Genomic DNA, 144,179 nt, shown 5'->3' on the forward strand with positions numbered 1-144,179 from the left:
CTTAGTCCATGCCAATGAAGTCTGAACGTAAACTCTGTATCTATAGGTGATATTTAAAAGGAAAGGAAGTTGAAGACAACTTATGTCAAGAATACCCTGAAGCGGGGCTGGGGATATGGCCTAGTGGCAAGAGTGCTTGCCTCGTATACATGAAGCCCTGGGTTCGATTCCCCAGCACCACATATATAGAAAACGGCCAGAAGTGGCCCTGTGGCTCAAGTGGCAGAGTGCTAGCCTTGAGCAAAAGGAAGCCAGGGACAGTGCTCAGGCCCTGAGTCCAAGGCCCAGGACTGGCAAAAAAAAAAAAAAAAAAAAAAACAATACCCTGAAGAATGATTATGAATGATAGTAAAAAAGAAAACAACAAAAATATCCTAGTGTAGTCACATTGTCAAGGGCTTATGACCTGAATAAACATGCTGCTCATGGTGTGTGAACAAGGAAAGAGATATACCTTTGAGGAGATGATTAATGAGCATGTTACATAAGATTAATTGTGTCTACCTTGCCAAATTTGATTACCAGATGAAAATACCTTGTGGGCAAACTATTATCTGATTGACATGTTTATCAAATATAATTTTAATATAGATGCTAGTTATTATGATGATTACTGAGAAACACTGAAATATTTGCGTAGGATACAGCTAACAGTAGCATCTTATCAGAAAGTCAAAGAGACTTCCCTGAGTGTGTTTGAACATTAAACATTTATTTTATATAGTTTAAATATATACCAAAAACTTATTTAATATAATTCCATAGCAAATAGTTATCAAGCAATTACCTATAGTTACATACCAAATAATTATTTTCATATAGTTTCAAAAACTACTTTAATATATCATGAGTGCATGCTCCTTTATGATTGTTTCCAAAAAGAATTCTGTGCTCACTGATCATTGGTTGATGTGAGATCTGAAGAATTGAACTTCATCATACATATTTGGACATAGAAAAAAGTAATGAGACATCTAAATACTAAATATTGCCATTTTTAACTTTTAAAAATAAAGTTAATATAAGGGGTATAACACATTGCCTTTTCCTTTATTAAAAAAAATACTGACAGCTTGTAAATTTTACACTTGTCTTTAAAAGGTGAAAAAATTCTACTGATCTTAATTATCTGTCTATTTTTTTTCTTTCCTTCATTGGGCTTGGACTCAGAGCCTGGGTACCATCCCTGAGCTTTTCATTCTAGGCTAGTGCTCTACCACTTTGAGCCACAGTGCCACTTCTGATTTTCTGATGGCTAATTGGAGATAAGAGTCTCACATACTTTCCTGCCTGGGATGGTTTTGGACTGTGGTCCATAGATCTCAGCCTCCTGAGTAGTTAGGATAATGAGTGTGGGCCACTGGCATCTAGCTTAATTATGCATCTTTTGTTCAATGTTTCCAGCCTTTTTTTTTTTGTGTGTGTGGGGGGGGGCGGAGAGTGGTAACCTTCCTATTAGTGATATTCATTGTGCAACATGGGGGTTTCATTGTGCTGGTCTGTTCAGGCATAGAATACACTTTGACTTTATTTAAACCCTCTTTTACTCCAGGCCATCTTTCTAGTTTCATTTTGTTAACGGGACAATGAAAAAGCCTTCAAGTCTCCTTCACTCTCAAGCATTCACCATATAACTTACATCCAATTATGAATTATAGAAATGTGCACCTCGGGCTGGGGATATGGCCTAGTGGCAAGAACGCTTGCCTCGTATACTTGAAGCCCTGGGTTCGATTCCCCAGCACCACATATATAGAAAACGGCCAGAAGTGGCGCTGTGACTCAAGTGGCAGAGTGCTAGCCTTGAGCGGGAAGAAGCCAGGGACAGTGCTCAGGCCCTGAGTCCAAGGCCCAGGACTGGCAAAAAAAAAAAAAAAAAAAAAGAAATGTGCACCTCTACAATCATTTCTATGCTAGGTACTAGTTGTGACTCCTTTTGTACTTAGAGAAAACATTTGCAAGACATTGCAGCTCCTGTATTCATAGGTTCTTTCAGTCATATTTGAAATTAGAGTCCTAATCTAACATTTTACTTTTCTCTATAATGCCTTTCATTATTTATTTATTAAAAATGCACATACACATACATTCTCATTAAAAAGAAACATACTTATATAGATAAATAAAATTATGTTATGGATTTTAATGTTAGAGGATAATTAGTTATCATTTAATCACATGTTAATCCTCTGCCCCAAAACCTACCAACATCCCTTTCATAACTGATAAAAATATTTCTGTATTTTGTTATCTATTTATACCTAATTGTGATCATTGTTTGGCACTTATAGGATATTCATGTTTAATTCCTTTTCTACCAAACAGCTTATAAAAAACTTAAAATTTTGTTTTTCTCAAAGAAATAAAAAAAATGAAAATACATTTTACTAATACAAAATATATTAAAGCCTCAGGAATATAAAGATAAGCTTCATTTCTTTGCTGTGTTTTAAATATTTGAATAGTTTAAGGAAGAATTGGGAAAACAAAACAAAACACATAAAAATTAATAATTCTACCACAGGTTCTTCCAAAGAGCAGGAATATGCTAGTAAGCATTTGTGAACTACAAAGGTCAAAGAGGTTTCATGGAAAGTAGCAAAGAATTATTTCAGAGTGGGAAAGTAAATCTGAGGAAGACATCAGAGTCAAAACGTAATATAAGAAGACACACATAGGTAGAGTATGTGTCTATCACAAATTATAAGGTGCCCTGGAAAGGAACTTGAAAATGTAGGCTCCAATCGCCTTTTAACATGCTTTGCATATGACTATTACAAATAAGAAGTGCTTAGAATGTTATTCCAGTAATATATACCAAAACCCATAAAGTTTTTCTCAGATTCTAACTGAAATTTTCCATTTCCATGACTTCAAATTGATTTAATTGATGTGGCATTGTTTAAAATGCTCACAATGGTTTACGTATTTATGAAAAGGACAAAGAGCCTATCTTTGAGGGAGAGCCCACCTGAAGAAAAAAAATTGAAGCTGTTATTGCCAATAATAAATTCAGGCAATTTGAAATTCAGGGAGCTTGATTTCTAAGGTTTAGATATAACATGTGACAACTTAAGTTTGGAAGTGATGAGAATAACTTTTTGATACACAGCTTGTACTTGAGAAATAAAAATTGAACTCAATTCAAAGGACTGATGTCTTCACGCATGTTCAGAACTGTTTTCAATTTAGAGTTGACTCCACAGTACTGATTTGTGCCAAAAGTGCCAAAGATGAATTTTCAAGGGAACAAAGCTCTCGTGTCGTGTGAAATCTCTTGTGGCAGATATTGACAATAAGTTTTAGGGACTCACCTTCAACATCAAACCCAGCTCCCCACTTCTGCTCTGCAGCAAGGCTCTGCTATATCCACTATTTGAGTGGCCGTGGCTGGAACCCGAATGGTTTCAGTAGCCAGGCTATGGCTTTCATTCTAGCAGTGTTCCGGAGGACATGGCTACTTTCGTCTCTCTATGGAAGAACTTCCAGGGAATTTTTAAATTTCCCATGCCATCCTCATATTTTGTAGATTGAGTTCTGTCCATTTCCCGGTCAGTCGTGAAGATTTCAAAAAGAGCATGGAAATGAGGTAGCAATGCAAATGAAGCCTCTGATTAGGGGGAGACTTGGATCCCTAAGCCAACAGATCATCAACTCAGTCTTCTTTTCTTTATGTCTTTTATTTTTTGTCAGTCATGGGGCTTGAACTCTGGGCCTGGGCACATGTCCCTGAGCTCTTCAGCTCAAGGCTAGCACTCTACCACTTTGAGCCATAGCGCCACTTCTGGTTTTCCGATGGTTAATTGGAGATAAGAGTATCTGGGACTTTGCTGCCCTGGGCTCGCCTTGAACCACGATCCTCAGATCTCAGCCTCCTGAGTAGCTAGGAGTACAGGCATTTCTTTTCATTCTTGAAATATGAATGTTATGTATCTTCTTATGTATTCTGTTATACTTGTGTGAATAGTTTGTAATCAGTTTTCAGAAGCACCCAAAATTTGAGGCTTATTCATTTCCATCCATCTTAACAATTTATTTTTCAAGTTTTATAATACCTTAATCATCTTTATTTTGTATTGAATAGTGTTTTCCCAGTGGGACTATTTCTTCCTATTGTGCTCCTTATATACAGTCCTCTGATGTTAGAGTTTTGTGTTACAACTTTTTAAGGTGATATGAGTTTTGCTCAATTCATGATTTTATTTGATTTTGGAATCCACAGAATTTAATAATTCCAGGCAGTCTGAATGTGAGTGAAAATAAATTCACCACAAAATTAAGTGTTCTACATACCACCTGTTCTTTTTTTCCCATGTCATTATGTAGAGTAAGATTCTGCAGAGATGTAAGGGAGGGTGGGTCTTTTGTAATTATATCAGATACTGTTGAAATATTAAGATGACTAAAACAAATACAGATAAGTAGGTGGCTCGATACAAATTATCCCTGTGTTCAGAATACTCTCTTCTTGTGTATCATCAGAGAAACTGTAGGCAGTATGTCATATAACACACACACACACACACACACACACACACACACACACACATTTGTTCTAAATCAAATGATTCTTCCACTGCTTCCTAGTTTATGGTTATTGCCCTTGTCTTTTTAAAACTTGGATAGCAAAGCTTTTTCCACGTCTTGTTCTTGGCTTCTGCCTCCCAGGAGGAGGAGTTTGGCTGTTGATATCTAGTCCATATTTGGCTTCCTTTGATCTCTCTTTTCTTCCATTTATATTGATTTTTGACATGTCTGGGTCTCCTATCAACTTGATATAATCTGTCTATATGTTAGCCATTGCAATAACCATTATTCATAATAAATCTTTGTGCAACATAGAGTCATTTGCTCCTCTTTGGGAGGCTCCATGATGTCTGGGTAGCTGTACATTCTCAGTTTGGCTCATTCACACAATTGGGCAGCTGCACCTCACTCAGTTAGGCAGAGGGTTTAGAATTCTCTTGCCTGCGATGGCTGGGGCACTGAAAATTTTCTCTGACACCTGTATGCTTAAAGCCAGGAAGCCCTGGCATGATCTCACACAGAAGCAAAAAACAAAATCACCACTTATACAAAAAAAATTAGGAAATTCATGTAAATACTTTTCAGCCCTCTGAGTTATAATTGAATACTACTGACCAACTAACGCTCGTGAGTCCAGGTTCAGGGCAGGAAGGAAGATATAGGAATATCTGAAAATCGGAAACTGCTAGTGTAAATTATCTGTGTAATACCTTTACCTGGTTGTTCCTGTTCATCTGGTTACAATGGTATTACTTTCATTCCCTTTCATGCCATATTAAAACTACATTATAACCTAGTCACCTTTAAATATCTTCATATACAGTTCATTCTGATGCCAAATAATTATAAAAATATTTTAATTTCTTCCCAACAGGGATTATTCAAAGCCTTCCTTCTTCCCCCACAGAAAATGTAAATGCAAGACTCCTAATTGTCAAGTATTCATTCCAGAAGTTTTTCTGCTCTATTTATATTCATACCTTTCTTAGTCCTATCTTTTAGTATTAATTAAAACAATTGTTTCTTATGGTTATCTCCTGTACTCTTTTCTTTTGAATTCTAATTGTTTGAGGTACAGTCTTAGTTTATATCTTCCCCAGAATTTCTATTCCAGGGCAATCCAACATTCAAATACCTTCTAGTGTAATTGTAACTTTGTCTCTTCTGATTTCCATATACTTACACTTACTTTGTGCCTGCGCAGACAAACACATGCACACATAAGCACACACACACACACACACACACACACACACACACATACACACCTGTCTTGTAACTGAAATGAAAAAAAAAAATGAGCTTTCTGGAGGCAGGAAATACCACAAGACTCTTACTTATCTTCTTACATTAAAACATGATAGTAATAGAACAGTTCAATAGAAGAATCTAAAATATTTGTTGGATATTTTCTAGAGAAAATAATTCATATGCACTCAAAGAATAAGAACTCTCTAAGAAAGATATAATGTCAAACTTGAAGTATGAATAAAATTGCCTATCAGCTATTCACAAAGCTGAGTTATAAGGATGATGGTTGGAAGGCAGTCTAGATAGAAAAGTCTGGGAGACTGGCAGAATGTAGGAAGTGGAGCTGTGACTGAATTGGTACAATCCCAGCCATCAGTGAAACAGCCAAGTGAGAGTGTAAGGCCCTCAGTTCAAGTCCCAATAGTAGAACAATAATAATAATAGATAAATACAATTGCCATTATAAGACTAGATGAATGATTTGTGTAAAGTAGTGGAAGGGAATTGTGAAGTGGTGTGCAGTACTTGAATTCAATTTAATAGCTTTGGCTTTAAATTGAGTAGTTATACTGTTGTGACGTAGAATGCATAAATGAAAGGATGGCCAAATATTTGTTATTTTCTCTGATCAATTTTCTCTCTAGTTTCCAAGTTATATCCTTATGTGTGATAATTCCCAGATTCTATGTTGGCTTCTTGAAGTTTTACAAGAAAGAAAATGTTCTTTGGCACAAATCAAAACCTTATCTAGCTAAAGTGAAAGAAATATCATCATTTGATTAAACAAACTCCCTGTTAATGCCAGGGATAAGCTGCCTGATGTAAGAGTTTTAATTATTGCCTTCTAAATGTAGAAGTATGTGCAGTCATTAGCTTTGAAAATAAGCCTTAATTCTCCATATAAATACTTAAGCTTAGAAACAACAATCACATTCAAAGGAAAACGTGTCTTTATGTATGCTTGTAGCTACTCTTACATAGTGAAGGTCTGGCTACACGGTACCAATTTCTATCAGAGATTTGTGTTTAAAGCAAATGAGGTGCTTGGGGGAGTTGTCACATTTTGTTGTGAGTGTCAACACAGAAGCACTGGTTTCTTCACATTTGTCATCCTCAACATTTTTTTCACTATCAAACCAATTGTTTATCCCCTAGTGTAAAGTGTTACTATAACAACTGCTGAAGTAGTCTTAGCTTTAGGCTTGGTGGTCTTGTGAAAACGGCTTCAGCTATCACCTTGTGGCCGTGGTGGCTGTGGATATGGGCATTCCCTTTGTTCTTCCTATGTGACATTCCCGCCATCTCAGGTCTATGAAAAGCATGTAGTCATTAAGGAAGTTAAGAGCTGCTCATGGACCTGCCTTATTCTATTCCTGCTTGTCTGCATCATAACTTTCATGCTGTGTGTAAGAAAGAAACTTCCTAGAACTGAGCCCATTTGGGGTCCCTGTCTAGGGGCCTGAGAATTATAGTTAGCAAATGAGGGGTAGGGAGAGAGATAAGGTAGGGATATACAGGGTTAGGGAAGTGGGACTTGACCGAGCACAAATTAAGGTGATTGGTAAGATTTTTCTCCTTGATATTTACCTGGAGCAGAAATAGACATCTCCTACTTCAGAAAAAGAGGTCATTTTGCAAGTTGGGGCAAGGCTCATGACAGAAGTTAGGCCCTTTGACTTCCCGAAGAGACTAGGAAGCAAAAGAGCCAGACCTTTTTCTCAGAAGAGTGGCTTGCATTTTAACAATGACTGTTCTAATGTCTGTGTTGTAGATGATACAGCTCAAAAGGACTGAAGGGGGGTGTAAAATTATAGTAAATATTTCTAAGCAGTGGGGACAGGGGCTCATGCCAATTACTCAGCCATGCAAATATAGGAGGATCACAATCTAAGGTCCACACTGGGACAAAAACAAAGAATGAGAACCTATCTAGAAAAATAAGGCTGGGAACACAGTTCATGTAGGAGAAAGCATGCTTAGCAAGAGGCCTGAATTCAGGTAAAAATAAATACATGACAAAATGTTGATGGGGTGACATTGATGAATATATATTGTATTCATAAACTGCTTTGTTGAATAGTAACTTCTTTGAATAACTACTTAAAGTTAATAGCAATTTTTCTTTAAGACGTAAGGTCAAGGATCCAGAATCATGTTTTCACTGGAACTGTAAATTCATTTGGCAACATCAGGCTTTCTCAGACCATTAGTGGGGGAGATTAAGGATATGGCTACTATAGGTTAGTAGTTACGCTCATTTCAAAACAGAGCTCGCCCAAAGTTTGTGTGATAATGTATCACCAGTAAGCATCATGACAATGAACACATATCCCTAAATCAATTCTAGTGCAAATATTATTTGTAGGGACTCATGCCTCAAAAACTGTCAGGAACAGCAGTGGTAGAAAAATATTCTACCATCCAACTGTTGCCTGACTCTTCTCAAATATGGGGTTTGTAATATGTAGTCTATGCCAATTAAGAAATAGAAGTGTAGCTTACATAGAAGAATATTTCATTTTTATATTATTTTATATTTTTATATTATTAATAATAAATAAAGTTATTACCTATGGTAATTTTTGAACTACGGTATATTTGTTGTTTTGTTTCTGTTTCAATTAAAAATTATTTTGACCAAAAATGATGGCATATGACTGTAGTCCCAGTCCTTAGAAGGCAAAAATTAAGAGAGAATCACAGGTTCAGGACAGCCTAAGCAAAAATTTATCAAGATCCCACCTCAATTTATCAGTGAGATGTGGTGATTTATACTAATAGTCATGGCTATATGAGAGATATACGTAGAAGAATCCCAAGTCTGGGCCCTAGCAAACAGGCAGCATCGTATTAAATAGTAACTAAGCAAAATGGATGGGGGGTGGAGGGATGTGACTCAAATGGAAGGGTACCTGCCAGAGAAACACAGTTCAAAACCCATGTCCTGCCAAGAAGATTTTTTCCATTTAAATCACATTTTACCCTAGAGCTACTGGGGAATGATTTCAGTTCTATTTGTAACATATTTATGTGGAAATTTTATTTCCTGTATAATCAAACATAAGATGCTGGTCCACTCTTACCACTCTTGTTCAATCTGCTGACTGTATTAAATTATTCAGATGGAGTTGAATTAAAATTAAAAAGCCTCTAGTTTTTATATGCTTTAAGTAAATGCTTGTTAAATAAGATAATGAAAAGTTTTTGATTTAATAAGATGACAAAAATTTTAATTATTTTGGCTTTGTAAATTTAAAGAATTTTTAAGAACATATATAATATGGTGTTCTATATATGTGATATATATATATATATATATATACACATACACACAGAGAGCGAGAAAGAGAGAGCACACTTGAAATCTCTGCCTCATGGTCTCCCTTGCCTTTTTTGCTCAAAGCTGGTAAATATTTCTCTCAATTAATGAACATAGTCCATATTCTTATACATTTTAAGGATGTTATTATGGTTTGCAAACATTTCTTTTTTTTTTAACTGTACAAAGTGGTTTTATTCTGACTTTTAGGACATATACACAGTGGACGTTGATCAAACACACCAGACTCATACTGCTCTTTTCTAACTTTACTTCCTCTTCCTATCCCTTTTTTTTTTTCCAATTTTTATTATCAAACTGATGTACAGAGAGGTTACAGTTTCAAACGTTAGGCATTGGATACATTTCTTCTACTGTTTGTTACCTTGTCCCTCGGTTTGCAAACATTTCTTCTAAACCTTCCTTTTTAAGTTTTCTTGAGGCTTTTTTTTTCTTCTTCTCTCCAGCAGTTTTCAAATTGTCTCCTTTAGCAATGTGTGATTGTTTTAGCTCCAATAACTCCTCATCATTCCTCAAATTCCTCAAGTTGCCCCTAGGAATTCCTGGATGTTATTCTCACAGACCCAGGTTAACATGAATGCTATTTCAGCCACAGCCTTGTTAATTTCTTCGATCTCATCCTTGGAAGCCTCTCTGAAAACATGAAAAGCTTTCTTTGAATTTTTTTTTTCCTTCCAACTGCTACTTATTCACTCTTCAGTAACATCACTTCATGCTCAATCAAAGTTGATGTGCTTGTGGCAATCTTTCCACAATTGCATTATTATCACCACAGTGCCATTTTTAGTTGTAGTAAATACCTGGACAACTGGTCTACCTTTAGGTAGTTACTCACACACAAGTGTATGCTCCAATAGAATGTATCATTTGTATTTGTTAGTATTACTGAAAGCCCACCAAACCTTGGGTACTGTAACTTCACATTGACATGATTTCCTTAAAAATTAAAGTCTATTCAGGCATCTATTTCTGTAATAATTAGATTTCATTCATCTTTAATATCTGCGCTTGTAAGTAATTTTCACCCACAATCCCATTACCAAAATTTCTTTAGCCACTTTCACATCAGTAATCACAAATTCATCACTCACCTTCATGAGGAGGATTAAGTGATGATTCTTGAGCAAGTATTAATTCAATATCATGCTTTGGTTCTGTATTTTCTTTCAATATTACAAATAAAAAATTTTTTTGGTCATGATCATCATTGTATTGATATGGCTATGCCACTCTGTGTGGAATTCAATCCAAGCCACTAGTAATTTTTCACATTTGAAAAAAATTTCACATTTTTCACATTGCTTACAAATTTAAATGTCATTCCCTTCAATGAAAGAGATGCTTTAGTGACATCTATACTTTGATCTTGTTCTTCAAAGTTCTTATGATGACATGGGTCATGCCTGATGAGCAATAACCATCCACACAGATCTTCTACCTTTGTAGTCCTTAATCACTTTTAATTTTCTTTCCAAGCAAGTCACATAATAACTTTTATGGCATCATTAGTAGTGGAGCTCATATGCTTAGGGACCATCATGAACAAAGCAGCATGAGGTGAAATCAAGTACCAAAAAATAATGATGCAATCCAGAGATGCAGTGAGAATGTGTGTGAAGCTGTCCTTGATACTGTATGGCATGACATTTTACAGCCAATGTTTTTAGAAATAAGAATCCATTCTAAAGTAATGATAAAAGCTATGGAAGAGATAAATGTGTAACACAAGAATTTCTATCATTACCAAGCCCCGTGTACTATACATAAATGTATTGCTGTGCGTTTATAGAATTGGAAATGTCATAGGCTTGTTTGTCAGCATCAGAAAGAAAGAAAGAAAGAAAGAAAGAAAGAAAGAAAGAAAGAAAGAAAGAAAGAAAGAAAGAAGGAAGAAAGAAAGAAAGAAAAGAAAGAAAGGAAAGAAAGAAAGAAAGAAAGAAAGAAAGAAAGAAAGAAAGAAAGAAAGAAAGAAAGAAAGAAAGAAAGAGAGTGAGTTGTGCTATGATATAACATGGCTACAATATGACTACATGAGAGGAATGTCCTGGAAGCATTGCAATCTTAAGGGCCCACTACTGTGTACGTGTGGTAGCCCACCCATTTCACCATGCAGCTAATCATTTGATTTGGTGAAACATAAACCACAAGACAGCGACTGGATTGGAAGACATCCATACTAGATGATTCAAGCTCTGTGGTAAAACCTGGCCTAGAGTTAACTTGGAGGAAGGCTTTATGCTTGGCTTTGCTGAGTCCATCAACCCTCCTCATTATGGGCACAATAGGGTTGTGTGGAGAAAGCAAGCTCAGCATGAAAATCAAATTATACCTCAAGCTTCCTTAATTGGATCTCTTCTAATTAGAGGAAGAATAGTTTAATTGGATTTTGGTTCTACTTTAGTAGAACAATTTTGGTTTTGAATAAACTTCAATTAACTCTGTGTGGTTTGATTCATTCCCCCCACCCTCCCACATTAATCCAAATAAAAACTTGTCTTTGAGTACTCATCCATATGAAGATGAACTTAGCCTTTGTCCAAAATCACAAATTCTGTGAGGTGCTACAGTGGCCTGAGTGTTGATTATAGTTGACTTGGATCAGGATTTAGTTGTGGTTCTGAAAGATCTGAAGACGTAGGCTCAAACTTTGACTCTAGCTTTTGAAGTATAATAGCCAAGACTCTGATAGATAAAGATTTCACTTCTACTGAAAAATCCACTTATGATGCTGGGGTTTAAAAACAAGGCACCGGGGCTGGGAATATGGCCTAGTGGTAAAGTGTTTGCTTCACATACATGAAGCCCTGGGTTTGATTCCTCAGCACCACATAAACAGAAAAATAGCCAGAAGTGGCGCTGTGGCTCAAGTGGTAGAATGCAATCCTTGAGCAAAAAGAAGGCAAGGACAGTTGCACAGGCCTGAGTTTAAGCCCCAGGACAGGCAAAACAAACAAACAAACAAAATGACAAGGCACTGGTGCCTGTAATTCTAGCTACTGAAGAGACTGAGGTCTCAAGATTGCAATTCAAAGCCAGCCCAGGCAGGAAAGTCTTACCACCAGTTAACCACAAAAAAGCCAAAAGTGGAGCTGTGGTTCAAGTGGTAGAGTGCTAGCCTTAAGCAAGAAAACGAACAAACAAAACTTCTCCAAGGATAGCACTTAGATCCTGAGTGCAAATACCAGGACATGTACAAAAACAAAACAAAACAAACAACAAAACCCAAAATGTGAACTTCAAAATTTTTGACCCAAATGATTTTTTAAATAAATTCTTCTTTTCTGTAGAAAGCATTTATTTTTTTGCCCAAAATTCCACAGCAACTAGAAGTGGCAACAGCTACAGGAACATGATTAAAACGGGCACTTAGGTATAAATCATCAATTCACTAACTTGTAACCACTGCTTCCTTTTTTTTTTTAATAGAGCTTTCAGTAACATCATACTCCCCCTCACCCCCATCTGCTGACTAAAAATATTCAAACTTGGAAATAAATTTCTTATCTAGGGTGACCTTTCTGTCTTTCCATCTAGGATTAATTCCTTGTTAATGATATTTTCAAGTGACTGAAGAGAGGTTGTCCCGGGAGTATTTGAACTTTACTTATGTATCAGCGTTTTTTAAGTGCTAGTTAAGCCTATTAAGGATGTGAAGAATTTCATGTTTTTGAAGGAAGTAATAGTGATATTGATATTCTTTTTATGTCAGATAATGCTCTTCTTTCTTAGTATGAAATATGTGGGAAGAATTCTATCTGTGGTTCATTCTTAGTATATTTAAGAAAATTTACTACCTAGTAAGTTTGAAATTTAAAGATAAAGAGAAATGTGCTCCTGTATTTGGTTTAAAAACTATTTTTCTAGGAATTCTAAAAAGAGGAAGTTTGATGTTTACAAAGCAGGTCCTTAGTGAGGTAGATGGAGAGCAGAACTTCCCAATCTCTGAGTAACTACATTGCTAAGGTGAGGCGGATTTGGGGATATAATAGAATCAAATGGAGGTATCATTAGTCACTCAGTATGACTTACTAGATAGATCCTTTATATGTGAGGCATCATATAGATAAGAAGGTAAATTTGGTAGAAGCTGTATCACACATGACTATCTGGTGCTTTCAGGTAAATAGGAAAGGCCCAATTGTCTTCAGCTGCCTATGGGAAAGCATATGATACAAAGACAATAGAGAGAAATAAATTGGAAAGAGGTGTAAAATGAAACTGATTTTTTTTTCTAAAAGTGAAATGATAATATCATGCACAGTGGGGTCAAAATATCCCCTGATACATAAATTTAGGATTATCTGTAGGTTTCTGTTCTTGCTTTCTGACTTTGGAAATAAGCTTGAGATATTTCATCAAAAACAAACACACCCGATTTCTTGAACTATAGTATCCTTAAGCTCTAGAGAATAAGAATATTTTATAAACAGGAATAAAATCATAAAGCAAAAAATGGAGAAAAATTAATTAATCTTTCAATTTTTTTTTTTCATTTTTGCCATTTCTGGGCCTTGGACTCAGGGCCTGCGCACTGTCCCTGGCTTCTTTTTGCTGAAGGCTAGCACTCTGCCACTTGAGCCACAGTGCCACTTCTGGCCATTTTCTATATATATGTGGTGCTGGGGAATCAAACCCAGGGCTTCATGTATGTGAGGCAAGCTCTCTTGCCACTAGGCCATATTCCCAGTCCCACATCACCACATCATTCAATAATATTTTTTAAGTTTCAGTAGATAGAAAGCCTCCACTTCAAGAGAGACAAAACAAGTCACTGAAGTTTTTTGTTTTGTTCTGTTTTGTTTTACATAGAATGTAGGCAGGGCTTGCTGTTAACTTTAGCTACTCAGGAGGCGGAGATCTGAGGATTGTGGTTCTAAGCCGGCCTGGACAGGAAAGTCCATAAGACTCTTTATTTCCGATAAAGTTCAGAAAAGGTCATAAGTAACACTCTAGCTCAAGTGGTAGAGAGCTGGCCTTGAGCATAGGAAGCTGAGGGACAGTTCCCTAGCTCTGATTTCAAGCCCTACGACTAGCAAAAACAAAAGGTATAGGGTTGACTACAGTGATCTCTGAAGACATTTAAATGTCTTCTGATGTTGAACCTTAACTCTGATTATTCTGCCATCATCATGGATGCAGTTTTGGTGACTTGGGTACTTATTGTTTTCACAGCTAGTCTCTGATGGTGGTAGCTCCTATAGAATAAGATAAGGCTATGACTTGGTTACAGTAGTCACAGACATGGATTCTGCCACCTAGTCTGATATGGAAAACACAGATGTCCCTGGTCTGTGCTGAACTTCGATACCTAAGATGTTTGGGAAAGTTATCCACTAACAAAATCCAGCCTTTCAAACATTTAATTGTATCCCAGCTCCTAGCAGAGAGGGGAAAAATGAATTACAGCTTTTGAGTACTTGTTGGCATAAGATTTAAGAGCTGTCAGTTCATGTACAGCTGTTCAATAGCAATTTAACCTTATTCTACAAATATTGGATATTTTACTGCAACAGTTATTTCTCCTTTCATTCTCAAGGTACTAATTTTTCATCTGAAATTTCTGCAACATACTTCACATTGGGAAATATCTCTATAATCATTTTGCACTAAATGTGTTTAATGTGGCATTACAATATGGGTCTAACTCTTGTCATTTATCTTACTATTTGCTCCTGTCTTGAGATATTTGAAATGAAGGCAATCATTGCCTTCTGAGGATGCAATTGATTCCTATTATTAAGTTAACAGAAAACAAATATTACAGATGAAGTTACAAAAGGAGAAAAAACTGGTCTTTCCCAGTTAGTATTCTTCCTTATTCAGTGTTTCTGAGTCACATCCAGATTTTCAATTCCTGAAGGCATATATACAATAGTTAATATGACATGTGAATTTTTAAGACAGTTAACATGATATATGACTTTTTTTTTTTTTGGCCAGTCCTGGGGCTTGGACTCAGGGCCTGAGCACTGTCCCTGGCTTCTTTGTGCTCAAAGGCTAGCACTCTGCCACTTGAGCCACAGCGCCACTTCTGGCCATTTTCTGTATATGTGGTGCTGGGGAATTGAACCCAGGGCATCATGTATACGAGGCAAGCACTCTTGCCACTAGGCCATATCCCCAGCCCCATATATGACTTTTTAAGTTCTTAGTCAGAATGATTGTTGGTGTCAGCTGCAAAACGTATGGTTAATATTTCAAATGCCACTTTGCTTACAAGTAGTCTTAATCATGACAGTTTATTTGGCCTGTAGTTTCATCGACATTATTCTGAATCAGGGAAAGGAAATTTATATTAGTGGCTATCTGATGCTTCATATTGTCCCAGAGGCTGATACACGCATTACACACTGTTTGATATGTATTTTTTCCTCTTTTGACTGGGTCCCTCATGATGTATCTGAAGAATTGGCATGATGTAATCTTCTAATTAGTCAGAGATTTTGGAGAATGGTTTTCCTGCTCAGAAGTTTTGGTGTTTTCACTTTGGGGTTGCTTTAAGTTAATCAATTAATAAAATGCATAAAGTATGACAATATACAAAAATCCTGGATGTATTATCTTAGCAATTTAACATAGGCCAAATTACATCTCCAGTATTATATTGAAATTTTCTCTTGAGAATTTTTCTAATGTATATTAGAATCATTTTGTTATTTATCTGATAAGAAATTTTACATGATAGCCACAATTAGCCTAAATCATAATACATGGAGTAATTGCATACTTTTTCATTTTCTTGCTTAAGTACTGTTTCTCTGAGTCTTAAACTAGTGATGGCTAGCACTTTTGATTTGTTTGGGTGACTTTTGTATATCTTGCTTTCAGTAAAACATAGTGTTTGTTCTCAGCAAAGTTAGTTTCATTGTTGGATTCAAATTGCCCAGAAGTCAATAAAAGTTATTGCCTTTTTTATTTTTTGTCAGTCATGGGGCTTGAATTCTGGGCTTGGCACTGTCCCTGAGCTCTTCAGCTCAAGTCTAGAGCTCTACCACTTGAGCCACAGTGCCAGTTATCACTTTCTGGTGGTTATTTGGAGATAAGAGTATCATGGAGTTTCCTGCCTGGTCTGGCTTTCCATCTCAATCTTCAGATGTCAGCCTCCTGAGTAGCTAGGATTACAGGCATGAGCCATCAGTGCCCAGTAATAAAAGTTATTTCTATCTCAATATCTAAGCTAGATGACATCATTTAGGTGTCGAATCATTTAGCTTGGATTTTCACGTAGGATATGGAATTTACAATGACATGAAGTTCTGATTGCCTCAGATGAGAAGAAGTAGTCATGAATTGGAAACACTATGAAATGTTCAGTGCCACCTTGATGTGTCATGAAGCTGCATCAGGAAGGCAGAGGTCCTCGGAAGCTGAAGCCAGATGGAGTCTATTGTAAGAACAATCTTTGAAGTTGCAAATAATATTTCTCACTATGTAAACAATTCCATCAAAGGAAATGAGCTAAACATTAAATTAAAACTTTTACTGAGATGAAAGATAACTCTTTGCACATTACACTAAGAGCCAATAATAATTCATTGGATGTGGTATGTTCTGATAAATACAATGATGTTGTAAATTTAAAGGATTTTTATCACAGCTGTAATTGAAGGTGTAAAGCGTGTGCTGAGCTTTTGTGTTGAGACTTGTACTTAGGAAACACATCTGCAATAGCAAACCAAGCCCATAATTCATCAACACATGAGCTACCATAGCAACTACTATAGATGCCTGGGCTAGAGCTGTGGAGGATTCAGTGGCCTGGAATACAGCCATCACTACAGCTGTGGTGACTTCATTGGGTCTGGCTAGCTCTCTGGTTGAGAGGTTAAAATTACATTTTGCTAGGTAGTGAGTCTTCCAGCCCTCAATACAATTTTTCCTTAGCAATCTGATAACTGATTCTATCAGTAGAGTTGCTGAATCTGATTGTAATTATTGGACCAGTCAAAATTCTGCTAGGCTTATTTAGTAAAAGTAATTCATTTTTGAGTCTCTCAGTTTCTTTCTAATTACATAATTTTGTCTTCATATTTTCTAGATGTTTCTAGGTGTGTGTGTGTGTGTGTGTGTGTGTGTGTGTGTGTGTGTGTGTACCCTGGTATTGGTTTGAACTTAGGGCCTCATACTCTCAAATAGTCTTCTCTGTTGATGGCTGGTATTCTACTACTTAAGCCATGTCTCTAGTTCCTGGATTTTTGCTCATTATTTGAAGATGAAAAATCTCTTCGATTTGTTTTCCAGACTAGTTTTGAACCAGAGTCCTCAGATCTCAGCCTCCCAAGTAGTTATGATCATAGACATAAGACACCAGCGGCCAGCTTCTACAATTTTTTAAACAAATAAAATCTTTCATTTGAGATATCAAATATGTATTTTGTCTAATTCACATAGCTCAATTTATATGTTGCGACCCAACTTCAAGTGTGGAAATCAATATGCTTTCTTGTGTTTTAATTATTCATTCATAGATAAGTTGCCAGATAGATTCAGGCATTAAAAAATATCACACACATAATAAATTGAGGTTGAACTTAACAATGATCCCTCAAATATGTTGGAAAATATTTTCATGATACAAGCCAATTTAATCAGGGAAAGATTTTAACTTGCCAACAATTTAGACATAAACACTGACACTTATGAACTGTATATTTATGCTAAGCAATAAAAATAACTCACTTGTTTTGAATTTTATATAATTGTGCTTAGCAACACAGTATTAAAGAAATAAATAATCCATCTCTTCTTTCAAATTTGAAAGAAGGGAGGGGCTCAGGAAGAACAATGGAAGTAGTGACACTGATCAAGGAGCACTGTACTGATAACCTGACTTATGGAATTGTAATCACTTTGTACAATTACTAAGCAACAAAATTTAAAGAAATATTTTCCATTAGGTGCTAAGGAAAGAAAAGTATATATTAAAATAACTTGCTTGTTCTATTTATTAGAAACATGTCATTTTACCAGACATAATCACAAAAATAACTTGTCATAAAATTAGTAAAATATTTCTAATTAGATAAGTAAAATATGTGTACAATTAAAGTACCTAGTTTAGTTTGTAGGCCCCAATTTTCCCCCTGTGACATTCTTCTGTTTTTAACAAACATCCTCATGAAATTCAATCTTTTACAATTATGAATAGAACATGAACACCCAAGTATATTCAAGAAATAAATCTCTTAAAGTTTACTTGCAGAGAATCACAATTTATCCAAAGCTCCCTCCCTTCTTTCCTTTTTTATTCTTTCTTCTTCTCCCTCCCTCTTCCTTCCTCTCCTGCTTCTCCCTCCTAGCAGCCTCTCCTTTCCACTCCTACTCCCTTTCCCTCTGGCTTTTGCATTTGATTTTTAACCAAATTCTCATCTCTCAAATTTCTTATAGTTGATATTTCACCTAAGAGAATACTTACAGCATCTAAAACATACTGATTGTCCAAAATGCAATGACATTAATTTAACAGTAAAAATTATAGCACTGAATCAAACATTAAAATTGTACAGTATTGCCCTTTGTAAAACAGATGAGGCCATTTAAGTTTCTTGCATAACAAAGTGGTCAGACAAAACTGAGGCAGCTTTCCTGCATTCCAGTGATCTATTCAACCTTGTTAATTTTTTTTTTCTTTCCATAGTTCCAAAGTTGAATGCTATCTGGGCAATTTTAATATTAATCCTCTGAATGCCTTCAAATACATGGTACTGTTTGTGAGGATTAGTTACATCAAAGAAAGTCACTGAATTTGATTTTGGTACCCTGGGTTTTATATATATATATGTATATATATGTATATATATATATATACATATATATATATGTTTGTCTGAATCAGGGAAGGGAAAGGGAACATCAAAATGGAGAGACAAAGGGTAAAAGGCAAACCAATGCAAAAGCAACACTTACAACAATATATGCTGTAAACCAACTGTACAACTCTGGGGTGGGTGGAAGGAATTGGGGAGGGGGTAAGGTGGGAGAAAAATGAGGGAGGAGGTAACAAGTTTGATAAGAAATGTACTCACTGCCTTATGTATGAAACTGTAACCCTTCTGTACTGTATACCACTTTCACAATAAGTTAATTTATTAATAATAAAAAAGTTCACTGAACTCTATCGCCAAAATAATTATTGAAGAGCCATGCTGGAAACATGTCTTACATGCTACAGCATTAGTCAGGCAAGCAAGATCATTATTCATGAGGCTATTGCATTCAAACATTTGTACTGGCAGTAAATTAATAATATGTAATGTACAAATAAGTAAAGAAAGTGTTGCCTCTATTTTTATAAGTTCTACTTTGGAACTGCTAATTTTCACTGCTAATGTTCCTTGATTGGTTTTATGCAAAATATTAGACTTTATTTCTTGAAAAAGAATAAAAGTAATAATCACATACTTTACTTTTGAGCTTTTGCATTTACTGCTTCTTTTGTTTTTATATCTCATGAGGGTGTATATTTTCATTTCCCAAACAAGAACAAGTTAACTCTCATTTTTATCTGGCTCAGAGTTATATGGACAAAATGTGATAGTGCTAATCCAGTCTGTTATTAGTTATGTTTTAAAAGGCCTCAGTGATGATTAAAAATGTGTCTTCCCCCTTGACTCAATTTCAGTGAGAACTAAGAATGAAACAAGTGTATAAAATAGATACAAAATTGTTTCAAAATAAGTCATCTTTAAAATAGATTGCATGGAGCTATTTTCCTTATAAAAAGCATATGGAGTGAAATGAAATAAAGTTTTGCATAGAATATGATAGTTACTGTTTATTTACTTAGAATTTCTTCATGATTTCAATAATAGTTTATGATTCTTTAGTCTTTTGTTCAGCAGTATAGAAGATTTATCTTTGATAAAAATACTTGTAAATCTCAGAAAAAGAAAAAAACAGAGGCATGTTCAATGCCATACTGTGTAGCCATGTTTCAGTCATTCTAGTCGGAGAACAGGTGCTGCACAGAGATTGATCATTGAGAGATATGGCCTTGAACCTGGCTGGCCAATTCAAAGGAGTGAGCTGAGGAGTTGACGGATCCCATGATAAATTTCCTGACTTGTATTTTTTGGTTCCAAGTCAGTTCACCATTGTCAAAATCCTGAAGACAGCTTGAACCCAGGTACTAGGATACAGTTTAGAAACTGATACCCTAGTGAAGTTAACGGTAAATTAACTGATCAGAGTAGTTAGAAGTTGCCTGAGAGTCATTGGGCATAGAATAGATTAGTAAAAAAAAAAAAAAAAAAAGAAATAAAGGAATGAAGGGAGAAAACAAAAAAGTAAAAGTAAATACACTATGTTAGATAAAGATGAGGTAGAAACAGCAAAGCTGATCAAATGGAGGTAACAGAAACCTGAGAGAGAAAGAAAAAAAGCAAACATATTGTCGACTTTATCCCTTTATCTGGCTGTTCCTTGAGAGGGTGGGAAGGAGAATGCTAGCTGCAGAAATGAACACAGAGGTCATGTATGCCTTACTGGAAGGGTGAAGAGGAATGAAATTAGCTGGTGCATGCAGAACAGGCAGGTGGATGCAATGTACAGCTTCAGCAGGACTTTGAACGGAGCCAGTTATCCAGGTGGGTTGTAGGATTTGAAATAAAAACCCAACTGTGACTGGTAATTCTGCTTATGAGAAAGATTTTTGTGCCCCCAATTTCTAAAATTAATTATTACATATCTTAAAGTCAAAAGGCGTCTCCAGCAGGTGAATAACTTAGAAATATTACCAAGGTCATTATAATTAAAATGCTAGAAGTCAACATGTCTTTTTGTGGGGTTTTTTTTTTAGTTCATGTACTAATGTATCCAGCAGCTCTTTATAAATCATTTGTAATTTATAGTGTGATTATGTATGCAGAATACAGCCCCTTGCTTAAGTTCTAACTTTGATCAATAGGTTGGCTTTTTGAGGAAAGAATAGATTTGAGGACTGTACGCTCAGGGAGTTGCCTGTGGATTTAGTTGGGAATTGTGTTAGCAATTTGGGAGATGAGAGGAGGGGGAAAGAGTTAACTCGAAAGCTGTGTAGTTTCTGTAGACGATTTACTGCTCTTGGAATGGAGCCATTTCATTCAGGGTTCAGAATGCACACAGTTTTGAGGAGTCAGCCCTTTCATCTCATAAAAGGAGCCCAGTGAGGGCCAGGGCAACCCCGCGTGGAATGCGAAGCCATCTGAAGCGTTTAATGGGCATGACGGCCGCCCTGTGTCAGGAGACAGCAGATTCCTGCAAGACAGTGCCACAGTGACACGCAAGGAGGGTGTGCCACCTGCTCCGACCAGGGTATATAAGCCTGTCTGTCCGCATGCTGACATTCACACTCAGGATCTTCTCGTGAATACCAAACCAAACCTCCTCCATTGACACCATGAGCTACTACGGCAGCTACTACGGAGGCCTGGGCTACGGCTCCGGAGGCTTCGGGGGCTTCGGAGGCCTGGGCTCCTATGGCCTTGGTTACCGCGGCCTTGGCAGGCTGGGCTGGGGCTCTGGCTACGGAGGTCTGGGCTACGGCTCTGGATTTGGGGGTTATGGCCATGGCTCTGGATTTGGGGGTTATGGCTATGGCTCTGGATTTGGGGGTTATGGCTATGGCTCTGGATTTGGAAACTACGGCTGTGGCTATCGCCGCCCTTCATGCTATGGGGGATACGGCTACTCCAGCTTCTACTGAAATCCTATCCTGGAGAACCGACATCTAGGAAATAAGAAGGCTGACCAAGCTGGACTTCAGTCCTCTGCACCAGGGCAAGAGGAAGTGCAATGGCCATCTACAATGTCAAGAGTATCATCCTATGAGTGTGTACAGAATGTCCTCTGAAGACCCTCGCATTTGGTCTTTCATAAATGTAGAATTATTTGGTTCCCATTTGCAATAAATTATCCCAGCAAAGCAACATATGTGGCTTTTTTGTTCTCTTTTATTTTCTTTATTCTCAAAGTGAGATACAGAGGGGTTACAGACTCATATGAAAGGCAGTGAGTACATTTCTTGTTCTACTTGTTACCTCCTCCTCATTTTCCCCTCCCCCTCCCCTTCCCCTCTCCCCCCAAGAATTGTGCAGTTGGTTTACACCAAATGGTTTCTAAGTGTTGCTTTGTGAATGGTTTGTCTTTTTGTTCTGTCTCTCCATTCTGGTATTCCCTCTCCCTTCCCCAGTTCTATTACCCGTATAGACAATATCCAGGGTACTCGGGTGTAATACAGTGGTAGCAATGGTACGGCCACAGGAAGGGACTACAAGAGAAACTGTGGCTGTACCTTCGCTACCACTGTATTACATATGTGGCTTAAAAAATTATTTGTTGGGGCTGGGGATATAGCCAAGTGGCAAGAGTGCCTGCCTCGGATACACAAGGCCCTAGGTTCGATTCCCCAGCACCACATATACAGAAAACGGCCAGAAGCGGCGCTGTGGCTCAAGTGGCAGAGGGCTAGCCTTGAGCGGGAAGAAGCCAGGGACAGTGCTCAGGCCCTGAGTCCAAGGCCCAGGACTGGCAAAAAAAAAAAAAAATTATTTGTTAGTACACTGGTAACTTTTACTCAGTGCTTACTCTAACACTACCTTGGTGAGGAAAAAAACTACAATCATGAAATCAAATTTTTGTGAAAGATCGAACTATTTGCAACTGTCGCCAATAGAAAGTTGAATGAGTGAAATAAATGACTATATGCACTATATATAATAAAACAATTATGAGGATGTATGCATTCGTCCATACATTATAAAGATGGATTAAGAAGCTTATTTTTTACATCTAAACACTAGACAATATCCTTTTCATTTCATTAACTCTATATTGATAACACTGATATTAAAATTTGACAGTTAAAAATTTTGTGTTTCAATTCACTCTATGGCCCACAAAAATTATTGCTTTCGTATCTTATTAAAAAATACGTTTGGCTGGGTGCTGATGGCTCCTGCCTGTAAGCCTAAGTACTCAGGAGACTGAGATCTGAGGATCATGGTTTGAATCTAGCCTGGGTAGGAAAGTCCATGAGACACTTACCTCCAATTCACCAGCAAAAAAAGCCAAAAATGGATCTCTGGCTTAAGTGGTAGAGCATTAACCTTGAGCACAAATGTTTAAGGAGAGTGCTTAGGCTCTGGGTTCAAGCCCCAGGACCAGCACACCCCCACATACCCAAATCCACACCCCCATACCCCATCACCACACAAATATATTTGCTTTGGACAATTTAATGATGAGAAAAGTAACTCTTTAACAAAACATGTTTATGAATATATGGCAGAAGTAATCTCTAGTCACTTCTTACTATGCTAGTTTCCTATTCCTTCTTAGTGGGACTTGATGACATTCTTTTATCTAATCAGCTTACTGTGTTGTGTCTTATTGTCCTCACATGTGAAGTGATCCTCTCTGAGACACTGGCTGGTTTGAAGCTTTATGTGTCTAACCAAGTTTCTGAGAAAGCTGACCCTCTTTTGACCATCAACCAGCCAAAGTCAGAATTTCAAATACATTAGGTATTTGCTATAAATAATAAGGAATAATCTATCACTGTTTCTCTGAAAAGATAGTACTTTTATACTTGTCCTTGAGTTAGCCAAATTCAATAATACTAAGGCAATAAATAATGCAGGACTAGAGGCTATAGTATAGATAGTTTACTCTGTACTGATTTAACCATCGTCATGGGTACAAAGGAATATTAAAAAATGAAATAATTTGCCATAGATCCAAATGGGCACAAGAAGTTTAACTCTTAGCTCACTGTCAACTATGAACACCAGGCATTCTGTTGTTTCATAGGGACAATTCCTTCGCTGTGTAGTCCTTTTTTTCTTTTTTCAGGTGTAGTCAAATGAAGCACCTTGAAAGTTATGGTCATGAGTTTATCTGAAGAATTGAAGAATCAAGCCCATTGATTATTTATTTTGAATTTCAAACATGTACTTATATAACAATTCATTTGAAATTATCTGGAGTGTATAAAAATAAGTAGTTCATGATGCCACACCAGTAGATTATTTTTAAAAGTTATCATAATGCATTTGAGAAACTTAAACTATGGATAGATTTAGTGTGTGTGTGTGTGTGTGTGTGTGTGTGTGTGTGTGTGTGTGTGTATGTTGGTCCTGGAGCTTGATCTCAAAGCCTACACATTGTCCAGGAACTTTTGTACTCTAGGCTAGCAGAGCCGACAGCTCCACTTCCTGCTTTTTTGGTGTTTAATTGCAGATAAGTCTCACAGTCTAACTGCCTAGGCTGGTTTCAAACTGAAATCCTCAGATCTCAGCATCCTGAGTAGCTAGGATTACAGTGGTGAGCTACCAGGTCCCAGCAACCATATAAATAGATTTGCTAAGCAAATAGGTATTACACAGTCTTTTCCTAAGTCGAGTGAGGTAGTCTCACCAGTCACAGATTTTCTCACGTCTGAAAATCTACTTAGTTTGATTAAGTCAGAATTTCATATGTAATCATTTTACTTCCTAATAGCTAATGCTTTCACACACAGTCTAAAGAGCTATCTCTAAACATGAACAAAACTGCAATTATCTGAAGGCAGAATTTATTAGTCCTAGAATGGAGCAGTTTTATCATCTTGTTCTACCTCTCATTGTAAGATTGTGTTGATTTAAGATGGAAGTAAAGAACAGCTTTGGAGTACATTTCTCTCCAAGGAAAAGCTGTCACTTTGTCTTGAAAGAATGTATCATTAGATCTTCAGCCTGACAATAGGCAAGGTAATAACATTGAACTAGTTTGAGTTTTTGTGATTTCACAGCTTTCATCTGACTTAATTAAAATTAAGCATTCAAATGAACAACTGACTTATAATTTAAGATACACTATAATTGAGACAAGTGTTAAAGAAACTAAATGGACAAAGGAATTAAAAACAACCTGTGAGATACTAAAAAAATAACATTGAGAATTTGGTTTATTTTTAAACCTATTAATTTTAATTTTTTTCTGAACCTCAAAAGATTGTACAAAGGGTTTACAATTTGAGGTGTCCAACTAAGAGTACAGTGCTTTCTGTTCAGTCACCCCTTCAATCAATTCTCCCATTCTCTCTGTTCCTTCTCCAGGTTCCATTCTCATTTCCCACTTACTTTTCACATGTGTGTGTTGAATCTTCTGGCTGTCTTTGTTCCTTGTTCCCTTTTCCATTAACCCACATTATCCTGCTAGCCTCAACCCTCTTTCAATCTCATTTCAACTTCTGGGTATTCATTTTGTTGAAATGTCTGTTAATTGTTCAAAAGTTTTACTCCATGGAGATTTACTCCTGAAGTTACTATAAAACTGACAATATTAACTCTGCCAATCTATGAAAATAGGAGGTCTTTCCATTTTCTAATGCCTTCTTCATCTCCTTCATTGTTTGTATCATTTTCTTCAAAGGAGTCTTTCTGTTCTTGATTAGGTTCCTTGCAATGAATTTTTTAATGCTATTATGAAGAGCTTTTATTTCTTTAATTTTTCTCAACATATTTCTTCACTATATGTAGAAAAGATTAATTTTTATATATTGATTTTGTATCTTGATTTTTTCCTGGAAGTGTTTATCAAATTTATGAAGATTCTAATGGAGTTTTTGGAGTCTATAAAGTACAGCATTTTATTGTCTGCAAATGAGAAGTTTGATTTCTTTCCTGTGGTTAAAAATTAAATCACTGTACTGAGTAAAAGCAGAGCAAGTAGACATTTTTGTCTCATTTCTGGTGACTGTTATTGAAAATAATCTATAGATTTAATAAAATCCTCGCCAATATTTCAACAGCATTCTCCACATAAATAGAAAAAAAAACCGTGAAGTTTATATAGAGGTGCAAAATGTCCCAAAAGTAAAGCCATCTTGAAAGAATCATGAAATGAATTCAAATCATACTACAGAACAATAATCATCCATGCAGAAGGGTTCTGAAACATAGGCATATAGACCATTGTAGTAGAATGGAGGAACCAAGAGTAAACACACAGTTCTTTAGTCATATGAATGTTTACAAAGGGAAAAATGTGTTACTTGGAGAAAAAGAAAGACATTTTTTTAATTAAAGGGCACTGGGAAACCTGATGGCCACATACAGAAGACTCAATCCCTAGATCAGACCACTGTCTCTCACCTTGTCTAAAATTATTTCAAAGTGGATCAAAGGCCTTAATGTATGACCTGTAGCTTCAAACCAAACTATTCAAGGAAAACATAGGAAAAGTGCTTCAAGGTATAAGAACAGGCAAAAATTTCTACATAGAATTTCAATAGCTCAAGCGATAATAGCAAGAAAAGACAAATGAGACTGACTGAACAGCAAAGGAAACCAAGTGGGGAGACAGCCTGTGGAATGGTGGAGGAAATCTCTGATAACTACTTATCTGACAAGCAATTCATATCTAAAATATAAAAGTAAACCCCCAAATTAAATAATTAGGTCAATGTAAAATTCAGACAGATGGTATAAAAGAAGTAAAAATGATAGATACATAAGTATGTTCAACATCCTTTACTGTAAGATGTGAAAATCAAAGATGTCTCATTCCTGTAAATCCTAAGTACTTAAGAAACTAAGAAGATTATGACTTTCTGACAGACAGAACAGAAAAACCCAGGAGTCTCCATCTTCAGTTAACCAGCACAAGCCAGGGTGAAGGCACAATTCAAGGCAAGCAAGATGAGTGAGCATAAGGCCCTTAATTCAACAACTAGAACCTAAAAGAAAAAACTTTTTTTTTCAAATAAAACAAAAGCATAAAGATTCTCTCTCATACCAGTCAGTATGGCAGTTATCAAGAAAACCATCAGCAGTGTGATTAGGCATGGTGGCTCATGCCTGTAATCCAGCTTTAGTGAGGATGAAGGTAGGAAGACTATGGTATAGAGCAGCCCAGGTAAATATCCTGGCATCCATTCTGAAAACTAAGCCAAAAATCTGTGAACACCAACAATAAGCAGTCAAAGAGAAAAAACAAACAGACCCACAATCAATGGCAAAATGGTGTCATTGTCAGCACGAGACCCGATTGGTAAGACTAAATATTTGTCCAGCTACTATGGAAATCAGCTTAAAGGTTCTATAAAAGGCAGAAAATAGAACCACTGCAAGTTAGTATAACATAGATACATGTGCACAGCTGTATTTATCATGATACAATCCACAAATAGCCAGGTTATGGAACCAGCCTACATGCTATCAACACATGAATTCATGAAGAAAATGTGATGTATATGCACCATAGAGTTCTGCTATTAGGAGAAGGAAAGTCATCTACTTTGCTGGAAAATAGAAGTGGAGATTGTGTTTAATGGAATAAATTAATCTGACTCAAAAGATACCATAAGTGTTCTGTCTTTAGTGGAATCTAAGAGAAAAAGAAATCAAGCTAATGAAAGTAAAGGGAAGACAACTAAGAAGGCTGAATGGGGGAGGAAAGAGTGAGTACAGAAAAGGGGATAAGAAGAGGTGATGGAGGACTTACATATATTCAAAATGCCTTGTGTTCACTATTGCGATATACTTCTTGAAGCTCACGTATTTGTAAAAACAAATCTCACTTTATAGCTTGAGGACTAAAATATGTTTAAAGGTCAGGAAAGCTGGAATCCTTTCAATTTGGCACATTCCTTTGCTTTGGTTTGTAAGTTAAGCATCCCAACCAAAGGGGAGAAAAACAGAGATGAAGAAACATTTCATCGTAAAACACACTATTACACGTGATTAAGGCAATACACCTTCTATAAAGACTTCTATTTGGGGTCTGGTATGTCCAGACTTTGAAGATACATCCATTCCTCCTCATTAAGTGATGACATAGCCACCTTAACTTGACAGCTAAGCACATTCAATAGTCTAATGAATGTACAAGCCGCTCCCTGTGCCAAGGGACAATGGATTGATGACAAGGGTTAAGTAGTCATCATTAAAGAAAAATGACACAAGAGGAGAGCATGTGCATGATTTATCACACGCTCTGCTCGGATATATAAGCCTGTCTGCACCCACGCTGACATTCACACTCAGGATCTCCCTGTGAACACCAAACCAAACCATCTCCATCAGGACATGAGCTACTACGGCAGCTACTACGGAGGCCTGGGCTACGGCTCCGGAAGCTTCGGAGGCCTGGGCTGTGGCTATGGCTGTGGATACGGCAGCTACAACAGGCTGGGCTGGGGCTCTGGCTGCGGAGGCTGCGGCTATGGCTCTGGATTTGGAGGTTATGGTTGTAGCTCTGGCTACGGAGGCTGCGGCTATGGCTCTGGATTTGGAGGCTACGGCTGTGGCTCTGGCTTTGGAGGCTACGGTTATGGCTCTGGTTTTGGAAACTACGGCTGTGGCTACCGCCGCCCTTCATGCTGTGGGGGATCCGGATATGGCTTCTCCAACTTCTACTGAAATCCTACCCTGAAGAACCAACATGGCAGGCTACAAGGGGCTTACCTATCCCCCTGAGCCAGCCCAGAGAGAACACATTTTAGGAGACTAAGATTTTAAGACCTGGGGTGTGGCTGAAATGGTAGAGTACTTGCCTAGCTTGTGCAAGACCTGAGATTCCATGCCCAGTACCATAAAGTCTGACGTCTAATAAAAGTCTAAGTGTTTATCATCTCACGACTGTCTGTGTGGTATATTCTGTTGTTACTGGCAGCTAGTTTCCTGAATATAGTTTATTTATTTATTTTTTTAGTTCTCTCTTCATTAAATTACCCTATCTTAAACAAAACCATATGATATTCATTTTCTTATTTGTTATAGGAATGCCATTCTGATATGTTTTGTATTTTCTCCCATAAATTTTCAAAGAAATAATCTCCAAATAATAGTATTTGAGGATCAGTCAACTTTCCACCATCAACCTCTCTTCACAGTTAGCATTTTAAGGTTTGAAGAATCTTGAAGCCATTAATACCTGCTGTAGTGGAATTTGAAAAACAACAACAAAAAAAAAACCCTTAACAAACAATGCTAAATTCAGATGGCATTAACGTATTTAAGATTAGTTAGGAGACTCACAAGTGCCTGTTGAGTATAAGATTTAATGTATTCAGTGTGCAAGGGAGAGCTCCCTTTGTGTCGGTATTATTAGCGTATATTGCTCTACAATGATTGCATCCGTCACAGCTCAGTGACTCCACTGGAAGACCATGCTACTTAATCCTTCACACCTAAGAACCCCCCTTCCAATTTCTTAATGGTAAATTGCGTTTTTCCTATTATGGAGAAAGGTTTTCTGTGCCAATAAATTCGAATAATAAACAACATAATTTCTTATAGAAAATATTTAATATTCCTAGTTCAGTACAGTATTGTCAAACTATTAGATCTTAAATTTGTTGCTTTTGTGAAACTGCAAGATTTAGAAGAAAAACACTCAACTATCTCTAATCACAAGCAACATAACAACAACATCATAAAACCTCAAATTGATCCATAATGGGCTAATTTAAATCAGGAGAATATGACATATTGGAATCTACTTGATTTACTTGTGGTTTTATGTCTTTGACCTGATATGTGCACACAATGCAATAATTTCACCTTATATGTGGACTACTGTAATTTTGACCAATCAGGATTAAATATAAATAAATGCTACTAAAGGTGAGATGTCTTTGGCAGAAGTCGGGTGATGTTGTGGAGAGATTTTCCCCAAGGGTATTCTTTGTAACTATGTATTTCATATATACTCCAAGGGTTTACTGTATTCAAATAACCAAGTGCTGATTTAAATTTCTTTTTTTTTTTTTTGGCCAGTCCTGGGCCTTGGACTCAGGGCCTGAGCACTGTCCCTGGCTTCTTCCCGCTCAAGGCTAGCACTCTGCCACTTGAGCCACAGCGCCGCTTCTGGCCGTTTTCTGTATATGTGGTGCTGGGGAATCGAACCCAGGGCCTCGTGTATCCAAGGCAGGCACTCTTGCCACTAGGCCATATCCCCAGCCCTGATTTAAATTTCTTAATCATTTACAATAGAACAAATTCTGAAGAACACAGATAAACACTAAAACAGATAAATATCACTAAACTTGAAAAAGATTACATTATTATGAATCTCATTGTGGGTTTCCATTATTTGTTTCATTACATTATTATATCCTACTCACATAGATACAATATAATTTGGGATAAAAAATAATGCTAAATTCAAGCTGGGTGCTGGTGGCTCACGAGGCTAGCTATTCTGGAGGCTGAGAACTGAGGATCATGCTTCAAAGCCAGCCCAGGCAGGAAACTCTTTGAGACTATTATCTCCAATGAACCACCAGAAAACCAGAAGTGACGTTTTGGCTCAAGTGGTAGAGCACTAACCTTGAGCTGAAGAGCTCAGGGACAGCACCCAGGACCAAAGTTCAAGCCTCAAAACGACCAAAAAAACACAAAAAACAAAAAGCTAAGTTCAAACTGTGTGAAGACACATGTATTTGATTAAATATCTGTAATAAAAAATTGTGAAGAGCTCCTGCTAATCAATAGTGAAACACTGAAAGCCTAACTAAAAGTAAACAGAATACTTGAAGAAGCGTGCATAGAAGAGGTTCTACAAGCATCCACACAGGTGATCCATAAAATTATGCATGTAGTTCGTGGAATGATATGAAAGAAGAAGCCCATCTCTGTAAAGCATCTCTGTAAAGATATTGATACGGACAGTGCTGATTTTGTCTGGAACAGCAAATGAAATTTCACCTCCCTTGACACTATGAGCTAAAGCAGCTATTCCAGAGGTCTGGGCCAGGGCAGCTTCTGTAGTGTGGTCCTGGGCGTTGGATTTGTAGGATACTGATATGGCTGTGCCTATGGAGGCCACAGAGCTGCTGCTGTCACTGCGGTCCTTCATGATGTGGAGAATATGGATGTTATGTGCTCTACCAAGCAATATCTGCATTAAGAGGAACGTGGCAAAGCTGACTTCATTCACTGGACATCTAAGGTCACTCTGGGTTTATTTGTGCAAAGGAATTTAGCATCTCAGAAATCCAGCTGACATTTTCAACTGATACCCTTTTGTCTACACCATCCTAGAATCTTCCTTAACTCTGCTGGTAATTAGATTATCTGTTCATCTTCTGATTTGCAAATAACAAATTGGAGAATTATGCCCACTGTTCATTAATTGATTTTATGGGAACGTGAAAGAAGATTTCATTTCTGGACATCATCCTTTTTAATAGTATTTGAGTATTATGACATAGAGAATTGAAAACTTCAGTTTCCTTGTTAGGCTTATTTATATTTTGCAAAAATCTTTATCTATATGGACTTCATCGATAGGCTGCCTGCCATTGGAGCTGTACTTCCAGCCATCCAGGGACTGTGATCTTCCTATTTGCACTTCCTTGCAATGCTGTGTGTGGGGCAAAGTAAACAGTCTATGTACATAAAATGAAGTAATATTAACACACATCATACTTGTAAAACGACATGGAGGACAGGGATATGGGAAAGTATTAGGGGTAGTAAATTGATCAGAACATATTATATCCATGTATGAAGATGCCACAGTGAAACCCCTTTCTACAACATACATATATATGACAACAAAGAAAACATTTTCAATGTTTGGAAAAAGTGTCCTTGCCTTCCAAAAGGCAGCTGAAACTTGGCCAACGGGAGACATCATTGTCATTTTTTACAACGTTAACACAGTCCCTTAGCTTCACAACCTCATCTATTGTCTTTTTGGACATATGTGTGAAAGGGCAACTGGCCATGTCTTTGAGTTTGCTGAGCGAAAAAAAATCACAATAAATGTATATTTTTAGTTTCCAGGAGTAATCAATACCGGAATAATTTTCCAACCTAGAGAAGAATCAATGTTTAGGTGATGTGATTCATATAGCTTACATCATTCTTTCACAATGTATCTTTTATGTGTGTGTGTGTATATATATATATATACACACACATACATAGACACGTGTGTAAGTATATCACAGTGAGATATACATATTAACACAAAAAGACAAGAAATATAGATAGAAAGATGGTGGATAGATATATCATTTGCCACTATGACCATGCAAAGATAAATCACATCCTACTTCATTGTTGGGTTTCTTTAAACTAGTGAAATACATTGGTTTTGAATGTAGGTGAACATATTTATATGCATCCAAAGTATTAATCATTTTCCCACAACTTAGAAGATTTACCTAAACACTCAAGACATTCTTAACCTTGATAGAAACATTTATCACTGCATGGTTTTAAAATGATAGTCACCAGTTTTATCAACAATTTAATTTTTCAGAATGAAAGTAATGATATAAAACAGTAAAGGAAGAATGAATTTTGATAGAGAAGGAAAGGAAGTTTTACAGCCAAGTCAAATATTAGGTTAAATATGCCTTCAGAACATGGAAGTGATTTAAAGAACATATTTTAATTTGGAGACTTAATACAAGATGTAAGAAAGATGTGGAATTCATTTGTGTTATTCCTCCAACATACATTTGTCCCTTTTGTTCAACTCATGAAGAGATCTAGATGAAATAATGTATTATCAAGAATGTCAATCAGTGGAAATGCTTTCAAAAACATGTTTAAAGTCATGTGAAATGAAATACTAATTAAAGACCCAAGCCCGAGGTATGACCAGAGTCCATTGGGGCTTAAATATGAGTTGATCTCATGGTTCTAAAGTGAACTGATAAATATGAGTTCTATTTATGACCCCAACTCCATCTTTGTTTCCTCTCAGTTCTTTTAACATGAAGATTCATATTTAGACTCTTTTAAGGTATCAATGTTTTAAAAGTAGTAGCATATGATCCCAAGAGTATAGAAATCTGACTTAAATTTCTGAGAACTTAATGAGAAGGGAAAAAATAAAATGACTGGATGAAATAGGTGGATACGTTCCATAGAATTTGAAGATGTACGAATGAAAGTACTCTGATCAAATTGGATACATGACTAGAAAGGCAAATGTTTTATTGAGAAAAAAACTGAATAAGAAAAAGCTACCTAGATGGTAGTAAGATGAGTCAGATATAAATGCAGAATGAGTAGTAAGAGAGGATTGATAAAAAGAAAAGGATAGGCAAATCATGAAGCACTGAAGGAGAAGGAAGCAAAGTCACAAGTCACATGTGGAATGCAAAAAGCAGCTGATTGTTGAAAAGAGAATAATGGTAAAAATGAAATATTTAAACAACTATTCAGACTGCTTATAAACATGAGTTTGTTCCATTGGACAGGTCAAAGTTTCTATTCTGTATGCTGAAAAGATGTTTGCATGATAGTAAGTAAAATTAAAACAATTTCCTGTTGTGCCTATAGATGAGTCCCATTGTGTTCTGTAGATCGGTGGTAGTAAGCTTTATTAAAATGCTTTCCTTTGGGGGAAGGGTTCATCCATGATATCTTAAGTTGTGAAATAAATTTAATACTTGAAAGATTTGCTACGTTCACAGGTTTAAACTGGGTTATTTAATGGAATCCAGGTGAACATATGATATCCCAAATTCAAAGAATGATATGAAAATGAGAAAAATACAACTTTATTGAATGTTGCATTATGATTGGTAAGGAAGAATTCTATTCAGAGAATTTTAGTTTTGTACCGATGAAGAGATGTACTTTTTCTCATAAAAAAAAAGAATGTAAGGAATTCAAGGGCATTCTAACTAGGCAATGAAGCAAGTTCAAAAAATTTAATGAGCTGAATGCCTCACTTCTTGTTAGCAAACAGATTAATGAGTTGCCTCAGGTACATTAATAACTTGGAATGATACAGAATAATGGATGCAAGTTGACCACCTGCCCTGCTCAGGGTATATAAGCCTCCCGTCCACACTCAGGATCTAACCTTGAACAGCCAGCTAAACTCATCTTTCCTGACACCATGAGCTACTACGGCAGCTACTACGGAGGCCTGGGCTACGGCTATGGAGGCTTCGGAGGCCTGGGCTGTGGCTATGGCTGTGGATACGGCAGCTTCGGCAGGCTGGGCTGGGGCTCTGGCTACGGAGGCTATGGCTATCGGTCTGGATTTGGGGGCTACGGCTATGGCTGCTGCCGTCCTTCCTGCTATGGCGGTTATGGATTCTCCAGCTTCTACTGAAATCCTTCTGTGCTAATGCTATCTTTATCATCAGGAGTGGAACTTTTTAAAGACATTCTCCAGTTAAGGGGATGAAATCCCTTTCCACCTGTCAAGTAGGCAGATCTGCTCCCCCAGCTTGGGGGCCATAAGCTAGTTTATGTCCAATTCCCAATAAAAGAACTAAGATGAAATTGAAAATATGGCTTGGTTTGGATCATTATTATTCAACTATGTAAATACATATATATGTACATTTCTAATCAACTTTAGGAATACAACACACAAGTTTATAGATGCATGAGGAGTTTATAAATAAATTGGAATACAGAAAATACTTCAAACACAGGAAATGATAAGGAGATGGAAATGATAATTACTTGGAATTGATCAGTGCATGTTGTATGCACATCTTGAAATATATGATCATAAAATACCATAGCAGACATGGAAGTAGCATGTTTATTACAAATTTTTATGAAGAAGTTATGCATACTATAGTCAATTTTTATCTTGATTGAAAATGCATTTAGAGCTTACTATTATTAAAGAATTTCATTGAGATCTCGTATCATTTTTACATAAGACATAGGCTTTTGTATACAAACAAACAAAACCTTTGTTTGATAATAGTCTTATGCTATACAGACCTACACAGGAAGAATGTGGAATCCTCAGTCATTATCCACAACTCTAGATGATTCATTAAAAACAGGAAACTTTATTTTGTCAATCAGTTTTCTGACATGGTGATTAAAATGCAACAAGTTGTGCTAGTGCAGCCCAGAAATTATAGAGCAAGGCGAGAGCTGGATAAATGCTACTCTCATGCCAGAAATCTTGTTGCAACAACCTGCCCTGACTTAAACGCTACCCAGAACAACCAGAGTGTTGCATAAGTGATATTGCAAATGGGGCTCACTTCAATATAAATTAAAGGCATAGGCGTCATTGGGAAAAATGCCAGCTGGAAGCTAGGCTTTATTTGACACTAGGTCAAACCAGTGAACAAAGCCCCTGGAAATAAAGAACATGCTGATTTCTGTTTAAGAATAAACAATTAAGGGATTAAGTTTGTATCATCCAAATATTCCTCATAAATCTCATAAAGAAATTTAGCAATATGATTGCCCCAATCAAATAAATACATTTTATGAGGCCCAAGTTTCAAGAAATGGGTGCATCTGGGTGAGGCTCAGCCATGAGATCAACATAGAGCATCACCACCTCTTGTAAACTGAGCTGGCTGACATTGGTAAGTCACAAGCCAACAACACTTCTGAGGAGTATGGCCTTATCCTCTACCTTATTTTATTTTCTGTAGTGGTGTCTGACATTTGGAGAGTTTACTCAGCTCTTCTGATTTTGTCAGGTCCTTTTTAAAATCCAGATGGTTTTTAAGTGATGGAATATGTTTTAAACATGAAAAACATTATGAGTATCTTAGAGAGGTCTAATTCAATACAAACACAGAAGAGTCAAGGTGGAGACACTGGTAGATGTTTCGTGTTGACTCCGAAGATCAAAATAGAGTGAGACAGTGTTTATTTGAGGGAATCAGTGGTAGACAAACAATCATCTCATCTGCCTCCCTTAGACCTCCCCTTGAACATAGAAATGATGGAGGGGGAGGAGAGAAGGAAATTGGATATTTGAACTAAGGTTTGTAAAAGGTACAAGATCTATGGAGTAATGACACAAAGTAGAGAGAGGACTGAAGCTGGCAATTGCTCTGAAAAAGGACAACAGATCTATAAAGAGAATTCTTACAGGACTAAGTAGGGTTTTTATTACTCTAAATTGTCTCTCCCCTTGCGCCATATTGTGAGCATAAACACATCGTTCACATACTTGAGTGTAATGTCAAAGTTACACATGGCAATTGTGCATGATCAAAGTTTAAAGACACTAAAAGTCATATGACAGCTGTTCTTGGCTGTCATATGTAGCCAGTGAGTCAAATCTATGTTTCTATAAAATATGTAGGGAAATGTTATTTCTTTTTCTTTTTTCCCTTATGATTTATCTCCTGTTGTCACTGCATTTGACTTTGGTACCCTGGGTATTGTATATATGTATAATGTGAATTAGGGAAGGGAAGCGGACATCAAAATGGCAAGAAAAAGAACAAACGTTGAACCAATGCAACAGGGAAATTCTCCAGACAATATGTTGGAAATTAACTGTACAAATGGGGGGGGGGGTTGGGGAGGGAAAGAGGGACAACATGAGGGAGGTGGTAACAAGTCTGACAAGAAATGTACTAACTACCTTACTTATGTAACTGTAACCCCTCTGTATCTCACCTTGAGAAAAAATTAAATTAAAAACTGGAATGGAATCATTAGGGATCTTGGATTTGCCTTTAGGGATCTTGGTTTTAGCTTTAGGAATCTTGGTTTCTTACAGTTTTGTATTATCAGTTATAACAACCAATTACTAACATGACTAAAATATATTTAATGGTACAATCAAGAAGATAATCAGACTGCTGTTCTGTGCCTAGTAACAAGGTTCTATTAGGTTTCAGTATATGCATTCTTGCAATTCCTTCTAATAAAACTAAAGTAACAAGCTGCTGGACAATCTCACCAGGTAGCCAAACAAGCTAAGACATTCTTATCAGATGTTTTCTTTTTTTTCTCAACAACAAACCCTTGGGTTGTCTCATGCAAGTACAATTCGTGGAATGGCATAAAAGGAGGGTCACGTGATGCTATCACCTGCTCTGAGTAGCATATATAAGCTTTGCTGTAAGAGGCTGGCACTCACATTCAGCATCTCACCTTGCACAGAAAACCAAACTCACCTCTCCTGACACCATGAGCTACTACGGCAGCTACTACAGAGGCCTGGGCTACGGCTACGGAGGCTTCGGAGGCCTGGGCTGTGGCTATGGCTGTGGATACGGCAGCTTCGGCAGGCTGGGCTGGGGCTCTGGCTACGGAGGCTGTGGCTACGGCTCTGGCTTTGGAGGCTACGGTTATGGCTCTGGCTTTGGAGGCTACGGGTGTGGATGCTACCGTCCATGCTGTGGAAGATACAGATTCTCCAGCTTCTATTAAATGAATTCTGAAATCTGGAAGCAGAGGGACAACTTTCAATAGGGTTGTTCTTACCCTTCTCTCTTATTCCAGAAACATCCATTTGATTTTCTCTGTCATGTGGCCCTCTTTAAATTAGTTGTTTTAAAATGAATATTTGGTATCTTTTAACCTCTGTGTCCATCATCCAAATGCACAGTTCATTTGTATAATCCAATTTGCTTCTTCTTTTTCTTTTTTTTTTTTTTTTACCACTATTACTGTATAATCCTTCTAGCCAGGTCTTTTGAGAAAACTTGTGCTCTGCTTTTGTCTAATAAATGAATTATTTAAATATAAATATTTTGGTTTGTTGGAATGTTTTTATTTTTATTAGTTCTTTGTCATCTCTTACAACTAATATGCAAGGATTTCCTCATGAAGCAGTGATGTCTGTGGTTCTAGTGGACAGTGTAATTGAAATGTTTCTAGTTCATTATATTACACAAGTTTAAGAACATATTAATCACTATATGAACAGTAAGTTAATATGGCTTACTTCCATTTACTTAGCAGGCCTCATAAATGCTCTCAAGTGATTTTGCAATTGCTAAGGAGACTCACAGTAAGGATCTACTGGGTAACAGTGTATCCACTTGCACATTCTCTTGGTACCACTACTCTAGTCAGTCATGGCTTTTTTTTTTTTTTTTGACAATCTTTGTTTTGAGAGAATGGAGGAGATTTGGAAGCATAATTTATTTGCTTTGCAGGAAATAGAGACTATGGCTGGCATCTAGTAGGGGCCATAACACTCATCCACTCCCCCTCTGCATGAAACAACGGACATTAGTGATGATATCTAGAGAACAAGAAGTGGGACCAAGCCTGGCATGGGTGGCACACACCTCTAATCTTAGCTACTCAGGAGGCTCAGATTTAAGGGTTGTGGTTCGATCAATCCTGGGCAGGAAAGTCTGTGAGACTCTTACCTTCAATTAACCACCAGAAAACCAGATATGGTGCTGGGGCTCAAAGTGGTAGAGCACTAGCCTCAAGCAAAAATACTCAGAGACAGCACCAAGCCTCAGAGTTCAAGCCCTATGCCAAACAAAGAAAGGAAAGAAGGAAGGAAGGAAGGAAGGAAGGAAGGAAGGAAGGAAGAAAGAAAGAAAGAAAGAAAGAAAGAAAGAAAGAAAGAAAGAAAGAAAGAAAGAAAGAAAGAAAGAAAGAGAGGAAAGAAGGAAATGGGATCCAGAAATCAGTAGTCCCTTGTAAGATCATGGAGTTCTGATTTTATCCCTGCGGGAGAGTCTGGGCTGTTCTGATATCAGGTTGGAATGCTTTTCACCTTGTGCCCTATCCAGGTCTGCTCCCCACTTGTCTAGGACCTCTGCTCTAGCAGGACCACTGTCTCAGTCTCTCAAGGCCTTTAAAAAGACAAAAGGACATTGTCTCCACCCAGGCTTCTGTCTCTCCCAGTTTATGTGTACCTAATCTTTCTCCCTTTGCCTCCCTCATAGGTAGCAGGTGAGGGCTTTCCTGATTTTATATTTTTATACTTTATTAGTGGGCTCTTAATATTTTATCTTCTTCCAAATAGATGATGATAGAGTCAAATGCTAATCACACACACACTGTGATTTACTGTAAAAGAGTCCCTTTAGGCTGTCAGTTCCAGCCTCTCTGGTCCATGAAGGTCACAGATGCTGGCTCTTTTCCTCCCTTAGGATTTTACTCCCTTCCAGAAATTTTCTTAATTTTTCCTAACATATTGCTGTTAGGCATGTTCTACAAGTTTACCAGTCCTGACTAGGCATCATAGAACCTTGACAGTGAACAGTTAAAACCCTTCTGCAGTTAGCTTCTCAGCCAACTTTTTCATGGCCAGAGATGCCTATTCTATTACTTTGTAGGTCATGACCACGCATGTCTCAACCCATTTAAAGTAACATTTAGACCACTACTGAATTCTGAAACTTTTTATTGCTCTTCTCTAAAAAAAATTTTTTTTCATGGAAGTTTGCTGTATTTACCTATGCCATAAATTAGGTTTCAAATTAAAAAACAAAAAACTGGAAGAAAAGAGAGTACAAAAAAATAAGGAAAGAAGAAGGGAGGAGGTAATGAAAAAGAATCAGGAGAAGAGAAATACAGGCAGAGAGAAAGACAGCAAGAAAAGAGGTACAGAAGAAAGACAAAAATTCATAGGTCAAGAATTAAGTCACTTGTTTACATGGAGTTTTTTTTTCGTTTCTTTATGTGTATAAAATATAAAACAATCGATGATCCCTAGCAGATTTCCTTTGCAAACACTGTAGGTATGTAAGTATGAGTATGTACGTATGATGTCTGTATGTATTGGAATTTGAACTCTGGGCTTTGTACCTGCTTGTCAAGTGCTCTCTCACTAACACCACAAGTCCTTATAACTTTGTAGTGAAGTTTGGAAATCTAAGACGTAGTGTTGGTGAAATCTCTTGGATGGTAGTCATTTTAATAAAAAAGTGCAGTAGAATGATTTCTGCATAGGAACAACTGATGTTACTGTTCTATATGGTTTGTATGTTTGAGTTTTTCATTTTTTATTATTATCGTCTCTAATATTTAATGTCATGTAAAAATCCATTTACATCTACTCTATAAAAGATATAATTATGAATAAATATTTCCCTGATAAACATTTTTAAATGATGATTACTTTTAAAGAGTCATTATTTTGAATGTACAATAGGTGATTGCTCAACATAACTCCAGATAAGACATGTTTACAAAAGATAAGCTGGAATAATATTGCCATTAAGGTTAAGTGCTGCTCTTAGTTGAAGGCCTTTTTTATTTCTGTTCTTAATACTCTAGATGCTTTTAAATTTGATTTGTACCCAAATATAATTAGTGCTTTTCTAGAATATCATGGCTTTTAGAAGCACAGTGCAAAATCTATGCTTACAATTTTGTCAGATTGCTAAAGAATTGGGAGCTAGTACCATAAAACATATTTCCAAATTGTGGTCACTTTGTAGTTCTGTTTTGGAGAACAATATCTACTTCCCTCTATTTTATTAGTGGTGTATATACACACACACATTTTTTCCTGAATGAAAATAGAGAGGACATTTCCAAATTAAAATATAGTTCCTAAGTTCAAGGCAGAAATTATGGAGTTCAGTATACCACAGAATGCCAGTGATTGCATATTTTAGGATCTAGTATTAACTGGTGGTAAAGGACAACATTGAAGGGTTAATAACTTTTTGAAATGTGGATAACAAAAGAAAAATTTCTTTTCTCTACTGAAAAGCTATTTACAGACATAAATCTCTGAATCAATTCCTATTATTGAGTTTAACTTGGTGACAGGAAGTCCAAAGATGAAAATCAGTATGAAAGGTTCTAATCAAATAAAATACTCTATGAATATTAAGGAAGGTTTTAATGAATCCTAAAACACAGGTACATATATGACAAAAGTTCAGGATAATTGTTCCTTTTTTAAAGTGTGAGCAGAAGTCTCTTTTGTAATGAGGGACTCCAAGGGCCACATGGTTGACAATGGCACAAGGATCCATCCAGCCACTTGTTCAGAATGTGAAAACCTTCTCCTGTGCAGCTTCGTCTCTAAATCAGATTGATTACCATATTTCCCCATTAATACAGCTGTCAATCTAGGAATATTTAAGATTATTGCTTTTCTTCATTTCATCTTGCTAGTACCATAAGCATTATGTATCGCTCAGAGGAAGTCCATAACTTCTTGCATATGCCTCTATGTGGAATAATGCTCTTTTAATACAGATCTCACTGTGTGGCTATGAGAATAACTAAGAGCCTATAAAGGTACAATTCAGGGTATAGAAGATTATGGGGGCATAGAGCTGGCCCACTAGTTAGGATTCTCAGCACATATCCATTGAATTAATATATGAATTTACCTAGGTGATTCATGACATCTGTTAAACATTTGCCTTTATCAGTTCTACCTTTACCTCAGATGGTGTGCCCTTCACTTCTAATAATGAATTTCGCCTTGCCAACATGAGCATTGTTTCTGTTGTGATAGCTTCCTGAGTCCTCCACCAAGAAAATGCCACTTCCTCATGGAGGAGGGAAACCTCTATCTACTGTCTTCTAGTCTCTCATGGCGCTTTCTCTGCCTGGTGGTTGTCACTGGTGTATGTAATGAGTGTCTGAAATGCATTATAGGATATTATTCAAGCGGAGGAGCACCCATCTTGCAAGAACAAGATTGAGAGTCCAGCCTCCAGTAAAATACACACACACACACACACACTCACACACACACACACACACACGGGGTGGGGGGAGACAGAGAGAGAGGGAGAGAGAGACAGAGAGAGAGAAAATGACTATATCTATATTTTTCTTTCTGTCTACTCTCTCTGGCTCATTTGCATTTTGTGTCATTCATGACACAAATTATCATATTGCCCTCTCCTTGTGGAAAGGAACCCAGAATTAACCCATTTGACATGCCATCTATCTTCCAGTGTACTGTGTTTTTCTTTTAAACTTCCTGAAGCATTTGCATGATACCAAAGTAAAGCTGAAGGAATTTAAAAAATCCCAGAAGTCAGGTAATTTTTACAAGACAATGCTAGATTTCCAACTTAGAAATCCTGAATACAGTGCCCTATCTTCAGACTTATGTAAATTATTATCAAGCAACGGAACCAAGGCTAAAGTCTGGAAGTCATGGTGTTCTACCCTAAATCAACTTCTCATTCTCGCTGTGTCTTCTACTTTTACTTCTCCTTCTCTCTCCTCTCCTTTCTCTCCATTTCTCCTTCTCTTCTTCTTCCTCCTCTCCCTTTCCCATGCTCTCTCTTTTCCTGTTCCTTCTCTCTCCCTTTCCTTGTTCTCTTCTCTCTCTTTCATATGTCCCTTTCTCTCTCTCCTTAGATCTCCATTCTCTCTCCCCCTCTCTCCCTTCTTCTCTTTCCCTTTACTGTCAACCAGTGTAGTGCTAACTGCCTTCTCTGTCTTCATCTCTCACATCCTTCATGCCCTCCACCCTGTGGGAGCACAGCACACTCTGCCCCTCCTCAACAAGGGCTGACATGATCAATGCGCCTCTCATCTCCGTCACTGTCAGACCTAGACTTGTCATTTAGCCGAATCTGCTGCAGTGTCACTTATTACCAGGGTGACCCTGGACAAGTGATTTGACCGCATGGTAGTTTAATCTTCTCCTCTGTAAAAGGTGGGTAATAATCACCACAACTTCATAAGGTCTTGTGAAGACTGAGTGAATGCAACATAAGAAGCCCACAGAGCTTCCCTTGCCATAAGATGTGCACTTGGTATGTGTGAGTTATTGCTACCCTCATTTAGACATCTTTGTATTTGGCTTTATGACAGACGACTGTAAAATGCATGACCACAAGCCTCAGTTCTGTACAGCAAGGAGGGTCATACTGATGGACCCAAAACACAGAGCACATGAAGTAGCCTTCCTGGATAGGCTCATATACCCAAGCATGGAGAAAGGGGGCTAGCCTGACTACAGGCTTGCTTCTACTTTACTAATCAACGAACGAACTAACTAACCAAGTAACTAACTAATGCAGACCAGCTGTGTTCTTTATAGAAGCAGAATAGGCTCCTATGAGTATATCTGTACTCAGCACTTGACCATCATCAATTCTGCCTTCTTATCGGCTGCAACATACTATATTGTCTGAGCCCCAAATTAGAAAGGATGATCAGTTAGTTATGAGACAAGATAGCAGACAATGGAAGGAATGAAATGTTGAATTCTACCCCATCCCTGATTTCTAGGCTTTTCTTCTGGGAACTTCTTCCCACCCCCCCGCCCCCGCCCCAAGGATTCTTATCTACTTTAAGCAATTATTTGTCTCCTCCATGTCAAATTGGTGATGCTCCTCACTCTACTCATCCGTGTTAGAAAATACCCCGTGAAATTAGAATTTCTGATAAAGAACACAATATTGTAGTGTGACTATGCCCAAAATGGTACAGGAAACATGTTTATGCTAAAAATGTGGTGGTTCATCTAAAACTCAAATGTAACAAGGTACACAGTGACTCTTAGGAACTCTTGCATCCCTCCCAATTTGATGTCTTAGTATATATTACCTATTGGTGGTACTTGCTAGGCAAGAACTCTATCACTTGAGTCCTACCACCATTTCCCATCTTCTATTTATCTATCTGAAGAATGATTCCCAATGTGTATCTGTATCGACAGACAAACCTCAGCATAGTTTAATCAAGAGCTTATTCTCTCCACATTAGTTGCCTTTTGACCTCCTTACCTACTGACCTTTCTGGAACTTCTATCCAACCTAGTACTTCAAATCCAAAATACTGAGTTGTAAAAATAATTACATGTTTATTTACCTTTCCTCATTAACTGCCTATTTATTTCCTTTAATTCTGGCACTTATACATTCCTCAAAGAGATCTCATTTGTTACATCACCAACTCTCTCTTATTCCAGATCTTTTCATCTTTTCCTCAGGATATTCTCTATTAAGGTTTTCCCTAACAGGACCTTCACTCCATTGATATATTAGGTATCTTTCCAGCTGATAACAAGCTCACAGTATGAGACAGATTGCTTGGATTCCAGTATCAACTTGGTTCACTCTATGATCTCAGGCAATTTATTTTTACCTCCCAAAAATCAGTTTTGTTTTCTGCAGACTGAATATAATGTCAATGTAATTTGCTGAGAACTAAGGAGTCAAGTGTTTCAAAGCAGAAAATAGCCAGAATCAGAGTAGGCAGTAGATTCGAGCCATTATCATCATCATCATAATTATTAATTCCATGAAATGCTTTAGATCTCTGCTATCTCATCCCATAGAAAGGTTTCCTTATTCAACTAAACAACTCACAAGAACTAGTTCCATTCCATGGTACACATAAACAAACTAACAGAGAAAATAGTTCTTTGCGGTCATTTTCAACTATGTTCTTGCTACATGTTTTCTTTTTCCTACAACCATTTTTATTATATAAGGTGGTCCATGAATTTCTCCTCTGCTTACTTAGGAGCTTCCTCAATGAAGCCTACATATACTTAACTTTAATGCACCTAATTAAAATTCTTTATTAAGCTTATAGACTTAAATACTTTACCTTGTTATTCCTCTCCTGTTTGTAACATGACATGGTTGTTAAACTGGATGTATTCCCACCTTCAAAAACACTTCTTTTTTTTTTTGCCAGTCCTGGGTCTTGAACTTACTGTTCCTGAGCTTTTTTTGCTCAAGGCCATTGAACCACTGCACCAATTCTGGTTTTCTGTTTATGTGGTACTGAGGAATCGAACCTAGGGCTTCATGTATGCTAAGCAAGCACTTTACCAATAATCCACACTCCCAGCCCCCAAAACACTTCTTTTATACGGTATTTTACTGTGAAAATGTTAACTGAAAGAGTTGCCCAATGAGACTTTTCTGGCTTCTCTGAATCAGCTTGATTCCTTCTCAGGCAGATTGTGAATGCATAACAAAATCCTGGTAAGTTACTAGAACCCCTATCCCAGCAGCCATTATGAACCACGCTAAGAGGCTCACACCTGAGTTCTCTCCATGCAGTGGTTGGCATCTCCTTTTCTTGGATTCTATCCAGAGATCTTAGGAAACAATGTGTAGTAGGCAAAAGCAGCCAAAGGAAAGTTTACCAAGCCAATATATCTCTCTTCCTTTTCAAAGATTTTTATTACCTTTAAGAAGTGGTACAAATTTCCATTTAACAAAGCAGTCTATGAATACAATGCATCGTGATCAGTGTTCCTCCTTTAACATCCTCACCCCTTTCCACCTATCCTTCTCTTACTTTTCTTAATTTTATGGTACATACAATGAATTCTTGCCTGGATTTTCTCACTCTGCCTCCTTTGGTTCATCTCTCTCTCTCCCTTTGGCTCCAACCCCTCTTGCAAGTACACATTTCATGGTGCTTATTTTGTTGAGATTTGAATTCATCTTTTTAAAAAATTATACTGTTTGGTTCTCTATAGAGTCTATTACATTTCTGTTAATTCATTTGTAACCACCTACATATCATCTATCGTTTTTATTTCTAGATTCACAGACACATTCTGTCTACTACAAATGAACAAAGCCTTGCAATTTTTGTTTCTCTGGGTCTGTCTGACTTCACTTAATTTTTTCCCCAAGTCTTTCCATTTATTTACAAATGGTACCATATCATTTGTAAATGATATGAGTAAAATTCCATTGCATGCACACGCACACACATATGTATGTGTGTGTATATATGCATGTATATGGTGTTGTTTACACTTATTCTAGAAAAATGTGAAAACAACAGAAAATGTCAGGTAAGATCATTGATTTAAAGAAGTGAAATTCCCTGGCATACATGCAAAAGGAAATTACAGAGCATATGAGTTCAAAGGTTCAAAGAACCTTTGCCAAGGCTGAGAAATAGGATGAGGAACTATTCAAGTTTCAGGGTTGTCAAGACACCTGCTATAGCAGCCAAACCAAGAGTTGAGCAAAAATCACCTTAGGGTATTATTTGTCCTTATTGCCAAGGTTGGGTTTCGCTACCACTGACCTGTACTGAAGTCAGTGAATGTCATTGGTGCCATCTCTGCTTCTGAAGATCACTACTCTAGCAGAATCCCCAGTCGTGTGTGTGTGTGTGTGTGTGTGTGTGTGTGTGTGTGTGTGACAGTTTGGGGGCTTGAAGGCAGTGCCTGGGTTCTGTCCCTGAGCTTTATTACACAAGGCTAACACCCTATCACTTGAACCACAGCTCCATTTCCAGCTTTTGGATGGTTAATTGGAGGTAAGAGTTTCACAGACTTTCAAACTGTGATCCTCAGATGTCAGCCTCCTGCGTAGCTAGGATTATGGGTGTGATCCACCCACATCGGGTTCCCTGTCATCCTTCTATACCAGCATCACTTTGTCCAAGCCCAGGTGGCAATCTGATTAGCAATGCCTAAGTCACAGGTCTGAGATATGACTACTCAGAGGAATGGAAGAGCCACGTGGGAACCACAGTGCTTCTTTCTTCTAAAATAAAAAGCATGCGGACAACACAGATTTAATTAAGTGTAAGCCTGAATTTTTTTCCTACACCAGGTTTAGTTCAGCATATTACTAGGTAGAGGATCCAGTTATCTAAGTGATAAAAGCACTTCTGAAGCATACATTTTTTTTATGTACTCTAGCTTTCCAGTCATTCCTCTCATGTTCTAGGGTAACTAAAATTTGTTGAATCTTCATTGACACTTTGAGACATACAGGCATGGTTAGAACTGTGAATGCAGTATCTGAAGATGTGCATTCTTCCCTCTTCCCTCTGGAGTCTCTAGCACATCAGTACTGATAGGGAAAGGGGTCAAGAGATAAAGTGAAGGGACATTTCTGCAGTCAGAGACGTAGTGTTATAAGTCCAGACTCAGACTGACACAGCACCAATATTGCCCAAGAGATGGCGCAAGGTGGTGTCCTCTTGAAAATGAATGTGACAGAGGTGACAGGAGGAAACCAGAGATCTCTGTCATGTCATGGCAGATAAAATCCCTCTACACAAACTAGGCTTCAACTGTTTAGATGTCCTAAGTACATTACAGCAAAGGCTGTTGAAAGGCACCTACTCTATTCCTTTTTGTGGAGGGTTCTGTAAATCAGCTGTACATCTAAGTGGAAAATTATAGGTTCTGGAGTCAGCTTACTAAGTTCAAATCCAATTTGTGCACTTAATGGCCATCCTGGTTCATTACTCAAGCTCTCCCTCCTACCCATAAAATGAAAGTATTGATAGTATCTACCTTATAAGGACATTGTGTCCAGTGAGTTAATACCTCTAATTTGCAAGTTTGAATGGACATTGTCTGTTCTTCCTATTATTATGGCCAGATGGAAGGATGGGTCTATCTCCGAGACTCAAGTAGGTGGCTAACCATTTAATGGTTGTTGGTTTTGACGAAGGGTGAACAGACCAAAATGTTTACACCTAATATCTTCTTCCAGCAGTCATGTGTAATTAGTGAGCTAAAGCAATCTTTTGAAATACGGTTGGAGTATTACCTCATGTCACAGGGTGAATTTATGAGAATTTCAACCAGGATCAGATAAAAGCCAAAGCTTTGAGGATGGAAAAATTACCTCTAATAGGCACAAAGGTGATTAAAGGTTCACTAAATTAAAACGTGCTAAACATTCAAGAGGCCCTCCTCACTGGGACTGAGAATATTAAAGGGCTTGGTGGGCTCAAGTGCCTTTGAGATGTGAAGGCTGGGAGATTTACCAGCGCTACTTCTGAGGGTTTATAAATTCACTGTAGACAGAGTGACATTTAAGCCTATGTGAGTCTGTTTTTACTACCCAGACTCTAACAGAATAAACTGTAGACATGCGGAGTCTCCACTTCTCCAGGTGCCTCTGAATAAATGCGTTGACCTTGAGAATGTAAACATCCATTCTCATTTTGTCTATGGAGATGAGAACTTGGTAAGTCCAGGTGAAACTCATGCTTGAACTTTCTCTGTTAAAGAAGGTATGTATTCCCCATAAGTAATCCCACATCTGACAGCAAGAGGCTGATGGAATCCTCTTTTCCCGTGTACCTGAGTTATACATTTGTAGAGCTGAGTCTTTAATATATAACACTTTTTCTTAAACTATTGTGATTTGATTTTCGCTTGTGGGTTGTACTACCACCCACAAACAATAAGGACATTTGGTGGCTATGGACAATATTTTTGATGTCCAATCACTGAAAATATAAAAATAACATAGTATTTGAGAGTAAATATATCAATTACATAGCTAGTGCTCAAGAACAGTATGTACGGCTTTTTCCACAATGTCTCAATGCACCAAGGTGAACCAATAGAAGAGAACTATGACATAGATTGATTCTGCTCCATGTAGAACAGTATTCATTTATTTACATTTAATTTTTACAATATTTTGTTGAATGATTCTGAGGAAAAAGAATATTTGTATTTGTAACAAGATGTGGAGAAAGGAAAAGACACATTAATCTCAACCCATTCTACATAGCAAAGAATATCAAGTCTATAGCATCCCATATAAACTTGCGGGCCCTTTGAATGATACTAATTCTCTCATTTAAAAGGCCAGCTTTACTCACACCTTTGGTCACACAGTGGTTGTGCTTGTGAAGCAAGTTTTCTTTGTAGCATTTGCTTGATCATGACCCCATTACTCGGTTCATGTGTTTTTTAATCACCAAGTGGGGACAAAAGTTCTGTGTCTTCTTGCTTTGAATCTAGTCATTGTTGTTTTAAAAATCAGCAATTTCAGAGAAGCATGATTCCATTCCCATTTTACATCTCTATGCACGAAGGTGAAGCAATCCAAGAAAACTATGACATAGATCAATTTTGTACCATGTAGAGCAGTATTCATTTATTTATAGTTAATTTAGTGGGTGGTGAAGTCATAACCTGAAGTAAGTTAATTTATTTTAACTCTGAAGACTTTTTTGATGAATTTACATTTATTGCTGAAAATAAAAGAAGTAAAGATAATGCTTTAGATGAATTTTTGAATTGTAGTGCTTAGCAATTAGATTAGCTACCTTCAAATTTAATTACTTGTGTTGAATTCACTTCAAAAATAATCAAAATCTCAATATTAAAACATGAACTTTCATTTTAAACATCTTGTCCTCATTTCATATATACATCTACATATAGTGGTATATATAAGTATGCATACATAAATATGTACATACATGAGTTTATATATATATGAATAAGGAAGGTAAGGCGCTACAATTTCATGAAACATTACATTTATTGTCACCTTCATCAAAAGGTTATAAATGTCTTGGAAAACCCTTGAATTAATCAACTGTCTTTGAGTTTTCGACATTATTTATGACTCAGGCCACAACACCTTATCTCCTTTACTCAAATTTCCCATTATTAGCTCCAAAATTTCCTTTTAGAATTGCATTCATTGAAGCAAACAAAATTTTCTTTCAAATATGTATGCCTCCCTAAACATTTTCTTCCAGTATGTCTCCTAATTTCAAGAAAATGATAGCAAAAGTGGTTTCTACAATGTATCCTTAAACTGATAAGAACAGATATTACACTTGATCTTAGCCAAAAGGCCGAGAAATGATTACAATGTATTCTTAAATAGATTAGACAGTAGCTACAGTGTCAAAGATATTCTCCATTTTGTAAAGAACTAGTACATTACTGTGTATATATGCATTTGAATTTGGACTTCCTTTCTACTTATAAGGCCCAGTTTATCAGGTTGCTGAAGACTGTTAACGTCTGTCTGTACTAAACTAATATTATGAGCACAATGCTCTTTATTAGAAGAAAATAATGGGAAAATCTCTTGAGAATCTAACATAAAACCTGAGAGAGGAAATGTTCTCTCTCTCTCTTTTTTATCAGAAATGACGAAGTATTAAATTTGGTATTTTCAGTTTGAGTGTTCATTGAGTATTGTCAATGAAAATGTGATGATTATTTTTTAGGCTCAATCTCTTCTATGTTTTTCTTTTATTCTCTAAAGGCGGGAATCAGAATATCAGAAGTCAGATAGAAGAAATACCTTGTTAAAATGTTTTATCCCTTGCCAGACAAAGGTTAGGATCTAGTATAGAACTTGTAGTTTCTCACATACATGTGATCACTAATAGGGAATTACCCACAACATTCATCTTTCATCCACTGTCCAAAAATCACTGGTAAATTTAATAAACTCCTGCTTATTCAGGTAACATTCTTATCAAACTTCAAAGCACCGTGGCAAGGCCTTGAAAATTTGTAAATATTTCTATACTCAGGTAAAATTTTACATTACTGTCAGTTCTCATTTCGTGAAATTCTTTTCTGCTTTGATGCTTCTATTTTGAGTGAAAAAATACTGAAAATTCTGAGTATATTTCTAAAGCATTGGCCCTTTAAAAATAATATAGAGAACATAGCTCTGTACAAGGAAAAGTGTGATTACATAGCATTAAGGGCATCAATAGCATTGTTAAGAGCTTTAACAGAAGTGTCATCTGTCAAAATATCATCATCATTCATTCATTCATTATCTGACTTAAGCCAGGTTGTTCAAATATTTTGCATGATCTCTGAGGTCAGTAAAGATAAGGCATTGAATCAGGGAGGTTAAACAAGGTTCCCATGTTTGTATAGTGAGTTTATAGTAAAAGTAAGACTTATATATGGATTAACACCCTGGTACTATGTCCTGCTTTAGTCAGGAAGTCATCACCGTGTGTGACATTTGAGATACAGCGTATACTGAGAGAAGGTAGATTGAGTTACTACTCTTCATTATCTGATAAAGATCGGATATATGCTGGCAAAACTGATGAAAAGAGAGAAAATTGTCTTGGAGGTGCTCTCTCATATGATTATATTGGCACAGACAAAAATCAAGAAATTTCTTTCTTAAAAATGGATTTTTATTATCTTTACGTAGTTCTATGAAGGAATTGCCTTTCGCCAAAGCAGTTTATGGATATAGCGCATCTTGATCAATGTCACCCCTTTCAACATTCTAATATAAGCCAAATGAGAAAAACACAGCTCCAATATGTCTAATTTTAGATGGGGTAGATACCAGAAACTCCCTGCATATAGCTGTTGAAACAAGAGTCATAAATCTAAGTTGAAAATTAGCAGATAAAATTGCATAGAAGAGGAAAGTTTCTAAGGTTTAAGATTGCAATAACGAGACCTAGGTAGTAAAATATGATCAAGGAGGAGAAATAATCAAGCAGCTATAATCTTCTCTCATGGTACTTTACCCTTCTTTCTTTCATCCCTGGAAATATCATGCCTCAAACACTATCAGCTAACTTTTGAGGGAGGCAACTTTTGCCATAATGTCACCTAAGAAATAGAACATTTCATTGATCACAGATTAGGTATTAGAAAGAAGATAATTTGAAAGGATGGTAAATTCTGAAAGTCAAAACCTCCTCATAGTGGATCTTTCATAAATTACAATGCTGCCTAACACATATAATACTGCCTAAGCTTTACTAAAGTAAGTGAGTATTAGTAAATGCAGATTGTGGAAGCAATATAAGTAACATACTAACATTTTGAATGCGAGAAATCACAATAGTGAAGAAGTTTGCATCATTTCTTTCCAAGGGCTTCCAGAATCCCCCATACAAATGTGTTATTAAATGTCATTTGGGGTTGACTGACATAAAGGCTGCAATGGATTCTTCTGTCCACCAGGGGGTGCATTACAATTGTTCCCTCACATCATTTCTGAAATTTCCTGAAATAATTAACCAGCATCTTCCTGTCCATTCTGTCTTCTTCACAGGTCCATTGAATTTATGTCTGGTTTTCAACAGTTCTCCTGATATCTATTATTTTCTTTTTGTGTGTGTGTGAATAAAAGGTGTTTATTTAAATATTTATATATTCACAACATAAGAATATTTTAATAGAAAAATTTCTTCGATACTGAAACACTAAAGGTAGTATTCACAATGCTTAATATTAACTAGTCTTATTTTAGGTTGAAACTGTTTGAAATGTTTCCACATATTCACTCAGGCAAGCCTCTCCAACACATTATGAAATTCTCTTTTGTCATTAATGCCATTATTTTCAAGTCCTAGATGCTTGAAGTATCTTGGGAGTTCATACTTTTGAAGTATCATTTATAGCCATTGCCAGCCATTTTTAAAATTGAGGATAAAATTCAAGCTCATAGTTTCCAAGCCTAAGGTTTTTGTTCTATGAAGCCTGGCATTTCTGTTGTGGTAGATACTTCTGCAGATTAAGATGCACATGGCCTTCTTTTCAGTCTTATACTGTTTGTATGGTTGAGCTCCCCTTTTAGATCTTATAAGAACAATTCCCATTAACACCAATGACAGATGAGAAATAACTGAAAGCACAGGAGAAAGAGTCCTAGAGTACTATTCCATGGCCAAAACAAAAGTACACACTAGCAAAAATGCTTTTATTTTCTCATATTAAAACCATATAAGTTTTAATATATATCCTTTGGTGTAAGGAAGGCACCACCTTAGTTGACAAAAAGACAAAGAAATGAAAATACCTAGACATAACCATTTCAAGACAAGTCACAAATAAAAAGTGAATACAAAACCTATTCTTACTCTTTCTCAAAGATTCATGTCAGAGTTTTAGTATGTGGGGCCACTAATATGATAGAGAAAGGGTTTTAGTTTTAGCTAGATTTGTGATTGCTGTGTTTTTTTTTTTCCACCACTGGGAAGATTAAAAACATGATGAAAGGGGTGGGGGACTAAGGTTGGGGAGAAGGGAAAGTGGAAGAAAAATGAGGAAGGGGGTACCAAGTATGGCAAGGAATGTACTCATTACCTTAGATATGTAACTGTAATCCCCTCTAACTCCTCTGCATTTCATCTTGATGATTAAATAAAACAACAACAACTTGAACTAAGCAGAGGTTTGTCTTAGTAAATGAAAACATGCTTTGTTGTGTGTCTGGCAGCAAACAGCCTTGGTTTAGGTCAGACAATCTAATGAAGAACAGCAAGGGATGTCGCCTCTCAGGTGCGTCATAAATCATATCCCATTTGCACCCCAGAAATGTCCCAGCGGGCGGTCACCTTTGTGACTGAGGGTCAAGTGGAATACTCATCCTCTATTAAAGGCGATGCAAACTACAAAGCAATGCTTAATGGCTGTGTTGTGGTTGATTTCTCAAGAGACTAATAATTACAAGTGAAAAAGGAATTCTAGATTGTTCTCGTGTTGCAAGGTTTATGAAGAAATATACCCAGGCACAGTGCTGCTTAGCAACATGGCTCTCCTAAGAAACAGTAAACCACTGTAGAACTTCTCAGAAAGTCATCACATTATATCATATCCTCATTCCTTTAGTGAAAGAAGAGGAGAGTTGGCAAAACAGTTCAAATACTTTTTGACCCTTCCACTGTAGCGAAACTAGGAATAGTAACCTGTAAAAGCAAATATTGATTTTTCTCTTGCAATATTTTCTTTCATTGAATGGCTTTTATAAGCTAAGTATCTACCCTAAATGTACGATGTCTTCAAAATATCATCCCTCATTTATTAAAGAAGTAGATTATAAGTAGTAACAGTATCCTAATATTTGTATTTGTGTTAATGTTCATAAAGTTCTGAATGAAATCATTATTGTAGGAATTATTCCAAATATTGTTCCATTTAGCAAACATTAATGATATAACTGGTACATAGTAATAATACTGATAATAGTAAGAGAAATTATAATATCGATGAGCCTGTTTCTGTATTAAACATGTTAAATATATGTCACAAGTAGACTTTCTGACTTAAATGATGCTCATGCTCAATTCTGGGAAATAAATATACACAAGTATCTGTAATTCATGGAGAAACAGAACTGTATCGTATTACTAGTCTCAATTTTTCATCTTTTTCCTTTCATGTTTTTTCCTTCTTTATTGTCGAAGTGAAGTACGGAGAGGTTACAGTTTCATATGTAAGGCAAGTACATTTCTTATCCAACTTGTTACCCCCTCCCTCATTTTTACTCCATCTCCCCGCCCCCCGCCCATGAGTTGTTCAGTTGGTTTACACTAATTGGTTTTGTAAGTATTGCTATTGCGGTGGTTTGTCTTTTTATCCTTCATCTCTTTGTTTTTGTATTCCCTTTCCCCTCCCTAGTTCCAATACACATATATACAGTATCCAGGGTACCAAGATCAGTTACAGTAATAGTAGGAGTAAACCCACAGGATGTGGATACGAAAGAAAAATAGGTATGGTTTCACATGGCATGTTGAAAGTAACTACAACAATGATATAACACTTATTTCCATAACTTGGAGTTCATTTCACTTAGCCTCATCTTATGTGTTTGTATGGGCTTAGCTATTGATCTATTGTGATTTTCTGCTATGATTATGCTAGAGATGTACTAATTATTCCCTATGTGGGAAACGATAGAGTCCATGTTTCTTTCAGCCTGGCTCACTTCACTAAGTATGATTTTTTCCAAGTCCTTCCATTTCCTTACGAATGGAGCAATGTCATTCTTTCTGATAGAGGCATAGAATTCCATTGTGTATATGCACCACATTTTCCTGATCCACTCATCTACCGAGGAGCATTGGGGTTGGTTCCATGTTTTAGCGATGACAAATTGTGCTGCGATGAACATAAGAATGTATCATCGCAACATATAAAAATTATAACAATAGTAGAAATAACAGGAAAATGTATAAAAAGAATAAGAGGAACGCAAAGAACAATTTCAAGTGGAATGTGGGATGAACTGGTGGGAGTTGCTTGGTCCAAATCCTAGAATGACAGGCTTTGGGTTCAGATAATGTTAAGTCTGAACCCTAGCTTCCTAGCTGTGTATTGCTGAATATGTCATTGTCTTTTCTGTTATTTGACATCTATAAAAGAGTTGTGATCACTAGATAAAATGATTGATACCAAGCCCACACCACATATTTAAAGAGCAACAAGAGCTGAGTAGTTTATGTAAGTTTGGGTTAAAACAAGGCCACACATCAAGACTTCCAACTCTTGTCCGTATTTATTGTGTGTGATAGCATCTTCACCTTCTTCAAAAACTATCTTGTGCGTTTTACTGTGATATTTTCCTCCCTGTGTTTGACACTATTATACAAACACAGGTGTGTAGATGTGTGTATCTATATATCTCCACATCATCTCTATTTCTACATCTCTCATATATCTCTACTTCTATTTCTAACGATATCTGTATTTTGATAACAACTATATCAATATCAATATATAGAGAGAAAGAGGTGAAAAGGAAGGAGAGAGAGAAAGAGAGACAGAGAGATAGAGAGATAGAGAGAAGAGATAGATAGAGAGAGAGACAGACAGACAGAGAGAGAGAGAGAGACAGAGATTGGGGATTACCTCATGCTATCATAGAGGCCCTGCTTTCTGTTATCTGGAGACCCAGAAAAGCTAGTAGTGAACTTTCAATCTGAGTACGGAAGACTAAGAACTAAAAGAGCCAGTTAAGTAAATCTCTCAGTGAATGGTGGGAGTGTAAGCAACAGGACAGGTAGGAAAAGTAGTGAATTTGTCCCTACTCCACATTTGTTCTACGCAGACCTGCAATGATCGGGTGAGATCTCACCACATTCAGGAAAGACCCTGTACTTTACAGCTAATCTCATGTAGGCCTACTCACAGATACACCCAGAAATGATGTTCAAGTAGCTATCTGAGCATCTCCTAATCTAGTTGAGCTGACATATCAAACCACCACATTTATTGTAATGAAAGATATAGTTAGTTTATGATCATGTTGTATCCAATTACATCAAGTATTCCTTCATTAAAATCATATGATAGTAGGACTGGTACAAATACTTGCATAAGTAAATTTAATTTCTGGAATTTAAATGTGAACCCTTTGGGTAGGTGCTTGCTAGCATGGCATAGTCCAGCAAATCAGCTGATGAGTTCAATTGAGGTATGCAGAAAATAGGTAAATCTTGTGTTTTCAGCTGTGAAACTACAGAATAAGACACCATACTTTAGTCAGTTCTGTACTAAAAATCTCTGCTGCCCACTAAATAGTATGAGTCAAGTCATTTGAGGAGAGTTGCAAGAAGATCCAGGAAATGGTAAACAATCTGTAATTAGCAATTGGTCTTAATTGATTATTTGCAATACAATGAGAAGAAGAAATCTTACATCACTTCTTAGTGTATGAGAATGAGTGGTTATGATGTTTTGGAACTAAGAAGCTGGTTGCAAACACTCATTACTTCATTATTTATTGTTTAATTGTTCATTCTTTTATTATTCAGTGTTTATTACTTTTCTCTGCAACCTTTCTCTTCAACCCTCAATCATTACAATTTATATATGAGTACAACTTCCATATACATGTATAACATGGAAATATTTGCTAAATAGCTTGATTTAATTATTTTATTGATGAAATATAGATATCTTTAATAGTTATCCATCATACTTCATTCATCAATGGAATAATAGTATATAATGCATATATTATAATGTCATTGAATCCATGTTTCCACTCCCCTTCCAAAGGAACTCAAGCTAGTGTCCCCAGCTACGAATTCCTCCACACATTTAATTCCATCTAATACAGTTGTTTGATACAGGAAATAATTTTTTCTCTATGGAAGAGTGTATTTGGAAATATCTGGAAATGGTTTGGTTGTTGCAATCAGAGGTTGCCATTGGCATCTAATGGGAAGGGCTGAGAGGATGCTGCTAAACCTCTTTTAATGCACAGAACAACCCCGCCATAATGAAGAAATTTATAATCCAAGAGTCAACAGTGCCCAAGTCTATCAAAATTGCAAAGACCCAAAGTACAACAAAGAAGAGTGATAAGAGGCTATGACAAGAATTAAATGAAGAAAAGAAATGAACATGGAAAATTGAATGGGAAAAAAAGCACCAAATAAATGAACATGCTGAAATCCTGCTTTGGAATCCAGTTTTCTGGAGGTTGTCCTGGAGTGAGCTGTGTACCGCTGAGCTGGGCACACAGCTGTGTCATTAGCAGAGCTTCACTGGACATCGTGGGGAAAATGATGACTTTTAGAATGTGCGTAGACATTCTATTGAAAAGTTTACTTAGTGTAGCAAGCAATAGTGAAATTATGCTAATAGTCAAGCATATAAATTGTATGTAAGAGTCTAAGCCAAGTGTCTCAAAAATAGAATGCAATTTAACAATCATAGGAAAATTAACTGCAGGTTCAAGTTTTAATTTATTCTGACTTTATATCTTGAGCAGTTATATAGACTCTGTTTTTATGAAATAGTCTTTCAGCCTAGATTTTCTAGAAAATGCAGACTGTGATGGTTTATATTTGTCAGTTCCACTGGACTATGCTGCCTGGTTGTTTGGTTAAACTCTTATCCTGGCATTGCTGTGAAAACACTTTGTGGATATGATTCACATTTCCACTCAGTTGACTTTAAGTAAAGGAGATTGCCCTTGATAATGGGGGTATGACTCAACCAGACAGACAAAAGCTTTTACAGCAAAACAAATCCTCAGGTAAGAAAAATTTCTGTCTCTGTTGGTTGCAGAAACCCCACCCAAGTTTCCAGCTTTTCAGAACCCTACAATCACAGCAATTATTTAAAAACATCTCTGGTGCACAAAAACTTGTAGGCAGGCAGAGGCAAAATGGAGAGAGAGAAGGAGAGAGGGAGAGAGAGAGAGAGAGAGCAAAAACACAGAGAGAAATAGAGAGAGAAAAATATCCATACTTAAATCTTTTTCCTAAGAAAATAGGTTTATGTTATTTAGATTTATGTTATATATTCTTTTCACTGCTATAACAACATATTATAGACTAGGTAGTTTAAGAAAAACAGGTATTTATTTCAAGTTCAAGGGTACTAGAAAATTCAGGAGCAACTTCTTTTGTGGCAAAGGCTAGAAAAAATGAAAAGTGGGTTCAGTGGAATACCAGTATGAACATGGCAGCTTCATCTTCAAAAACAAATTATATCCCAGGGGTCCCATTTTCAAATATTCTCACTGGCTTGGTATTTCAAAAGGTAAGTTAGAGGACACAAACATTTCATTCAGAGGATGCAATAACAGACTATTCCAAACCAAATTCAGGGTACCGATGAAGTGCCAAGAGCTAATGGAAAAAACTCTAATGTCATCAGACAATCTGTTAACAAGGCAGAACACAGTATTCAAATACACTGAAGTAAGAATGCACATTTCCAGAAGTGTGAGAAGTGATATTCTGACTTCAAATACTTTAAAATGGGTCTTTCAAGACAGACAACTAATTGGGATTGGTGTCATTGTAGAAAACTTTAGAACTGGTGTGGGTAGCAAAGGGCAGATACTGAAAAAAAATTGGTACATAAACTTTTGGTTAATTAGGGAGTTGTTTCTCCAGATCTTCAAGCCATTACCTCCAATAAATCAATCTAGAGGAATTTCCTGAAGCATGTGTTAAATTGACTTTTGGGAAGTTTAATCTCATCCTTTGTAAACAAAAGTTCTCTGCCATGAACAACTAAGTCATGTTGACACTGGTGGTCTAGTATCGTGTAGAGATAAATAACCTTGCTTATCATTTGCTTTCCTCCTGTTCTTTGCTTAGAACAGAAGAAAGGGGGGTGGTCTGTAGGTGGAAGCCCCAGCAAAGTGTGGAAGTGCGTGACAGGACAGAACTGAGGGAAGAGCTTTGATATGGTGGTAAAATTGTGTTTCAGCTCCTAGTAGACTAGATTTAGATGCTGTTTATAAAGTAAATACAGTTCATATTATCTTAAGGTTGTCATAAATCTTCCCTTTGCAATATTCAGGGATTCACAGTAGAGAAAGGACTTCTGTATCAAGTATAAAGTTCAGTGAGGTTAGAAAAATAAAGCAGTTTCCTAATTTTGCCATACTGACATTATCCTACTTAATTGTATCATCAGGTAAAATCAGATATAACTACTTAATAAGTCTAAATTGTCTTTAATTTTCAGTTATAATGTTAGACATTCATTTAATTAGTTCTGAATAGAGTCAGACAAAGTATTTGAACTTGATCAATGAAGAGGCAATAGATTATACTTAATTTTATTCTGATATAATTCCTTGTTATTATTCATTATGTCACCATCAATTATCAGTGACATCTATTATTTAAAAGAATCAGTATTGTGAATGTGAGAGCAACAAAAATGTTTTTGTCATTTTCCCTACTTTAGAGAACATTTTCGATTAATTGGCTGCTCTATCAACCCATCTTTCAACCTCCATCCTGCTTGTGTCAAGGTGAACGTTTGTTCTTGGTTAGCAAATGAGCTTGGCAGAATACTAAAGCCCATTTCTGAGGATGTGAGACTCCTTTACAGGGGACTTGCAAAACTTCCTAGAAGTTTTTTCCAAAGGTGGGCATTGGTGGCTCATTCCTGTAATCCTCACTACTCAGGAAGTTGAGGTGTGTGGATAAAGATTTGAAGCCAGCTGGGGCAGGAACATTTGTGTAACTCCTATCTCCAACAAACTACTCAGGAAAACTGGAAGTGGTGCTGTGGCTCAAGTGGTAGAATGTTAGTCTTGAGCAAAAGAAGCTTAGGGATAGCACCTAGGCCCCAGGTTCAAACCCCAGGACCAGCACACACAAGAAGTGAATAAATTAAAGTTCTATGTTAACAATCCAAGTATGGAAGAACTGGCTTCAAATCCCAGCTACTTGAGAAGCTGAAGCAGAATGATTTCGAGATAAAAGTCAACCTAGGAAACTTAATGAGACCCTGTCTGAAAATAGACCAAGAAAAAGGAGGCTTGGTCTGTAACTTAATGGCAGAGTACACGCCTCTCGATTCAAATGCCAGAACTGAAAAAAAATATTTTTGACCCAACTTTCTTTCTGCTTTACAGAGGAAAAGATCAAATATATATTACAGCAAGGTGGATGACCTCGAGTTAGATAATCTCTCCCAATGCTATTTTCACCAACACATCCCCTCCTCTCGAATCCCACATGCAGCCTTCTTTCTAAAAATTTCAAATGACGACACATCAGTATGATTTTTTTTCAATGAAGTGGTAACATGCACTTCTTCCTCTGTAGGAATGAGTTACATACCATTTTCTCAGATTCTTTCTTCAGCCCTTTCTTCTGCTAATAACAAAATTTCTGAAGTGAGTATATGAACAAATGTACTTGTGAAGGCTCTAAGAGATGTCATGCGATATGCTATATATTTGAATTTTTCAAAGTCCTTGTTTTTTTAATCTAAAAAACGTAATTTATGACCTATATGAAATAGAGAAAATAGAACATGAAGACAAGAGAAGATATGGGTTGGGTTTTATGCAACACATGCATCCTATTTAAAATTTAAAAAAAAACAACAACAAGCAGAGTACCACAATTCATGCCAGAGAGAAAAGTTTATTTAAAACATGAGTAAAAGATTTCTAGGGACATAATGAGAGAAACTTAAAAAAAAAAGAAGGCAATAGGAATGATTATAAGCAAGAGAATAGGAATTAAAATTCAAGCTAAATTTCACATCAGAGATAGGAAAGACCATAGGCGAAGATGTCTTAGTCCCTCGAAGAATAGCATGGCCGATCAATCACAGAAGGTTAAAGTCTCTTAAGGCGCCGTAGAAACCAGGAGAGGATGGAGATGTCTAGTAACTGGATCCGAAAAAGCGAGAGCCACAGGTGGGCTGGTAATAAGCTGACTGGTAACTCTTAGAGGAGAAGAACCCTGGGCGGTTGTAGCTGGAACCACACCCAAGAGACTGGAAGCCAGCGTTTCCATAACCAAAAGATCCGCAGCCAGAGTTGCCAAATCCAGAAGATCCGAAGCCAGAGTTGCCAAATCCACAAGATCCGAAGCCAGAGTTGCCGAATCCAGAAGACCCGAAGCCGGAGTTGCCATATCCGAAAGATCCGGTGCACTGTGTGTTGCAGGGCCTGGAGAAGATGAAGTTCTTGGGGCGGAAGCAGGTTCTGGCCTCCACACCGGATGACTCGAAGTCAGTGGGCTCGGAGAAGCTCTCCTGTTGGCCACCAAAGAAAGTGGAGCCCAGCTGCTGGGGTCTCTGGGAGTAGATGGCACTGCTGGGGTAGAAGGAATTATAGTTGGAAACTGGGTATCTCAGGAAAGTTCCAGCGGATTGCGAGGAGAAGTTTCCAGAGTTGCAGGCGTAGGACATGTTTGCAGGAGTTGGGTTTCAGTCGAGTGGTGGTGAGAAGTGGAGTATGAATACCACCTCCTGCCGTGGGTTCTTATATACCCGAGATGGGGCTGTAGAAGCATGTGACCATTTTAACAAGAATGCTTAATTAGGCTCCAGTAAAAATGAAATAATTTAACCTTCAAAGAACTTCTTTATGAATGAAGACTTCTAAGTGAAGGAATTTCATTAGGTTTTTTTTTTAAAGTACTTGTTCATGAAACAAAAATGCAAATTTCTCATTCATGTACCTTGAGTAGAAGGAAAATCAGCATAATTATATCTCTAAGATTGATGCTTTATTCATGCTGCCCTTCAGGATAATAGGCCAAATGAACAACACTGGAAAAGCCGGAAAACTATTTTGTAATCTGAAGGGAATAATGATAATGTTCTAAGTTAAAGAACACAGTTGAGAGAGAACAGAAAAAGAAAATCCTCATAATACATCCCTTCTCCTAAATCTTGTGGACCTTATGAAAGAAGAAACTCTGTAATAATCCTAACTTGGTAAGAATGATAAGTTAATAAGTTTGTGTATACTACAATTGTGGAAATAATTTGTATAAAATAAAATCTTATTCAGGTAAGTAAATGTTCTTATAGTACAAGTTGTTAAGTTGATGTAGGCAAGAGTATGTAATGTTCTTGAACATTGAAGGTTCAAGATTTACAGGAGTGTTCCGATGATTGTATTATAAAATTAAGCCAGGGTATCTCTTCTGAATTCATTTGACCTTTCTTCTGTCTTTCTTTGATGTTTGTTTGATTGCTTCTTACTCCTCTCTCTCTCTCTCTGTCTCTCTTTCTCTCCCATTATCTACTTTTGGTGATGATGGGGATTGATTTCTGGGCCTTCTGCATAATAAGAAGCATATTCTACCACTGAGCTACATATCTAGCTTCTTGACCAAAGTCATTAATAAATAAGCTTGATTACCCAAAACCTTTCATTCTTACAAAGTTTAAGTCATTTTTATCATTGATATTACTGAGAATAAAATAGGAAGCACTATATATAACATGCATGACTTTATTCCATCACTTTATGTCCTTTTAGAAAATGGGACTTTCACAACACAGGATTAAGAAAAGGAAGAAATGTGGAAGGCATTTATCATGCAGACCTCACAGCAGGATCAGAGAGTCAAAGAATCCATCCCTACACTGAAATACAGATAGAATAGGTATCAAAAGAGACAAGAATGACGCAGTGTAACCTTCAAGTGATGAATACAACCCTCTTAGAAGAAGTAGCATTCCTACACTGCTAGGCTCTCCCAGAAAGTTCACCACAGCTGAGTCAAAATATGGTACCAGAAATGGCTCAGATGAAGGGATTGATAAACAACTTAAAACATCCATCTTCATGACTAGTAAAATGATATACTAACTATATGTTGAGAGATTCATCCTATTAACATTGTGGCCATTACTAAGTGGAAGTTGTAAGGAAAAATCTAAAACAATCCTCTTTTGTGTATATTGAGACTTTCAAATTGAATGTTTTTGGCCATCCAATCAAGATGGTACAACTGGGATTCTAGTCTTGTAGAAGACTAGAAAGGCTAGGAAAGGCTTGCCAGATTCTCAGAATAAGTAGATTCTACGAACTTGAACTTGGGAGTTGACAAATCAATCTCCAATCATGTCTCATTCTTTATATTTCATATCTTGCCTTCTGTTTCTAAAATAAACAACTGATATTCATTAGGTCTCTTCAGTATGAACAAGAATCATTCTAGCAATTTCAAGCACTTGTTTTATTTTTCAATAAAATATTGAATAAGAAAATATCTGCATAAATATTTAACTCAATGAAAGTGAATTTGTTAGATTGTTTTCATGCCTTCCTTTTCTATAAGAGCCATTTTGTGGAAAAAGATATTCCTTGAAATCAGACATTAAAACAATTTTGAACATTCTTTTCTCAAGAAATAATAGCATTCTTCTTCTTCTTTAAGCTTTATTATCTTTAAGTAGTTGTACAAAGGAGTTGCCATTTAACAAAGCATTTGATGAATACAATGCATCTTGATCAATATTACTCCCTTTCAGCAAATAATGTTCTCTCATCCAAACACTTTTATTCAGAAATGGAAGGGAAATATTTTTCAGTGAAATGAACATATTGAAGAGCACAGGTGGAAAAACTTTCCCAGTCTCTCCTCTTCATCCACCTATCAATCTTCATTATACAAGATGGTACACAGAGTGAAACACAAATCACAGAACAAAAGAAAACATGACCCTTGCTTTAGAAATTTCATAACACTTGTCAGAAACACCCAGGAACAATTTATATCAAAGCTATATGTATTGCTTTCTGGGGTGAACATTTCACCAGCTTCTTCAGCTCAACACTTCCAGAATATTCCATTTTAAGATTTTCTTTAGAAAAGAACATTTTCTAGATTCTGGGGAATCCTTTCAGTAGGGAACATTGACTCAGACAACATCTGGAAATATAACCATATTTGCCACATGCTTTGTTCTTGCCTTGAATGCAATTTCTGCATCTTATCTGGATAAGCTATCACTTCCAAATAGCATAAGGCCATTTAGTACAAAGCACAATAAACACAGCCTTGCAAAAGACTGATTCTCAGTGGTCTGCGTTCTGCTTTGAGCAGGAACACAGGGCATATGGGAATCTCTCAGTTAATATTTCCCCAAAGCCCTTCAAATTGAGGTCCAATTCAAAAGCAATACCCTTTGCTCCTTGCGAATCAGTGCTGCTACTTTTGGCTGGCACGCCGTCCAGCACGCTTGCCCCTTCACGCTAGTAATCAATGCTTGTTTTTGTTGAAAAGAAACGACTATGAAGACATCCGTGAACAACTTTGCAAACCAGACGGCGGATTGTGAAAGAGGGATCAATTATTTTTAATTAAGACAGCTTCTCGCAGCCCAGATTCTGTCTACCTTTAAAGCGACTTCCCGGGTGACCTTTGCAAAGGGAAGATGAATAATAGCTTTGAAGAGTCAACAGCAACCCCTGAATTCCCAGGCCATATACATTCCTGTGCTTTCCAAATGGAAAACCACAAAAATGAACATTGCATGACTGCCATGGCCTTTTCAATGCATTCAAAAGCAGCAAGGTGTTTTCATGTGCTACAGGATGACACAGCCCACAAGGGCCAAAGGTATATAAATGCTCAATCCCGTCCACAAGGCCACAGTCCCCTCTCAGAACGTGTCCTCTCAACATGGCCTACAACGGCTGCTCGGGAAACATCTCCTCTTGCTCCTTTGGGGGTTACCTGCAGTATCCGGTCTCCTCCTGCGGATCTTCTTATCCCCCAAATTGGCTTTACAGCACTGACCTCCAATCGCCCATCACCAACCAGCTGGGCTACAATGATTGTCAGGAGACCTTCCACGAGCCCACCGGCTTCCAGTCAACCTGCCAGCAGCGCCCCAAGGTCTCTGCCTTCTACAGACCCTACCAGACAGCTTGCTCGGGGAGGCTGGGCTTTGACACCAAGGGATTTCAGTCTTCTGGTTTTGGCTCCTCAACCCTAGGTTTTGGGAATGGAGGTTTCCAGTCGGTAGGCTGGGGTCCCCAATCCTTCTCATCCCTCACTTGTAGACCCAACTTTTATCGTCCTACCTACTTCTCTTCTAAAACCTGCCAGGCTGTTTCTTACCAGCCTGGCTGTAGATCTGGCTTCTACTAAGCCTGTATTGGAGAAATCTGATCTGTCCACATAACAGCTATTATCTTAAGATCCAACTTAAGTTTGATCGCTTCTTTTCTGAGTCTAGAGATTGGAACGCTGTTTGGACCCTCGTGGATTAGAAATAGCTTGAATTATAGTAACCCGAGAAATGTACTCATTGGAGGAAAAGGCCAAACGTGTTTCCTTCTCATGATATGGACATGCAATGATTGAAGCATAATTATTTCATGATGTAGCTTCTGGGCTGGCTTAAGTTGTACAAAGTGAAAATGTTATAAGCTTCAATAAAATATTTATGTGACTTGACATTTTAACATTTCTTTAATATTATTAATTCATTTACTTTTAATTTTTCTCTTCAAAATGAATTCTAAATATCTGGCTATTTTTTTCTATATTTATACTTAAAATCTTCCAGCAAGGTGCTAGAGGCTCATCTGTAATCCTAGCTACTCTGAGGGATGAAATCTAAAGAGTACATTTTGAAGCAGCCAAGGACTTACATTCAAGCCTCAGTACCTGCACAACACCCCTTCAAAAAAAAAAAACAACAAAAATGTTTAACTTTAAATAGCAAAGAGATCTTGTTTCTTTTGAAAGGAATGTTTTCAACTCCTATATTTGGTTACACACTTTTTAAAACTGAAAACTTATGATCGTGATTTATGTTATATAGAGTTACAAAATTTAATAGCTTTTTGTGAAATGGTAACAATTTGCAAGGATGATTAAACTATTTTATCTAATTTTGGAACACATTTATTTTTAGAAGCTAAGTGCAGGTGGCTCATGCCTGTAGTCATAGTTACTCAGGAGGATGAGATTTGAGGAAGACAGTTCAAAGCCAGTCTGGTCAGGAAAGTCTATGAGACTCTGATCTCCAATCAATCATACACACAACCCCAAAAAGCAGGAAGCTGTTCTCAAAGTGGTAGAGCATTAATTAGCTTTAAGCACAAAAGCTTAGAGATAACACCCAGACTCAGACCCTGAGTTCATATAGATATGTATATGTATATAGAGATATATACATCTATCTATGTATCTATGTATCTATCTATGTATCTATCTATCTATCTGTACACAAATATGAGTGAGGGTCTCCAACCAGAAAGACGATACTAATGTTACCTGTGGTGAGGTGTTCTGTTCTTAAAGCCTTACTTTCCTTAGTGTAGATTTCTAAGTAAAATTACTAATAAATACGTGCCAATATTTATTAGAAAGTAGTTCAAGTCTTTTCCACATAAATGATTCTATAAATTTGATAAAGTCTCATTGTTGTGCTGTTTTTCTAGTTGTTTGGTTAGTAGCATTTATTTGAAAGAATACACTATCTCAAACAAATATAAATAGTCTCTTCTTGTAGATTTCAGCTAAATATCAAGGCAATTGGTTACAATTGAATCATCAAGTGTGTTCCAAAATTTTATTTTTTAGGACAAGGCTAAAGGTACATATGATTTAGTTGTTTAATAACAGGATCACTATATATTTTCATTTATTCTTTTTTGTCCCAACACCCAGTGCCATTTGTCAGTGGTCACAGAATTTTAGAACAATATTTAATGCATAATTATTACATTTTTTATTCATAGTATAAAAACTCATAAATGACTGATTTTTTTGGAGACTTTCACTTTACTTTCTTCACAGATTAATCTAGTTGAGTACAATAAACAGTTTAAATCTATTGCTAAATGGGAAAGAGGAATAAAAAGATTACCTTTTCCAAACAAACTTGAGCTGTCGATTTTTATTTAAAGAGAGTATGCAGAGGGATCACTGGGAAGATAAGTTACACTCAGGTACAATTTACACGAAAATCTACACCTTTAAATAAAGACTTAAGTTGAGAGTAGATCATTTGTCTACTACCCAGTGTCTCTGTGTTGTTTCACCCCCATGTCATTATCCATGAATGACCAGTAGGTGGTGGTAGTGGGAATTCTGAAGATTGCTGGTTTAGGTGTACTTGAAATTAAATGCATTAAATTGATCATATGGTTTAAATTCTCTTACTATAGTGGATTGGATATGTTGTACTTTAAAAAATCACAACTATTTATCTTATTGATTTGTTAGAACACTCTGTGAAACATTTTTAAGAGGGGCAAAATGTTTACTTTTAATGCCCACAGTTGAGTACTTACTTTATACTATGAAAGCGAATTCATTGTGAGTATACAACTGATGTAGCAATTAGGTGATATTTACTATCCACCAAGACGGTATGTGACATAATGCATCACACAAAACATTAAGAACATGATATTACTTACGTCTTCAAATGATAGTAAAGAATTAAAGAAGACTACTTCTAAAGATGATCATTGAACAATCATACTTGCAAAGTATGTTGGCATATACTAGTTTGATGGCAAAATTTTAATTTAGGTAATACTAATTTCACTTGTGTTAAATACTAAGGTTTCTTGTGAAAGTATAAAGACAACAGCTAGTAATATTCCCCTCAATTCGCTAAAGAATAAAAGTCACTAAGGGTAAAATAAAATAAAATGAACTTCAATGGTTTCATTTCTTCATTCAGTACAAGGAATACAAATGAAGCTGTATCTGGCTCAAATCTTTTCTCCCTACCTCTTTGGTTGTGCTGGAGTTTGAACCTAGGGCCTCAGACTTGCTAGATTGGTGCTCTAACATTTATGTTGTACCTCCAGCCCTGTTTTTGGCTGGCTGCTTCAGGGGTGGAGTCCTGTGGACTTTCCTTCCTGCTGTATATTTAAAATCCAGTCCTACAGCACTCTGCTTCGTGAGGAGCTAGCCTTGAAGACCTGAGCCACTGGAATCTTCCCATCACTCCTCTCATGTTGCCAGTGGAAGTTCATTAAGAGTTCATCTTTGATGACACATTTATTTGCTGTCTCTGAAACCATAAAAGTCACAGATTTTTGGTTATGAATAACATCATGAAGGGTAGAAAAATAATAATCTTATAAAGAAATTTATTTGCACTTGTGCTATTAACATGAGTTAATAACATTTCAAATTAAGCTAGAAAGTGGAAATTTTAAAATGGGAACAGTGATCGCTTTTATCCAAACTTCTGTTAGAAACATTTGCCTAGTCTTTGTCAGTCACTGCGGCTGTATTGCTACCTCTGAATTCTGGAATCTGTTATTTCTGATTTGTCGTTGGCAGTATTTTATTTAGCCAAGCCTAGATAAAAAATGTAAATAAAAGGAAATTTTTATTTACTTTTGGAATATATATTCTACCATGCCAATGTCTCAATCTTTTCTACATTATTTCTTATTATACTATTAGTAATACCTTATTATTCTACTTTACTCAAAGACAGGTCCAGGGCTGGGGATATAGCCTAGTGGCAAGAGTGCCTGCCTCGGATACACGAGGCCCTAGGTTCGATTCCCCAGCACCACATATACAGAAAAAACGGCCAGAAGCGGCGCTGTGGCTCACGTGGCAGAGTGCTAGCCTTGAGCGGGAAGAAGCCAGGGACAGTGCTCAGGCCCTGAGTCCAAGGCCCAGGACTGGCCAAAAAAAAAAAAAAAAGACAGGTCCAAGACTTCACCTTGACAACTGTCTCCTTCAATCTCTCTCTTTACACGAATACAGTTTATAATATTAATGAGATGTCACAAGTGATCTCAACATTTACTATTCTTGTTGATATTGTTAAATATTATTTAAAAGGGCATAGGATATCAACCATCTAGACTCCTACATATCTATAAGCTAAATTATATTAAAATAGTGCCATTAAAATTATTAATACAAAGGAATCCTAGTTACTTGGATTGAAGTTTAAAGCAATTACAGACAGAGGATTCTGTAAGCTTCTAAGTTCAATGAACCAAAAACATACTGGATTGGGGAAGTATGGTTCAAGTGGTAGAGCACCAGCTGGGTAAAAGGACAAGCCACCCTACTGCCACACACAGACTCACACACTGAATGACATAAAATTTGGCACAGCACTGAAAGTTTTTTTTTTGTTTGTTTTTTTGTTTGTTTTGTTTTTTTGGCCAGTCCTGGGCTTGAACTCAGGGACTGAGCGCTGTCCCTGGCTTCTTTTTGTTCAAGGCCAGCACTCTGCCACTTGAGCCACAGCGCCACTTCTGGCCATTTTCTATATATGTGGTGCTGGGAAATCGAACCCAGGGCTTCATGTATAGGAGGCAAGCACTCTTGCCACTAGGCCATATTCCCAGCCCAACACTGAAAGTTTTTAATTTCTTCCTGAGCTGCCACCAAATATTTTCAATCTATTATTTGTGTAACTGTATAAATATTAAACAAGTTTGTTTACTCATGTGACTAAATAATTAGATCTAGTAGGAGATTAAATCTGTTCAGATTAAGTAATTTCCATATGGACAGAAATACTAAAGGCTTTGTGGCTATTCACAAAGTCTTCATATTTAAACATTCATCTAAGAATTTGTTTTCTGGTAGGTCTTTATAAACTAAGATATTAGAGAAAAAAGAAAAGTAAACTTTCACTCACTTAGGAAAAGATTTATAGTCTTTGTCCTCCTCCCAGGGATGCTCAAGCGTGTGATGAAAAGTGTGTTTCTTGTATTACTTTGTCCCATTTAGCGTGAACTCAATGACCTTAGCTTTCAAAACTACTTACATATAGACTTCAATCAGCATTGCACAAACAGCATCTTCCCTATCTACCTAGGCATTTCAAAAGTTCACACTTGGAAAACAGAGCACTCACTATCAGTCTTTCCTTGGACGGTTAGTGCTTTCTACTAGATTTCGAGAAATCATATAGTTTAGAATTGTTCAAACACTGGAACACAGAAACAAACTCATCACTTTTACCTTTGTTCAGATTGTTTTGGAAGGGTTGCATCCCAATTTTCATGGTAAAATCCTTTGAGACTAGAACTAATACCTAAAAATGTTTGCTTGCTCTTTTTCAGATGTGCTCCTATGAGCTTGATTGACATTAAGTCTTCCACAAGCATCTAGAGGTTACATAAATCCATTGAAATCAGTTAGGCCCACTTAAGATTGCTGGGATTTTTCTTACCCAAGGGTACATGAGGTATTGGAAAACACCAGTCCCCTAGCATTTGTACCAAACCACAAAGGGAAAAGTGTCTTAATAGTTGCTTAAGGCTCATTTCACTCATGGCTAAAGAAATACCCTTAAATAGTAGACTTGGGAAAGGTTTTGTGTGAGTATAGAACTCACCATGTAACACATGGTATTCTTGCTGAATGCCTTTTCTAGTTGATATCTTAATTTCTTAAATTTCATGCAGAAATACATTTGTGTCCTCAGTTGTATGCAATCTTTAGCATCGTTGTACTTAGGTGGTAGGTCAAATGATGTTCTGAGCAAAACTTACTACTTCCAATAAAGTCTATATCTGATGCCAGATTATGGTCAAAGGCCAGTATAGAGATTTACTAAAATCTCTCTAGTCCTTGAAGGCAGAATATAGATATATACACAAAAACAATAATATGAACACTATATTTAGGTATCAGATTACATGAATTTATTAGATTAAATTCTTACTTCAACAGCTCTTGGATGAAAATCAAAGTTTATGCAGTACAGAGATTAAGGTGCAATATAGGGTTGCTCATTCATTATAGAGTGTGCTAGAAGTTGAGAAGGAAAGAAGCTGTCAAGGGGAAAAATCAAAGGATAGTGGCCAGGAGGCCAAGGAGAACAATGGCTGCAACGAGTAGGGTCAGTACTCATAAGCACATAGATATTTAACAAGTAAATTCATAGACACCAGACCCACAGGATGGTCTGTAACCATATGAGTGGTACATTCTAGAGGCCAAGTAGGGTGGGTGGCAGAATCTAGACCCATAACTCAGGGAAGGGAGGCCATAGAGGCCATAACCCATGGACCCGAAGCTACTGGAACCACAGCCCTGTGGGTAGCAGCTTCGAGAAGTATAGAATGGAGAATAGGAACGTCTCCATCCATTTCCCAGGGAGCAGCAGCTTCTAGACCCATACCCTAGGGGATGGCAGGCACTGGAGCCAAAGCCCAGAAATCCAGGGTAAGTGGTGCGGCAGGGACTGCAGAACGTAGACACCCTGGGGCTGTAGCAGGTCCTCTGGCAGGGACTGGACACCACACAGGAGCTCTGGCAGGGACTGGACACCACACAGGAGCTCTGGCAGGGACTGGATTCCACACAGGAGCTTTCGCAGGGACCCGACTCCACACAGGAACTCTGGCAGGGACTGGATTCCACACAGGAACTCTGGCAGCCCGTGGGCTCCCCACACACCTCCTGACAGCCACTGTGGAGAGAAGAGGCCAGCTGGCAGGAGCTAGGAGCACAGTGGTCAGTGCGGTAGACCAGGTTGCTGGGGAAGCAAGAGCCACAGGAGGAGCTGGAAGGTGGCAGGCAGCCCCGAAGGGAGCGGGAGGAGAAGTTTCCAGAGCAGCTGCTGTAGGACATGTTGAGAGGCGAGGTGAGTTCTGCTGTCAGTTCAGGTGAGAGGAGGGTGCGTTTGAGTGTCCTGTTGTGGACAGTGGCCTTTATATCCTGCCAGCAGTAGGTGTGGTGCCCGTCAGGGTCATCGTCGACATGCTTGCGCCTCCTTATTTACAATGCATAACTCAGTAATCTTGCCAGAGTTGCACTTGCATTTGAATAGTTTTCTGAGTAATCTATTTATGAGCGCTATAATTTTGTTGTTATAGCAAAATCCAGAGGACTACTCCTATGCTAGAAATGCTATGACGAGTTAAGATTAATGCCTATCCCATCACCGCACGGGAAGCCCTTCCTACCCCTCTATTTCCTGTCTGCTTCTACTTTGCATTTACATCAGGCTTCATCACGAGTGATTTTTGTCCTACAACTGGGGAGTCAGACAACATGAGTTTTCTTCTGGCATACTGGATCATTTTCCACCTGGATGGGGGCTTGTATACACACATCATCGACTCTTGCTATCACCATCCATTCTCATTGTCCTCATTTACTTTGAGGTGATTTTTGATGGTAGTCACAGGAAACTATTATATCAAGTACCACAATTACACAGTGTGTCTGACATTCAGTGAAGAAAGACCAAAAACAGGTAAAGCATAGAGGCTAAGATGATTAGTAGAAACTAAAAGAGACCTTGGCATGTTCATAAAGACAAGGTGGCAATGTAAGGACTCATCTGGAACACCACTTACCACAGAAAAGAAACCTAGACCAGTCCTTAGACAAGCAAGAGCCAAACACTTGTTTAATAAAGGCAATTCATACTTGTGTTCTGGTAGCCTGCCTGACTTCATTTTTTTCCTTCCTTCCTTCCTTCCTACCTTCCTTCCTTCCTTCCTTCCTTCCCCCCTGTCCCCCTCCTCCCCTCCATTTATTTATTTATTTAGTGCCAGTCCCAGGGCTTGGACTCAGGACCTGGGCTCTGTACCTGAGATGTTGTACTGAAGGGTAGCGCTCCACCACACCCGAGGTACAGCTCTACTGGCTTTTTGGTGACCAACAGAAGGATTTTACCATTGTCATTATGTTTAATGTACTAGGTGAATTTCCTTTGACGTACCCCCTGTGGTCACTGTATATGATTCTGGTACACTGGATACTGTATATATGCTTATCTGAACTGGGGAAGGGAAAGAAAAATGAAGGAGGGTGTAACAAATATGACAAGAAATGTACTCACTACCTTATTATGTAACTGTACCTTCTCTGTACATCACCTTATCAATAAAATTTAATTAAAAAATGAAAATAAAAAATATATTTGTTAGGATTACCATATTTCCCCAGTATAACTACTTTTTTCCTTACAATTAATTAACTTAGATTCTGTTCTTAATGATGTGTATTCCTGCAGTTTTTATTTTTCTTTCTACTAAAATCTAACAAACGTCTAATAGTAATGCTAAAATGCCCATGGCATTTTGAGACATACCATAATGTAGACTTTCTACAAGGAAGGAAAGAAAATGCACACAATTCAAATAGCTATTCTATGAACCCTTTATTTTCTACTCTTCAAAGAACAGAATCTATGTTCTACTCTGTTGTTTCTCAGCAATGAGGTACAATATTAGGATCAGTACAATACTCTAGGTGTGATTACTTTCTCAGTTTGGTTTTGTCTATTATTTCAAACATAGTTGTAAAGTCATCTTGAAAACAAATATTGGAGAATTAAATGGGGAACATGAGTTTTCAAGGCCAAGCTGAAGACTTGTGGTGTTGTTTCTTCAGGTATCTCACATACTCATTGGAGTGCCATTCTCTGAGGCAGTTAATATGAAAAGAAATCTCACTTGCCTTGCCTCTAAACCACTGCAATCCCAACTTCATCAAGCCGGATATGTTTGAGAAGACTGTAAAGGCTCTAAAATTCATCTCGGAGGCTATTTTATTTGTTCTGTATAAAAGTGATCTCTATCATTATTTTTAGCTGAATCAACAACAATGATAAGTCGAGATATTTCACACGAAATGTATCACTTGAGGCTGTTCATGCAGAGACTTCTGATAATTTCATTGTGTTTCCCACTAGTATGGATTTTTTTTAGTTTGTGAGCTTTGTTTCTAACAGAATCTCATCTGTGGTTGAAAATTATAGCTTTGGGTAATCACCCACTTCCCAAAATTACCAACTTGTCATTTACAAGCTGGAGATTTCGCTTTTATCAATCATTTAGGGTAGAACCTCAATAAACACAAAAGCCAGTACTTCCTATGTAGATATTTCCCTTAATTGTGTTATAATATTTATTAGCTACAAAATACATTCTTTTTCATTAGCCAATATTAAAAGTATTTGAACTCTGTATTGTCAAAAATTATGTTAACTTGAGGGTATGAATGGGATAGGAAACAATAGGAGAGAAAGGATAGAAGGGATGACCTTAAAAAAGTAATAAAATAAAAACTTGCTTTCTACAAGAATATCATGACTAGACTTGCTGTGTCTGTACATTTCTTCCAGTTAGATATTCTTTTTGTTTTCCCCTAAGAATTATTTTAATAGAATCATAGGTGGTAAAGAAACATTGATAATTGCTCAAGAAACATGTTAATGAGGCATCTGTGTCTGTCCTTTTCTATAAATTTTGTCAAAAACTAGTTGAAAACATGGGTTGAATAAGGAGTTGTTTATTTAGGAGTACACCTGCTGAATAGAGGAAGAGAGGAAATGTACCAGGAAATAAAGGTGTTCAAGAGATGGTGTGTTATTAAGAAAGCCTCCACCATGTAACTAGGGCTCAATTACAGGAGAATTCCTCACAGGGCATATCATGTTTAGATGAAGCTAAAACATCCTTAGACAGAATGTTCTAGTTATCAGGCCTTGCAGACAATTATCCACAAGATACCAGCAGGGTGTTGACAGTTGCCATTGACCTGGGGGTGGGATGTTCTTTTGAACAGTGTTGATACAATAAAGAGGGGAAGAAATGAGATAGCAACTGGAAGGATAAAATGGAATGAAAATACATGGCGAGTCTAAAGCAAATTGTGATACTGTAGAAAGTAGATGCATGTGGTAGAAATGATGGACAGGATTGGAGAGATAGCCTGGACACCCACCTCTCCCCATGTGAATTTGCTGAAATTTCTTATCATAAACTACAGGTTAAGTTAATATAACCTACTTTTTAAAAATGGAATCCTTCCTCTTAGTAACCCTATATATTTGAAAAGATATGAATCTTTCAAACATATATTAAACTACCCATTGCAAATTGCTTAAAATATTGAACCATTTCCCTGATGAAAAGTGAAATGTTGGAAAAAATAATGACAATGTGTGTTTATATATAAACTTATATTTATATATGAACCATAATATATATGTTTACATATGTGTGGTCTGTGTGTGCACATATAATACATATGTTAATATTTATACCTATACACATGCACACACATCATACTTCAGAGAAATACCAAAGCATTGCATAATCACAGAATTCTTAGATGAGCCGCAAAGTCAAAAGAAATGTGGTTTTCCATGGAGTGATAGTCCCTTTAAATTTAGATGCTGATTTTGGATGTTGATTAAGGGACTTGAGAGAATTTTCACAAACTAGTACGACTAGAGAAACAAAATTGATATTCAGAGCTCAGTAAAGAGTTAGGACCCTGGGAAATATTCCAGACCTTAAAGAAGCAATTCTTCGAAGTGAAATTCAATTCTAATAGACTCTTATAAGGATAGAAGCCCAGGTTTAAATTATATCAAGTCATGGTTGCATTAAAACGATCTTTACTTAAGTAGCTTCACAGAAGCAAGAGAAAGTTTTACCAAAGAAAGGGAAAATCAACCAAGTTTTTTTTTACATATGAAGTATATATTATTCTATTAAAATACATAAGGAAAATAACAAACATAAGCAAGCATGAGAAAATAGAATCTGAGTTATAGGATCAATATAATGCACATCACAAAGCTGGACTTAGATAATCATCATATTCTACATAATGATGTTTTAGCCAATAAAATACTTTATGTATGGTGATGGTCCCAATCAGATTATGTTTCTTAGTCATGTTATAGCCATTTAATATAACTTTATGACATGTAAACAATAATGCAATTGCCTACCAACATATTTCTGAGAATGTGAGAAATTATTGTTAAATGCCCATTCTCAAATGACACATGTCATTCTGAGTTCTTTGCTATCTACCAAATAATATATAATAAATTTTCTCATTTTTGTGAACGTCAACTTAATAATTGATTTATACAAAAAGTATATAAAAGATTCAACATATCTAAGAATTACTGAATTCTTTCTTTTTAAAAATGAAATGAGGGTTGGGAATGTGGCTTCATGGTAGAGTGCTTGCCTAGCATGCTTGAAGCCCTAGGTTCGATTCCTCAGCACCACATAAATAGAATTGGAGAAGATGCATTTGCAAATGTGAGCATTAAAAAGCCAATTCACCAAGGACCAGATGCTGCTGTTACTGGCCATATAAAAATTCCTGCAAAGAGTCAGAGAATGGCCTTAAGTCTTGGAGAAAAAATTAACTTGTTGCAGAAGAAAACAAGTATAGAAGAATAAATAAACATACAAAAAAAACCTTGAAGCTTTATAGTTAAAATGTAGGTATGGGCTTACTGGATTCCATCATCTTCTCTACTCTTTAATGCTTTATGTTATATAGAAGCTGAGTTCATGCTAAATGCATACTAGCCTATAATTTATAATGTTTCCCTTAAATCAAGATTAAGTTTAAACTGTCTTTTGTCTTAACAGTTCTAAATTCTCTCCTCAAAGTATATGTTTTCACCTATACCAAGACCATTTTCACAGTACAATAAAAATATTTTCATTAATAAAAAAGGACTGGGAATATGGCCTAGTGATAGAGTGCTTGCCTTGCATACATGAAGCCCTGGGTTTGATTCCTCCACACCACATAAACAGAAAAAGCCAGAAATGGCGCTGTGGCTCAAGTGGTAGAGTGCTAACCTTGAGCAAAAAGAAGCCAGGGACAGTGCTCAGGCCCTGGGTCCAAGCTCCATGACTAGCAAAAAAAAAAAATTCTCTTTGAACTTGAAAAGGTTGTACAAAGGAGTTAGAATTGAACGTGCTCATCTCTGTGTCCAGTGTCCACTTGATCAGGGTAATCACTTCCATTATTCTCCCTATCATATTTGTTCATTTTCCTCCCCTCAGACTCCACCTCCCACTTACTTTAATCACATAAGTACATCATTGCATTTGTCTCTGTTCCTTTTTTATTCACTCACCTTCCTCCCACCAGCCTCTCCACTTCAAATGAATAATTTATTTTCTAGCATCATCTCCATAAGTCTGACAAAGAAAAGAGAGGACAGTGTGCAACAACTCTATGGACTGAAAATACCTTAAGGCCAATGGGGAAGTTCAAGTCCAACTTGGCCTTTAAAGGAGTCAAGGAATCAATGTGTTTTCCTGGGGTCCAGTGATTTCTGGGAGCAATCCATAAAAGCAAGTTTTCTGCTAAAGTGCAGAGTGGGGGTGGAGACCACAGCTGGTAGGCTTGTAAGTCAATGAGGCTTCCTGTGGCTTAAGGCATGAGAGGTGATTTCTCCAGTAGGCCTCATATATGGTGTATCCAATAGTTCCATTGGCCCCACACTAAAACTGAAATCCAATGGATTCTTTGTCATATATCCTGTGAAAGCCTCTTTACCAGAGCCCAAATTGGTAATCTTTAGTGACTATCTCAGTTCTGTCCTTTACTATCAAACCTGTATCAAGCAAGTTGCCTGGACAGCAATATTTTTCAGTTTGCCTCAGCTCATATTTACCTCTCCATATCGGTAACAAGGCGAAAGGAATAATGGCTTGCAAGCCATGTATGATCATTTTGGAAAACAAGAAAGGTTGGTGACAAGAAAAGCTAATCTTCAATAGGTTCCTCATGAAAGATACAATGGGTCCTCCAATTCATTGACAAAAGGAAGATAACTTAGCCTCAATCTGCATCGTTTAGAGCCAAGCATTTTCCCCTGACATAAAATAAAATAAGTTTGTCAAGAGGAAGAGGAAGAGGATTCTTGGATAATACCATTAGTATAAAACAGTCACAGCATTTCAGAATTAGGCGTCATTTATTGGCTTTGTCTGTAACCACCCAGTTATAACACCCATAAATAAATGTGGAAAAGTATTCAAATAAAATTACAGACAGATTACTGAGTTATGCACTGTAAATAAGGAGGCGCAAGCATGTCGACGATGACCCTGATGGGCACCACACCTACTGCTGGCAGGATATAAAGGCCACTGTCCACAACAGGACACTCAAACGCACCCTCCTCTCAGCTGAACTGACAGCAGAACTCACCTCGCCTCTCAACATGTCCTACAGCAGCTGCTCTGGAAACTTCTCCTCCCGCTCCCTTCGGGGCTGCCTGCCACCTTCCAGCTCCTCCTGTGGCTCTTGCTTCCCCAGCAACCTGGTCTACCGCACTGACCACTGTGCTCCTAGCTCCTGCCAGCTGGCCTCTTCTCTCCACAGTGGCTGTCAGGAGGTGTGTGGGGAGCCCACGGGCTGCCAGAGTTCCTGTGTGGAATCCAGTCCCTGCCAGAGTTCCTGTGTGGAGTCGGGTCCCTGCGAAAGCTCCTGTGTGGAATCCAGTCCCTGCCAGAGCTCCTGTGTGGTGTCCAGTCCCTGCCAGAGCTCCTGTGTGGTGTCCAGTCCCTGCCAGAGGACCTGCTACAGCCCCAGGGTGTCTACGTTCTGCAGTCCCTGCCGCACCACTTACCCTGGATTTCTGGGCTTTGGCTCCAGTGCCTGCCATCCCCTAGGGTCTGGGTCTAGAAGCTGCTGCTCCCTGGGAAATGGATGGAGACGTTCCTATTCTCCATTCTATACTTCTCGAAGCTGCTACCCACAGGGCTGTGGTTTCAGTGGCTTCGGGTCCATGGGTTATGGCCTGTATGGCTTCCCTTCCCTGAGTTATGGGTCTCGATTCTGTTATCCTACTTCTTTTCCTTCTAGGGGTTTCCATTCTTCTTGTTTCCAACCTTTCTATCAATCTGGTTTCTACTGACTGATCTGTTGTTTGGCCTAACACATTCAGAGAAATCAAGATCAATTGCAAGATCACCTATGAATTGAGAAGTATTCTAATATTCTTATCAACCCTCTTCCCCTCTGTTTCTCACACTTGATACTGCCAAACTACAAAATTAAGTGACAATCCCAATTTTCTTTCTGAAACAAATGATATTTTTGACTTTTCTCCTCCAAATTGAAAAGAAAAAATGCTTTTCTTTAATAAACTTATTCTGAAGCTCAAATGTGTTTTTGCTTTTATTTTTACTTTTTCCTAATAATCTATTGACTATCAAGTAGGATTGTTATTATTATTGATTCTAATTATGACCTTTAGAATACTCTGAATGTTGAGTATGTGTACAAACTTTGGTTGGTCTTTGAGTATTTTTGCTTTTCTGAGCAGGAGTTTCCTAAATTCTCATAGATTATAGGTATAATTTTTCTTCTAATAAAACTTAATAGCCCTGCTCAGTTAATGAATGTCATGCATCTCAAGTATAGAACATGTCAGTACTTTTAGTAATATGAGACAATGGTATATAGTGCATATGTAAAGTGAGGTCTAAGCATAAGTGACATAGATAACTAATGGATTTGTATAAATTTTTAGAAAATGAATCCCTATGTGGTTTAGGTACTCACCATAGAAGCGTCACATTTTAAAATAATTTGTTTCATATGTATTCTACAGTTTATAGTGTTAGCTTATTCAGATTATTTATATAAGAAGAAGGTGATAATTTTAGACTATAAAAAAGAGGCTAAAAATTACAAAGTTGTGCCTGGGTTCAAAGACCACTAATGAAACAAATCTAACTGAAATAATCAAAACCTTTACTTACCATGAATAGTAACCTTTGCACTTTTTCTTGAAATAAGAATGGATAGACTGAATTTATTAAACCACTTATCTATCTTACAGTCAAGTATTAGAAAAAAGTATAATGGGATTAAAAACAACAGTATTTGGTAGGAAAAGACTAAAATTGCAATATAATATTCATATTGAACGAATAATATTCAAATACGCGTGCGTGCGTGTGTGTGTGTGTGTGTGTGTGCGTGTGTGTTTGCTGATCCTGGGGCTTGAATTCAGGTGTTGGGCACTTTCCCTGAGGATCTTTTTGCTCATGGATAGTGCTCTACCACTTAAGTCACAGCTCCATTTGATGATTAACTGGATATAAGAATCTTACAGACTTTTCTGCCTGAGCTGGCTTCAAACTAAAATCCTCAGAACTCAGCTTCCTAAGTGGCTTGGGTTGTAGGCATGAGCCACTGGTGCCCAGTTTATAAACTTCCTATCCTTTATAAGATCTTCAAGCTTTCTCTCAAATTGGACATAAACTATTAGACATTGGATAAAAGCTAATCTTATAAGAACATCATAGTCATCTCATCATGTTGGCTTCTCTTTGAATATTAGGTAAGAAGTATAAACTATAAAAGAACCTGTAGAGCTCATTGAATCTCATGGAATTACTTCTGCAGTAGCAGAAATTGAAGCATAAGAGTCAAATAGAAATTTAAAATACTACACAGCAAGTTATTATAGTGCTCTGTTTAGAATTAGATTAACACTTTTATTACTTCTACTCAATGGAAATATTCCTTTTATGTCTTTTCTTCCCTCATCTGTTCCGGATCTCTTCTCTCTCCCTCTGTTCTTATTCATCATATTTAAGAACTTCTCAGGAACTTCTATAGGTAAAAGAACAATCAAAGAAAATAGGTGGAAATATTTAGTGATTTCAATACAAAGCTACATTTGAAAATAGTAAATTCATTCTTGGTATAATTTCATTGACCTTTAAATTCTTAATGGTTCAAGTTATTCCTGTGCTGATACCCTGGGTCCAAACTCAGTGGTCATGTTTCACACCCCAAAACTTAAGTAGCCTCAGTAGTTTCATAAGAAGCAGCTAGTTTCATGGGCAGGTGGAGTCTTGTTTGTTACTGTCTCCAGATTTTAGATACAGGAGAATATTATCTGGTTCAATGTGGAAATTATTCATGTGAGGACAATGATGATGCACATGTAGTAGAAATTCTTCTTTGAATGCTAAATTTCTTACCAGCATATGTTACTAATACATACTAAGAGGTTTCATTTTGAGGTTTGCATAAATGGATAATGAATTTAAAATTTTGGTCCTTTCTCAAGCTGGTACATGATGATATAGAATAGATTAGATATGTTACTTGTCTTTTTTGTTGTTTTACAGCTGATACTTTTAAAAATACAGTGTGTTTATAGGATGTCATTCCATTGTAATTCAGGGAACATTCACACTATCTTAGTTTCCAATAACCACCATAATAATCAAGCTAAGTGGCTTCAGCAATGCACTTTCGCTAATAGTTGTACAGATTTAAGTATGTAAATTTCCTAACATGTAGATTTTAGCTGCTCTCTATCCTGACTGTTAAGTAAGTTTAGTACTTTGGGATCTACAAACTTTGAAGTCAATCCTGGTTTTTAGAGTGAACAAAAGAGCAGTAGCATATACCTGGTTTATGTCCAGCCTCTTCCAGTCATCCAGGTTTCTTTTGCATGCTTTAGCAGGTGTATGCAGCTGTGTATTTTGAATCTAAAGATTTATTCCTCAACATCTGCTTCCCATACAATTATAATTCTATGACCCCACCCCCATTACCCATTTGCCAACTGCTTTTCAGGTGGGGTTTCCAATAAGTTTTGCAGGAATTTCTTCAATGAATCATTTGCAGTCATTAGATTTCAAATATTTGTACTTAAGACTTATCTCATTACTAAATACAAAAAGAAGTCTTTTCCTTCCCATTTCCTTGTTTCAACTTCAGTTTTTGGTTGTTGCTGGTAGATCTTTCTCCAAAGACATTAAAAAATATTATTTAGTGCAGGTTAGGATTCGGAATAGCCCAGATCTGAATCTTTCTGAGTGCTAACACACCACCACATGTGGAAAATTCCACACAGGAACCAATTCAATGAGTCAGTTGAGACACAGGTGAATTTGTAACTGATTTTAGTACCCCAGATACTATATATATATATATATATATATATATATATATATATATATATGTGCATTGGAACTAGGGAAGGGAAAGGGAATACCAAAATCGAGAGACAAAGAATAAAAAGACAAACTACTACAAAAGCAATACTTACAAAGCTAATTGGTATAAACCAACTGTATAACTCATGGTGGGGGGAAGAATGTGGGAAGGAGGAAATGGGGGAAAATGAGGGAGGAGGTAAGAAGTTGGATAAGAAATGTACTCGTCTTACATATGAAACTGTAACCCCTCTGTACTACACTTTGACAATAAAGAAGAAGAAAGAAAAGAGAAGAACTGAAGCTGCTTCTGAGATGCGAAATGGAAATAACCTACTGCCAAGACTTAAATATGAATTCTTAGCAACCCTTGAATCTACACATACAGACTGAGCAAAGGACTGGCTCACTGGATTCTCCAATCAAGTGATTCAAAGAAAACTTTCTGGTAATATTCTCAATGTAATGATCTCTTGAAATTTCCACTATATTGATAACCGCACTTTATACACAGTGTTGGTGGTTCTGACTCCTTCAAGCTATCTATCTTTCTGTCTGTCTTTAATATATACATACATATATATTACATACATGTGCGTGTATCAAATAAAATACAAACGTTAACCTTTGCCAAATTAAAAAAAAAAGAAGAAGAAAGAAAATGATCTTTAGAATGTGAGTATGGGATTTATATGAAACAAAATAACTTTCATGTAGATTATGTTATTTTCCCAATATATTTAAATTATACATATGTAAGTATTCCAAAGTCTGAAAAATTCCAAAATACTTCTAGTCCAGAAATTTTGAGGAGGGTTACTCAGGCAACTTGCATTTATCTTTTCCAAAACATACTTATGAACCTTGACCACAAACCAGAATATAAAGTGTAGAAATATATTACAAAATGTGTCTTCAAATGTGAGATTGTATTTCATTAATCTACTCTAATGGAACAGAGTCTAGTTGAGAAAGCCAATATTAACTGGTTGTTATTTGCAATGATGACCAGTAGATTAAAAGGTTTGTGATATTAAAATAACAGTAGATTAAAAGGTTTATGATATTAAAATAACATAAAACCAATGAATCTCACTTATTCTTGGAAGCAGAAAAGTTCCCACAGGAGTAGTATTTGAGATAGGAGTGAAGAAGTAGAAGAAAGGTAATAGGAGCTTAGAAGACTATTCCTAGCACAAAAGTCTTGAGATGTGCATTATGAAATTGAAAGTCATTTTGGTTAGTCACTGAGTGAAAATGAAAAAAAAAAGACTCAAAATTAGGACACAAAAGTATTCTAGTGCTATTTTCTGCAGGACTTAAGAGTTGTAATTTGTGGTTGCAGACTTCCTTTAAAAGATATAAGAAGACAATTAGTGGTTTAATGCAATGGTGTGAGGTTGGCTGATTTGTTTGTGTTCTGAATATTATTTCTATTGTTTCTATTCTATTCTATTCTATTCTATTCTTTCTATTGTTGCATGTGATTGATTCATTTTCTTGCTTCCTCCCGTTCCCTTTTGCCAATACATAAAATTGTGTTTGTTCTTCCACCTACTGTTAGCCATTAATGTGTCTCAAAATTTTTAAATTTATCGATAAAGCCAGAGCGAATATCAATTGTTCTAGTCTGGTGGATTTAGGCTTTTAGGTTTTGATGGAGTGGGGGGAATATTAAGAGTAAAGTTTTTGTGCTGAATTAGGGTGTGTTGAAAGTCTTGGGAAATTGTCAAAAAGTTTGGTCTAATACTGGATTTAGAGTTGTAATGTTTGGTTCTGTTGCTATTTGTTATTTGGGTTTGAACTTAGAGCTTTTTGCTGTCATGAAAGGCTCTCTACTGCTTAAGCCAAGCCTCCAGCTCTTTTTCCTCTGGTTATTTTTGAGATGGACTCTTTCATATTCCCCAGGCTGGACTGGATTAAAACTGCTCACCTCACACCACAGGTAGAATGGCAGTTCCGTGCCACGCCTTGGGCATGCTGCTTTGTATCTTCAGAGGAGATTTGCCCAAATGGATCTTGAACCCTGACCTTCTGATCCCTTCCTCCTGAGTAGCTAAGGTTATAGCTGTGAACCACTGATTCACAGCCCAAAAATTTGTTTTACATTTGGACTCTTCACTAGCAATGCCCTAGGACTGCAGGAACTCCACATTTCCATGAACATTTGACATTGCTGTTTTGATCCATGTGGTAGATGGTAAGTGTCACATTTGGCAAATAGTGATTTTCAGCGCTTTTCTCATTCTCACACATTCTCTTGCATAATATATGTTTATTACTCTACAGCTACTTAAATAGTTGCTATTGTTATAAATAAGGAAATGCTTTATATACTCTAAGTAAGTCCTTTGTCAGATGCATGTACTCTTAATAATTTCTTATTTGTGTTTACTTTCTCACATCTTTAATACTGACTTTTCTTGAGCCAAAGCTGTCATATTTTATAAAAAGTAAAGCTGGAAGTTATTTTTATAGTGTATTTTCATGTTTTTATAAAAAAAAAAAACCTTAGTCTGCCATCCGGGTAAAGAGATATTTTTACTTTTTTCTCCTGGCAAATTTGGTAGTTGCAACTCTTACATACATACATTAAGGTGGAAGATACATCATAACATATTTCAGTTTATTACTTCTGCTTTACAGTTATCTAGTAATTCAAATAAATTATAAATGTATTTTTCCTACTGAAACTAATTGACACCTTTGTCAAAATAAATAACTAGGTCTCAAAAACATGTGTGTACCCATCCTATAACTTCCATTCTTACCATCTTGACATATCCAAATACATTTCTCCATTTTCAAGACCACATGGCTTTCATGTTCCTTCCCATTAAACAAATTTTAGAAAGATTTTCAATTGTCAACATTTTTGACATTTGTGTTCACAAGGTGTCTACTCTTGCATTTAGGAATAATCAACACTTTTCAATCTATGGTATGCTTTTCCATTTACTTGGGTGGATTATTATTTATTGCTTCCTTGTGTAGGTACTCTAGGATTTCCTAGGCCAATAATCATATCTTTTCTAAATAGATCACTTGCTTATTGTTGACATATTACTCTTAATAAAAAATCCAACATTGACTACAATGTTTTAGGCATGTGCTATGTGGTTAATTATGTATGTGTGTATAAGTGCATTCAGGTGTGTTCATGTTCGATGTGTGATTTTCTCTGTGTGCACAGCACTGAATAGACATGTACATCTAAATTTTAAAGTTCCTTTTGGTTTTAATGTTAAACATCATTTCTAGCTTCACATTGTATCAGCCTATGGAGGCAGATGAAAGGTAATTAATAATATTTAGCTAAGAAACTCAAAAGACATCTGCAGCAGCAGTCCTGCTTGCTATTCCTCATAAGCTCACAGCTCAAAGGATGGTCTTCATAAAGCCATTCAGAAGTTGAAATTCTCCTAACTCAAGACTGCTATACCTCATTCTTTAAATTTCACTGAGATCCAATTGCACAAGACTGAAAGCAACTTCCATTAGGTAATAGGAGCATTATAACTAAAGTAACATTTAAAAAAATAAATAACTCTATAATCTGAATAGTCTTGTGCATCATAGTATAGGAACTGAGAAACATGAGACAGTAAAGCCTAATGACCAAGGCAGAAAAGAAAAATACAACTTACATGCAGAAAATAACTTTAGTCAGTTTATACATTAAAGAAAAATTTATATAGAAATTAGGAAAGAGATATTATAGTAGTCATATAGGTGCATATTTATAAAGATTCTGAACATTAGATGCATTGAATCAGGTTCTACCCTATCTGCTCAATTAGTATAAGAAACTTTGCATTTGGATAGCTCCACTTCACTTTCTCACCCTGACTGTGCCATTTTTACTTATTTCTTGTATTTAGTTTCCTTTTAGAAGTTTTTTTGACTTCCTAGAAACACGAGATCTCCATGTCAAAATCTTCTTGTGTGTTGAAGAACTGCTCAATCACAGACATAATGATTGTTGTACTGACAGAGGTTTTTGTTACTATTAACCCCAAACCAGTAAACATAGAGAAAAAGTTACCCACAGTTAAAAATACTTGTTTCAAATGTCATTTTTGAGAAGCATAATAAATGCATTCTCTTGGAAAAAATTGTATTAAGGCATTTGATTATCATGCATCCATAAGATGGATATTATATTGAGAACTGACTGGTGCTGAGATGTTTGACACTGTGCTACTGATGTGTGACTAATGTGAAATATGAGAGCTAAGGTTGGGGCAACAAAGCTGTTATCTCTAATCACTAATGTGACAAGAATGCATAAATAGAAGTTGATGAGATATGTTGCATAGAAATGACTCAATAGGTTTCTTAGGAAACTGAAGCCATTAATCTCTAGAAGTTAGCATTACTTGTTGGCTCTGAGCAAGATGATTGCCAGTTCCTAGAAACAATAGTGCCTTTGTAGAAGGAATTTGAGACCTAAAATCAAGAAGGAAGGAGAAGGTGGAAGGCCGGGAAAGGGCAGTATCTGAGAAGTGACGAGAGTGGGGTTTCTCCTTGACAATGAGAATCCAGTAAGGGATGCTAAATTATTAGAATATGGGGACAGCCAGATCATAATTCTGGAAATCACATGGTATTGTAAGAGTCTTGGGGGTTGTCGCCAGCTGTTTATAAAACACCTTTTATATGGATTGAGATAGCTTCTTGTGTAATGATACAAACTTGGTACTTGGATGTTTGCTTCTTAAATGGTGATATTATTATATTTAACTTCAGTATCCATTGCAGCATTTACACTTGTCTACAACACTAATTATGAATTGTGTGCAAATGTTTCATTATATCACTGCAGAATTTTTATTGAGTCTACCTTTAATTAGTCAGGAAGAGGAATTTCTTTTTCTGACTATTTTCAGAGGCTAGAGAACTACTTACTCATCTGCAATATGTAGATAATTTAATCATTAGATATGACTCCAGCTAAGTTCAAAAGTATTTCCTTATGTAATTATTACTTTTTGTATATTTTCTAGATCAATTGGATGATCATGACTCATAGATTATGATTTTTTAAGTTAGGATAATTTGGATTATAAAACTTTTATACTATGGAAGTTACAATCGAAATAAGTGTTCATTCACAAAGAAACACCTGTCATTGTCATTTTAGTTTCTTCCAGGTAAAGCCCAATTAAATTTCCTATAATTTTTCTCATTATTTAAGGGATTTTTTTGGTAGATTAAATTTTCAACATCAAGAAACTAGGATTGGAGATATGGCTCAAGTGGTAGAGTGCCAGCATAATAAGCAAGCCCTAGTTCATAGTTCAAGGTTAGCACTATGCAAGAAACAATGATAGTGAAATCTTTTCTCATAAAACATGTTGATTGTCAAAGTTAATGCTGTAATCCTAGCTTCTTGAGAAGATAGGAGAATTATGTTTCAAGGCTGGCTCAGGGAGACATGCTAAGATTGATTTGAAGAAACAAATAGTCCTCAAGAGATCGGTTCAAGTAGAACCTGGCTTTCCCTGGCATGCACAGGATCTGAGTTCAAACTCTAGGATCTCCAAATATAAACAAATATAAAAATGGATTACTTGCATTTCTGTTGAATTAAGTACGTAGATATATGTAGCTTGAGACATTGAACAGAAGTAGAGATAGAAGCCCACGTATCTTGAACCAAATTTTTGATACAGGACTCATTTGTGTAATCTCCCATATTCTAAAGAAATTGGTACATGGAAAATCAGTCAGTTGGTTTTAATTAGTAATAAAATTAGTCAGTTGGATGTAATTACTTTTACCAACCAACCTTGGATGAATTGATAAAATAAATTCAAATGTTATATTTAGTATTTCCTGAAATATAATATTGTCACATGTTTGACTTTATTCTGTTAATTGTTGTAGAAACCTAGCAGTTTATCTGACTGTAATCATTCATCTCTGAATTTCATTCATTTCTACCAACTTTGTGCTTTCCTCTCGTGTAAAGAGAATTACAAGGGATGGCAAAACTTAAAGGACTGCTTATATACAACACTTGAGGTTTTTATTTATATAAAACATATACTAGGCAAAAGCAATACAAAGACAAAAGTTTTCAATCAAATACCTTACCCTTCAGCAATTTTATTTACATTAAAAATTAATCTTTTTCATCTACAGACAAAATTTTAAGTTCTAGACAGATCCACCACTTCTCAATCTCCACCCCCAAATCCCAGTACTAAATGTGAACACAATGTGTATATGTCTGATGGAAAATGCTCAACAGTATTATAAACTGAATGAAAGAAGTTTAGGATAGAAATGAGGATAGCATGAAAACAAGAAGGACGAAGCATGGATGGGTTCAATGTTACTAATGGAGTCCAACTGGAGCTCAAGCAGTGGGTGATTGTGTGTGATCCTACTAAAGTGAGCAGAGTATGAGACTCTCATTGTCTTCCATGTTAGTTTACTGGTATTTGTTGAATGAATATATGTGTTGAGTTTCAAAATAATTGAAATGAATACATATAAATTGTAACTCACTTTCATGAATCATCCCAATGTATTATTTTTTTCTATATATTCTCCTTTACCATCATTCTTATTTTTTTCCTACTCTTCCTTCTAAAGATTATGTTTGCAGTATAGGATAAGCCTGATCTGAATCTATTGATCTCTCTAAAGTGAACACTAACGGACTTTCTCAAGAACAAAAATACATAATTCTTAGAGACATGGAATTATAAGAACTAATGTACATGGTAAATGCCAAGTACATTGAGTAGTGACTTTACAAAATAAGATCTGGAATGATATTTGGTTTTAAAGTACGCATAGAATTAAAACTTCTGGAAAGCACGATGTTGTAAGAACAGTCATTTGAATTTAAGATGCTCTCAGTTTTGCTATTACTGGGAATTTTAGATTACCTGTGACTGCTTTGTGACTTTATAAAAAGGTAGAAAACAGAGAGCAGAGAAGTATGTGTAGCCTTAAAGGGATGGATGGAGTGGGGAGAAATAAGGGAGGAAAATGAAAAGGGTGATATGGATCCCAATGTATTACACGTATAAACTGACATGATGAATTGAAAACTCCTTTTTACAACTACTTAAAGATAACAAAGAAAAAGAAAGCATGTACAGGTATGCTTTCCATCTTCTCCCTGCGATGAGTAGCACAGACTGAAATCTGTGCCATGCAGTATACTCTCATCAGAAGGCTCCAGTTGATTCTGGACTAGATTCATGAGTGGAAATACTTCTCATTATAACTTACCCTGTCTGTGGTTCTGTATTATGACAATAGCATACTAAGATATCATCGTGAGTGGAAAAGCTATTACTCCTGAAAACTAGTGGGTAGTGATGAGACATAATGAGTACTATGTGGGATTTTTAGTGAAAACCCTTGTAATAAGGTATTTTTAACTATCTCACCAAAAGTTGCAATGCTACTGTTATCAAGAAATTTCACTTCCGTTACTAAAATGAGAGGAGAATCAGTAAAGTGGCCGATTAGAGATACCCACTACATTTCTATGTCTATGAATTGGAAACCATAGCCCAGGTGTGTGGCTGCAAGTAGAGCTTAGACTGGACAGCACAGCGCATCAATAAAGAGGAAACAGATATCATATGAAATATAGTAACATCAAATATATAAGAGAAAGAGAAGATAACAATGTAGATCTCTAAGCAAAATGGTTACCACCAGAGGAAAACTTCCTTCTCAGGAAACTCATCAACACAAACTGGTACTTTTCATGAATAAAGTTTAAGAAGGAAGATCTGCATACGCATATAGAGCAAGAACCACAGAAGGGGATCTTCACACTTATTCACTTCCTCACCAGCTCAAAGGTGTGAAGTCGACTCTCAGCCTAGAAGAGAATTTACACACGTGCACACACGTGCACCCACACACACATTTTGGAACCTGCATATTATTTTCCAAGCTTTCTGTACTAGTTTCCATTTCCAGCAGTATGTAAGGGTTCTGTTTTCTCCTCAGGGTCATTAGGATTTCTCTGTGTTCATGGTGATCAGAGCATTTGTTGCCTGGGTGATGCTATCTCATCATAGCCTGCATTCACAATTCCCTAACAACTAGTGGTGCTGAGTATCTCTCTGAAAGGAAGACCAGTACAGTGATGTAATGCACTTGATCATTAGGTTCATTGAATCTTTCTTTAGTGTCTACATACATCAAATCCTGACATTGTGCTCATAACTAGCCATATGATTGTTTGTCCATAAAAGTAAATTAACAAATAAGCCAAAGTAGTATATAAACACTCTAATGTTGATCTTTTCATGGTTTCATGGATTTCCTCAACACATAAAGAACAATAAGTGAATCATAATGAATATTAAGATCAGAATATTTGGTTTATTTTACTAGTAAACATTAGTGAAATTGAAGAAAAATTTCTTAAAATTCATTTATTACCATTTACATTTTCCTTCATATAAAATTGTGACCATATTAATACACATACTTCTCTTATTCTCTATACTTCTATTTGAGCTGCCTCAACAGACTTGTTGATACAGATTTGCAGATCCAGGTTTCATAAAGAACCAATTTAACTATAGCACTTTAGATTTAATTAATACAGGCACACATATTCACATAATATATTGTACTACCTATAATGTGAGAAGAAAAATACCCGAGGGCCCTTGGATAATTTACCAATCTCACCGGACATCAGTACTTCTGTTCACATGTCTGTCAACCCTTTAATGATACTCCTTTTAGTACTCACCTAGTCAGTAAACAAAAAAACTGGATTTATTAGAATAAAATATGAGTTCCTAACACAAGCAAGGTTACAGTAAAGTCATTAGCACAACTATGTTCATTGTGGCACTATTCACCCATAGTCACCATATGGAATCAGCCCCTCAGTGGATGAATGGATCAAGAAAATGTGGTATAAAAAGCCAGCCCAGGAGGGGACAGGAAAGGAGGAGCTGGGTGTGTGGTTCCCTGGGCCAGTGGGGAGGCCTTGTCTGGAGGGAACAGGTCTGATCACACTCTTGTGGCGCTGAGGGGACAGCCCTGGGTGTGGAGAGAATCCCAGGCCCGTGAGACCCGCCTTCCCTGGCCCGGCACCTCCCAGTTCCCCCAGCGACCATCGCCTCTTTCTGGTTTCTGACGCAACAATGGCCAAAGAACAGCTCCAAGTCGAGTTGTTCGTGAAGGCTGGCAGCGATGGGGCCAAGATTGGGAACTGCCCCTTCTCCCAGAGACTGTTCATGGTACTATGGCTCAAAGGAGTCACCTTCAATGTCTCCACTGTTGAAACTAAAAGGTGGACAGAGACTGTGCAGAAGCTTTGTCCCGGGGGACAGCTCCCTTCCTGCTGTATGGCACTAACATACACACCAACACCAACAAGATTGAGGAGTTTCTAGAAGCTGTGCTGTGCCCTCCCAGGTACCCGAAGCTGACAGCTCTGAACCCTGAGTCCAACACAGCTGGGCTGGACATATTTGCCAAATTTTCTGCCTACATCAAGAATTCAAACCCAGCGCTCAGTGGTAATCTGGAGAAGGGACTCCTGAAAGCCCTGAAGATCTTAGAGAATTACCTGACATCCCCTCTCCCAGAAGAAGTGGATGAAACCAGTGCGGAAGATGAGGGTATCTCTCAAAGAAAATTTCTGGATGGCAATGAGCTCACCCTGGCTGACTGCAACCTGTTGCCAAAGCTCCACATCGTGCAGGTGGTATGTAAGAAGTGAAGCTTTCCTAGGAGTGCACCTGTACTTGAGCAATGCCTATGCTCAGAAAGAATTTGCCTCCACCTGTCCAGATGAGGAAGAGATCGAGTTGGCCTATGAGCAAGTGGCCAAGGCCCTCAAATAAGTTCCTCCTGGGGCAATAGTATCCTCTCCATGCTCTGCACACAGCTTGGGGTAATTTCCACATTGCTATCCAAATGGACACACTCCAGTACTGCCAGCAGGCAGAGAATCCTGGGACACTTGTGCAGAGGTAGGAGGGTAGGGGTAAGGAGAAAAAGGGGATAAAGGTAAGATTTTTATTGTGGGGTGGGTAAGGCAATGTATTTCAGTAATAAAATACAGAATGAAAATTTAAAAAAAAGAAAATGTGGTACAAAACAATGGAGTTTTACTCATCTATTAGAAAGCGTGATTGGTACCATTTGTAAGGAAAGGGAAAGACCTGAAAAATTATATTAAGTGAAGCCACACTTAGAGAAACAAAGGTTGAATGTTTTCTCTCATTTGGAGTAAATAGATTGTACTAAAAATCCATAAGTAAACAAGAAGTATGCAAGAAGTTAGAAGTGAATTCACGGAAATATAGTAGACTCTATGGAGAACTCAAACAGTGTAACTTTTTAGAAACACTAGCTCAAAACCCAACAAAATCAGCATGAGGAAAGGGGTATATGCAAGGGAAGGGAGACAAAGGGAAAGAAGCAGACTAATGAAGGGATGAAGGGGGGATACAGTCCAAAATTCATTGTATATGCCATACATTCAAGAAAAATAGGGTGAGCCAAAGAGAGCTGGGAATGTTGAAGGTGGTGACACTAATCAAGATGTGTTGTACTGAAGAACTCTGCTAAATGTCACCTCCTTTTGCTTATATATATAATAACAAATTTAAAAAATAAGTTTTTTTCTAGAGTTGGGAAGAAATAATGACAACACACGTTCCATTTCCAATGCACAGTTCAGACTTTATTTTGAATTCGTACACCAAGTACAGAGGTCTTCAGATAGTCTGCCACTCAGTATTTGAAATCAGGAAGAAGGTAAGAGATTGGTACAGAGGAAACAAGATGGTGCTTCTTCCCGGGCTTCATGATGACGAGAAGGTTAGAATTAGAGGCACTGCTGGCACAGCTACAAAGGGTAGATATCTCGTGAGATGCTCAATAGCAGCCAGACCCAGATCCGCAGGACGGTCTGTAACAGGAGGACTGGCAGGGCCTAGAAGGCAAGTAGGCTGGGCGGCAGAATCCAGAGCCATAGCCCTGGGAAGCGAAGCTCTGGGGTCTGAAGCCACTGGAGCCACAGCTCAGGGCCTGAGAACTTCCGGATCCGTAGCCCTGAGAGTGGCAGCTGCTGGACCCAAAGCCCAGAGAGCCAGCAAACGTCGACTGGCCGGAGCCATAGCAGGTGGAGATGCTTGGGCGGTGGCAGGATGTGTGACAAGGCCTGGATGCTACATAGGATGTCTGGCATCTGGTGGGCTGGTGGAAGGTCTCTTGACAGCCTCCCTGGAGAGAGAAGCCCTGGAGAGAGGGCCGGGGGGAGCAGACGCTGGTGCTGTGGAACAGGTTGCCCTGTTGGGAAGATCCATAGGAGGCACCTGAGTACTGCAGATGGTCCCCACAGTTGGTGGAGGTGAAGTTTCCAGGGAAGCAGCTGTAAGACATGCTGATAGGATCTGTGAGTCGAGTTGAGAATAACTGAGAAGCTGCTGGGTTTGAATATGGTACCTTGACCGGGCCATGCATATATACTCTCAGGAGTGGGTGTGGCACCTTAAGAGTGACACCTTTCCATATTTGGACTTCCTCATTTGTGTCTGTGCAATTCAGTCGTCCTCTTTGTAATTGCAGTTAGCCGGTGCTTTCATCTTCTGTTTATTGGTTGAACTCGTTTTGTTTTTATGGCTGAGTCAATGAAATGCATGTATCTTGCAAATGCTATGACTATATTTAATTAATACCTATTCCATCACCGCCAGGAAAGCCCCCTCATTTTCTCTGGCTGTGACTTGCCTATTTGTTCTTGGTTTGGCAGGGGAAGTGTTTCTTCTTAGCGTGGGAATAGCAAAGCCATTCTCTTCCTTTAAGTCTGTGGCTGAGTGGCAGAAATCTAGTGTTGGTTAGAAATCATGTTAGGCTATCTCCCAAACCATCAATTCACCCTTTCAAATACAATGTTCTATCATGTGGCTTTATAACTTTACCTTTTGTGTCCAGTGAGAAGGAACCAAATGAAAACAAGTCAAAGGAATCAAGAAATGATAGAAACGGGTGTAAGTCTGAAAAAATATGTAGGGGGGGGAGTTGACATGAGGGGGGACCCATGGGAAGAGCACCAGAGGCAAAGGGTTGTTGGGATTTTTCTCCTCCCAGTAATGTCTGAATGAGCACTACTGTTCTATTTCAATCATTCGGATTATTTAAAACAGGCTCATTACATGGCTTTCTTATCAGTGTACTGGAATCTTCTATATCCCTCACGTATCTTTAAAGTCCATTTCAAAATTTTGACTGAAGAAAAATCTGTTGTAATTCCAGCTTGTGTGGGCATTGTTCTTGTTTTAGCATCACCTGGAGGTACATAATTCCAGCTTTCTGACAAGAGATAGATCCAGATGTTGTCAATGATGAAGAGTATAATAATTTTAGGAAACATCATATCTGATAGTAAATGTAGCGCAGCATATAAATTGTATTTTATTTTGTAAACATACTAATGCTCACATCATACTGAATGAAATGCCTCATTTTATTTAAAATTACAAAAATAATAAAGCAAATCTTACAAAGTTTGAAAAGCTCACAAATATTACCAAATGATAAGTTGTCATTATCATCATCTACCAATTTTCTCTTTTATTTCGGCGTTTCTGATCACTTGTGTATGTGGCAATTATTTTGTCAACATAGCATTTATTTTCTCCTAGAATTCCTATATTAAAAATTGACAAATTGTTTTTGGTGTCATGGGAATTTCTTTCAGTTTCACCATTTGTTCATTTTGTCACATATGTTGTGACCTCTTTTCATTTCTTCTCCTTCAGGTCTTCAACCTTGAGCTTATGTACACCTAAGTCACATGTCTCCTACTTACCACTTAGCTCTCCACCCAACCTGTGAGCCACAAGGGCCATTTGTTCAAGAATCATCTGTAAATAGCTGTTGGCTCTGGATTTGTGGGGTATGAAAGTGGCTGTTACTAACAAAAAGTAATTTTTGTCAGACTCCAGCAAAAGTGGAATGGAGAAAGGGCTCATGTCTGCCTATATGACATAAATACAGTTTCAAAGAGTTTCTAAAACCCTAGGAGACATTCCTTCTCTTACATATATACTATGGTTTTCATGTGTCCCATGTCTACATGGAGGATGGATTTCTAAACACAACAAATCAAAGAAAGGTTGGACAAATGAGATTGCATCAGACTGCAGAGCTTCTGCATGGGAAAGGACATAGCTTGCAAGATAAATTGAAAGCCCACAGATTGGGAGAAGATCTTCACTAGCCATACAGCAGACAAGGGCCTCATATCTAAAATATACATAGAGCTAAAAGAAAAATAAGTTCCCCCAAAACAAATCCTCAAAGAATTGGCCCCTTAATAAATGGGCTAAAGACAGAAATGTCTTTGAAATGAGAATGGCCAAGAGGCATATGAAGAAGTGCTCAGCATCTCTGACCATAAAAGAAATGCATTCTTTAAGACTGACACAGTGCAACAAATCAAGACGTTTTGCACAGAACACTTTCCCAGTAACTCCATCTCCACCAGTGAGCTGACACCCCCTGTCCTTTCTCCTTACCATGTCCTTTCTCCCATACCATGTAGTGGTAGCTTGTGTCAATGTCTTTTTAATCCAACTGGTTTATGTAAATGTTTCCCAGAGTCAACTTCTTGGACTATGTACAGAGTTTCCTTTCCAATTATCCCCCCAATAAATATTATCATTCTTTGGAGAATATTTCTGATTGTTATTTACCTTGACAATATCTCCTTACAGGTAAGAGAACATTGTCTTGGTGCCAGTGTTTCTAGATCAAATCTCTTTAAAGTTCATCAGGTTGATGCTAGGGATCTAAGTGTTGAGTAATGATACAGCCAGCCCCTCAACCCTCTTGCTTCCTCTGGCTATCACCCAAATGTCAGGTCCCTTAAGCTTACTTCCCTCACTTAATTCTGTTTCTACGATACCTAGCCTGCTAACATGTTTGAGCATGCGCTCAAGACAGTCTCTCCACTCCATCAGGGACCTTTAGGAAGGCCTAAGATCTCCATCAGGACACTTGTCTTGACAATGCCTTATTCGAGGGCTACATTTACTTTTAGTAATTACCTCACTATAAAATTCTGTGGTCCTTTTCATTGCTTGACTTTGTCTCTCTTTGATACCAAATCAAAAGGCATACTAGGAATAAAACTATCTGTTTCCTGACCATTCAAGACAAATGTATGGTTTTACTATAAGTTGTGATATCAGGGACCGCCCCCCCCAAATAATGTTAAGGTTAGACTGCTTAATTACAACTGTATTCAGTAAAAATATAATAAAAGTATATGGAGATGCTCCCTTTTTTAATGTTTCTTAAGTAAAACAACATGTTTAATTGGTATTTCTTTTAAATAAACATCCCCAGCATATTAAATCCACAACTAAAATTGCTAACCTCCTCTATTTCATAAAGAAGTGCATGTTGTCTGGCAGGAACTCTGTTTTTTGTTTTTATTTTTAGTTTGTTTCATTTTTTTTTTAACAAAAGCTGTTCAGAAACCAACCTCCCCTAAGAACTTCCTGGAACAACAGGCTACTAAAACTATAAAACAAAGTGTCCACAGGAAATTTCCTTTACATCTTATATAAACCCCAACCCTAGCCCTGGCTCAGGACCCACACCGCTTTCATGTCTGCCCCTTTGCTCTCCTGGAGCATGAGCTGACACTCCCTTGCTTGCCAATCTGACTCATGGTGAAATCTTCCCTACCCTGCGTACCATCTGAAATTTCCTGACCTACCATTAGCTCAGAGTATTTGGATTAACAAAAGCAACGATGAAGTTGTTGTACACCTATCAATCAGTTTCTTTTTACAAGTCTATCCTGCAAACTTCTCATCTTCTAGATTTCTTCCTGTGATTCTAGGTCCATGATTTAGCTGACTTAGCCAAGGCAATCCTTTCTCAAAAGTCCATTTGTTGAAGAAACCCAAAGGGTGACATCTTTGTTCACTGGAGACAAGCCCAGTGTTAAACAAAATATTAAAGTCAGCAAGTGTGTGTTCCATTAAACAACATTCTGGCTGGTTTCCCAGGCAGAAAATGGTGCCCTTTCCTTCCCATTACATTCCCAGTCCTCCTGTGGTTAGTGTGAGAATGTAAAACCATGTCTTTTATCGAATTCAGCCCACACTTGGTTGTTCGTACAGGGCACATGGACATTGTGTCCAACTGCAAATTAGCTGCCAATATCTTCTTTGTAAAAAAGAATCGACATAAAGGATGGACTTCCAATCATTTAAAGCATTCTGAATGTCTTCTCAGGCTCACATTTGGCTGGGACCGAGCACAACTGCTCTGCTTATATGGGCATGTATTGTAATTCTCAACCAAAGCTAAAGGTCAAGCACTAGTACTTATCCAACTTATCCAACTGTTATTTTCTTATGCTCATCAATGTCTAACTCTAGGGAGAGAATGACAAACAAATTAAGGAGCTTTGGGTTTTAAGAAAATTCATGGGAATAAAATAAATAGGCCTATGAACACTGATAATGTATTTTTCCATGTCCACTTGAAAAGTTCATTGTGTTTGTGTTGGTGAAATTGCATATAAGACATCAACGATGGAATCAGTTATTTGGCCATTCTTATCTTGTGAACCACTTGGACTATCGGGTGATTTGAAGTTTGAGCCTTTTACTTAAAATGCTTCATAAGTCAGCAGAACTTGAGTTAGATTTATTTGCTAGTTTTATATGCGGCGCTTTTACTGCAGAATATATAACAGAATTAAGCATGGGTCATTTTAGGACATTGATACAAACAAACCAAGTGTGAAAACAATACGTTAAAAAAAAACAAAACAAAACAGAAAGAAAAAGGTGGGTTTCCTTCTAAGGCTGCTCCACATGAGAACCTGGTATTCTGCCATGGGTGGGAATCACTTCCTTAAACAGAAAGGTTAACATCTACTGGATGGCCTGCAGAAGATCCTTATGGTCATGTGAAATCATGTCACACCATTGACCACTGTTAACACTTCTCATAAGACTTGTCTACACAATTACATAAAGCAAGAAGTGAAAAAAATATAAAAGAGGATCTCCCTTCTGTGGGTAATATTGCATTTACGTTGTGATGGTGCTATAGGTGATTTCTCCATGCATGTGTGTAGATATAATTACTATTGCAGGTGCTTTAGTTGAGGAATGTGGAAGATTAGGTTAGTGGCATTCATATCCCTCCTGAAGATGCAGCAGACGGAGATGGAGGTGGAGGCAGTGACCATATCCCACTGGCCTTCTGATGACTAGTAACGATGCCTGTCTCCATAAATCCCAAGGAGAAGAAGAGTGATTCTGACACACAATGACAGCTGAAAATGGGAAGCAGAATGAAAAGAGCTTTGGAGTTTGAGGTCAGATGAATGGTCTGACTGTCATAGAAACAATCACTGACAAGGAGTCACACTCCACAGACTCATAATGACAGGATATAAAAGTAAATCAGATGTTCAGATGTCTTAAATGAAATATAAGTGTTCAACCTTTTGTATCTAGTCATTCTTTGGCAACTGAGTGAACATTGGTTACATCTAGTAAATAGATTGTAAGTTTTTTCTGCTCAGACTATAGGAAGCCCACACATGGAGACAGAGAAGAACCATGGGTTGGCTGGGGCACATGGGCAGTGACCCATACATACCTACTACTCCAGAGTCTCCAGAGGTGGGGTCAGGAAGAGAAGGGATCAAGGCCAGCTTGGGAGACATGGTTGGCAAGACCTCATCTTAACTGATAAACTAGGGTGGGTGTTACAGTTCTTTGATTCCAACCATGTGGAACGCCATAGGTATGAGAATAGAAACTTGAGGTTCATCTTAGGTGAAACTGCCAAGACTCTATAATGAAAAATACCTGAAGCAAAATTGGTCTGGGGTTGTGGATCATGTGGTATAGTATCTGCATCGAAAGTTAAAGGCCCTTAGTTCAAACTCTAATAGTGAAGTAATAGCAATAATACTCATGACAACAAGAATAATGCCTATGATAGAGTGCCTTTCTTCTGCTGCTAATTTCAGGAGGTCTGGTCACGTCCTGATCTTGAGTTTTCACCATCTCCCAAGTTCCATGGTGGGTGGTGATTTGAGAGAGGAAATAGCTTGTCAGTGTCTATATGGCAGGATCTTACACAGTTCCAACCATTAGAGGTTTGCTATCTTAAATTCACTCTTCTAAAATTTACGACTTTTTAATTGAAACATATTTGTCTGCACCACCTATGGTGGTGTGTATCCATAGCAGCATAATGTGTGATCACAAATCAGGACAAAAGCATATTCATATTTTATGAATACTCAGGATGTTCTGAGTTTTTAATATCATGAAACAGAAATTATTGATAACAGATTGAGGTGAGATCCACTGAGCTGTATCTGGGCCATGGTGCTGTTGCCTTTGTGAATGGCCTAGTGCTATTATAGTAGGAATAGTCTTATTATTCTCTTGGGAAGTAGGTTCTTCAAAAAGAGATGAATTTATCACCCCATGGCTCTGTCTGTCTTTCTGCCATGTTACAATGCAGCAAGTGAAAATTCACTGGATGCTGCTGACTTAATCTTGACATTCCCAGTCTCTAGAACTTAGAAAATTAACTTCTGTTCTTTAGAAATTATTCAGTCTGTAGTATTCTGTCATAGCATCACAAACAAGCCTAAGACATATCGCTTTCCTAATTATTTCATTGGTAGAATAAAGTGGACCCCATTCTACATTTAATTCCAAGAGCTGTCTAGCATTGGTACTCATTTGTCTTTAAATGCTCTAAATTTAATTAGTTTTTTATTGCTGTTTTATTTCATTGTAGATTAGAAATCAGTAAAACGTTTTTAAAACACCATTTCAAATTTTGAAATCTCCTCACAATGCTTTCTTAATAGAATTTTCTCAAAAGGCAAACAATTCCAAAATGACTTGCAACAATGGCCCTGTTGAAATTTTAACTGCAATAATAGATATGCAGCCTCCACAGCTCTTAATCGGTTGTTCTCTTGCAGTTCTTTCTGAACTTTGGGGAATAAAACGTCCCCACCTACAAGGCTGATGGTTTCTGATCCTTAGTTGCTGGCTCTCAGGGGGACTTACAGTACTGTTTACTGAAAATGGGAATGTATACTCACATCTTCACTACTGACTGCAGTATTTTCACCGGTCAGTGACAGAAAACGTGATTATAACTTCACAAGTTGAGAGATGCTGCTGTGGACATTAAAGATGGGCATCTGGCCACCTTGGCAGAGATGAGGGTGAGATAGCATAGAATGAAAGGCGGCAGGAGGTCATGCTATTCTATGTCTTGATGACTGGATGATTTACCATGAAAATAGCCACCTTCATGCTATCAGGGAGGAAGAAGTGATGTGTGTCTCTTGAGTTAATGAATAAAACATAGTCTGCCAGGGAAAATCAATTTCATTTCAATTATGCAAGTGATTAGTAGAACCCCAAGAGACTATGAACATCAGCACCATTATCCATCCACATGAAGTAGGAACGGTCTGCAAAGTTCTTGAGGAGAAAATCCACTCTAATTTCTCCTTAGATCAAAGGGAAACTAAAGTTGGGAAACAGAGCTTAGTCAAAGTTCTGCAACATCTATCTTCCTGCTTTTACTTTACTTATTTTTCTTCATCAGTTGCTAGTTGAAATGCCCCCCCCAAATAATCTCTCTTTCCCTGTCCCTTTTGTATAAGATATTTTAGCGTCCCTCCTTTCTGTGTTCTCTCTTTCCTGTGTGACCCAAAGGATTAGAAAAATGTTGGTTTGTTTTAAAAGTAATTTATCTCACTTTTATAGAACTCATATTCTTATTCTACTGATTTTTTTTCTTTGTGCTATTAGTCAGCTCCCCTGGCAGGAAAATACATTGCCTCCACTTTCCCTAAAGAACATCACTGACTGCAAATTACAGAGTTCTGGAGACCATTTAAACCAGGTGCCCCAGATACTGAAACCAATGTTATAGTTAGATTCTTAATTAGCTCACCTTTTTCTTTTGGCCACTATCCAAACTTGAAGCCACAAGGCAGATAGTGGTTTAAAAGCTAAAATGATGATTATTTTCTCCTCACCCCTTGTGAGATAAAGTGAAAGGCAGAACTAAGAAATGTGCTGGAAATGGTCTTTCTTCTGTGCCATCTGTTCCACTTCAGACATAAAGAGTTATCTCAAAGAAGCAGATCCCATATGCAACAAAAGGTCAAAATATAATTCTTGTCATCTGGAAATATGTTTCAAGCTCCTAAAAGAGTCAAAGTTGGGGGAACTGGAAAAGATTCGCTCCCAATAATTCAGACTTCAGTAACCTCTTAGACCAGATCCATTTCTTCACACATTTATGTGCCTTTGCTTCAGCTTATTTGTTCAAAATTAATCAACATTTCTTCTAGGTAAAAGACAAGTATGTATGACAACAAATTGTAAATGAGTGAAAAGAATGGAATTTGGAGTAAGGAAACTTGAACTTGAATCTTAATTCCACCACTTATGAGAGAGGGTCTGAGATATATTAGTAAATATTGCTTGTCTGCTTCTACATCTTAAAAGCATATATGAATCATATATTAAATGAAATTCTTGTTAGGGTCCATCTTGAGAAAATGCGGGGTTAATGAGAATATTCCAGCCATGGGGATTTTGCCAGAGGAGAGCTAAGAAAAGCATCACTGAGAATTCATTATTTGGGGGTGAATTTTCATGTTCAACCCTGGAACTCAGTTGAATCACAGGAAGAGGGAGATTTAAGAATTTTTAAATGAGTAAAGGGTCAGGATGGAAGTGTTTCCCTTCTTTTAGGAAGTAAGAACTTTGCTTTCTAGCATTGGTACACCTAGCAATGGTTTATCTTCATCCTGTGCTTGACAAACATGCTGCCACTTCTGTGCTACTTCTGCAGATGAAGCAGATTAGTGTGATTGTTTCTGCTGAACTGTAAGTCCACTTACAGTGCTATCACGGATCCAATGAGCCTCAAGCTACTCAAGCTCACTCACTACTGAGAAGCCTGAATGGCTTTAAACCTATAAAAGTAAAAAATTAACTGACATTTCAAAACTGTTTTTCTATTTATTGTCAAAGTGATGTACAGAAAGGTTACAGTTTCATATGTCAGGCCTTGGGTACATTTCTTGTACTGTTTGGTACCTCCTCTCTCATTCCCCCCTCCTCCCCTCTCTCCATGAGTTGTTCAGTTGGTTTACACCAAATGGTTTTGCAAGTATTGCTTTTGGAGTCAAAACTTTTTGACAAAGAAAATCCTAAACCAAATTGGGTACACTGGCATATTATTTAAAATATTTGAGAAAGAAATCTCTTCTCCACAAAATCTTTTGGAAAAAGAAGTATGAAACCCTCCCATTGACAGTAATGTCCATGTTGGACACTGTTTTCAAGGTTCCAGACCAATATCCATCATAAACATAGTCACAAATTCTTCAGGAAAAAATATAGAAATCTAAAACAACATGTGTTAAGGATATACTACCTCATCACTAAGTACTTTTACCCTCTGAGTGCCAAGTTGTTTGGCATTCACTCTAATTCACCAGTGCAAGATTAAAAAAAAAAATCCAACAACTATCCACTCACCTTAATAAATCTATAATGTCATTCTGAAAAATAAAATGTAAGTTGACAAAAGGCTTAAAATGAGTTTTAAAAGAGAATTTTATCAGAAGGATAATGACAAGACATGCACATCTGCTTTGACTGTTGCTGTTCCTGGAAATTTGACTTAGTACACCGATACTCAAATTTTAAAAACTTATTTTTATTTTAAAGGAAGATAGATTTTTTTCATAGATTTATTTCATTGATACTTTAGAAGAATGCATCCTTCTACCATGTACAGATGAAATGATAACAAATATGAAAGAATTTACAAATATCTATTAGGATGAGTAAGGGAATAAGGATGGGTTCAGGACATAATATCAAGATGAAGAGAATAAGTAATGTGTTATACAATTGAGAAAAAGAAATTAGCAGCACAGAGTATTTGTTTATAAATCTAATAGAGTTATTAATGAATAATAGTATAGTAAAATTGATCAAGTATTTCACCTAGTCACTAAAGAATACTTAAACAAGGGAGTAGAGCAGGGTCACAGGGTGTAAAATGGGCTATTCTTAATATACTGCCCCAATTCACTGTTGACTTTATGTAATGCCAATCCCAAGTCCAACCAAAATGTTTTTATAAGTGGAAATTAGCCAACACTCTCCACAATTTATATAGAAGCACCAAGGAATTAGGAGTAGTAAACAATTCTGAAAATAAAATGTTTGAAGTTTCTCAGTCTGACTTAAGGCTTACTACAAAGCTTTAGTAATTAAAAGTCTGTAGTATTGGCATAAGGATACACATACATCAATGGGCTGCAAGGGTGACTCTGAAAATACACCGATGTAAATATGATTAATTGACTTTTAACAAATGCGTCATCATGACTCAGTGGGAAAGAATAGTCTTTTCAGTAAAAGGTACTGGGTTGGTTAGATATCCTAATAAAGAAAAGAGGCCTGACCCTAATTCTGCACCGTATGGTATATTCAGAGATTTGGGGCTAAATTGAGTCTACACCAATTTTTTCAAAGACTTTCTAGTCTTTGAAGAACTACAACTGGAAGAAAATAGCCTAGACACCATATTAGGTGATTTGGGAGACATTATAATAGTCTATTATCTTAAATTTAATATAATACATTAAATTGCATTACTATATTATGTTTTATTATATTACATTAATTACAGTTTAACCTAATGCAAGGAAAGAAGTTTAATAAAAAACTGGTCAAGAGTTAAGTAGAGAGTAAAAGAGAAACTTGAAAATCATAGCACATGCAGAGATGGTCAGTATTCATCTTTAGAGATGTTCAAATCAAAACCACAGTGGGAGACCACTACATGCCAACCTGGAATAGGTAGAACAATTATTATTATATTGTTATAATAATTACCTAATAATAGGGACAGCATTGCTGAGGGTGGGAGAAGTGGAACTTCAAACAGTGCTGCTGGGAATGCAAAATGTTAAGGGCACTGTGGGAAAGAGTTTGGCACTTTCATATGGTGTCAAATATGCAGAGGTCAGGTGACACAAAGTCCACTCCTACTCTTTTACCTAAGAGAATAGAAAACCTATGTCCACAAACATGCAAACCTATGTCTACAAAACCTTTGCACTGTGACATTTATGGAAATTTTATCAATAATAATCCAGAACTAGAGATCATCTGAATGTCTTATGGTGACCATACCACCATATTGTATAATATAAGCATCATGAATGACTGTTTGGCAATAAGCAGAATGAATGGCTGAAGTACACAAAAGAGTGGAATCTCTAAAGTGTGGTGTTCCTTGAAAGAGAGTAAGTAACACATCAAGCTATGTGACTTTCCTGTGCATGATAAAGTCATGAATTTTTATACAGAAGATTTGACACAAGGGAACATGATAGCAGCTAATAATGAGCATATTCTATCTCAATTGACAGGTGGCTGCACGGCTATATGTCGTTGTTGCCAAAACTTATGAAATGGTACGTATAAGAAAGCAGATGTTGGTGTGTGGAAATTACATCTCAGTGATAGAGCTGACTAAAATCACTAAGATGGCTCACTGAAGAAGTCTGTATATATCAGACCAAGACACAAAGTACACACAAATAACTAGAAATACATGTAAGGAACACATGACTTTGGGGACAAATGTATGGAAGATCCCTAGAAGAAAAATACTCCACCTGTAATTGATGGGTTGGGGTTCAGATCTAGACAAGGAACACAAAACACAAAGGAAGTTGCAAAGGGCGGACAACCCATCTCCAGAGTGCATATCATTCAGAAGCAGGAAGGGCATTGCAAGGGCAATTGCTCCTTGGAACATGGTTTATGATTCTTAAAAGTCAAAAGCAGTAGAGCCATAAATATGTAAATTACAGACTTTATATAGTAGAACTATGAAAGAATAACAAGAAAGAGTATGGATCTCTGCTTTACAGTAAAGAAGTTATTCACAAAAATTCTGCAATGATGTCTTTTTCTGAGCTCAGGAGTAAACACTGAAAAGTTGCTCAACCTGTTGTGTCTCAGACTCCTCACCTATAAAAGAGGAATAAAAACAGTCTGGATCATGTAGGAATATTACAAAGATCATATAGGCTAATATTTGTAATAAAACTGTTATGAGCTCTATTTCATATTTTAAAACACTAGTACAATGATGACAAACATATCATTATGTACACAAGTAAACATCAACATGGATGAATTTTAAATGTGTTTATGAAATTAAAAGCACGTTATAGGTGTAGTAATATAGCCTTGTTGTAAACTAAAACAATAATAACAAAATAAACTATGTAAAGATATATAAATATTTCCTGAAAGTCTACAAAGATCTGGTTGTGTTTTCCAGTGATTTGGTTACATGTAGGAGTTAAGTTCTTTGAATAAGAAAAGCAGAAGGCATTAAGCAGTGACAGGGCTTTTAACAAACAGTGATGCTGACTGTGCCACATATGTTGTGGGTGATTTGGTTCTGAAGATACAAAATGAGTCTACTGCTGGGCAATGGTGGCTCACACCTGTCATCCTAGCTATTCAGGGGGCTGAGATCTGAGGATCGCGGCTCAAAGCCAGCCAGGGCAGGAAAATCCATGAGACACTTTTTTTTTCTATTTATATATACTATACAATTTATTAAAAACACATGAACACATTAAAATCTCACTATTTATACAGTCTAAATTCTAGCAACATATACAAATACTGAGTGACTACAGTACATGCCGAGGTAAGAAAAAAATACATTCTGGGAGAATGTAACAGACAACCAACCATTTTTACTTCCAATATGTATTTCAATACATGTTTCCTTTCTACCTTTCCCTGTTCCAAAAATGGAGGAAAAAAAACAAAACAAAACTAGTCACAAGTTGGACTGAATGAGAATTGGTGGCACAATTGTCCAAAAAGATATTTTAATAACCAACTGTAAAATTTGCACTTTTAGGGACATACAAATTCAGAGCAATTATTATTATTACTATTATTTTCTTTTTAAGGCAGCACTTTGTCAGTTCTCTTAAGAAGGTTTGAAAACCTTTCAATGTTCCATATAGTCTGTTAGTTCTTACCAGTTGTCCCATCTGCCAGTGTTAGTACAGCCCTTTTGCTCTCCAAGTGACAAGGCAAAGAAGGTCAAGTTTATTTATCACTGTCTACAGCTTTCTGGAAACCACCAGAAAACCAGAAGTGGTACTGTGGCTCAATACTGTGTGCTAGCCTTGAGCCAAAGAGCTCAAGAACAGTGCCCAGCTCCAGAATTCAAGCCCCTTGACTGACAGGAAGGAAGAAACGAAGGAAGGAAGAAAGAGGAAATGAAGAAAGAAAGAAAAGAAAAGAAAAGAAAGAAGAAAATCGGTCAACTGGAAGCAGAAAAGCTAGGAGTGAGGGTGCCAAGAGAATGTAAACCACAGATAAGGTCAGGCTTTCATGAGGAAAAGGCCAAGAATGAAGAAGCCCAGTGAGTGGCCACCAAGTTCCTTACTCACCATGGGCCTTTCAGCCCACTCTCAGGATTGGGGTTCATCAGGTAACCCTCCCCCCACCCCCCCCAATTGACAACAGTCAGAAATCAAAATGTGAGAAAGGATAAAAAGCTTCTCTAGGTCTAGAGTTCTGAAGAGAGAAGTAGACATGCAGGAACTACATAGAAGAGGCAGCAAGGAGACTTATACTTTTGCTATTGCAAATGGCTTCTTCTTTTGGGATGATTTTATAAATCTCTGCAAATATTGCAGTAAGACATTGTCTTGATATACTTTGATAGGTTCACTGAAAATAATCAAGTATTTAAAAATAATTCAGAGCACAAGCCACTTGTTTAATGTGTAATGTAGTTTTAGTATTAATTTCTGAGAAAAAAGAAATTAAGGATAAAATTAGAAGGAAGAAGGAAAGGAAGAAAAGGAGGGAGAGAGCAAGGAAGGAAGAAAGGGAAGGAAGGGGAGGTAGAGGTAGAGGGAGGGAGGGAAGAATGAAGGAAGGAGAGATGGAAGGAAGAAAAAAAGGTAGCTTTTCAGTACTGTATTTATCTTCTGACATATCTGGACAGTGAAGACATTTTTCTCCTGAGCATCTCAGAGGCAGATAGGACATATCATGTACTGTACCAACTCCAAGCATCTGCCTCTGAACTCCTCCTAAAGATTTTCTCCTTTGGTTTAGCTTTCCTTGCATTCAAGGAGACATAGATATTAGCTTTTATGAGTTGTTCATTAGCATCTATGCCAAGTACACAAATAACTTTAATGAAAACTATTAACATAATTAGGAATGGGCGGGGGCATGTTAATTGAATTGACTTATTCTCAAGTAATTTTAATGTTTATTTCTTCACATATCTGGCCAACAGAAAAGAACCTTCAGCTATCAGAAAGTCTGCATTTTTATTTTTTTTCAGCATCAACTTTTAATAGGAAGCAAGAAATATTGGCCATGCTGAATGAGCTCAGGGCTGGCATGAGAAAGCAGGAGGCAGATTGTGGATGGCAGACACTTCTTTAGGAAGTTTAATAGGTGTTCATTCCTGAAGCATCGCTTACTCTGCCTCTGTGAATCAGAGTGATGGTTTAAGTATTGCACAAGGGCACTTCAAGTGATGCATGCCACAAATTGGATCCTGCATGGGAGAGATAATCATAAAACAAAGAAACCAAGCGCTCAGAAGCACAGTGCTAGCTTGGGAAGAAAGCAAGTGCTTTTTCAGGTATTTTGTAAGGGGTGCTTTCTTTTTCTTTCAGTGACATTTCTGAATGTCATTCTCTCAGATAAATCAAATCAAATGTCACGTTCCAAAGAGGAAGAATGGGTACAAACAGATAAAAAACATTTTGTCCTGCATCAATCTCAGTGTAAATTATCCAGGTTTTCTTCTCTGTTGTGGATTAGGAAACAAGCTTTGCTTGAAATGTATACCTAGCAGTGACAGATGGAATTCCCTTGTTGTCCCCGGTTCAATGTAAATATTATTAGGAGAAGTAAATAAAGACTTATTAGGCTTTATATCTTAGTTTAAAAACACTCAATAGGTTCTTTTCTAGAACAAATGAAATGTTGAATTTGCATTTACCTTGACAGAGAACTTGATATTTGACTCTGTGTAAGGAAACAATGACTAAAGCCTTCATCTTCGATCTTGGTAAAATACAAGAGGGAGATCATTGGATTTCTTTGACCCAAGTGTTTTCTTCTACGTACGTGTTGAATAAATGCCAACTTGTCTCTAATATTCAAGTCAGCTATTTCCAGAAAACATCTACCATCCTTGTATTGTTATTTAAATACACAGTAATAAGTTCAGCTAGGAATCTACCCTTCCACCCCCAAAATTAATCAAATTAAAATCAAACATGTATATGTGGGTGTGTACGCACATGTATCTTTTTCTCTCTGTTGATATAAGACACAAGCATAAACTTAAAGCTGAAGCATCAGAAAATAAATATTTAAAAATTCTATGAACTCTTTACTAAAGTGGAGGTCCATGTATCCCTTTCTTTACATGTTTCAAGCAGAGCACATTGTTTAGCCCAAGACTGAGAAAAGAATCTGGATAATGCCCCTGAGATGATGGCGACTGTTCTCTAATTACATAGCCCAAGGGAAACACAATTATAAGGAAGTTTATTGATAGAAAAATCACAGGGTCAGATTGCATTTCTTCATTCTGATCTTGAGATGGAGGAAAAATGTGTTTAAATGAAAAGTCTGTATCACTACTGAACATGGTTGGCGTTTGAAATAATTCCTTATAATGTGTGTGTGGAAAGAAATGCATACTTTAAATAGTAACCACTGATGCTTTGGGAAGTTTATTTGAAGGGGAGGAAGAGTTGATGTCATATTTTTTTTGGTAGGGCAAGTACTCTGTTTACATGTAGACCCTAAAGAGAAGTTATTCAGGGTTGTGATCAAATATAACATGGAAGGTCAGCAAATTCTAGGGGCGTGTGAATGCTACTGTGAATGTCTTCCTGCTAAGCGTCGTTAAAGTGCAATTAAGCAGATGAACAAAAGGTAAATTATACTGGAACAGTGATCTAGAGAAACTTTCTGCTATAAAAAGGAGGGAGGCTAATGGAGCCCTGGAACTCGGTCACACCCGGTGCAGGACTCTATATAATGTGGAGTTCAGAGCGGGGCACGGAAAGTCAGAGCCTCTTTTCTGTTAGGCTCAGCTGAGCTCTCTTCTCTAGCTATGTCCCACAGATGTTCTGGAAACTTCTCCTCCCCGTCCCTGAGGGGATGTGTGCGCTACGGGGGCATCTGCAGCAATTCTGTCTCTCGTGGCCGCCCAGTGCTCTCCATCCAGACAAACAGATGCCGCACATCCCACTTGATGCCCAGCCCGGGCCCTAGGCCTGGCCACCACCTGAAGGCCTCTGCCCTCTGCCGTCCCACTGCCCCTCTGGGCTCTGGGTGCAGGAGCTGCCATTTCCCGGGCTATGCACCCACAAGCTCCTGCTCCCTGGGCTGCGGGTGGAGAAGCGGCTGCTCCTCCAGCTATGGATCCATGGGCTGCAGACCCCTGCGTTATGGAGTCGGTGGCTTTCCTTTCTTTGCCTGTAAATCTGGATTCGACCACCCCACACCCGTGGCTACTAGGAGCTTCCAGGCTTCTTGTTACAGACAACTCTGTGGATCTGGTTCTCGGAGATCGGCTTGCTGACCTCCGTGCCCACCTTGCCTGGGAAATCTCTCCATGGCTTTTGGCTTAGAGTCTCTGATGTCCGATGCTTCAGCAATGTCAGCTCACCCTTTGAGGCGCCCTTTCTCTGGAACAGAACTCTGATTGACAGAACAGCCCTTTCAGAATGTCCAATCAGCGGATCATGGAGCCAAATACCTGGCCTTGGGAAACAAGGGACTCCTTCAGTATATGTGGATTCTCCTTCCCAAATGTGTAGAAGTCCAGTAAGATTGGACGTAATAAACTTGCTCACTCTTGCAACCTGCTCTCACTGTTCTTTGTTGATTTTCATGGTTTGGTCTGTGATTTGTCTGGAGGACTCCAGGTTCTTTGACTATCTTTCGGAGAAAATCTATTTCCGTAGAAAATGGCATTAAGTCTGGTACACGGAGAGAGACTGGAGGGTTAGCGGGTGTGCCTGTCTTCCACTACCAAATAGCAGGAAACATCCTCATGTTTTCAATGAGACAATCTCATGCCAACCACCATACTTGATTTTTAACTTTACATGTTCAGAGCAACACTCAGAGCCTCCCAAGAAAATACCAACTCAGTGATGAAGTATTTGTAAAAAATATATAAAATAGCAGAATTAATACATTAGCATGGGATTTCAGAACTGGAGGGCCTTCTGTTCCTCTTGAAATACACTGGGAAATAAGTTTTATTGGATCAAAAGAAAAAGAAAAGGAGAAATAGAAAGAGAGAGAGATCAAAAGTTAAAACTGAGTAAGGGAGGTTTTAGGAGTCATACATTGGCTTCTTATAAAGAAATACACTTATGCTGGGTGTCAGTGTTTCATGTCTGTGATCCTAGCTATTCAGGAGGCTGAGCTCTAGAGGATCATGGTTTAAAGCCAGTCGTCACAGAAAAGTCTATGAGGCTCTATCTCCAAAACAGTAAAACAAAGAAAAAAATAAAGCAAGCAGGAGGTGTGGTTCAAGTGATAGAGCACTAGCTAGCTCAGCACTAGCTAGTGCTAGCTGAGCTAGCTAGCCAAGTAAGTGAAGTCCTGAGTTCAAGCCCTAGTTCTAGCAAAAAAATAAATAGTTAAGTAAAACATGGAGGAGGGGAAATGAAAGAGGAAAGGGAGGAAGGAGAGGGGCAGGGAGAAGGAAATATGTGCAGTTTTTGTTTCTCAGGATCTGAAAGGAATGAGTGCCGGAAACCTCCATGAATACCAAAAACTTAGAGGATTCCATCTCTTAAAACTGATAGCATATTTTGCATATAACTTATATACATCCTCTTGCATTTGTAAATCATCTCTATATTACTCACAATACCTAATATTATGTAAACAGTTTTTATACTGTATTGTTTAGGGAGCAAAGACCAGAAAAGCATCTCCATAAAGTTCAATAGAGATGTAAATTGTTTGAATGTTTTTTCTCTCTATATATATGGAACCCAAGATGTAGTGGGTGGCATTGTTTATACATTATCCACTTACAGAATCAAGACTTGTCTGTTTTTCAATCAAGTTTGGTTCCTTTAAAAAGTAGATGAATATTTTAGTGGCTTCTGCCCTGAACAGGAAGTAAGACTGGACTCCGTTCAACATTCTGAATCTTACAAACTGTCTAAATCCTTGGGATCCATTGCTTAGCACAAATAGTGAGAATAAAAATAAATCATTGCAGTATGCCAGTCAGATCTGAGTGGTGCATTCTGTGCGTTTATTTTGTTGAGAGCAACTTGTTTCAGAAGCTAAATGTAGCATGAAATTTTAGTTAAGAGGTTTGTATCCCATACTTGGTAATAATGCCTCTTTATGAGTGGGAGAATAATTATAAAAAATCATTTACTCCAGCCATGTGCCATGAGTATTTATTTAACTTCCCTAACATTTTTTTCTTTTAACCTTTCCTACTTGGATCAGAGAAAAGAGGATGGCTTTGTTAAACAATAACTGTCTTGCGGAGATTGGGGCATGAGAGTCTGTGTGCACAGAATCCTCCTGCTCAGATTTAGAAGATGAATAGAAGGAAAAAAAAAGAAAAGAATATCTCCTGCTAATGTAGTGGCCTCTGGCTCTCAGAACCCCTTCAATTGGCTCTATTTTATATATACTTCCTGTGCTTTCATTATATGGGCCAATAAACTCTTCCTTTGGTTTAATGTAATTTTAATAATTAAAATAAAATAAGATTTTTGTCACTCACAACCAAAGAGCTATAATTAATTAAAATGTGTCATCAGGGACAGTGTTACTCATTGCCTTTGCTGAGAACAGGCAGTTAAAAAGTTTCATTAGGAAGACAAAAAAAATCTGTGGAGTCTGAACTATGGCTGAGAGAATGGATTACTAATTCTTCTTCTGAAAACCTGGAGTGGCAAAATGCAAGCTACAAAACCATTTAGGGAATCAGTTTCAGAAGTGTCACCATTGTACAGCCAGTGAGAAAGCACTGGAAACTAAAAGCTTCTGATATCCTCCCTCCTCCCCCTCCCCTCTCCCTCTCCCCCTCCTCCTCCACTGAGTTTGTAAATTCAGGTCAATAGCTAGGTTGGATGATGAGCAGGAATGGAATGGAAGGCTCAGGGCTCCTTGGCTGGCAGAGAAAATGTTACAATTGGAAAGAGGAACTTGACTTCAAGTTCATTTAACTCGTTCACACTTACTTCAGTCCTAGTGCACTCACTACAGCAAGGGATATGAGGAAGGCATTCCACTTTACAGAATTAGTTCACATGCAGTGAGAGAGAGAGCATTTCCCCCATTATCTTCATGTGAAGGGTGGTTTAAAAGAGAGCTTCAGGATGCTGGAGCTGTATAAATTATGGCACGATTGCTTGGGAGAATATTATACGAGGCTGGTAAAAGAAATATTATATTTTTCATTAAACTATGAAATCTTGACATCCAAATATAATCAAAAGTGCAATTGCCTAGCCTAGCAGATGCAGAAATATATCTGTACATTGAGAGGCAACATTTACCTTTACTTTTCAAAACATAAGAATTGCATGGCAGAAGAGGCACTTCACCGGGGCTGGGAAGGTGGCTTAGTGGTAGAGTGCTTGCCTAGCATGTATGAAGCCCTGGGTTCGATTCCTCAGCACCATATAGATAGCAAAAGCCAAGAGTGGCGCTGTGGCTCAAGTAGAGTCCTAACCTTGAGCAAAAAGAAGCTAAAGACAATGCCCTTGCCGTAAGTTCAAGCCCAGGACTGGCAAAAAAAAAAAAAAATGAGGCACTTCATCTCAAGACACTCAATAGATAGGGAGGGAGGGCTGGGTCTTCAGCTTGTGCCCTAATTACTTAAACATACCAGTGGGTGCAGCTTTAGGAGTTACCTTTGCTTTATTTTCCCCCTCTGCCTCTTGCACAGATTTCCCTCTCCTTTGGCTTAGAACTACACATTCTAAAGGTAGGGTAAGATTCCTAAATGATTGTTTAGCTTAACAACTCCTAGAATATCTGGTGACCTGATAGTATCAGAATAAGTGAAAGTTTTCTTTAGTCATTAATTCTGTGCATCAGCAGACACAAAGCGTTTATGATGCTACTAGATTTAACTTTCAGAAAAGCAATATGTGTCGAAAAAAAAAAAAAAAGCCCTAAACAGGTCTCTGACATCAAGACAGCAGAAAGTTCCAGCCACAGAAAGAAAGGAGACATAGGCTTTAGATGATTAAAAAATCCCACACAGAATTTCAGAGCTTATAAGTCAAAGATTAAATACAGAGTTTATTTTCATGTGATTAATATTGACTAAATGAGTTAATCTAATTTGTGTCTTCCCCTTTACAAGCTCCTTTCTTCTCTCTCCCATAGAGCCTGTAGTGGAGACTCAAAGTCAATTTTCTCATGTTCCTTTGAGTCAGATAATGTTGTAATTTTTAGTCAAAAACAATTCCAGTTGAAATCCATATTTAAAGAACTGAGTTGTTTCTCTCATTTTTGGAAATTCCTGCAAAGGAACAACATCTAAGATTGTCTCACTATGTACCCTTGCTTTTTGGCGTTTTATTAGAAAAATAACTCTAGCCATGTAATTGAAGGGAAGTTGTTATCACACTCATAATCATAAAAAGAAGTGACTAGTGTTTGATTTTGTGCTTTTAACAGCTTCCTCTTCCTGCAGGGCAAATGAACACAGAGGTTAATATCTTGATTATAAAATTGATCTAAGGACTTCACTTTCTAGATCCTAATGGATATTGCAAGGTGAAAAGGTTTTGTGCGTTGTTCATATTCTCCAGCTTATAAAGCAGATTTGAAAAAAAAAATCCTTCCACTTCAACAATTTTAGGGTGATTTTCTACACTCTATTACTGTACGGGGGAGGACAGAGCAAACAATCAAAGCAGATTTAGACTATTCTCCAGAGCTGAGAGTTGCATTTGGGGAGAATGATGTAAAAAGGTTCTCTTAATTGATTGTCAACACAGGGAAAATGATTTGTACAGCCGACTTCCACTGAAATCCTTAGATGGAATTCTACTCAGCAACTTTTTGTTTTTCATTTTTCAAGTCATCTACAGGGAAAGCATATAGTCATGAATTCCAAAGTAGCTTACATTATTTTCTACCACTCACTTTTCATCAAATGGTGTAGTACTATGCCTGGAATATTTTTATTATCTTCATTTCAATCCTATTTTCTAAAAAGATTTTAGTGCTAAAGACTATAATGGTAAAAATTCAGCATCGTGCATTGGGTTCAAAGTTTCTGTTAACTTTATTATTTCTTTCAATTTGGAAAGAGTATCCCAGTGCAATGATACATATTGTAACCTAGGACTCAAAATGACAACAACAACAACAACAAAATAAAAGTTGAGATAGGTTTGGGGAATGAAATATTTGTAGAGAGGCAGACCTAGTTTCTGCTTCTGGCTTTATTTTCTCATTAAGATAATTCTCAGAAAATATGTGTGCATTTTTAACAAATCTATCTCCATATAGTTAATATAAATAATAGAAGTTGCAACTAATTCATGTGAGAATCTTGAACTAAGATTTTTAAATCCTTTGAAGATCTTGAGCCTCAGACAGCTTTGTTCTTCTGAGTACAAACCCCTTGATGTACAATGTGGTGATCCTATATTTGTCAAAAATTGCTCACACATCACTCACATTTCAGTGAACAAGTTTGAGTTTGGCATAAAATAGAGTTTTGTTTGCATGCTGAAATTACATGAGATGTTGCTGTTTCAAACATAGGACTTATCTGTTGGTCGCTTTCTCGACTATGGGTAAATAAAATTAAGAAAATGGCTTTATTTGCAGTTCAAAAGTTGACCAAGAGTTCATTTCTTAAAATGAATTAACCCTTCCAATGAGCTGAATGGAACTGCTAACCTTTTGGTGTTTTGAAGAGGTGGTTTTATGGGCAAAGAGGAAACTGAACAAACTAAGAGTTGAAAGAGAACTTCAGGACTCTATGGCCTCCCTTATTGGGAATAATTAGTACAGGTTTAGGCAAATCATAGCAGAGCATCACAAGGCCCAATAGCTATACCCTTATGAACACATAAGATGATGCTAAGTGAAATGAAGTCCATGTTATGGAAACAATTGTTATATCACAGTTGTAACTACTTTCAACGTCCTATGTGTATGTGTAGTTTCTATTATTGATGATGTTCTTGTGTCACCTTCCTGTGGTTGTACCTACACTATCTCTGTAATCTTATCTGAGTATATTGGAAACCGTGTTTACTGGTATTGGAAGTAGGAAATTCAAAGGGAATACCAAATTTGAGAGACACAGGGTAAAAAAAGAGAAACAACTACAAAAGCAATACTTGCAAAACTGTTTGGTGTAAGTGAACTGAACACCTCCGGGGGGGGGGGAGGGAAAAGGGGGAGGAGGGAGGGGGATATGAGGGACAAGGTAACAAACAGTACAAGAAATGTATCCAATGCCTAACGTCTGAAACTGTAACCTCTCTGTACATCAGTTTGATAATAAAAATTTGAAAAAAAAAGAAAGAGAACTTCAATAATTCTCAACTTTGCCACTATTGGTTATTTGTGCATATCATAGAAGCTCTCAAAAATTAAATTTCCTGAAACATTAGAGAAGAAATGATAATGATGCTATTTATTTTACAGGATAACATGAGAAATATGTCAAGTCATACAAAGAAAGGTTATTTTTAGGAAAAGCACTCTTTAATTGTTAACTATCACTATTTATATAGTATATAGATAGGTATAATTATTGATATAGACTATTATAGATATAGACTATTATTGATATAGATAATAAGGCCAAAATTGACACTCATCATTGCTTTAGAATAATTATCTTATTGGTTTAGGCATAAATGTTTTCTTTTATAAATCTACAACTGAACATTTATTTTCTGAACTCCTAATATTTTAAATATTTATTAAAGAGTACAAAAGTATTTATTCCTCCCCAAACATCATAAGTATACATACAAGTGCTTATATATATGTATATATACATATATATGGATGTAGCTATTCTATCTGTGACTCTCTGTAATCATTATATCTTTTCTTTTCTTTTCTTTTTTTTGGCCAGTACTGGGCCTTGGACTCAAGGCCTGAGCACTGTCCCTGGCTTCCTTTTTTGCTCAAGGCTAGCACTCTACCACTTGAGCCACAGCGCCACTTCTGGCTGTTTTCTATATATGTGGTACTGGGGAATCGAACTCAGGGCTTGAGGCAAGCTCTCTTGCCACTAGGCCATATTCCCAGCCCCTATTACTTTTCTTTTAACTATCATAAATATATATATATATGCATATATATCCAACTTTCTTTTATTTATATTTCAACACAGATATAAATATTCCATCCATGGTTTTTCTAATCATTAATTATTTGCTTTCACTCTATGAACTCTCCAAGTAGTTTTAAGTTCTGCTGGAACACACATATCAGCATGTCTCCTCTTCTCTAAGCCACCACATAGATAGTTCTGGATTTGACTTAACTCTAATGCACACACTCATGTGATATGGAAATGATTCTCTCTTTAATGTTGCTTTGGAAGTTTTTATTTGTTGGGCAATTTTCAATGCACTTAAAGAAAATAATTTGGTATTTGCTTTACTGCTTATAAACACATCCTCTAAGGAGCCATTAAAAATTTACACTCTATAAATTTGATATGGATTACTTTCTTTAAGCATTTGGGCTGAGATTTCTATCTTGTTCGCTAGTATAATTTAACTCCACTTATATGAGGCATTCCTTACTTATTCAGCTGGTGAAAAGAGCCTAACTGAATTATTATTCCATAAAACTCATTTAATTCATTGGCCATGTCATGATCATACAATGATATCTTTGCCTCTCATGAACTATTTATATCATGCATAGTGTATTAGCTCTTGCTGATTGCAAGCACACTCTTCATAATATGGTAATCCAATTAGGAATCACTGAGAAAAGGATCTGAATAAAATATAGTAAGTTAAGCAAGGAGAAAGGAAACAGCTCTATCTCATAAGTGCTTCTGCCACAATTTAATCTGGCAGTAGTGGTCAATTGCTTTGAGCTTATGACAGTCATCTAAAGTTGTAGATAGAGCAGTGAACTGTCTTGATTATAAATTGTATGATGGTGTGAATCTACTCAGTGAGAATCAGACAATAAGCTAAATACATATTCCTACGCAATTACAGTGCAGGGAAATATAGGAATCAGCTCTCCAAAGCATCACACACAGCATTGGAACATACAAGTCTCTAGATCAGCAGGGGTCACTCAAACACATTTTGATCTTGACAATGAATGGACCAGCCATTACAGCTACTACACTGGAAACACCTGAATAGGCCTGGCTGACTCAGCATAATGCCAGGTCTCTTCTTACCCGTGGTTTATCCATCTACTTGATGGATAAATTAGTAATCTGCACTTTCTGTAATGACTCAGCAGAGCTTGGTTGAAGCTGCTAGCAGCCAGTAATCAGACAAGTAACGCAGCCATCATGTTTCCACTGGAAGGATCCAAAGCTATATGTTCAAGGGATTCCCACGTTCACATAGTAGATTATGTGGCTCCCAAATCTTAGGATACAGGCTCAGGCACACGCCAGTCAAATGGTTCCTCTACTAGCAAAGGGCTGTCATCATATCATGGATCAGTCTCCAGGTCTGGCTGTATCATCTAATTCATGGTCAGTAGGAAATCCATGTTCTTTTTATTCTCTGGTATAACAGAAATGTTGCTATTTAATAAACTAACCTCTAATGGATTTTGAACATAGCAGTCTTCTTTTGATACGTTAGTTATTAGCTTTCTGTGGTTAGGTGTTTAATGTGACAAGTGATTATTGGTATAGCTTTAGTTGTTGACTTTTCAATAAGCATTCTATTAAACAGGAACAACACAGAATATTTATTTGTGCAGGGAAAGTACTATATTATTTAAAACTTGCTTGTAAAAAGCATTTCTATTTTCTACCTATAGCACCAATAAAATTCAAAATAATTCAGAGTGTGAAGGTTGTAGGACTTCATTGGCCTTAATATAAAAGCTTTTGTGTATTTTGAAAAAGGGATTGATTTGAATAGGAAATGACACATTCCAACCTAAAGTCACTCATTTTGTGTTAAGGAATTCTTTATTTTGCAAGGACAGATTGGCCCGTACCCCTGGCTCATGATGGAAACATTTTTAGGCACATTCCCATACTTACTAACTACCACAGTGACTATGCTTCATCGTTCTGAATTGAGTTAAAAGCTTACAAATGCCACACAAATATAGTGAAAAGTGGGAGTGAATGAATTCTTCAATTTAATAAGTATTTACTTAGCAGTAACAATCTACTAGGCAGTACTGACAGAATATCTACTTTACGTTTTAAGAGAAGCAAGCCAGACCCAAAGAAACACAGGCTGCCTGGTGTCCCTCACAGGTAATAATCAGACTATGTCTAGGATATTCTTAGCAGAGAATCACAATAGCTGAATAGCTAGGTGCACATGACCATATAAAATGAAGCTCATCAAAATGAACTCCAAGTTATGGAAACAAGAGGTTTTTTATAATGTACTGTTTGCAGTTACTTCTTTTTTCTTTTTCTCTTTTTCCCTTTGGTTTATGCCCTATTGTCCCTGTTCTTGATTTCTGTACCCTTTGTCTTGTATTTCAGTTTATATGATTTGTGCAAGGGAAGGAGAATCAGGGAAACAGCAGGACAAAGGCTGAACCAGTGCAGCAGTGATACTCAGTAGACACTATGCTGGAGATGAAATTTACACCATGTCAGGGGAGGGGAGTTAGGAGGGAAATGGGAGAAAATAAGAGAGGGAGTGATACTGCTCAAAAAGAACTGTAATCATCACTTTTATGTACGTAACTGTAACTCCTCTGTACATCATCTTTACAATAAAAATAAAGAAATACACAGTACACAATCTCTGGTATTAGTAGTAATGAGTTGTTTAAAATTCAGCTAAAAATGCATATTTGACTTTCCTTTTGTTACTTCCTTTGATAAATTTGACCAATCGCTTTTCTTTTTTAAACTAATTTTACTTGATTTTTTAGCTTTTCTGGCTATTCTTTATTTTTCCTAGACTTACCTTCTTGTGTCCATTTACTTATGTATAGGATTTTTCAAGGCCTTCTCTCATCTCATTCAGCATATGATTCTGGATTTAGATAACCATTTCTATGGGAGAGAGTTCAGCATTGTGTTTTAGAATATCATTCATTGAATAATACTGCCTAGATATGAACTCCAGGGCTAACACACACTGCTGCAATACTTTCTGATCCATTCTTCTTATGACACTAGGACCATTTATTGGTAAGGCATACATGTGATATAGTTCTCTCTATATAAATGTGTTTTCTTTGCCATATATTCAGCTTACCTTACTGGATCCAATGGGGCCAGATAAGTTTTAGAATCCAGAGATTTTCAAGTGCTAGAAAAACGACAGAGCTGATCAATTACAATGATCCAAGTAATGTTCAAGCTAAAACAAACAAAGATATTGGCACTAAGCAGGAAAAATCAAGTCACAGATTTTGCAATATTTCTATTAGTTTGAGCTATGTGATTCCATTGAAAGAAAGTAGATCATTTCATCTTTTAACAGAACATTAGCTCCACAATAGTCTGTAGTTTTCAAGGTTTTCTCGGCCTTATATGAATGCCCATAACCCCACATGGTTTACATTAAATTGGACAATTTAATCTGTCTCCTGCCCATCTTTTCCAATGTTCTGTTCAACCTTTTCCTTATGACTATTTGTCTATGCTGATCTCTTAAGACAGAACTCCTTTTCCAAGTTAGCCAGGTGGGGAAGCTCCCTGACAAAAACATGTACATGTATAAGGGTGTGTTTGAGGACTGTGTGTATGGAAATATAGACTGAAGAGAAAAAAAAATTCTCCTAGGATTCCTGTGGAAGGAAAGATTAGACTAGAGATAGAACCCACATTCCAATCCCAATCACATAGCTTTCTTGCTGTATGGTGTGGTTTTCTTTTATGACAGATTATTATTCTAGTATGGCTTGGTCAATGATGTCATAAACATGTTATGAAATGTAAATGTGGAATGTGTGATAGTACTTTCAAACCAGTACTGCTTTATGGAAAGGTCATGGCTTACTCTTTTTGCAAATTAAGAATGCTTGCAGAAATAGTTTCAGTGGTCCATTACCTGCTCTGTCTGGCTTTGATCATGATTCTCAGTTCTCAGCCTTCTGGGTAGCTGAGATTATAGATGTGAACTACCAGTGCTGAAATACATCTATTTTGCCCATCATAGCCCATGGCAATATTATCTCATTTCTTATTCATTTTAAGTAGACCCAATAATGAATAAAAAATTGATTTCCTGCATAATATTAGCATTACACCTACTTCTATTTGTTTAATTATGCTTCAATTTGTTCAATTATAGTTTCTATTTTAATATTTTATGGCAAGTATTACAATTTTAATCAGTGTGACTTAATTGTTTTTCCTTCAGCTGTGGCTTCAACAGTGTACAAAGCAGAACCTTTCCTTACAGAACCTTACCAGCAGTGAGCTCTCAGTAAGAGTGAGTTAGATAAGCACATGGGTGATACGGAGCTTGAGTCCGCAGGATCTTGCATATCAGTGACATTAAACATGTATTCATCTTTGCTAGTTGAGCTCCTTTTAGATGAGCTAGACATCAACAACCCTCTAGACATCATTATCAAAATGGAATTGGCATAAGATTTATAGCACATTATCACAAGGGCCGAGGAACTACAGATGAGAATGCTCAAAGAAATAGATATTTCGGTGTTATGCAAAACTTAAAAATAATGTCATTTAAAATGAACATGCTGAGTTAGGCAAACAAACACATACTGAGAATAAAAAACAACAAGTTCATAATGACTACAATAGACCCATGATGCTTTTGTGCCCAAGACATAGTGAACAAAGGGGCATAAAACATGAACTCTAAGATTTGTGGTTCATGTATTGTCCATCCATTCTCCCCAGTTCTGAGTCCCATACAAATTCTACAGTTTTTCCCTTTCTTCTCTTTTTCCCTCTTTTCCTCCTTTCTGATTTTCTCTTTCTCATTATTTCTTTTCTTCCTTTCTCCTCCCTCTCTTGTCCCTTCTTCTTCTCTCTAGCTTCCCAACTCTTCCTCACTTGCATACCTCTCTGTCTTCCTTCCTTACCTTAACAATACATGACTCAAAATCTAGTATAACTGAATGGTAAATGACTAAGCATCTTCTTAAAAGCAAAATTAATTAAATATGGTTTGAGAATAAATGTGTTACTTAGGTTTCGTTTACTTTTATATTCTAAAGAATTTGTATGTTATTACAAACGGGGAAAGCTGGTCAGAGACTATTTTCATATTTGACATAGAATTATAATTATTCTCATAGCATAATTTTAAACTTTTTCAACTTCATTTAATTTTTGAACATTTTTATTATCTTTAAGTAGTTGTACAAAGGAGTGGGCATTCAACAAAGCAGTTTATGAATACAGTCCATCTTAATCAACGTCTCACCTTTAACATTCTCACCCATTCCTCACAAACCATTCTCTCCCTCATTTTTCTTAATTTTTAGGTTATATATTGATTTTTTGGCCATTTAACAAAGTAGTTTATTGCATCCAGATCTGTGTCATCATTTTAACATTTCCACCACCCCCCCCCCTTGAGCCCACCCCTTCTCTTATTTTGTCAATTCTGTGGTATTTGACAATGAATTCTTTCCTACATTCTCTTTCCTCTCCCTTTTGCATTTGTCTATCCCTCCCCTTGGTCCCATCCTCCTCCCTTTAGCAAGTACCTATTTCCTGGTACTTAATTTTGTTGGGTTTTGACTCAGTATTTCTAAAGAAGTCTATACTATTTGAAGTCTCTATAGAGTCTATTAAACTTCAGTTGTAACCAATTGTACACCATCTACATTTAACAGATTTATAACATACTTATAGAGTTAAAGGAACATTCTAGCTACCACAAATGAGGGAAACTATGCAATCTTTGTTTCTTTGGGTCTGGCTTATTTCATTTAATGTAAGTTTTACATTACTATGACCCACTCCTGGACATTTATCCAATAGAGCACAAACAAGTTACACTGGAGCTACTACCATAACCATGTTCATTGCCGCATCATTTACCATAACCAAGATATGAAATAAAACCAAAATATCCCTCAATGGATGAACGGATCAAGAAAATATTGTATATACATCTACAACAGAATTCTACTCATGCATCAGAAAGAATGATATAGTACCATTTGTAAGATAATGGAAGGAATTGGAAAAAAATCATAATTTTAAGGTTCCCTGATCCAAGTAAAATCAGAGAACAATAAAACAGCATTTGTATTTTTGTGAATACAATAGAGATATAAACACAATAACATTGACAAATGTCTTATTCTTAGTGTTATTTAGTTTGAGGTTATTTATTTTAAATAAGAGTTCAATATTGTTAAATAATAGATATAATGAACATCTCCTTATATTCTGTATGCATTACAATGTCTAACACAGTTACCTGGTTCTCTACTCAGTCCATAGAAAGTTAAATTGTAGTTAAATTTAGTGATTCTTCTCAATATTCTTTTCAGGTTTACCAGTGTTGGACTAGAGAAATATACGTTTTATTTGCTCTCAGAAGTGGATTGTGAATATGATAAGATTATTCATTTAACACTTGAATTCTGCTAGCAGATAAGTCTATTAACCTTGGTCTCTGCTCTGTCCTGTTAAAATTTCACACGTAATCTTAACATAGATCATACGGAGCTGGGTGTGGTGGTACATGCCTGCAATCCCGGGTACTCAGGTTTCAGAAATCAGAAGGCAACGTGGAGGCTAGCTTCAGCAAAGCTAAGAAGATCCTGTCTCAACCACAACACAATTAATTAATTAATAGGAAAAGGCTGGGGGCCCTATTCAAGCGACAAACTCAAGGCTTTGGTTGCAAAATACACACCCAAATACGATGGTCTTAATGAAGGTGGGGGTGTCATTTCATTGATGAGAGTGGTAGGATGCACTTAATGCCCGTTTTGTCTCTAATGTAGTAGGAATTTGACAGAAAGGCCTTTTTCCTGTGCCATCTAGCGAAGACCCTGGAGAGCTTCTCACCTGTGCTTATGTAGAGGACCAGCAGGGCTCCTGTGGGAGCCGAGAGACGCCTCAAGCTTTCCATGGAGGGAGTGACCTATTGGAAGTCATGTGGTGACTCTGGGAACCCACAGGGGTGGAATTCATGGCTCTTGACTCTTGTCTTAGCATGCCTTCACTACCATACAATTTCTTTTGTGTGCGTGCATAAGTGTGTGCCTGAGTGTGTGTATGTGTGTTTGTGTGTGTATGTGAGTGTGAGCCTGCACCCCATGACGAGAGCTTGAAATCAGGGATTGGGTGCTATCCCTTAACTTTTCTCCTCAAGGCTGCTGCTCTATCGCTTGAGCCAGGCTTCCACTTCTGTCTTTCTCTCTGGAGAAGGGGAGATAAGAGTCTCATGGACTTTTCTGCCCTAACTGGCTCAGACCTGGGATCCTCAGATCTTAGACAGTTTAGTAGCTGGGATTACAAGCATGAGTCACCAGTTCCTACCAGCCCTAAAATAGTTATAAATGATTTCTTGATTGGGGAAGAGGGAGATTAACTAAAGTCATTTAGCATCCGAAGTAACAATGGGTGAGATGAAACCCAGGCCAGGATTACAAATTAAAAAATTGGCATCCGAGGATAAAATGTGAAATTTAAGAATGATCCTATTTTGTTTTAAGTCTTATTTTTATGTGACTGAACCAGATACCAGGAATCCAATATATCATATAATCAAATACAAAACTAACCAACTATTCTATATTATAACCACCGAGTGCTATGGACACAAGGTATAGCTCCATCTTTAATAAACGTGATAAAAACAACTAAAACTTAAAAGGATTGGAATGGGAAAAATTATAGAATGGAATGGAAAATATAAAATGGAATGGAAATAATTATATACAATGTCCTAGATACAAAAAGACAGGCAATTTACTTTCTTTTTATAATTTTAAGTAGTTTTACAAAAGAGATTTCTTTTATAATTGTGTAGTTTAAACACATTTCAGATTCACCATGCTGTGAGCAGCATTCTTGTCTCTATGAAAGTCCTTCCTAGAACCGGAAATATTTCCTGCTTTTATTTATACGTCCTTCAATATGTGACAGTACTCTAGTGTCCTACATATAATCTTATTTAATCCAATTCAATCTGTGGTTGAGCTATTTTTAAAATGAAGAAATCAAGGCAGGGAAAGCACGAGGCAACTGTTAAGATTGCAGTCAGTAGATTGCAGTTGTAGGCCAAGGTTTAGAATACAGGCCTTGACAGTCCATATTTATTGCTTTTCCAAGTCAAATATCAATATTCTGCCCTCTGGTGGTAACCTCTTGACAGTGCAGATGTGACCCGGTGCTTCTAGACCAGGAAAACACAGGAAGTTGTTAGACCGTTTAGTAGCAAAGCATTCCTTCATCATATACAATTCAATAACTAGTTCTTTGCATTTCTCAGGCATACTAGGAGGTAGACTAAGTATAGAAATCCAATGTGATGTGTCTACAAAGCTAGCATTTAGTTTTCAGTAGCCTGTCTGAAAATAATTCCCAGGTTCCTGGTTGCTATGGCCCATGTCATTGTAGAGTAACAACTCAGGTAACTCCCTCTATAAAGCTGCCTATGACTGAAATCTGTGTGTACTCCTGCATCCAAATTATAGGTTAAAACACCTACTAATTCAGTACTCATTTAAATAGAATGTGGAAGTTAAAGAGAAAGAACTCTTAGAATGGCCCTGTGTACAAATGCCAGATCTTGCATAGCCCTCTGACATTTGGGGATTAGCAACTGCACACATCTCTACCAATTTACTCCGCAGTGTGATGGCAATAGGAAGGCTGTCTACTGGAAACAATTGTACGAGTTCTGATCTATATGATATCCTGCTTTGCTCACACAATTTGGCAACAGGACTCTGCCTGCTGTGAAAAACAGTGCCCTTTTCTCATTGTAAGAGCTTTCTAAAACACGCCTGCATGCAATCAAATGCTATTTTAAAATAACTGACTCAGCTTGTGCCATGCTAGTAAGTGGCTTTCTTAATAATTTTATTCTTATTACACAGGAGGAAAACTACGAGGTAGGCATAATTATTTGTGTTCCTTAATCTCAGTACCTTTGCCAGTTCTTAAACATTTGGATCAAAACTATAGTGCATCAGAAATTAGGTACAAATTGAATATATTTTTATTTAGTATTTTCCGTGCATTAGTTTTTCAAAATACACTGTGGATATCTCACTTTGGGATACCCAAGCACCCTGCTCATTATTGAGGCTACAATGGTGAGAAAGATATGTGTGCTTCTAGCCTCATTGAACACAGCATAACAGCTAAGGAACAAAGACGAAACACATACCATGATCTTAAGTTCTGTGACTGTGATCGAGCTACTATAGGAAGAGAAACTCAACATGCCCAGGGAAGTGGGTGGAGGTCTGTGTTTCTAGAGCCTACTGACTTTAGAGCACAAAAATAGAAATGAAATTTGAAATAAGAGGCTATGGCCAAATGTTACAAGATACCAAAGACCAGGGTTGGGGGGGGGTGGCGAAGAGGGAGACCTTACTTAATCTATTCATTAAGAGAATTTACTTTGTCCCTTTAGAAGGACAGTCACAAGCAACAATAGAAATTTCTGAATGAAAAGTATATCCAAATTATTAAATGGGTTATTGTGGGTATTCATGTTGAGAGTATAATCAGATCACCAAGTACAGAAAATGCTGTTTTAAAACTAAATAACTCACCAGTGGTACACAAGGATGTGCCAATGAAGTTGGTAGCTAGCCATGGTGGAAGTATTTAGATACCTCCTTTCAAATAAATGTGAACATCCCTTAATGTTCAAGTAAGAAGGATGGTATTTCCAGGGATTATTCAGAGTTTCTTGATGTTCTCATGTTATTCATACTGAGTAAACTAGATGTTTACTAGATGCTTAGTAAACTAGTAAACTAGATGTTCATCAGTTCCATGGTGGTGGCGTAGAGCTGAAAGACTCAAGAGGGTAGCCTGGATGGGATAACAAAACCGGGTCACAAGAACAAAAAATGGAAACATGGAATAAGAGGAGGAGGAGGAGGGAGAGGAGGAGGAGGAGGAGGAGGGAGAGGAGGAGGAGGAGAAATATCTGATTTTGTTTCATGGTCACAAAAACAGGCAAATAAATTATAGAATATATTATAGAAATTATGATAGCAGGTTGTCTGTCATTAAGTATGCAACTGTTAGTTTTAGCATACAATGATAAAAATACAACACCTGATTATGTGTCTGCAGAAAAATGAAAGATAGATAGATAGATGGATAAAATATTTGAATAGAAAATACATTGAAAACAGGTTTTTAGACAACAGATTTATCAATTTTGAAAAGCACAAATAGAAATAACACTCCACTTGGTGTACAGTGCTATCATAACAAGTGGTTAAAATTCTTTGGAATAATAATCTCTAGAAACAAGGAGAAATATGGAGGAGGAAGATGGACAAAAGTCTGAAATAGACACGTAAATGGGCTTAGACAAAATAAGTTCTGATTTTTGTAGTACATTTTAGTCAGTATAGTAAGTATAGTCTACAATGGTTAATGATATTTTTATGATGTAGTTATAAATATATTTCAAAATAATTAGGAGAGAGCTGAGTTTACCAAGATGTAGAAACAACAAATGTTGGAGATAGAAATACTAACTACTCTGATGTGATCATTACGCATTCCATGTATATATCCAATTCTTACACTGTGATAACTTGATTATTGCTAATTTACCTCATATGTATGTATAAATATCTTGTCAGTTCAAAATTATGACCCCTTTGTGCAATCCTGGCCTAATTAACTAGAGGGCTACTGCCTGAAGAGAGCCCGGCAGCACCCACTACTGACTGAAAACATCTTGAATACCTTATTTCTACATTCTGTCAACCTGGGTTTCTCAGAACTCCAGGGCCGAGTATTTACCAGCTTCCACATACAATCCTTATCCACTAACCATGTGAAGCGTCATGGTGCCTCGCACACAGGATGTGTTGCAATTCACATTTGACCAACCTCACCCATATGAGTCATTTGTAGAGTTCACTTGAAAGCCATTTTGAAGATGCACCATGGACTTGCATCTTTGTTAGGAAGCCATCATCTCCCCATATAACCAAACAAAGTGCTAATGAAATGGCACCCTTCAAATTAGTTGAAGCAATGAGCTGCAAAGGAGTCTTGAGTGAAAGCCAACACCCAGCTTGCTGAGTACTATATAATCTCCCAGCAAAGAATTTAATCTTCAAACCTGGCATGGCAAATCCTTTTGACCCACTTCAATGAAGGGTTTTAGCACTATGCCTCATCGCTACTGCCACTCACTCAGAGGCTTCGGTGAGGCCCCTGCGTTGACTGTCATTGCACATGGCTGTAATCTGGTACATTTTGAAGATGGATTGTTCTTGCCCAGCAGCTGCCATAGTAGAACCTGGCTCTTGGATAACCTTCAAGAAACCTGCAGCCAGACTGGGAGTTACCAACTGACCAGTCACAAACAGGACCAGAACACAGAAGATTCTTGTATGCCAGATTCCTGCTTCTCCAGAGTTGTCCAAACAACTTGCTCCAATCCCAAGGCCGGTGAGAGGACATGCTGTCCATCAGGAAGTCCTCCAGCAGGGATGCACTGTGCTGTTCAGCCCTGCAAGTCAGGAAACCATCAGCAAATGGGGTTTGTTGCCCAGACGTGCCAACCTGCAACCCACGCAGCCAAGTGCTGTCCAGTAAAGACTCCTGTGGGTAAGGTGTGCCAAACTCTCCAGTGCGAATCCAGCCAAATCCAACTTCAGATCCCTGAAGCCAGTTCCTGTAGCCCCTTGGTACATGCTGTACCTGAGGCACAACTCCTGGAATCTTCTAGTACCTATGAACCAGCTTGCTGTGTTACTGGTGGTTTGCAATTGCATAGTAAGTGAAGGGCTTTGTAGAGGATACATCCAATTTGAATTGCTCATGGAGGTGCTGAGGAACTTCAGTTTTCTAAATATAAAATAATTTGTGTATATAATTTCTATTACTTTCTCCAAGGATAAGTGTCTTTTTAGGGGGCTTGGGACTGTTTCTCCTAGCAAGTTGGGGTTTTATAAAAAAAAAAAAAGGATATTAACTGTCATAGGTTTCTTGTACACTAGCCGTTACAAATTAATACATTGCAACCAGGGAATAATGACACAGATCCTTGATATAATTGGGAGTTATTATTTATGGAAATATTTGAATTGTGCTGGTTGACTAATGTATCAATATCCAGCAACCATATATTGTAAGGGTTGAAACAGATCTAGAAGGCTCTGTAGTTCTGTAAACTCAGATAAGGCCAAATCTTAACAGATTGCCATTTGTCAACAGCAGAAACAGGAAGTCTATCCCTGAACATAGCCATTCACTATTCCAATCCAAACATACCCCATGTAAGGAGGAGGTGAGATGCTTTGCTTGAAAAGTAAAATGGAATTTCGAAGTTCACCTCCACAGATTTTAGAGAGAGAGAGTGCTAAGCAGAGGGTTTTCAACAGGCAGCACAGGAATCTTCCTGGCTGTTCTTCTTTCTTTCTTGAATATTTCTTGAATGACTTTTGGATGGGAAAATGTGTTCTTTAAATAAACATTTCATTTTGAACTATAAGCCTAGTTTGTCAAGTGTTTTTTTTTAATTTAACCACAGAAGTGAGTTTTATAGAGTTTCACAGGTTTTTGAATTTGAGCAAAAGTAATACAAATAGTGAAAAATATACATGTTTCCTTACTTATGTAACTATAATCTTTTTCTCTGTACATCACCTTTACAATAAAATAAAATGACAGTTAACAAAACAACAACAACATGGTTCCATGGGCACATTGTATAGAGAAGCGAGGATAAGACACCACTTTGGGGATAATTACCACAAGACAGGACATAATCAATGTGAAAGCTCATAAAAGTATCAAGTCAGAACATGTGAAATGGATTAATTTTACTTTAGGTAGTTTGCATATTTAAAAAACATGATAGGCTGTAGGCATGAGGGCTTTGAAGAGACATTTCCTGGCACTGAATCAATATTGTAGGCCAGGCCTGATTGACTGAACTATGTGATTAGGTGCAATGTCTGATTTTTGGTGGTCCTATGGTTTGAACTTAGGGCTTACTGTTGCTCCCTACCACTGGAGCCACACTCATAATTAATTTTTTTAGTTTATTTTTATCAATAGCATCTCATCTTTTGCCCAGGCCAATGTTCTGCCTCCTATCTTTGCCTCCCCATAGCCAGGATTACAAGTATATACAACCAACCCTGACCCATAGTACAAGTTGCTTTACCACTGTGCACCTCATTGTTTTAACCACATGCTTGAATTAGTCAAGGTAGGACAATGAGAATCTTAAGAAGTTAATAAATTTAGTGTACACATAACAATACTTTATTGTGTTCACTAAGATTTACTATCTAGCTAAATGCAGCCCAGAAAATCAATATAAAGGGGGTATTAAAAGGTATGCAATAGAGTTTATAAAGAAACTCCATTATCCCTGGAAGATTAGAAAAGCTGTTTTACAATGTGGATGTTACACACAGTGTGTTATACTAGAGGAATGACTGAGAAATATAAGCCCTACCTAGCTGATTAGGGCTACCAAGTATCTCTGAAGCTATGACAAAGTTTACAAGACTGATAAACTAGCATTCATTTCTGTGGCTGTGGTGCTGGGAATTCCATGCTTTGTGTCCAGAAGCAGCTGGATGAAGGCCATTTCTGGGTGAGACTGTGAGGGTTTTCTGAGTGGGACTGGCATTTAAATCAGGAAACCCTCTTCAGTCTTTCACAATGTAGTTGGGCATCATGAAACCCATCATGGACATGAATAAAAATTAAAAAGTGGGCAAAGAAGAAATGTGATTCTCTCTCACTTTGAGCCCTCCCACTTGAACTGGGACTCAAACCTTCTACTGTTCTTAGTCTAGAATCTGGACCATCTGCTCCTGTGCTACCCAGGTCTTCACCCTTAACATGGAACTGTATCACTAACGTTCCTGATTCTCCAAGAAATCTATACCTACACAAAGCAGATTGTGACACTTCTTAATCATGATCTGTAACCATGTAATTACGGGGGAAAATACATATTTATGTGAAAAATCAATTCTGTTTTTCTGAATAGCCCTGAGTAACAAATTGTTTTCTATAAAGAGGCTTCATATCTGAATTCTTTAAACCATATATGCTGGTACTAGGTAAAAGGGTGGAATTCCAGTAGCTGGGGGACATCACATTATTTAATCTGAACAAAGGTAACACAGAAAATCACTCCTGAGGCCAACGACATTGACAAAAAACTTTCAGCCATAGCAGGAGTGTCAGAAAAAGCAATATCGATGAAAACAAAGAGAAACATAAGCTTGTGGCAGCTTCTGAGACTTCTAATCCAGCCATGTGAACACAGACACAGTCTATTTACAATGAAGATGGGTGCTAATGAGATCCAAATTGGATTATTTAGGAACAACTTCATTCATTTAGGCCTCAGTGTATAACATGTGCCAGCTTTATATTTGTTCCTTTACTGGGTATAATTTCCAGGCAGAGCTTACTTTGTGGAAAATGGCTACGTTTGGTAGTATGTTGGGTAGCCAGGGAGTGCCAGAAGAGAAGGTCAAGAAAAACAAATTTTACTTTCCATATCTTCTTTGTTCATCACTTTTTTCGGGGTGCTTATAACCACTGTTACATTTGAATTCTGCGTAGAGGTGTATTTTATGGCCTTAAGTAGAAAACACTTTTGATATTTGAAAGAGGAATGGTATGATGCGGTAGGAGATTCAAATGGAAATTTTAGTGACTGTGGAAGAGCATGAAAGTCAGATTGTGAGGGGACTTTGCTTAATTCTGAGTTCTATCAATTATTACCTACACACCCTGGGACAAATTGACATTTTGGAGACTCAGTGCTTTCACTGTAAAATGAAGAAATTGATGCCTGATGCACTAAATGGCTGTGACAACTAAATTATATAATGCCAGCTAAATGTTTAGTGGAGTGATCAACACAGGGCAAGTGTGCAATACATCCAGGTGTCATTTGATACTTCATTTGATTGGACTCTTGGGGTTCAAACTGAGTTATTTTATGATTGACTTTATCAGCTCCAGAGCTGAGTCCCAAAATACCTTTCTTTGCTATGTGAAAACAAGTGAGGAAATATGCAACATAATGTGAAGAGTTCACACGGATCTGACTCCCAGAATAACTCTGAAACAATCGGGGTGGACATACCCTCCAGAGCATTTGTCACAAATCAATGGATGTGTTTGTTCTTGAGAAGAAAGGTTGTTGTAAGGTGTGTGCATGTACCCTAGAATCCACAAGATATGGGTGGCTTTGTTGTATGAAGTTATCCAGGAATTCAAAGGGAATGATGAGGTATAATCAAAGACATTTATTTGCCTATGGAATACTGTGAGATGAGCCATAACAAACAACTTAGTAATTGAATAGTTACTACTTTCCAAACATTTGACCATGTCTTATCATTTTAAACAGTGTTACTTTTTAAATTCCATGGTTTTTGCAGTGAGGATGAAGGTTCAGATAAATTGAGAAATAGAAATAGAGATACATTCATAGAAATGGAGATATATTCATTATACGTTTGTAAAATAGCATTCATTTTGTGTATCTTAATGAGGAACATATACTAACTCGAAGTTATGTGAACTTGAGCACCTGATACCTAGGTGTTTAGGTGATAGGTAGTAAGAACTTTCTACAATACAAAATTTATTTTCTTAATAATAGTGTTTCAGTGTCTATAGCGCTTACTGTCTACCTCATTCCTTCATTCATTTGTTCATTCATTCATTCTTTCTTTCTTTCTTTTTTGGAATGGAGTTTTTCCCTTTGTATTCTAGACTGGCCTGAAACTTACTATTTGATCAGATTTAACTCACATTCATGATACTGCTACTTTAGCTTCTGACATCTGGGATTTTTCTGTATGAATTGCCATATAGATAATCTGATTTGTTTAATTCAAATGAAATTCCTTAAAATTTATTTTGAGCTCAATATAAAGACACTTAATAGGAGATGAGGATAAGACTTTGTTTCACATTATGAGACTCATTGACATCTTTCTTCAAGACAGATCAACTTTTCCCTAGCCTATTTCTTATTTCCATTTTTCCTACTTAATCATTCGGCTTAATTATTTCAGCTAGAGTATTTTCCATGTTCTTCCACTTGTACTCAAAATGATAATTTATTGAAAAAGCAGGAAAGAAATTATACATAAAACAAGAACACTATACTTCTTTAAGCAACTAATAATTCACAATTCTCTGTTTTCAGAGATATTGCCTTTATAAAGAATAAAATATATTAAAGGAAGATATAGTAAATAAATATATATAGTAGGTATATAGTAAATATAGTAAAAGTATAAGGCTAACTTGAAAGCAAAACCTTTCTGTGGTTGCTTAGTTGTAAATAATTTGCCTGATTTTTTAAAATATAACTTTCTCTAGCTTTGTGGAGACAACTTTATGAATGAAATGGAGAGTATTGTCCCTTGGAGCCCAAAGGCAAAACCAATGTTGTTGCCGTCACATGTGAGAACACAAAGATCTCAAGAGTGAATATTTTTAAAGAGTAGAGCTAAGTTCTATTCTTCCATTACTGGATGTGGTATTGCTTCAAATTTACTCCTGCCAGAACTCAGGGCTTACTAATTGATAAAGAGAAGAGAAGACCAATAAAGTCACAGGTCAGATGAGCTCCCCTTCTACATTGTGTGGACTGCCTTGTTGCTATTATTTTGCAGGAAGGTGCATGCTACTTACTTAAGTGCACTGTGCCCAGTGAAACACCACAAATGAAATGTCCCTTTCCTCTACTCCATATACTTTGTAAAACATGAATGGGAGAATCCGATGTCTCGTCTTACTTCTCCCTGGCCATGAGCTAAACATTAGCTCTCTCTATGTTCGGAAACAGATGAAACACTCCAAATTGAAATTTACCAAACCAGATACCTTTCATAGACTTCATTTTAAGATTAAATTAGACTACAGGAAAGCATGAAATAAATGCATTTAACTTTTAGCCCAAGTGATATTTCACACAAGTTGTAATACACTGTGCCTATGGACTGATCAGATTTACAGTAGTCCACAGTAAAGGTGTGTCATGATTAGAGCTATGTTTCTCAATGGGTTAAAGTTAGAGTATTCAATACTGTTGAAAGAAAGATATATTTCTGAGAAAATAGAAATAGCAATCAGGGTAGCTTTCATTTTTTCACAGCTATTGTGGCTCAGCAGCTTAAACTGGGCCTACCCTCTGTCACATGTCCCTGGGGCTATGGCTGATGCTGGTTGGTCCCCTGGCGTCTGGTTTAATTTCCTGCCATGAATGACTGCAGCGATCAAAGCATTGATCTTGAGACAAGTCCTGGAGAAACTCCTAATATGAGGCTAGTGCTCTGGGGCCTTGAGGCTGCAAATGGAATGCTGGGCAATCAAAAAACAAAAAAACATAAAACCAAAACAGAACCAATATTCTGCACTCTGAGCTATTGAGCTATCCTCAGAGGACAAATACCAGCCCAAGCTGTGCTTTGCTCTATGAGAGGTCAAATCAAAATGAAGGGGCCCCCCCATGCCTTCTTCAAGGTACACAGCAAAATGCCACTGGCCTATACAGCCATGAAAAGACCAGTTGATCATTTTTGCATGGCTCTTTTTTCTGTGGCCACAATTTTTTAATCCTAATTACAATTTCATAGAATCATAATTATGTCTAGATATGCGAGAGATCTTTAATGAGCTTCCCTTATTTTGTAGTTGAGCAGTACACCTGCTGATATTACTCACACAATTATATTCAGCTAATGACCAGCAGGGGCAAGAATGGAACTCAGGCCTTCCGACTCTTACTCCAGTGCCTCATTTGCCACACCTGAAAATGTCCTTCATCAAAAGTCATTTAAAAAAAATCTTTAAGTACACTAAGAACAATAATCTTTAATGATCCCTGTGTGTACGTTAAAAGCTGAATATAACACACAAACTCCTTTATTAGATCATAAATGTGGCTCTATCTTAAATAGATATGCTAGCTGTAATAAAAATTTATGCATCCACAGAATTTTAATTTTTTTTTGGTGTTTCTGGGATTTGAATTTAGGGCTTTAGTTTTGTTATGCAAATGTTTATTATTTGAGACAAACTTTGGCCCGTTTTCCTCTGGTTAATTTTGAAATAGAGTTCTTCCTTTTCTTGCCCAGACCAACATGGATTGTGATTCTCCAAGTTATGCTTCTTACAGTAGCTGGGTAGACAAGCAAGTGCTACAGCTCCCACCAATTGAGATGGAATCTAGAATCCTTCTATTTTGATACTGTCCTTATTCCATGATACTCCCAAGCTGCACCTGCAAAGTGGGAAGATTACAGGCATAAACCAACCACACTAGGGTGGAATATCACTTAATAGAGGTTTAAATGGTTTCTCCAAATGCAAAGTTTATTGGGTGGCAAGAAAAGGTCCCTTTAGATAGAAGAGGTACTTTTCTCCCAATGATAAATAGTCATGTTCCCTGACATCTAAATAATCGGATAACACTCACTATTGTTTCTGAAACAATCAGAATAAAGCCTGCTCTGATGCCAATAGTCATTGCTAAAACTTTCTGAAAGCTACCAGAGAGACGGGGAGAAATAGCATTCAGTATGTGAGTGTACTTTATCTATGATCTAAACTAAGGTCATCGTGTCTTTTGGTAATTTGCTCAGCTGAAAACTACATCTGTCAGTTCCCCAGGGGTTATTTACATGCTTCTACCCTCTTCTCTAATAATTCCTTCCTCCAAGTGAGCCTCAGAAGTGCCCTCTGCCAAGCCAGGCCCAGCCATGGCAGAGAATACTGCTCCCCGAGTGATAGCCAAGAAATGCCTGGGAACCCAGCCACTTGCCAACCAACAATGTGGCTCGTCCCGACCTTGTGGGTTTTGCTCCTGATCATTTCTCTTTTGATCCTTCCACTTACCAATGTCCACTCACCATGTTGGACTGCTTCTTGTGGGATCTCCAAGTCTCAGAGAGGTCACCTTTGGGTTGCATCTTGTCTCACTACGGTTGGGAGTTAGCAGCTGCTGACCCCTAGTGGACTGCCTGGTCCCCTCAGGCATTGAGCTACTCAGCCACCAGCATTTGCCTTAACTTCCCTATCTAACAATTCAATATATTTTGAGAAATCCTTCATAGTTATCCTAAAGAAAATCTCTGATCATTTCTACATGGCATAGTTGGAGGCTGGGCTGAAAATGAAAGTGGCTGTATTTGTTTAAAAGAAAAAAGAAACCTGACCAACTCTTCTATTTCTCTATTACTCAGCTTTTGGACTCTTAACTAAACCTTGGTTCACATCTGTTCCTGTTCATTCAGGTTTAATGCCTTTTAAGGCTTTAAGATGTGTTTTCAATTGGCAACAGATTTCTTTATCTGATAATCACTTTAATTAATCTCTTCTTTTCCTTGCTACATAAATGACCCATCATTATTTCAATGTTACAATGACTATTGTATTGCTTCCCCAAATCTCTGCTCTGTCTTAAATACTTGTCAAAAAAGCAGACTTATTAACATGATGGCAGTACAGTGCCATAATTTCAACTAGAAAATGGCAGTCTGTGGGAAAGGTCATTGAGAATGGCGAAAAGTCAGACATTTTCATTTATTTGCGTGCTAACAATTTAACTTGTCACAGTTCCTAAATGCTAGCAGCTGACATGAGACACCTAGGTCAGAGTCAAAAACAGTTATTATTCATGATAAGAGTAGAAGCCAGAGTGTCAGCATTTCTATCAGTTCCCCAAATTCTGATCCTCACGGGGTGAAGTGACACATCGTATAGTCAGTGGATTGTTTTTCGTGACACCTATCTGAGCTTAGGAAACCTGAATCATGGATACAATAATGTACGAGAAGTATGCCTGGCATTTGGCCCAGAGAGAGGGAATTCTAGTTTTATTTTCCCAAGATGCTTTGCTGTGCAAACAAGATTGACAAGATAATCCAGACCAAAATGAATCAGTGAATCTGCTCTAAAGACACACACAATGCAACAACCTCCCAAGGATGGTTTTCCCAACAGCATTGATGCTGCCATTGGGCTTCATTTATTCAATAATGTGCATGAGTAAACGCTCATAGCCTTAGTGATGTTTGTGTCTAATTCAAAGTAATACCAATTTAGGATTTTATACTTTCAATGTTAAAAGATCATTTGATAATCTTATTTTGTCAATCTTATTTGTTAATGTAATCTAAGTACGTTTTACTTCTCTGTAGGAAAATGGCCCTACATTCTCACAGAATGGTCTCCACTCCTCTGGACAAAACTTATTATTTTGTAAAATACTGAAGATGAGAATTATATATCTCTCTTTTTCACTTTCTAACATGAAAAAAATGACATATAAAAATGTGGCCATCCACATTCAGATATTTCAGTGTTCATGAACTTCCTTAAATATAAGAAGAAGATGTTTTGAAGACATAATCCAAAAAAACAAATGGGAACATTTTTAACATGAGAAAACTTGCAGGCAAGGAAAAGATCACTCAACTGAGAAAAATATTATTCTATCGTTACCCAGGTATGACTTGTGGTAGAGCCCAGGGTGAAGTCCTGAGTCGTTGAGATGACAACATTTCCACCGTGAAAGATTGATTCCCTGGCCTGAAAAGGGCTATAAAATAATGTGAGAGGAAGCAAATGTTTTAGCCAACCAAGGCTTCCATGAAGATCATAAGACCTATTCCATCTAGCAAGACAAAGAGTGAGAACCTAACTCTGTGGGATCATCTCTAGATTTCAGTAATATAGAAGAGTTACTGATACAGTGTTTGGACCTAATGCTCTACTTAAAAGTATTAAAAAAAAATTCTACATCATAAAATGGCATTTCCAGCCAGTCACTGTTGGCTCACACCTGTAATCCTAGCTACTCAGGAGGCTGAGATTTGAGGATCACAGTTTGATGCCAGCTAGGAAGAAAAGTCCCGTTGACACTCTTATCTCCAATTAACCATTCAAAAACTGGAGGTGGTGTTGTGACTCAAGTGTTAGAGTGCTAGCTTTGAGTACAAAGAGGCTCAGAGACAGTGCCCAGACTCTAAGTTCAGGCCTCACAATCAACCACAAAAAATCATATTTCCAGTTGCCAAATCTCTCTTTGAAGTTCCTATTGTACCTACACAGTTTAGACCATGAAGAAGCCAGAAGAGCTGATGCTGCTATTCCAGGAAATAACTGAACTAACATTGTGACTGGAAAGGTGAGCTCGGTTTTCCTCCAAGGCTATAAAATAAGCTTAGTAGGAAAACTCAGGATTTTGATGACAAACTGGGTATTATACATTTCACTGAAAAAAAATCTCTTAAAACACAGAAGACAATGATAGATTGTAGTACATAAAACTGAGGGCTATGATTTAAACATATATATATATATATATCATCATATAATGAACAGATTAGAAACAACAAGAAAATCTGAATCTAATCAATTTTCTCTAGCATCCATTCAACATCATATATATCGATTGACATGAAAGCCGTCATTCAAATGTGTGAAATGTTTGAGATAAAGTAATAGAAAATCAAATTATGAGCAGAAAGCAATGCCATACAGACTTTACCTTTACCATTTGAATGAGTACAAAGCAATTGTTATGATGGGCACTTTGAACAATACAAACCCAGGTAAGACTTTATCTTCAACACAATTAATTACTACTCATCAGAAATAGGTTAAGATTGAATCAAACATAAAGCATTAAATAGTCACTATACTAAGAGATGTTTAAAGTGATAAATAATCCAAATGAAGGATACATTACATCTTGTTATCAGAAATCAATGTCATCTTGCAGAAATTATGTTTGACCTGGTTATCAGAATACAGAACAGAATATGGATAAGCATAGGTGCAGAGTAAAAGAGTATACAAAAGAGCTAAGTGGGAAGCATCAATGTAATTAAACATTTACTGATGATGGTAAGGAGAGTACCTTGGTGTTCCACAAAAGAAAATCTGAAGAACTCATGCTTAGAAATGCAGGTTGTTACCTAATCAATAACTGTGATTGAGGGCTGGGAATATGGCCTAGTAGCAAGAATGCTTGCCTCGTACACATGAAGCCCTGGGTTTGATTCCCCAGTGCCACATATATAGAAAACAGCCAGAAGTGGCGCTGTGGCTCAAGTGGCAGAGGGCTAGCCTGGAGCAAAAAGAAGCCAGGGACAGTGCTCAGGCCCTGAGTCCAAGGCCCAGGACTGGCAAAAAAAAAAACAAAAAACCAAATTGTAAATAACTGTGACTGACAAATGTAAGTTTGACTGTTCTGTAGGCAATTGGCAGATATTTAAGATAACTATGACCAAGTGAGATATATTACTGGAAATTTACCATTAATCGCAACTCAGGGAATATAATAAAGATATAGAAACAACAAGAGTAAAGACACAACAGAGTTAAGGCAAAAAGTAAAAACCTACATTGGCTATGGAGAATTCATCATTGATGATCTCTAAGATAAAAAATTAAAACATGGGTGAGAATAGAAGCTAGAATTTTAAAAAATGAATGAAAAAAGGAGAAAAACTGTAAGTCATTAGTAGGTTTTGGAAAGACAATAAATCTTGTAAATTTTTTTCTCCATAGATACTATTGTAACTGTCCATATCACAAGTTTTCTCATATGAACACTTAAAATAGTAAAACTTGCTTTCCAGACTTTTAAGGATAAAATAAAATCACTCGTGTTGTTGAGAAGCATAACACAAGATATACCACAGAGCAGGAACCAAATGAACCCTGATTTCTCCTTATTCTCATGCCTTCTTTTCATAGAAAACATTTGTGTGCACATACACTTAGTCTATGCTTATACATACACAGATATATATATATATACACATACATATGCACACACTATATTGCTGATCTAATGACACAGGCATTACGTTCTTGCTTATATTAGAGAAGAACAAATGTCAAGAGCATCAACACACAGATTTGATAAGCAGTCAACTAACTATGGCTGTACCTATTACTGAGGCTATTTAGCTGATGCAGTCAGGATTGCATAAGAAGACTCGTCTAGTTTGTGTACAGAACCCATCAGGTGATGAGCTTCTCAATCAGGTCAGATAAATCATCAAGGACAGTGACCTCTGACCTAAAATTCTGAGACAACATATCTTACCACAGGACATTGGAAATGTTCCATTTTATTTCCATATTTATATACTCCCTTGTTGGTAAAAAAAAAAAAAAAAGACCTATATCACCCTACAGAGAAGCCAAGCTTCTATTTCAGATTATCTATATGCTTGGAGAGAGAGAGACTTCATAATTGTAACCAAAAATTAAAATAAAAGAAAATGTTATCATTTAAGTTGAATTTTTAAACACAGGGAGAGAGATTTAGATTCAGTAATGACTTTAAACTCTCATTAAAGAACTAATTATGCCACTATATGAGGAGCACAGTGAGTTGGTTAAAGCTAACCACAACTATGCATTTAAAGTAATTTTTTGAAGAAATGAATGTTCCCAAATAGCTGTTAAATGACTCAAACTCTGGAAAACTCTTCATTTTCATTCTGTTGTTATTATCTATGGAAATCAGTTTATAAACTCCTGCTTGGGATGATGTCAGAATTAATATAGGAAGCAAGATATATCTATGTCTTAATCAATACATCCTACTTTTTAAACGATCATTTTACTTTTCAGCCATATCAATAACTCATATCCCTGTACTAGATCTGCAAAGTATCATTTTCTCTGAAAATAATTTAACTGTGTTCAATTTCATTTAAAGCTATCTGACAAAACCCAAGCTTTCACCTTCACTACATTTGTTTATTTATTAATTGAAATCAATAAATAAGCACAGATTTTCTGAATCAAAACAGGAAGTCAGTTTATAGGAGGATAGGCACATAAATCAAAGCTCATTGGAAATTTCCACAATATATAATAGATAGCATCCTTTTTGTTACAGGAGACTATCCACTCCTTGGTAATTCTCTTACTTCTATGGGACTATTGGCAATTTCTAAGAAGAATAAAAGTCGTCTTCAAAGAAAAACGATTTGCTGCCATTTCCAAGAACTTTGCTGCAGTTTTTCAAGACAACTTCAAGAAAGGAATTTGAAAAATGTTGGTGCTAGGTTGGCTATAATTGCACTAAGTTCCTAGCCTTCAAAAGCGTCAGTACTGGTTGTATCTTTTGAGGAGGGATCCTGTTTTTATACTTACTGCTTTGCAGACTTAGCTAATCCCTGCCAGGAGCCTCCAGTTTTACAGGAGGAGGGGAGCCCCGCTTCCCAGACTGTAACAACAAGTTCTGATGCAGCCTCATGCAACAAGGAAGAAGAGTCTGTATACAGATCCAGCTTCCTCTGGGGATATAAAAAGGGCCCCACTGAGGGTCAGAGAGACACTCACTTCTTCCCTCGCACAGTAGTCTGCTCTCTGAACCTGGTTATGTCTTGCCACAACTTCTGCTCTGACACCTGCAGCTCAGGCTCCCTCCGCAATTCCTGCCATCTTCCTCTCGCCCCCTCCATCGCCGTCTGCTCTACACACATGAACTACGGTCAGGTCTTCTGCTTACCAGGTCGCTGTCAAGACCATACCTGCCTGGCGGACAACTGCCAAGAGAGCTGCAGAGAGCCCGCCGGCTGCCAACCGGAGAGCCAGGAGTCCAACAACAACTTCGAAACGTCCTGCTACCCTTCCACTGCCTACTACGTGCCCAGACCCTGCCAGGGAGGTGGCTTCCTTCCAGCTTCTTCTTTCATCTCTTCTTCCTGTCTCCCAGTCTCCTATAGACCCCTGAGCTATGTGTCCAGCAGCTGTCGCCCAGTGGGCCCCCTGTTCAACACTTGTCAGCCGGGGGGCTGTGTGTCCAGTGGCTGCCACCCCTTTACCTGTTTGCCCAACAGCTACCGACCTCAGGGCCTCTTGACTTCAGGATGTCGCCCCTTGGGGTGCGTGACATTCGGGCCTCAAACGGTGCATGTGGTACCCAGCAGCCTCAGACCCCAGCACCCTCTCTCCAGCGGAGGCCAGCCTCTCACCCCTGTGTGCATCACCTGCCGTCCATCTTGCCAGTAAGATGAAGATGCAGATGAAGATCTAGGGGGAAACATCAAACCTGGTGGACTTCTGCTTCTTTGTGAGCAGTGACTACTTTGTCTGGGTTGTTACCATTCTGGGTGGAATGCGGGCGTCTCTGCTCACATATTTCCCTTATTTTCATCAGAATTGATTTACAAAGCTTTTCAGTGTGGCTGGGGTATGGGGAACTATGCATTTCATTCTTACTATAATAAATGAGATGAAGTCAGAATTAAGAATCTGGTTCTCAGTGATTTGTCCTTCATCACTTCATTCTAACACAAATGACCAGGCTCGACTCTGCATGGCAAATGACAGATGTTACTCTACCATATGCTCTCACTCAACACCAGGGTGATGGCTTCATGTATTTCATTTTCTTTTTTCTAAAAGCTGTTCACAAGTGGATTGTATGTACTCGAGACACTAAAAGAGATTGGTAGAAGTTATGGCGGAAAGGAAAGATTAGCAATCATCTCTTATCTCTCTCTTCCAGGGAGCATACTCCCATGAAAATATTCTAATTTTAAGTCTAGCCATAAGCTTCTTCTTAAGCCTCTGCTAGCTCCTCTGATGTGTTTCCATAAGGAGGAAATCCAAACCTCTTTGTATGAGATCTGCCTTATTTTAGTGTCCTTCGCCCTTTCTCTTGTCAGGCATTAACCTCTTCTGCTCAATATTGCAACCCACAACCCACAATCCTGTTTTACACACAGGTCTACATACAGTCTTAGCTTCCTGTAATCACCCAGCCTTTTGAATAGGCCATCATTGAGAGAAGATTTCCCCTTTGGATCTGTAAGCTTGGAAACATACATCCACTTTATAATCACAATGCAAGTGCATTAATTAACCTGCTGATTTACCCAATGAAACAGTTGCTGTTTGTCTGTTGTGTACAGAGTCACAATGTGCTAGATGGGGCCCAGGAGTGAAGAAGATGTCCATGAACTACCATTGTCACTGGGAGTTGTGTATTTTTGGGGTGGGGAGGATCTCAATTAAAAAAATCCATGTTTCCTTCAGTGAGCAGACTCTTTGTGGGAGTTTGTATTTCACACATTAAAATAAAACTAAGTTTCACAACTATGGATGTTCATTTCAAGGAACTGGAATATTTAAAAACCTGGGGTACTAAAAGGCAATGTTGACTAAGATAAGTGGCAGTCTTTCTATTTACAAAGGATCGATGCCTCTGGTCCTCACCCCACATAATGCCATGGGAACTTCCTGGCACTGATTCTAATGGCAGTTCATTCCTTTCTCTCCCTATTTTCTGTTTTAGAATCTATCCTCATTCTGTCCTGGGACTTATGAGCTTTGCTTTCCCAGATAGTCTGAGTTGAGGCTATCTCCATCTTATAGGTTTTGACGAGATGCCCTATGCTTGCTGCGTTGTGACCCCTCAGTGTCTCCTGGCACAGAGTTGGGAAGATGATACGGATAGTGGAGAAGCACCACCACCTGGTCCACAATTCACTCTAATTTGATAGAAGAAAGTGCCTGAGGAAAGCATATTTTGACCTCTTCAATCTTCACTAGCTTCTCTGGTTCATCTCAGTGGGGGCCAATAGGACAAAGAAACACTTAGCACTTCACAGCTCAGAGACACAGTCCACTGAATGTCTGAGATCTAATTATATGATTATAGAAGGCTTGGCCTCTCCCACACCTCACCCTGCATACCAACAAGGCTCCGATGTAATAACAATGGACCACAGGACAGAGCTATAGGGTGCAGGCTCTCTTGGGGGAGGAGCAAGCTGAGAACCAAGTGCAGAGAAAAATCAAGAATGTCAGAGAGGTAGGAAATCTCCCAGACCTGCAACTACAGCAAATATCAACAGTGTTGCTCCTCAGTAGAATAAATTGGAATTTCATGTCAAAGGCAAATTTATCTCAGTTCCTATTACTGGATCTAGCATGTCTTTCAACAACAATCAAAGAGGCACATCAAAAAACCATAAAAACAGTTTCCCAAGAAAATGTAAGGTGGACTCAAATATAACGTTAGAATGATCAGAGAGGGGATTTAAAATAACTCTGATAGATAAACAAAGAGTAACACGGTGCTGTTTTTGTTTTCCTTTTGTTTTGTTAGTTTATCTGTTTTGGGGAGGGTCTCCCCAACCCTCTCAGAGGAATGGAGGGACAAAGGGTGAACAAACACAGCAGTGGTACTCACTAGACACTGAGAACAAACTATACAACCTGTGCATGGGGCTAGGAAGGAAAAACTGGAAGAGAGCAAGGGAAGGGGTGACATTGTTCAAAAAGAAACGTACTGTTTATGTGACTTATATAACTATAACCCATTTGTACATCACTTTTATAATAATAAAAATGCATGAAAAACTAAAATGACTAATGAGGATGTTCTGAGCTCTAATGGGGTAAAGAAAAGGAATACTTTACAAAAAATGGGTGATGTAAGTAGAAGTACAAAGTAAAAAAGAAAATGTTTTAAATGGAATAAATGAACAACAGTTAAAAAAAAATGAGGGTTGTTTGTAGGTAGACTAGATATAGCCAAAGAAAGAATCAGCAAACTTGAAAATATCTTGATTGAAACTTACCAAACAGAAATTCATTGAGAGATATGATGATGATGATGATAAAGTTGAAGAGCATGTATAAGTACAGTGGGGAGGGAACAATTTCCAATGATAGAATACAAACTTATCTGAATAGTAAAATATAGAAGAAACAGATAAATAAGCAGAAGACAGAGTTAAAGTAATAATTATTGATGAATCTCAAATTAATCAGCAAATACCAAGCAAGAAATTGAGTAATCTCAGAGAGCACAAAGCATAATTGGGAAAAAAAGAGGATTGTACCTGAAAACCATTCTAGCAAGAGAAGAATGGTATGAAATACAATGTGTGCAGTGGTGTGATTGCTTAAGTTATTAGCTCATTCACCATTGAAACTATTAATCCAACCTTTACCTTTTCTCTGTTTTCTGCACTGGAATTTATTGAAGCATATATGAGAATCTTATGGAAAGACATCAACATACCAGGTACCACGTGCTCACACTTGTTATCTTTAGAATGCTGAGATCTGAGGATTGAGGGTCAAAGCTGGAAGGAAAGCCAATGGGACATTTATCTCCAATTAACCACAAAAATCCAGAAGTGGCTCAAGTGGTAAAGCACCAGCCTTGAGTGAAAAAACTCAAGGAAAGCATGAAGGACTTTCGTTCATGCTCCAGGACCAAGACACACACACACACACACACACACACACACACACAAACACAATCAAATTATATCAACAATTTGAGATTAATATGCAGTCAACATTTCACAGTGATATTAGGCAAATACATTTGTGTGAGTGAAAATAATTCTCTAAACAAGGAATTCTGGCTGTGTGCTACTCTCACTTTTGGATGCTAGAAGTTGATCAGATAGAAAGATATTGGTAGATACTGCTATAGAGAAGGACATTACAGGATTTCCCCAGGTAGGATAAAGAGGATAAAAACGATATTGCAAACAGGAGAGATAGTTACTTTCAGCAAGATCAAGGACATTTTCC

At 37.3% G+C, this 144,179-nt stretch overlaps 11 protein-coding genes and 2 pseudogenes across 13 annotated transcripts; 9 read left to right on the plus strand and 4 right to left on the minus strand.

Moving 5' to 3' along the window:
* The first annotated feature begins 21,494 nt into the window (after window positions 1-21,494).
* LOC125351215 (keratin-associated protein 19-6-like) lies at window positions 21,495-21,800 on the plus strand. 3 transcript variants are annotated; one of them, XM_048345924.1, is made up of 3 exons: window positions 21,495-21,552; window positions 21,628-21,696; window positions 21,742-21,800. In XM_048345924.1, the coding sequence occupies exons 1-3, from the start codon at window positions 21,495-21,497 to the stop codon at window positions 21,798-21,800; spliced, it is 186 nt and encodes a 61-aa protein (XP_048201881.1). The 3 variants fall into 3 exon arrangements, with proteins under 3 accessions (XP_048201881.1, XP_048201882.1, XP_048201880.1); XM_048345925.1 differs by having other exon boundaries at window positions 21,495-21,555; window positions 21,679-21,800; XM_048345923.1 differs by having other exon boundaries at window positions 21,495-21,800.
* A 6,364-nt stretch (window positions 21,801-28,164) lies between these two features.
* Window positions 28,165-28,497, plus strand: LOC125351021 (keratin-associated protein 19-2-like). Its single transcript, XM_048345783.1, has one exon. It carries the CDS (start codon window positions 28,165-28,167, stop codon window positions 28,495-28,497), a length of 333 nt encoding a protein of 110 aa, XP_048201740.1.
* Window positions 28,498-33,946: 5,449 nt separating this feature from the next.
* On the plus strand, window positions 33,947-34,165 carry LOC125351217 (keratin-associated protein 19-5-like). Its single transcript, XM_048345926.1, has one exon. It carries the CDS (start codon window positions 33,947-33,949, stop codon window positions 34,163-34,165), a length of 219 nt encoding a protein of 72 aa, XP_048201883.1.
* Window positions 34,166-49,152: 14,987 nt separating this feature from the next.
* Window positions 49,153-49,296, minus strand: LOC125352118 (annotated as a pseudogene).
* An 11,017-nt stretch (window positions 49,297-60,313) lies between these two features.
* On the minus strand, window positions 60,314-60,844 carry LOC125351218 (keratin-associated protein 15-1). Its single transcript, XM_048345927.1, has 2 exons — window positions 60,552-60,844; window positions 60,314-60,461 (listed from the first exon to the last, which is right to left on the minus strand). Exons 1-2 carry the CDS (start codon window positions 60,842-60,844, stop codon window positions 60,314-60,316), a joined length of 441 nt encoding a protein of 146 aa, XP_048201884.1.
* Window positions 60,845-64,077: 3,233 nt separating this feature from the next.
* LOC125351219 (keratin-associated protein 14-like) lies at window positions 64,078-64,548 on the plus strand. The gene has a single exon (XM_048345928.1). It carries the CDS (start codon window positions 64,078-64,080, stop codon window positions 64,546-64,548), a length of 471 nt encoding a protein of 156 aa, XP_048201885.1.
* Window positions 64,549-70,278: 5,730 nt separating this feature from the next.
* Window positions 70,279-70,986, minus strand: LOC125351022 (keratin-associated protein 13-1-like). Its single transcript, XM_048345784.1, has one exon. The coding sequence runs from the start codon at window positions 70,984-70,986 to the stop codon at window positions 70,279-70,281; it is 708 nt and encodes a 235-aa protein (XP_048201741.1).
* A 6,364-nt stretch (window positions 70,987-77,350) lies between these two features.
* LOC125351220 (keratin-associated protein 13-1-like) lies at window positions 77,351-78,061 on the plus strand. The gene is made up of 2 exons (XM_048345930.1): window positions 77,351-77,610; window positions 77,731-78,061. The coding sequence occupies exons 1-2, from the start codon at window positions 77,366-77,368 to the stop codon at window positions 78,059-78,061; spliced, it is 576 nt and encodes a 191-aa protein (XP_048201887.1). The 5' UTR covers window positions 77,351-77,365.
* Window positions 78,062-90,238: 12,177 nt separating this feature from the next.
* LOC125351221 lies at window positions 90,239-91,141 on the plus strand (annotated as a pseudogene).
* An 856-nt stretch (window positions 91,142-91,997) lies between these two features.
* LOC125351023 (keratin-associated protein 13-1-like) lies at window positions 91,998-92,516 on the minus strand. The gene has a single exon (XM_048345785.1). It carries the CDS (start codon window positions 92,502-92,504, stop codon window positions 91,998-92,000), a length of 507 nt encoding a protein of 168 aa, XP_048201742.1. The 5' UTR covers window positions 92,505-92,516.
* Window positions 92,517-108,377: 15,861 nt separating this feature from the next.
* Window positions 108,378-108,848, plus strand: LOC125351025 (keratin-associated protein 13-1-like). The gene has a single exon (XM_048345786.1). It carries the CDS (start codon window positions 108,378-108,380, stop codon window positions 108,846-108,848), a length of 471 nt encoding a protein of 156 aa, XP_048201743.1.
* Window positions 108,849-126,754: 17,906 nt separating this feature from the next.
* LOC125351361 (keratin-associated protein 27-1) lies at window positions 126,755-127,372 on the plus strand. The gene has a single exon (XM_048346042.1). It carries the CDS (start codon window positions 126,755-126,757, stop codon window positions 127,370-127,372), a length of 618 nt encoding a protein of 205 aa, XP_048201999.1.
* A 12,625-nt stretch (window positions 127,373-139,997) lies between these two features.
* On the plus strand, window positions 139,998-140,630 carry LOC125351026 (keratin-associated protein 26-1-like). The gene has a single exon (XM_048345787.1). It carries the CDS (start codon window positions 139,998-140,000, stop codon window positions 140,628-140,630), a length of 633 nt encoding a protein of 210 aa, XP_048201744.1.
* The last annotated feature ends 3,549 nt before the right edge of the window (window positions 140,631-144,179 follow it).

This window comes from Perognathus longimembris, chromosome 5 (genome assembly GCF_023159225.1).
Source record: "Perognathus longimembris pacificus isolate PPM17 chromosome 5, ASM2315922v1, whole genome shotgun sequence".
Classification (NCBI taxonomy): domain Eukaryota; kingdom Metazoa; phylum Chordata; class Mammalia; order Rodentia; family Heteromyidae; genus Perognathus; species Perognathus longimembris.

Bases quoted from the DNA above. Each gene is read 5' to 3' on its own strand.
- LOC125351215 (XM_048345923.1), top strand. From the start codon at position 21,495: ATGAGCTACTACGGCAGCTACTACGGAGGCCTGGGCTACGGCTCCGGA.
- LOC125351021 (XM_048345783.1), top strand. From the start codon at position 28,165: ATGAGCTACTACGGCAGCTACTACGGAGGCCTGGGCTACGGCTCCGGA.
- LOC125351217 (XM_048345926.1), top strand. From the start codon at position 33,947: ATGAGCTACTACGGCAGCTACTACGGAGGCCTGGGCTACGGCTATGGA.
- LOC125351218 (XM_048345927.1), bottom strand. From the start codon at position 60,844: ATGTCCTACGCCTGCAACTCTGGAAACTTCTCCTCGCAATCCGCTGGA. The intron at 60,462-60,551 runs CGGGTCTTCTGG...CAACTCTGGCTG, and splicing joins GGATATGGCAACTCCGGCTT to CGGATCTTTTGGTTATGGAA.
- LOC125351219 (XM_048345928.1), top strand. From the start codon at position 64,078: ATGGCCTACAACGGCTGCTCGGGAAACATCTCCTCTTGCTCCTTTGGG.
- LOC125351022 (XM_048345784.1), bottom strand. From the start codon at position 70,986: ATGTCCTACAGCAGCTGCTCTGGAAACTTCTCCTCCCGCTCCCTTCGG.
- LOC125351220 (XM_048345930.1), top strand. From the start codon at position 77,366: ATGTCCTACAGCAGCTGCTCTGGAAACTTCTCCTCCCGCTCCCTTCGG. The intron at 77,611-77,730 runs GTCGGGTCCCTG...GACCTGCTACAG, and splicing joins TGCCAGAGTTCCTGTGTGGA to CCCCAGGGTGTCTACGTTCT.
- LOC125351023 (XM_048345785.1), bottom strand. From the start codon at position 92,504: ATGTCTTACAGCTGCTTCCCTGGAAACTTCACCTCCACCAACTGTGGG.
- LOC125351025 (XM_048345786.1), top strand. From the start codon at position 108,378: ATGTCCCACAGATGTTCTGGAAACTTCTCCTCCCCGTCCCTGAGGGGA.
- LOC125351361 (XM_048346042.1), top strand. From the start codon at position 126,755: ATGCCTCATCGCTACTGCCACTCACTCAGAGGCTTCGGTGAGGCCCCT.
- LOC125351026 (XM_048345787.1), top strand. From the start codon at position 139,998: ATGTCTTGCCACAACTTCTGCTCTGACACCTGCAGCTCAGGCTCCCTC.